Below are 143633 nucleotides of genomic sequence, written 5' to 3'. Positions count from 1 at the left end.
TTCAAATAATTATCCTCACTAAGGAGGAATATCTCGGCATCCGGGTTGGCAGCCACCGCAGTGGTGCTCTTGTCTTCCCTCTTCTTGGGAATAATCTGATCCGACTTCACAGAGCCGTTCTTCTCGTCATTTTGCAGGGTCCAGCAGTCTGGCTTCTTATGGCCTGTCTTTCCACAGTAAAAGCACTTCAACTCATATTTCGGCTTTGACTGACCTCTGGACTTGTATCGTCTATCACGACCTCTACCCCGGCTTTTGCTTCTACCTCGGGAGTCAGATTTCCCTTTGTTCTCAGCAACGTTGGCCTCAGACGTACTCGAAGTACCTCGTTCTCTTATCCTGGATTCTTCGCCCAGGAGGCTGTCTGTCACGACATCCATCTTCAATTTTCCATCTGGAGACGAGTTATTCAGGGTCACCACCAGAGTATCCCAGCTTTCTGGCAGCGAGCTCAACAACAGTAATGCCTGCAATTCTTCATCAATTTTCATATCAGCCTTTGACAGCTGATTCACAATACCTTTGTAGGTGTTCAGGTGTTCAATCATGCTCATGTCGTCCTTGTATTCAAGCTTAACAAGTCGGCGAACCAGGTATGCTTTGTTCCTGGGAGTTTTCTTCTGAATCATGGACTCCAGCTTCGTCCACAACTCATACGCGTTCGTGAATTCGGACACGTGCTCAAAGAGGCTTTTATCAATATATTTCCTGATCGTGGCTACCGCCTTCCGACTCAGGATCTCCCACTCCTTATCTGTCTTGCCTGCCGGTCTCTCATCAAGGATAATGGGCTCATGCAAATCTTTGCAGTAGAGATGATCTTCAATCATTGGTCTCCAATAAGTGAAATTGTCAGCGGTCAACTTGAACATATCTCCATCATGAGTTATGCCACTGGTCTCCATCTCGTCTACCTCAGAACCCGTCGAACTCGGGATCTGATACCACTGTTGGGAAAACTCGGTTCCCTCAAGCTCGGCTCAGGGGCCTTTGTGCGGAAGTCAATCAACAAGATCCTGATCTCGGATCTCACCAATACCTCAGCCTGAACTTCACCAGGTCAGGCAGCGCAGCGGAAAAATCAAAACGAAAATAGGAGAGAGAGAAGAAGAACACAACCAGATTTAACGTGGGAAAATCTTCTCCAATGAAGAAGTAAAAACCCACGGGACCTAGTCCAGATCCGAAATCCACTATGAAAATAATGGTTACAAATAATCAAATACACCAATGTGGTGGTTAACTCAACCTCTCAAACAATGGTGATAATCAAACTACCCTAGAGATGTTTCACTCAAACTCTCTCTAGAGATCTTTCAAATGCAAAGCATAAAGCCTTGCTCTAACAATCAAATAATTCTCTCAAATTTGTTCTCTCAAATCTGACCTAGCCTCCACCCTCAACTATTGAGTATATATAGAGGAGGTGGAAATTAGGGTTAGGGTTTTTAGGAAACCCCTCAAATGGGCTTGGGCTTAGCATTGAAGGAGGAAGCCCAACATATATAACACTCCCCTAAACCAAACTGATCATATTCTTCGAAACTTTTTATTAAGTAAAAATACGTCAAAAAATATCATCTTGAATTTGAGAAATTGAATTGCCTTCACTTCATTCAATGAACGAGTTGCTATGAGACTGTCGATTTGGGTAGCTTCTACATCTAACCAAGAAGTACTCAAGGATCTCTCTAAAGTCGTTGGAGATGGATGAGTGAAAAGGGATAATTCAAATAAACGAATAGATAATTCAATGTTCAGAATTAGATCCCTCACCTTCAAATTGAAGGAACCCAACACATCCTTCATCAGTTTCTATACACAAACACAATGCACGCTGGCTCAATAAAATTAAGTAAGACCTGCTCTACGAACACTGAGGAATAAGCACGTTGGAATTTGATTGTCTCAAATTTAAGATTTATAGAATTATATGGATTATTCTCGGTTACTCTTTCTCCGATCACCTTTAATTTTGAAGCTATTTTTTGTTTAGGGACAAGAAAAATAAGTGAGTGTTACGATCTGATAGATCGATATGTCCAATCAGAGATTGGTATGTTAATATAGGATCTGTTTGCCCTCCCTCATGTACCTATAGGAGAGGTACCCTAAAGATAAGCGGATCACTGTGCACAATAATATAACGACATAGTCAAGGCGTGGGGTGTGTGCACAGTGACAAGCTAAGAGAGAGGGTTTAGAGTGTGTGTACCTTATTGGTTTAACCCCTTATTTATAGATGGGTTACCTGGCAGGAGTGGACTTTTGGGCTTCTCAAGAGCATTGGGGGTCCAATTGTTGATCCATTGCTGCCGTAGTAGGATTAGCATAATTAAGGAATGTTTCCTTAATTCTCTCTTAGCTGTTAGCCCTATTTGGGCCTTCTAGAATGTAGACCTTTGTCAGGTCCATAACAGTGAGGTTTTTAATTGATGGTCGTATGTCTTTTTCGTTCGATTTTCTCATTATTTTCGGTCTCGGTTGCAGATGAAGAGAGAAAGGGGAGGAGAGAGAAAGGGTGTGGGAGGAAATGAAGAGAAAAAAAGGAGAAAAAAAGTTTATTTTATATCGCGAATATCAATCGTTGGATGAGATTGTAATCGAACGATATTGAAAGGTGTAGACAAAATAAGAGTAGGCAGAATAACATATATATATATATACATATATATATGGGAAAATATTTCTCCGGCTACGTGAGGTAAGTTTATCTCTGGCCACCCCAAAACTACGTCGTTTTGTTTATTTATTTCTTTATATTAATTGATTCACATTTGAATGATTATGATTTTTTTTTCTCTCTCTTCCTTTACCATCGTTGATTCATCTTTGTATGATTATGATTTAATGACACGTGATAAAGTTATCTCAAGCTACTTGAGAAATGATAAACCCTTGAAGGATTTTATTAATCTTACGTTAAAGAAAATAAATTATCTCATGTCATAAAGATAAACTTGTGGGCTCCATTATCTAAAAAAAAAAGGTAATATAATTATTCAAAGGTGTGTAAGAAAAAAGATTTATCTCAACCCCCAAGGGTAGCTCAGTTGGCAGCTGAGCTCCCAAGGGATTGCTTGGTACAGGGATCAAACCCTGTCTCAAGCAGTTTGTTGAAAAATCTTTGGGGGCCAGAGGATAAGCCAAAAATCTTCGGTTGGGGGATTAGTCTCGTCCTTTCTTCGGTTGCGAAGCTTAGTGCACCCACTGTTACAATGAGGGGCTAGCCCAAACGGGTCGTACCCCGAGGGCATGGTGCCCGGAGAAGATTGAATGGGGACACCTCCTGACAATGTATCAAAAAAAAAAAACAAATTATCTCATATAGCATGAGAATAATTTTTTCCTTATTTGGAATCAATTCTATTGCAACAGTTCTGTAGCCACTAGCCACGGTACGGAGGAATTGCGGTCAGTTTTCAAAGCCCAAACGCGCTCTAATCATATGCAAATTACGGAATTCTTTAGATCAGTTTTTTTTTAACCAAAAGCAGTTTTATTTCAGAAAAAAAATATTTTTATTATAAAATTCGTTTGAATGTTAACTTTAAAAAAAATAGAAATTATAAAAAGGTGAAAATCTGCTTTTTTATTTTAAAGTTAATAATTTTAACTTCTAAAAAATATAGAAATTAAAAGTCAAATATTTTTTTAAAAAAAACCTAAATAACTTTAAATTTTGTAAAAATATTTTTAAAACAAATTAGGCATAGAAAGTAATTTTTTTATAAGTCCATCCATACAAGCCCTTAAACATGAGAATATTTTTAGTGCTACGATTACACCGAGTTTTCAGTACATCTTTCACTCACAATATGACATGTGTCTTATTTTTGTAAAATCATTAGTAAATAATTTATTTTAAGAATGCCAAAAAAAATAATTTATTTTAAAAGTGATTTGATAAAAAGTAAGATATATGTCACATTATGATGAAAGATGAATCGAAAATTTCGTTCATCCTTGGTATTAAGGGTGTGTTTGGTACAAGTATTTCAAAAGGATTACTGGTAAACCTTTTTTGATAAACTCAATTACCATGTTTGGTAGAAGGAACAAAAACCAGTTCCCTGATATCCAAGGATTACCGGTAATTTGATTTATAAAGAAAAATCAGAATTCATGTTATCAAAAATAATATGGTAATTCAGAATACCAAGTAAAGGAAAAGCACAACAATAATTTTTGAGACAAAAATACCCCAACACACATAAAAACCTAGACTCAATCTATCATTTACAAAAGTAAAAATAGTTTGGGGTTAATTTTGTAAAATAACTTCATATTCCAAGTCATATTTCGTTCTAAACCAAATATGGAATCAGTAATCTTTATCCAATATTTCCGATAATATTTTGGCGTACCAAACACATTTTTTGTAACATTCCAAGTAAACTCAATTTCTATTGTATTCCCATTAATCGTGATTTACGGATACCAATTTTTTTTTTCTTATATCAAACACACCCTAAAGAAATTTTCCTTAAACACATGCAGCTTAGACATGCGTTTAAATGTATTATTTTAATAATTTTATTATTATTTTGATTTATTTTTTGAAAATTTGCTTTTGTACTATGAAAAAACTACAAATAGAGGAAATTTTTATTATTTTGATTTATTTTTTGAAAATCTGCTTTTGTACTATGAAAAAAGTACAAACAGAGAAAAAAATTTAACGTGGTCCACCGTGCTCATTTCACTAAAAAATTAACACTTGAATTATATTTTTTTCTTTCTTTTTTCTCCCTCCCCTCTCCTCAATCTTTTCTCTCTTTCTCTCACCATAATCCCTCCGAAATAATTTCTGCTCCCCGAGAGCACTGAAACTTTGCTCCAAATAGAGACCATTTTTTTTATTATTATATTAATAATAATTGAATACAATCTATTTAAATCCATCTTTACATAGAAACAGCTTTAGTTTCGTAGTGAATAGTCCAGTGGTACGGATAAAGTTGCATATGTCAATTTAACATTATTACATAACTTGTCTCCACTGTGTCTTTACACTTGATCGAACCCTTTCTCTGATCAAGATTCTTCTTCCTCATAGCAAAGAGAAAAACCGATAAACCTGTTCGTTCACTCTCTACTATGGATGATTGTTGGGAGAATTTGTTCTCTGATTTGGTAGTTTTCCGTTTGATAATATTTTTGCTAATTGTTAACATAATATATATCCATACCTCTCTTCTAAATGTGGTGTATTGAATTATTTTTTATATACAGGATATGAACAATGATAACTCCTTCAACCAATGGCAAACAAATTCTTTTCTTAACTTTGAAGAGCATCTCACGCAGCAACCAAGCTTCTCTACTCAAACTCATTTGAAGGAAGTTTACAACTTGGAGCAACTGGGCCAATCTTGGCCTCATTTATCATCGAAAAGGACCCTAAACTTTGAATCCAGTGTGAGTCAAGGAACAAAGAGGGCTAGAAGCTCTTCGGAGACACATGATCACATAATGTCCGAGAGAAAAAGGAGACAAGAAATGGCAGAGAAATTCATAGCACTTTCATCTATTATTCCTGGCTTGAAGAAGGTCAGTGCTTGTTCCTCATCACCTAACTAACTCTGCAGCATGCCCTGTTATTCCATTAAATTTGACTATTTTGATGAGCATTAAAGCTCTGAAGTTGACATTTCCAAGACGATAACCTTGAAAGGATATTACGAAGCATTCTTCTTTTAATTGGATAATAATAATTCTAAAATATAAAATAAGCATGAGTAAATTAGTAGCTTAAAAAAAAACAAGAAAAAAAGTAGGAGTAAATTATTGGTGTGGGTTTGATCACTTTATAGCTTGCAATAAATCATATAGATATAAATTGGTTAAATTAATTGTAAAGTATGAATATAATTTTATGTTAATTGAAATATAGATTTAATAATTTTGAGGCATTTTGATCCTGACCTGACAAATGCGTTTTTCAAAATATTACACCGGTTTAGTTCTTTGACCAAACATATTATCGGACTAATATAGAAAGACATCCATTAGGTGACTACGTGTTTTGTCGCGCACTTAACATATACGCGCGTTTCACTCACATATGCATACAACATATGTCTAGACAAAATCAGTACCAGGTGAGCGTTTCAGTCTATCCAGCCTAATTGCATCAGTCCAGTTTGATCACGTCAGTATCATGTACGTGTTTCAGTCTGTTCAATCTATCTGCCACATAATACACGCATGTGTCAAATGCGCGACTATACGCATAAGCATGTGACGCTCATTTTTCTACATTACTCTAATAATATGTTTGGTGAAAAAACTAAACTAATGAAATATTTCGAAAAACGGAATGGTAGGGTCAAAAGGCCAAATTTTGAAATAACTGTAAGGGTGGTACTTGAAATTTGTGGAAAAGATCCCTACTTAAAACAAAAATATAGTTTATATGTCCTAATTTCGATAATTATAATGTCAAATATTTAAAATACAACAGAAAGTTTAATATTTTTGTATTCTTGTTTGTTTGACTACCGGGTCAATATATTCTTAATATAGATAGACAAGGCCACTGTACTTGGGGAAGCTATTAATTACGTGAAACAACTTCAAGAACGCATTGCAATGCTGGAGCAAGAAAGTAAGAAGAAAAGTTCCAACTCAATGATCTTTATTAAGAAATCTATATCTCATCCTAGCTGCTCTCATGATTACTGGGAACCCAATCAAGTGCTCCCTGAAGTCGAAGCAAGAGGCATAGAGTTAGAAAAGGAACTACTAATTAGAATCCATTGTGAGAAACGAAAGGGCATCTTGCTCAAACTATTGACCCTACTTAAAAATATACATCTCTCGATTGCTAGTAGCAGTGTACTTCCATTTGGAAAAAATACCCTCAACATTACCATTATTGCTCAGGTAAATTAAACAATGATTATATATATATATATATATATATATATATATATATATATATATATATATATATAAGGCAGGATCCTTTGACACTGATGTCAAATTTGAAGTTTGACACCTCATCTGAGAGTCGTTAGATCAAAAAATATCAATGACTCTGATTTGTAAGCATGTGATACCATTAATATTTTTTGATCTAACGGCTCTCAGACGATGTGTCAAACTTTAAATTTGACACCGGTGTCAAAGGATCCTACCTCTATATATATATATATATCATCCATTTAGAATTCGATTATATGATTGAATGCTGTATAATTTTTTTAAACTTTTGAAGCCCTAAAATGTTGCTGGAAATATATGGCAGATGGGTAAGGAATACAACATGACAGAGGATGAATTGGTGAAAAACTTGAGAAAGGAGCTTTTGAAGTTATATGACATGTAACTGTGATCCATGCTAGTGTATCAAACAAGTTACAATTCAGATGATGGGGAAGAAACTTCCCAAATTCAAATCTGTGTGGGCTAATTGCAAATTCGTCCAAGTTCTCATGACGTTTATTTGTTTTCATATGTCACCTCACTAAAACATTATGTTTTGAAATGCCTTGATTAAAATGTATGTAATTATGTATGTTGTTGTTGTTGCAGACTTAATTAGTTGATTTCAGGTTATGCATGCTTTCCAATTTAAACGATCATTTAGGAATTTATTAGAATGAATAGACTGAGGAATCTTCTATTATATTTTTTCTGCCGATCGAATGTCCATTGCCTGAATTGTGTCTGTTGATTGATGCCTCAGTAACCGGCAAGAGTCGCAAGACCCTCCTTCTTAATGCTTAGCTTACTCACATTCGCAAGATTATGGTTGCCTAGATTGCTATTTTAGTTATTTTGTCTAGTCACTAGCTTGTGCAATGTTCTTAGTTCTTAATACTTTTTTTCTCATGAGTTATTTTTATCCCCATAGTTTTGATAGGGGAAATATTCTTTCTTTTTTTTGGATTACAATGGAAAGCAGAAAGAAACTAAAACGAATCAGAACTGGGCATAGACAATCCTCTAACACAAGGTCCCTACACCCATATGGTGGAATGTTAAACCAATGAGTATCCCAACTATTATCAACCCTGAGCTTAGCTAGCCAATCAGCAACTCGGTTGCCTTCTCTATGCGTATGTAAAATATTCACATGCCAATGATTAAACATTAGCTCTTTAATTCTATTAACAAGAAAGAAGCAAGGATGGGAGCTAACACACCCATTTGTAATCAGATGAATTGCAACCAGTGAATCTCCCTCTAGAACAACATTCCTCATATTCTGCTGCCAAATCCATTCCAGCCCTGTCAAGATGCCCCATAATTCAGCCTCCAACTAACCCAAATCTCTCTCACAGGCTCCAAATCTAGTCCTGCCCCCTTCAGCACATCATTGGCAGTAGCAATATTCATAATGTGACTAGAGGTTTGATTGAAAAAACCTGAGGAGCTAGGCTATTACCTTTGAAAATGAGGTTGTTCCTATCCTTCCATATATACCAACAGATCACACCAAAGTTTAAGTGCCAATCGGAGCTATGACCTTTGGATTTGAGATTTGTCATCATCCAGTTATCAAAGGGTAGTCCAAAAAACTGACCACTGCCTGTGTTATCAACCCAGTGCTTCCAGACATCCCTAGTCCAACCACAATTCCTGAAAATGTGATCCCTGTTTTCAACTGGAAATTGGCATCTAGGGCAGCTGGAATTATCAGCCATGTGCCTTCTAATCCTTTCATCATTAGAGAGAATCTTGTTATTATATAGCAACCATAGGAAGACTTTAATTCGCTGGGGACCCTCCCATCTCCAAATTAAATTCCAATCAAAAGTATCATGGCTGGCCTGAGAAGTGCATAGGGTTAAATAAGCTGAGCTCACCGAAAATAATCCAGAAGAGGAATGTCTCCAAATGACTTTATCCCTGTCATCAGAATCCTTAGGAGGGGGAATATCTGATATAGCAGAAATAATGTCCATAGGTAAGAACTGGTTCAACAAATCCCAATTCCAATCACCCTCATTTGATACACAGTCAGCCACTCTCCATTTGGAAACTTCTTCAGGCACTTCAGTTTGTACCTCATCTATCAGTCTACTGATTCCAAGTATCCAGCTATCCTCCCAGAATTTTATGTTTCTGCCATCACCAAGCAGGATCCTGGCCCCAAGTTGAACATGTTCCCAAACCTGCTGAATGCCTTTCCAAGCATTAGAAGCATTCCTAGATATAGTGAGATTAGGAATCAAAGCATCATCAACCTTATACTTGGCTTTCATCACTTTCACCCAAAGATCCTCCAAATTACTGATGAGACCAAATCCAAGCTTCATAGAGAAAGCTTTGTTTATTTTCACTTGGCCATAGGGGAAATATTCTTGTTCCTAGGAATCACGATTCTTAAAGAGATAGGATCATTTGACACCGATGTAAAATTTCAAGTTTGACAACTCATCTGAGAGTCATTAGATCAAAAAAGATCAACGACTCTGATTTGTAAACATGTGACACCATTGATCTTTTTTTATCTAATGGCTCTCAGATGAGGTGTCAAACTTGAAATTTGACACCGGTGTCAAAGGATCCTACCTCTATTATAAAAAAGTTGTTTGGTAGGCTAAAACATTAGCAGGAATATTGACTCAAGTTTTCTTATTTTTTGTTTGGTTGATTTTATAAAACTAACATTTGATGAATGACATTGGGGTCACGGGAGCGAAGTGGCATGAAGCAGAAAGGAATCCAGCAAAGGAGTCGTGAAAGGGAAGAGGAACTCACGACTTTGTGAGGCAGAGTATTATGGTTAGGGCTTTAATAAAAGAGGGTATTTTAATCATGAAAATATTAAAGTAGAGTTATTTATATCCTATAAATTATGTAAAAAATTCCATCAAATGGGACTGCAAGAATACCACTCATCTGGTGGAATATTAATTCATGAGATTATCATTCATAATTTTATTTTAAGAATTTTAAGAATTTTTGTATCAAATATAGGTAACTAGAATTCTCAATCTAAATTTTCTGGGAATCTAAAATTTATCCATCTATCAATGTTCACTAAAGATTATTCTATATCAACTGAAGATATCAGTGATTAGTATAGGTAAGAAAAAAAAACCACTTCATGTTACTAACTTGCTACTGAATATCTGTATAAGGTAGTGTTTGATTCAGGTTTTATTTTTGGATCCTCATCCATCTGATGTTGGCATTCCATGTTGCCAACGTTTGGTAGCAGAATCACAAAAACTTACCCATCAAAATGTTTTCCCCAGCCTTTCTGATTTGCATGTAAAAAAGAAGATTTTGCACTGTTGGAGAAAGCCATTTGCTAAGTGGTATTCCAAGAAAACTAGGGAAATGAAAAAAGTTGAATAAAAAATATGACTTATTTACCCTCTTCTGACTACATTCGTGCAATCTAACCCTCGACTACACGCACCCAAAGTACATATCTGAAATAGCAAATGAAATCGGCGACAAGCATGACTGAAGATCTGCTTCGATGATTGTGTTTGGTGGTGAGGTCACAAAATTGAAACTTGGTTTTCATTCATAGTTTCACTCTAGTTGTGAAAATCTGATTCGATGGTTCTTTTGAGCTCATGATAAAAAAAACTTGAGAACACAAGATCAGTATGTGCAGAGAGAAAGGAGACGCAGAGAGAAAGAGACTCGTATGTGCAGATGTCAAAACGTTCAAAGGTCGACGCACACTCAAGTGGAAGTGTTTTAAAAAAAGGTTCTTGAGATTCAAAAATTTAAGTATAAGGGTTGGTTTCGTCATTTTCATCCATTTTCTCATCATTATTTTACCTTGAATTAAATAAAGATTCACAAAATTTAATCTAATTTTTCAGGTAAAATTTCGCTCAACCAAACAATTTTTTTTTAACTTTTTTACTTAACTCATTTCTCCACCATATTCCTAATAATTCTATTTTTTTAATAAAAAAAAAATCTCCAAAACCAAACGCTGCTAATAGTTTATTCTCAAGAATCAATTTAAACAATTCTTTGGACGTAATTGACGGATAGAGTATGGCTGAATTCATCCGGGTGAGAGAAAAATTTAAAGGAAACAAAAGAGATTGAGTTGAGAGAAAATATTTGATATGGGACCCACCCTATTCTGCTTTATGCAGAAATACTATTCACATTTGTTGGAGATTGAGAACTTCATTTTCCTTCTTTTATTACTTGAACTAAGGCAGTATTCATAGTTTTAACAGAAGCCAAAGAATCCTAAAACTCTAAAATAATCTAGGTCAACTTTTCGTACTTTTTACTAAGGGTGTTTATCAACTAATACAAATTGATTCGAACTAAAAATTCGATAATCAAAATAACTGAAAATTGAAAAAAAGTAAAAACTAAAATTTTTTTGCATATTATAATTAGATTGAATCAGTTTCTGATTTGATTGGTAAAAACTGAACTAATCCAAACCGATCTAATATATTATGTATTTATTATTTTTGAAAAATGGTGACTTGAAATCTTATTGTTTTGTAAATTTGGAATCTTAGATGTTATTAATAGCAAACTATCTTATTTTAATTTTTTTATTATCTATTAATCTATTTTAACACTTTATCAGTTTTAAGATTTATTTTAATTTGAAGACTTGAATTTTTCAGTAGTTTGTAATTATGAATAGTTTTATCTTGATATAACTAGTAATTTGTATGACTCTAATTTTAGATTTTTCGAAAAATCAAAAATTGATCCAATACAAACCGAATAAAATTATATTGGATTGGATCAGATTAAAAAAAATCTAAATCAAATAGATGATTAAATAATCAAATCAAGGGGATTATGTCGGATAATTTTTACTTAAAATCGATCGAATACAGACTGCGAACACCCTCACTTTTTGCAACGCATACGGCGATACTTGTTTCTTTGTCTACTGTTATATAAATTCATAAATTTCTAAGAAAAATTTTATTTTAAATCTTGAAAGAAAGATTATTATCAATTTAGTTCAATCAAGATTAATTATGTCGATTTAATTCTTCATTGCTCAAATTTTTATATTTTAGTACTGTTATTAAGTTCTGTTTGACACATTATTTATCTTTTAGTATTCATATAAAAAAACTAAAACATTACAGATTTAAACTTTGACAAATAAGATTTATAAATATGTTTTTAGAATTAAATTGATAATTCTAATATTATTTACCCTCTACAACCCTAATAATTACCAACAAAGCCTAGCACAATTGGTATATAGCTGAGTTCTTTAAGTATGTTGACAAGGATTCAATTTCTGGATGTGTGTATGAAAAAAACTTTGTTGAGAAAAATTTACTCACTTAATATGATCTCCTACTTTAAAAGGATTAATCTTCGGCTATCGTAAGATAAAAAAACTAGTAATTACCATTCCTTTTTTATCTCCCTTTCTCTCGTTTTTCTTTTCTTCCGTATCAATGGTAGATTTTTTAATTATTTGTTCATGTATCATTTCCAAATTAATAATAAATGTTTTTTTTGTGTGTGAGTATAAACGTGTTTTTTAGGAAATAAAATACAGTTTTTATTATATATTTTTAATATTTTTCATATTATAGAAAATTATTAAATTACTTCTTGCTAGACATTTATATTAAATTTTCTACATATTTTTAAATTATATTATTATATATTATTATTTTTTCATAAATGGTACGTAATATTTATATTGAAGTGCCCTTATACGTCGATTCATAGATTAAGTAAATGGTCCCATGATAATAGCACGAATGATGCATGTGTATATCAAAACCGACTATGAGGAAGCAAATCACCCCCTCAAAGTTTTTCTTATTTAATGAATTCCACGCTGTTTATTCGCAAATATGTTGGCTGTGTAAAGTAAGACTGATTGCTTTTAAGTTAACCTGAATCCGGCATGAAAATTTTGGATAAAGAGTGATGAAAATGAATTTTTTTTTTTCAATCAATTAACCAAAAATTCAATTATTTCAATTGGAGGACTGTCATGCCACGTTTACTTCATTTCCAAACTCGAAGTCGAGATCGACACACACGTATTAAATGCAATTTTTTTTTGGTGAATTATTAAATGCATTTGTTCTTTTGAAAGAAAAATAAACAACCATGGCTGGCAACAAAGTACGGTCACGCGATTTACTTTAAAAGATGTGCGTCGGACACGACATGTTTTAACACGTGATGAATATTTCAGGACATATGGTTAATGCTTCGATATTTTTTGACAAATTATTTTAACACGCAGTCAATTTTTTCTAAACACATGGTCAATGCTCCAACACGCTTCGACACATATTTTTTAAGTCTTAATGTTATTTTATTAACGAAATATTAAAAAAAAATTATAAATCAATTTTTTTCTGTTATGAAATTTGACATGAAAAATTAACAAGGTAAAAAAAAATAAGTGTTTATATATATGTTATGAATTTTTAATATTTGATTAGTTAAATGACTTATTATAGACTGTTATATGTATTAAATATAAATTATATTATATATATTAAAAATATTATTTAATATCAAAATGTGTCCGAAAATGTCAAAATATAACATTTTTAGAATTAACGTCTTTGCATGTCGTGTCAGAAACGGTGTAACATAGATGTTGGTCCCCAAATTTCATCATAAAATAATTGGGTTATATTTATTTTATGTAATAAGAAAATTATTATTTCATATTAAAGAAATAAAATTGTAAATAGAATCCACATATAAAAAAGAGAGAAAATAAATAAATATAAGACTCATCTCTACTTTATGAGTATAAAAAATTTGTTTATCTTACATGAGATAAGATAAATATAACTCTAAATAATTTTTGGGAACGCACAAAAGAATCCTCCCTTTCCCAAAATGAAAAAGCTGTCCTCTGCCCCGTTCACATGTGGTGCTCATTACACGCGTTCACATGTTTTTTGTCAGTGTTTACTTTTTAGTAACCAAACCTGTCGTGTTTTTCCCTTCTGCTGTCTCACGTTCTCATTTCCCCGTTAGATATCTCCTATTCTCCTTTCTCTCTTTCTTTTGTTTTTTTCCCATTAGATTTTAGGGTTCTATTTTTCTCATGTTGTAGGAGATAAGTATCTCCTACTATAGATACATAATATGGTAAAGCCCACCATCCATTAAAAAAAGAAAAAAGAAAAAATAATGTCATAACTTTTTATGTGAGAGAAACATGAGATAGTTATCTCATGTAAAATGAGACAATTATTTCCCTAGATTTTATTCCATTCCTTTGTACACATCTACTGTATCATGTATGTTCCAGACAAAATGAATCAATTTCATTTCTCTAATATATTTTTGTTCTTCTATTCGACTCATTTTTCCATAAAAAAACAGCTAAGGCTGTGAAAATTTTATATCACAAAACGTACATAGTCGCATAACTATTACATAAATTTTATATGGAAGCACCCTCTTGTATGATTGGAACGTGAACTCAAATTAAAATATATAAAAAAAAAAAAATCGTGGAGATACTCCTTTGATTTGATTTTGTAGCAATAGAATACTGACTCCTTTATTTAACAGTTACATAAATCTTGCAGTAATCTTACTTTTATTAAACTAGAACTGGATCACATCTTACTATTAGAGTGAGTGTAAAATTTAAAAACGAAAAATAATATGACTGATTGTAAGAGATTGGTTTAATATTGAATAAATATGAAATATATAAATAGTTACGCAGTTTTTTAACTATGTTAATTATTTAGAATTGTTATGAAAATTATTCTTATAAATTATGTGAACGGTTATATTTACCACTAAAAAAATTTATCACTTTTACAACCAACTTAATTACTGTTAGGATCATAACTAAATCCAATGGCTCACCATCATTCTTCATAAACATAATTATCACTCTTCAGCCTCTTTCACCTTCTATCTAGATCTGATAATTCTCTCTTCATTCCCTCTCTAGACACAGTTAAATAATCATCCAAAAATCAATATACATTAATTTAAGTCAGACAAATGAAATTGCACATAAAATCAAAACATGATCCAAATAAACAAACTATTATTATTATTATTATTATTCAATTCAACAAACAGTTGGATCGTAGTTAAGCATTTCACTTATGAGCACAGTTGCGGAAGTTTAAAAAATGACCGTCCATTTTGTTAATGACCCATTAATTAAACACTAATAGAGGCATTTGGTAGATAATAAATTTTTTCGTGCCCTTGGAATCATGGTTCTCAGAAATATGATGGGAAAGTCATTTCCACTATAATGTTATCAAAAAGTTGTTTGGTGGACTAAAATATTATCGTAATTTTGTCTCAAAAAAATATAAAATTTTCCCAACATTTAGAATTCCAAGAATACCATGCTTGGATAGTATTTTGGAAGAAAAATTGTACACAAAACAAAATTTCGAAAAAATTATATTCCCGAAAAATAGGATTATCACTATCATTTTCCAGGAAATCTCAAAAATATTCCTCTACCAAATGCTCCTTAAAAGTGAGATAGATAGATGTTGCGGAACAAATTGATGTTGTGATCATTCGTCTAGGGTTTTAATAGTTGAATGGAAGAAAATGGTTTTTTCTCTCTTCTCTAAGAGGGGAAAAGATGGAAAAGGCAAAAATCGGAAAAGATTAGGAGAAGCGAGTTTAGCCGTTCGTAAATATTACAAATCTCACTATACCGTAATTTTATCAGTTTTTCATGTAAAATTATCAGTTTTTAATGTGGAATTAGAAGACCTAGCGAGAGGATTAAGAGCGATATGGTGGCAGATAACATAGCTAACTATTCTAAAACTGGGGTGGCCTGACCCATCTGGTTAGAAGATTTCCCGCACTTTGTAAATCAGTTTTTTGCTAAGGATGCTAGTGACCATGATGATTAGTATCGTGAATAAAGGATTAAACAATATGAATCCAACGTGGGTATCGGAATAGACTATGAATTGCTTCTTGGATGGCAGAATCGTATGATTAAGTTCCATATAGCGAATAATATCAGGATTTGGGATTCGAGAATCTGATTTTTTTACTTTAAAAAAAATAAACAACCAAGAAATCTGAGAAATGAGATTCAAATCATGGTTTTTTTACCATTATGCCACTAATTAAATTAAAAATTACAACTATGCCCCCGAATCAAAATATTTCATCAATCTATTTTTATTTTTTTTGGTAAACATAATGGGGAAAACCACCAAGACCAATTCAAGTTAAAACAACATTGCGAAAATTACAGACTAAAGAAAAAACTGCCAAATACAGAGGCAAAATACCAGGGGAAGGGGAGCTAAAAATACACAGATTGATTATTATTTCATCAATCTATTCTTATTTGACCGTTAACCGAGTTATATACTCAAATATAGGGGTTGATTATTTTTTGCAAAACAATGTATATTCGGGTACTCTAGTTGGGTACTCGAGTACTATTCTTCATCTGACTTTTTTCTAGCATTATGTATTTGAGTACATGGGTAGGGTATTCGAGTATTCGGCGCGAGTTAGATTTTTTTTATTAAACCCTCATATAACACATTCTTGACCGTTGATTGGACCAAGTAAGTGATTACAACATCCACGTAATCGATTACACCAGCATACGGTAATCGATTACTTATATGGTCATATAAATTTGTGTCCAAGAGAATTTTTGGATCGAACAAGTTTTTATGGTCATATATTTATAATATTGGGCTTGACTCGAGTGACCTGAGGAGAAGCTTTGTGGTATCACAAGATCTATTTGCATTACAAAATTTTGGATATTTTATCGTAAAACTTCATAAGGTTGTAACTTTTTACTCTGGTGTTCGAATTAGGTGTGTTTTTTTTGTTTTACGTAATTTTTCGAGAGCTACGCGTAGGGGATTTGGTAAAAAAAAATCCCAAAAAATGCTTTTTTGTGCCCCGTTTGACATATTTTATCTTTGTGAACGATATTTAAATTTTTACTCTCCAACACTAACAAATAATCTTCAGAGAATATTTTACGAGAAATATCATACTTTTTAAATAGTTTAAAAACAGAAATATAATGATAATTTTTAATTTAATTAAGGTCATAATGGTAAAAAAAAAACCTTCAAATTCAAATCATGGAGAATCTAAAAAAGACATTTAATGGAATACTAGGGATTTTCAAAATCTCGACTCCCAACTAAATTCTAAGGAACTTTCGTTCACGGTTGTTCTTAGGGAATGTTTGGTACGAGTATTTAGTATGAAATGATGAAAAAGTGAGGTAAAAAATATTTATTTACCATATTTGGTATGAGTATTGTGAACAAAATGTCAAAAAAAAAAATTTACCCAGTATTTATTTTTTAAACTACACAAAGGCAAATTTGTGTCCCACTTAATTTTTGGTTTTTTTTTCCCTTGATCTTGGATTCTCAAAAGGTACATTTGATTCACTTTTTCTCAAAAAAAAGCAACATTTGATGATGGCATAATGAAAAAATTAAGGGTATTTTGATAATTTCATTTACATTCCCATCAATATTTTACCATCAACCAAACATAGCATAAGCAGGATTAACCCAACTTTTTCTGCAAAATTTTGGCCAACCAAACACTTTTTTGTAACTTACCCTGGATAAAAAAATTTCTATCAAATCCCTAACAATCTTTTTTTCTCAGTTAAAAAAAAATATCTCTTATACCAAACGCCCCCTTAATTCTTTGTTCCAAGCCAAAACACGTAAGAATAAAAAACAAAGGTTACCCAAAAATTTGTTTTAAATTTGATTACTTATATGTTTTTCTATTAGGATTTTTTTTTAGAAGAACATAATCATTTTACATTAGTGTAAATTGCATTCTCAATGTTAATCATTAATCATATATATCTAACGGTCCAAATTTATTAAATATATGATCCGTTAAATGCAAGTACATCAATAGTAAGGTTGAGTATAAAAAAAATTATTTTACCCCTTTTTAAAATTTTGATTTGTATGATGTTATATATTTTTAAGTCTTATTTATTATATTTCTCAATCTTACACGTCGATTTGATTCACGTCCATTTCTAACATATTTCAGCCAGCTTTATACATGTTAATTGAAGACTAAGTGCTTCTTTTAGAATTTTTGTTGTCATTACTAAAGGTATGCGCTCTTTTTTATATCTAATTGTAATTGTAACATGTTTGATTTAGCTTTTAAAAAATCCTAGACTGGAGTCTCGGCAAAAGGTTGTCTGTTATATCTTCTTTTTGAAACCATGTCTTTACAATTTCTACAACTAAACCATACACAAAATGTACCTCTCCCTTTCACGTTTGCATCGGTGCGATTTGCACTCTCTCCCAGTAGAACTTTGAAGTTTTGGATACTGGACAGTTCAGGCACGAATATAACTGAAATCTAGTAGTGTTTAAAATATATTTGACTTGCTTTGCATCAAATTCGTCAAAAATATGTTGTAATTTGCTTTTTTGCAACATTAATAGAATGTAGCTAAAGTGTTTAAAACGTAAGTATGTCCTTCCTCAAGCACAAAAAGGGAAGAGTACTCTTATTCAAATAACTGACGTAGTAAGGATGCAGGAATTACACGATATCTGCATAAAATACACCGAATTGATCCCATGATATGCAAAAAACCATTGTAATAAAATAATATCATTAGGTTGTGGAGGGAGTGAAGCCAATTTTTAACACTCAAATAACTTGGGATATGGCTTCCTTGCTTCCTACCTTCCAAGTAGCAATGAAGATTCTGTAACAATTCAATAAAGTAAAAATTCATAAATTTCAATATAATAAAAGCAGAATAATTAAGTACAATAAACATATACATGAAGTGTACATATAAATATACAATTAATTATACACTTGAGTTCTTTTTGTATTTGTATGAGTTATCTTTGTATACATATAAATATACTTAATTATAGAATGTAGCTTCTCTATTTTAACCTTTGGCTTACCTTCTTGAGGAGAATTTTCTTTGTGCTTTTCTTCTCCTTTCTTTTCACTAATATAATAGACTTGATCTTCCGGTTGAGTTATAGGTGAGGGGATTTCTTTGTCAAAGAATTTGAAAATTGATTGCTCCTCGTCTACCCGTAAGATCAACTCGCCTTTCGATACATCAATCAGCGCTCCTAAGGTTGCCAAGAAAGGTCTTCCGAAGATCATAGGAACAGTAGAATTTTCCTCTATATCAAGGATGACAAAATCAACAGGAATGATGAATTTGTCAACCTTTACCAGTATGTCCTCGATGATGCCATAAGCTTGCTTTGTAGAGCGGTCAGCTAGTTGCACTATTGTCTTGGTTGGCTTTACTTCAGTGATCCCCAACTTCTTCATCATAGATAGTGGCATAACGTTGATGCTGGCCCCAAGATCGCATAGAACATTATCCACTTTCACATTGCCTATGTTGCACGGAATGCTGAAGCTTCCTGGATCTTTTAGCTTTTGAGACAACTTTTTCTGGATAATGGCACTGCATTCCTCTATCAGAGTCACCGTCTCACATTCCTGCAGCTTACGCTTTCTTGACAGTAAATCTTTCATGAACTTCACGTAATTGGGCATACTCTCCAAAGCTTCAGCAAACGGGATATTGATTTGCAGCTTATTGAAAATATCAAGGAACCTGGAGTACTGTTGCTTTTGAATTTCTTGTCTGAACCTCTGTGGATATGGAATCTTTGCATAAGGTGAGAGCTCAAATGGCTTTTCTTGCCTTTCTTGAGCTTTCTTTTTCTCCCATTTGAACTCTTTCTTTTTAGGAACAACTTTTTCTGCAGCAGATTCTTTGGTAACTTTCTTTTCTTTTCCCCCAATATCAGCATTGGCATCAGCTTCATCTCCTTTTTCCTTTTCCTCATTCCTTTTCTTCTCATCAGAATTCTTCTCTATAGGTTGAATGACTTTCTCACTCATAGTAGTAATTGCATTGCAGTGTTCCCTTCTTGGATTTGGAATGGTCTCACCTGGAAAAGTACCTTGAGCCCTCTCAAAAATTTGCTTGGATAATTGCCCGATCTGAGTTTCAAAATTTTTGATTGATGCTTCTTGATTTCTCATTGCAGTTCGGGTTTCTTGCATGAAGAAAGTTGTCTCATTTCTAAAAGTTTCTGAACCTTGGATGTAATTATTTGTTGTCCTTGAGAGTTGCTTCAATGCTTTTTCCAACTCAGAAGGATTACTTTGTGAAGGTTGTGACTGTGGTGGAATAGGTGGGTTGAGCTGGTGTTGAGTGGAGTTGTAATTGAATCCAGGGTGATTTTTCCACCTTGGATTATATGTATCACCATATGGACTGCTTTGATTCTTCTGTAAGTTTCCTGAATTTCTCTGATCATTCCAGATTCCATTCATTGATGCTGCTTCAGTTCCTCCAAGAGCTCCACAATTGGTGTTCTCATGCTCTCCTCCACAAAAGTCACAAATTGGTGGAGGTGGCTGTGTTTGGATTGCATATGCTTGAAATTTTTCAAAGATTGATGTGAGGGACGTCAATTTTTGAGACATTGCCTTCTGTGCAGCCAACATAGCATCATTACTTTCCAGCTGATATAACCCTTTCTTTGACTGTGTCGGAACACTTTCATTCTCTAAAGAAGCCATAGATTCAAATAACTCCAATGCTTGAGTGGGAGTTTTCTATCTCAATGACCCTCCTGCTGCGGCATTAATGACCATTCTGGAAGCAGGTGTTATTCCGTTGAAGAATATCTGCACCTTAGGTCCAGGTTGCAATTCATACTGAGGACATCTTCTTTATAGATCGTTGAATCTTCTCCATGCAGCACAAAGAGACTCCCCTTCCTGTTGGGTGAAATTTGAAATTTCATTGACCAACTGATTATATTTGGTCATATGGAAAAAGTTAGCCAAGCATTTAGCAGCTAAGTCATCCCATGAAGTAATGCTTGCAGTAGGTTGTTGATGAAGCCACTTAAGAGCCTGATCTTTCAACGAAAATTGGAACAATCTCAGGCGGATGACATCATCTGCTACCCCGTTCATCTTCACTGTGTCACATATCAACAAGAACTTATCAAGATGAAGATGAGGGTTTTCTTCGTCATTACCAGCAAATTGATTTTGATGAACTACAGAGATTAAAGCTGGCTTAATCTCAAAGTTGTTTGCAGCAACATTTGGTCTGATGATACATGAGGTATTTCTTGGCACGCTCGGAGTGAGGAATACATCCATCAACTCTTCTGGCAGATTGTTGTTGTTATTCTCTGCCACTGTTTCTTCCTCTCTTATCACAGAGCTTGATGCTTCTTTTTCTTGCTGTCTTCTTTCTTTGGCTAACTTTCTGTTTCTTTTTGCTGTTTTCTCTATCTCCGGGTCGAATTGCAAGGAATCAGTGTCAATGGCACCTCGCATAAACCAGAAATTAGAATATAAAATTTAAAATTAAAAACTGAATTTAAATAACAAAAAATTTAAATAGCAGAAAATAAGGTCCAATCTAAAAAATTAATAGCTACTATTAATGTTGAAGTAATAATCCCCGGCAACGGCGCCAAAAACTTGTTGCTACTCACGGCAAGTGCACCGATCGTACAAGTAATATAATGATTGAATAAGAGATCGTTCCCACGAGGATTATACTCAAGCACTAATTCACTATCGCAAATTTAGTTAGACAATCAAAGTTGTATTTGGAAACAGAATTTGAGTTGAAAAATTAAAATATTAAAACTAATTGATTGCAAGAATTAAAAGCAAGAAAGTGAAGATTTGAATAAACTAATAAAATAAAAACGTAGCTAGGGTTTCGATTTCCTTCAATCTCTTTATTACGTTTGAATTCCTTCCTTACGTTAATCGTCCTTAGTATCAATCTAATCAATTCTTTCGCATGTTATTAGAGCTCAATCCCTTGTTACCCTAAAACCTTTACAATCTTGAAAGAATCCTAGTTCCCCGGTTATTCCCCAAGAATGCAAGCATTAAGTTCAAGAATCTTAAAGATTACGCAAACCCTATGTTTATCCCTATAATCATAACGTTTACGATGAAGTTATCAGATATGGATCACACACCAACATCCCTATTGTCATGCATTTACTTATGATCAATATATAAGATTCAAGCCTATATAAAGCATTAAAAACAGATAACTTCATTCATGACATAAAGGAAAATTAACATAGCGAATTGTTCAAAACATAATAAAGATCTTGAATTCCATCTAACCCTAACTACTTAAGAAACTAGCCAAACATAGCAAAATCAAGAACAAAAGACAATATAAAAGCTCCCCCAAACTCCATAGGTGATTGGTGAATCTTCAATATCTCCAGTGAAAACTTGATGTTGATCCGTCTCCGCTGCTCACGAACATGAATATGATGTTTCTCTGCGTTCCTTCAGCCTCCAAGCACCCAAGAGTTGTTTTGCAATGTAAAAGTTATGTATTTCTGGTCCCCAATGGTGTTTATATAGGTCAAGAGTTCGCATCTTAATAAGACACCTTGAATGGGCCTAAGTTGGATCTGTCGGGGCGCTTAAGCTTGCTGTAGCGCACTTAAGCTCCCTAGGACGTTGATGGCAAACGCGCGTTTGCGCGCTTAAGCGCACTTGAGGGCGCTTAAGCGCGCTCCTCGTGACAAAACTTTCTTCTTGTGGCGCGCTTAAGCCTTTTGGAGCGAGCTTAAGCTTGCTAAGGCCGAACATATTTGCTTGTACAGGATGGTTTAGCTTGCTAATTGGGGCTTAAGCTTGCTTAGGCAGAGGTCATTTGCTGATTTTTGGAGGCTTTAGCTTCGAATTGGGGGCTTAAGCCCCCCTCTCTAACAACTTGATAATCTTGATGAGATCTTTTAAATCTTCTTGTTTTGATCTTCATCTTTCATATCTTCAATTCTTCCTCCTTTTATCTTCAAATTCCTTCAAAATAGCAAATGTATATCATTTAATTGATAATTAATCATAATGTTCATGATTATTGTATTAAAACCCTAGTTTTTGACTTATTTAACTTGATAATTTATATTAATTTAGTCTATAAAACAAGATAAACTAAAAGTTTATCAAGTACTAATTAGTTCCAAAATAGAACATGCTGCTGCTAGCTACACTAACGCTGCACAAGAGATAAAAATAAGAAATTAACTAGGTCTCTTTTGATAACGCTATCCAATGTTTCTGTTAAGTATTTTTATTATCAAATGTTCATATTATTAATTTATTATCATTTCAATATAAATGGGACAAATATTTCTCCTTTTGAATGATATAACTTTGTGTCATTTTAAATACTAATCGTTAATTTTTATTAATCAAAAGTTATAATTTATTATGAATTACTAATTAATTATAACTGTTTGACCCAATAAATTATAACCGTTAATTGAAAAAAATCAATAGTTAGGATCTAAAATAATACAAAATTATATCCTTTAAAAAAATAAATATTTTTCACTATATAAATATATATTTTTGGGAGTATATTAAAAATTATTTTTTTTTCTTTTTTCAGAAGTTTTTGAAAGATGATCGGCTAAAAAATGAGAGCCAAAACTGAAAAGTGATAATAAACCTGTGATTTTATTGTAAGTTTTAACAACATTTACACATGTGGTAAGTGTTGCTAAATAAGACATGTGCACCAGTGACGGATGCTGTTCTTTAATTGTTCCATATGATTTATTTGTGAAACATTGAAGGAAGCAGAATTTGGTTAGTTTAGTTTCGAGGGTCCCTGATTTTATGAAAGAGACAGTAAGTAAGGCATGTGGCTTATTGGTTAAAAACAAGAAGTAAACGTCAATATATACTTTTTTAACTCCGTTCCCAGCAAAAGCAAAAGTCAGTAGCACTAGCATTGACTTGTTTGGAAGCAGCCATTCTAAATTTAATTGGGCAGTCCCTAAGTCGTATTAAATTTCTAAGAAAATATCTATTCGGATGCGAAGAAGGAGAAATTAATATTCGATTAATTTTGTGTTTGGAGAGGGATCTTCTCAACTTAGACTTTTTTTACATTTCATCATGTAATGATATATAATATTTAATATTTATTTAATGTGTTACATATTATATTTAAAAAGGAATTAACGTGTTATTTCTGAAGAATGCAGGTTCATTTTTTTATTTTTTATTTTTTTTGGAATGATGCAGGTCATTTTATGCGGTTTAGCAATCAGCAGTAACAATGTAACCAACGCAAGCCGACTGATTTTTGTAAATGTATAGTTATGATTAAATAACACGATCATTTTTTCATACGAAAAGATCCATACGTGGAGAGATAAAAATACTGATTCAATATATGTGTTTAAGTGTGAATGGGTACGTGCAGAGGTCCCACGTGGTGGACTGGTGGTGTCGATATGACCGGAATCCATGGTCCATGCTTTATTGCTGACATAAAAGAAATGAGGTCATTATTTGTATCATTTTGCATCATTATTTGGATCATTTTGCATTCACATACAAAATATCAGCGATCCAAAGGCTGAGATAAAAGTAGCGTGATAAACGAGCATGTTTATTGCTGCTCTCTCCATCACCGTTCACTGACTGCAGACTGCATCTACATCACTGACAGTACTATTGAATCAATGATTGATATATTTGTATCATTTTTTTATTTTAAAGATATTTAAAAAAAAAACTATTGATCATTTATTAGTAAATAATTTTTATAAAGTTGTTTACGAATTGAATATATTTTTTTAGATAAATCATCAAAGTAATTCTGTTTCCACCCCACTAGTTTAGATTCCATACGCCACATGAATTACCCAACATTTGGTAAAACTGATTATATTTAGAAGGAGTGTGAAAAAAAATGGTTCATTTATCCTGTCCTTGACCTAACTCATAAATAACTATATTTTTTGAACTGATTTAGACCTGACTTGTTTTAAATTGACTCATTGACCCAAAACTTGACTCATACCCATTATGTGAAAAAAAAAAAGAAAATCACAATTACATTAAAAGAAAAGTTTTAACGTAAAACAATTACGTCAAAATTTTTTACGAAAAATATTTCCATAAAAAATTTTCGCAAAATTTTTTGACGAAAAATATTTTCCTCAAAATTTATGACTAAAAACATTTCTATAAAAAAATTTGACGGAATATTTTTTTATGGAAATCTAAATTTCGTCAATATATTTCACAAAAAAATATATTCATCAAAAAATTTGACGAAACACATTTCCATTAAACTTTATAGATTTCGAATTTCGGCGAAAGTTTTTGACGGAAACATTTTCATTAAATTTTTTGACAAAAAAAAATTTCGCCGAAGTTTTTAGCGAAACACATTTCTATCGAAATTTTTTGACTAAATATTTTGTCAAGTTTTTTGATAAAAAATATTTACATCAAAATTTTCAACGGAACACATTTCTGTAAAATAATTTCGTAAAAATTTTTGACAAAAAATATTTCGATAAAAATTTTGACGTAAAAATATTCTGTTAAAATTCTGTAGAGAATCTAAATTTCGTCGAAAGTGTCGAATGAAACATTTCCCTCAAAACAATTTCCCTCAAAAAAATTTGACGAAAAAAATTTCATCAAAATTCTATACAGATTTCAAATTTCGGCGAAAGATTTCAACGAAAAAAATTTTGTTAAACTTTTTGACAAAAAAAAAAAATTCGTCAAAATTTTTAGCAAAACACATTTCCATCGAAAATTTTCAACTAAATATTTTCATCAAGTTTTTTGATAAAAAATATTTCCATAAAAAATTTCAACGGAACAATTTCTGTAAAAAAAAATTTCGATAACAAATTTTGACGGAAAAAATATTCTGTCAAAATTCTTTAGAGAATCTAAATTTCGTCGAAAGTTTCGAACGAAACAATTTTCTCGAAACAATTTCCGTTGAAATTTTCGTCAGAACACATTCCCATCGAAATTTTGAACGAAAAACATTCCGTCAAAATTTTTTATAGAATTTTTTTTTCGTTTAAACATTTGATGGAAGAAATCATTTTCGTCAAAACTTTTGACGGAAACTTAATTTTGATAGAAAATTTATTTTTGTAAAAATTTTCATTAGAGAAAAAATTTCGTTGCTTTTCGACGAAAAAATAATTTTGTGACGAAATTCTCGTCATTTGCAATGTAGAAATTTCGACGAAATTTTGTGAGGAAACCAAGTCAAAAACGGGTCAGGTCAGATTTGACCCACATCAGAAACCAAGTCAGGTCAGATCCTATCAAGTTCTGAACTAGTTCAACAAAATCCAAACCAAGTCAAACCTGACTTGGATCAAATTAAAGCGGGTCGGGTCAAAATACCTGACCTATAAAAACCAAGTTGGGTCGAGTCGGACAAAAACCTGACCCGACCTGACCCACGCACAGCCCTAATATTTAGTCAAGTGTTGGATGATTAAAATTTCAAATGTAGTTATTAAAAGGGGATAGGTTATTTTGTCTGCTCTTGTTTTGCCTACATGTCTCAACACCGATAAATTACAATCTCATATAAAGATAGAGATTTACGATATAAAATCAACCATTTTACTCTTTCCTCTCTCCCACTCCCCTTACACTTTTTCTCTCCTCTCTTTTTCTCTTGCTTGCTCCAGCAATTATCCTTCTTGATACACTTGTAATTGACAGATTCAAAATCAAAAGACAACATGATAAATTCTTTGAATGATAACGAAAATGAATCTTTAAATTCTTTGAATGATACTGGGTAATCGTTTGAAGGAGCTGCACCATCCTTGGCTTCAAATCAAAATTTGCTTCTAATTCTGGTTGAACTATGCCTGGGATCACCCCATCGAGAGATGGAATTGCATACTCCATTAGGGGCAGCTCTTCAATCACTGGGACTATGGCATTTCCATTCCCATTTTCATTAATCCCGTTTTCATTGTTCTCATGGATTGAGTTGTTTTCGTCTGCCATAGTGTAGCTATCAATCAATCTCCTTTGGTAATCAGATTTGACAGAACGTCTGTAACCGTGCTTTTTTTTTTGCGTTCAGAATTAGTAAACTGCAAGAATTAAAAAGAATTCAGAACTTGTCAAAAATTAAAAATGTAACATAATCACAAATTCAAGAAACTAAACCAAAAAACTTCAAAAAGAAACTAAATCATGCACCGTTCCCTGACAACAGCGCCATTTTGTTGGTTAGGATTTTTGTAAAAAGAAGTATAGAATTCAAAGAATTCAAGTATCGTTATCTGGGAACGGGAAATTCAATTTCTTTTGGTTATTCCTTTTTTTGTTTTTCTTGAATGCGAATGTAATGGCTTTTTCAATGGAAGTTATATTTTCTAAAATGCAAATTATAGTAAGAATGGTAAGAACACGTTTATATGAGTAAAAAAATGAATATTAAAAGTCTAGAATTCTGATTTTAATGACTTTCCCTTAAAAAATTGCATGTCTGCGTTTAACTGTTGTAGCACCTATAATTGATGGAATTTGAGTTTTTGTAGAACCTCACTAAACTTTCCCAAATTCAGTTCTAAAATGATTCAAATTAATCCCTTAATTTTGAATCATTTTACTGATGACTTGTAATCAAATTCTTCCTAGATTATTCCTAATCTTGAATTGAATTAATGAAAAGCATAAACTCAAATTTCCCAATACAAGTTCATGCAATAATCTTTAAGCCCATTCCCATGGAACTTAAACCAAGAAATATTCACTACTCATACATCAAGAACATGCACAACAGTTCAGATCAGTGTACCCGGCTCGGAACGATCGGGTCGACCCGGTGGGTTCCCCTGCCCGAGCGGGTAGTTGGACCGCTTCTACAGTCAACCCGGATTGGACCAGTTGACCCGGCCGAAACCCGACGATCCGGTGACCCGGTTGACCCGGGTTAGACCGATTATCCCTTCTTCTTTTTGGGTAAAAAAAAATTTTTTTTTGATAACAAAAAATTTTTTTTTTTGTTGATAAGAACTCTTGAATTAAATCATATTCATATTTTATGATGAATATGATTCAAAGTAAGGTGAAAATAATAAGGTATTTTAGATTAGTGCAGTTAATTTATGTAATTTAGTTGCATCTTATAATGATCTCATGAAGTTAAGTGGTGATAAACACTGATAATCATCTCAACGGTGGATACTTTTTTTTAGTGTATATTTCATGCATACTATTTGTTATCAAACATATTTTTTTTTTCAAAAACTGTTCCAAGGCACAGAAATAGAAAAGAATTATTTCTTTTCAGAAACAGTGTCAAGAAACAGAATGGTTGTCATGCACACCCTTAGTAACTGACAAATATATTTTGAGATGAATTTTCTCATATACATACAATAAATAAATAGAACCATTTTATTACTTTCTCTCTCCTCTCTTAATTGGTCTCACGGTCTCGCCCACCTTATTTTATGTATTGAATGACACAAAATTCTAAAAGTACTGGAGATTTAATAATTATTGTTATTTAATGGGCTTCCGTGGATCCCCATAAAACCAAGGCTCTTCGTGCTGTGCTACTGTTGAAGACCGACTATAATCGCAGAACCCACATCTTCTACTTTCTAATGGAGCATTCATGGGAGAATCAACCTTTTCATATGGTAATATTACTAATATATACTATAGCTATCATACTCATTACTCATAATATATGTTGGATCGTTATATTAATATAAATTTTATCATATGGATGGATAATAATATCATACTCTATTGTTAATTTAATATAGGAAATGGGTCATGATAATGATTTCCTAGAGCAGAGCCTCAGTGATGTGGAGGAGGAGTTCCTCAGAGAAATCCTGCAGCAACCGATTCTCTCTTCTGAAAGTGAAACTCGATCTTTTGTCCAGAATGACTTCACCGCCACATTTGCCGGTGCCCCCGCCGCCGCCGCCGCCGCCACAGACGGTAGCAGTTTATCCTCAAATGAGATCGGAGGAGGCTCCAATAGGCCTGTGAAAAGGCCTCGCCCATTGTCCTCTCCAAGAACATTCATTTTATCTTTCGATAACTCGACCATAATACCAGCTACCCCAGAATTGGTAAGCCTAGGAACATGTTCTTCTAAATCTAATTCCCCTTTGTCCTCCAAAAAACGGATCCTGGAAAATCAAAACATTGAACCAAAACCAAAGACCACACAAGGAGCGAAGAGGGGTAGGAGCGATTCTCAGACTCTGGATCACATCATGGCAGAGAGAAAAAGGAGGCAGGAACTAACAGAGAGGTTCATAGCACTTTCAGCAGTTATTCCTGGCTTGAAGAAGGTAATTTGTTACTTTCACCCAATATTTATCATTCAATGATGCACTTTTGTTTACATGTTCGTTATATGTTTTAGATATCAGATAATCCTTTTACAAACAAATTTCTAATTTCTGAAGTTAAAATGATGTTTGAGCCTTTAAGATACTTAGGTTAATAATTAAGTAATTATAAGATTGGAATACATTCAATTTGAATGAATAGCTGTTTCTCATGTTAAATTTTCATCTAATCCTTTATCTATCTAATTTTACCAGAGAAATGAGAGAAAATGCTGATAAGTAGTGGATTGATAATAAAAAAAAATTGTGTGAGAATATTCTCCCCCTTCGTCTTAGAGTTTGTTTGGTGCGATGTATAAGGTCTGATAGTATAAGCTTATACTATACGTTATGACATTTTCAGTTGTTTGGTTTAACCATCGTATAGTATAAGCTTATACAGCAGGACCCTTTTATACATCAAAATGATGTATAACTTAATCCGACATAGGAGTGGTAGATTAGGCCTGATAAGGGGTTGAGGTATTAATATTGATTACAACTATAATTCCCAAGAACTAATATATCATTTCAATATTTATATATTAAAATAAAATTTTTTAATATATTAATTTTTAAAATATTGGAGGATATTATCTTATACAATATCATACCAAACGCTGGATAGTGTTAAAATTTAATTAGGTCTTATCCAATCAGGTCTTATACTATCAGATCTTATACTATCAGACCTTATCCTATATTATGCAGCAAAGATGCCCTTATACGTCAGTTTTGACATTCTGTGTAGGGGTTTATGTTCTAATCGTTTTTTAATTCTTTCCCTTTAAAATGATTAATTTTTTTTAGAGGGGTTATATTGATAATTTTTTTTTATAAATTTATATGTTATATTATATTTGACCATTTAAATATAATATAATTTTTTATAAACAAGAAAGTTATAAATATAATTTTTTTTAATTTTTTATATGTATTATTAGTTTAGTACATGATGTCATTTGATTAATTCTTGATAAGCATCATATCGATGACAATGGGGTCTTGGTATTTCCAAGACAAAAGCCAGAGGATAAAATTAAAAAAATAATAGTGTAGAATAAAGCGAAAATAATAATATCAGATATGAGAATGAGGGAATTTTATTCCATAATCCTTTTTTTCTTTTTTTCTTCTCCCTCTCTCTCTCCTCTTTCTCTCTCTATTTTTTTCTCTATAGAAGGACTAATGTGCCGGGGATATGCCAGATAACCGGACACAGTATAGTAATTTAAATAAAGTTGAATATGCTATTTCTTAATTACTTTGAAAGCAAACTTTTTCTTTCCTTGTATTTTAAAAAAAATAAAAAATAAAAAAAATTCCGAAAATGCATAGGACATTGCACGCTATTAGAATCGCGAGTGAAGAGAACATTGTGGGAAGTTGGGACGTGCTGCAGAATATTTTATACCAAAGAGGAAAGACTCGCTGTATCTGTACGGTTACGTTGGTGTGTCTCATAACTCGCAAGGATTACATAAAAAATATGTTATTTATCACTCTTCGCATTGAACTATGCGGTTTATATTTTTTAATTTTTTGTTCAAGTAAACAGATAATTTAGTTTAATAATTTTTTTTTCTAAATTCATTTACGTGTAAGTTAATTTTTAAATTTATAAATAAACTTGGATGCAATGAACTGCGAACATGTGAAGGGACATAAACTAAATGGTTTCTTATAATTAATGTTTAGACGGACAAGACTAATATCCTTCGTGAAGCTATCAATTACGTTAAACAACTTCAAGAACGTGTAACGGAGCTAGAAGAGCGAAACATGAGAGGCAAAGAATCAATGATAATCCTCAAGAAGGCTGAAGTTTGTGCAAATGAAGATAACACTTCAAGTGAAACAAATTCCGAGGATTGCTGCAGGGGCAGCGAATTGCTACCTGATGTTGAAGCAAGAGTCTTGGAGAATGAGGTACTCATTGAGATCCATTGCGAGAAGGAAAATGGCATTGAGCTCAAACTCTTGGACCAGCTTGAAAATCTTAATCTATTTGTCACCGGCAGCAGCGTATTGCCGTTTGGGAATTCAACTCTTGGCATTACTATTATCGCTCAGGTAGAGTCACTTAATCTTTGCACATATTATTGAATGGTTAATTGATATAAATTATGAGAAATAGTTTTCTCATTTTATATGAGAAATTTTTTTTATGCTATACTCATAATGCATGAATGAGTCTCATTTTGATTTTTTTTTTGTCTTCTCATCTTTTCGTGGACTCACTCATGTATTGTGAGTGTAGCATAAGAAAATTTTCTCAAAAAGAAAATTAATTCTCATAAATTATAATTGCGTTACGATAACTCTATGAATTTGCTTTGCAGATGGGTGACGCGTTTGGAATGAGGGCGAGTGATTTAGTGAAAAGCATAAAGCAAGTGCTTTCAAATCACATATCCAGCTATACAGATCCGTACTAGTGTATCAAACTCGTGTGTGGACTTTGTCTGGGAAGTTTAACGTTATGTGCACCTAGTTGCGCTTTATGAGTTGTTACTTTTTTGTAACCTTGCGCCTTTATGAGTTTGGTTGCGCGCTATGGTCTTTGTGAAATAGTTTAATCTAGTCCGGAGTAACGAGCTCTCTAGGCACTAGCAGTAGCAGTGCTTCTCAGTTTGTTATTGTTTATAAAATAAGTGTGTTTTGGATGAATTTATGTTCCGATTTTATTTTTTATTATAATATTCGAGGGTTGGTCTTGTTATTAAAACTGGTCCGGTGACTGACCCGATCGAGGTACTGAATTATTGGGTCACTGATTACCAGTGGTTACTGGTTCAACCACATGACTCGGTAAAAAATTAGGGAGGGTTAGGTTTATAACTTTTTTTTGTTTATAACTCTTACAACTTCAACTATGTTCTCCCTGGAGTGTACTCCCGGTAAAACATAATTGAGGTTGTAAGAGTTGTAAACAAAAAAAGTTGTAAACGTATTCAAATATCTAAAAGAAAATCATAAATTTTTGAATATTTTAATATAAAAAATAATAAGTCATATATTATTATCCAATAAAATATCAAACAAAAATATGATGATCATGATACGGGGCTTTAGGTTCAAAAAACGACATCTCTAATTATAAATCAAATCAAAATTGTCTACGTATTGCATAATTGCGATAATATTAATGTTGTAGGTACATAACTTATGTAAGTCAATAAGCAAAAAAATATTCAATATGTCCATCATGTTTTTCTTTTAAAGAAAGAAAATTTGGAATTTTTTTTTAGGGACCGGGCTGGGTCACTAGTTAACCAACCGAGTCACCGGTTTTCAAGAAAATCGGCCGGGTTAGACCGGGTCCAATAGCGGACCTAGAATTTTTTTATTGTCTGCACACTTGGAATAAAAGAATAAAGGAAAAAAAATTTAAAGAAAAATTTAAATATATTAAAATACAAAATAATATAAACAAAAAAAAAGAAAAGAAAATTTTAACTTAATATAAAAAAATAATCAAGAGTCAATTAAACTGTTACAATAGAACAATTTGGGTCCTCAATAAAAATTACGGACCTCAATTTAATCTCTTAGGGAAAAAAATTCTATTCATGATCTCTCAGAATTCAAAAAAAGACCCAGATAATCAAAATCATGGTGCTCTGAAATTCAAAAAGACCCACATTAATCCCTCAAAAGGACTAATATGGGTCTATTTTGGAATTTAAAGGGATCACGAGTCAATTTTTTTTTAAGAGATTAAATTGAGTTTTGTATTTTTGTTGTTGACCCAAAATATATTTTATTATTTTTTTCAAAAAAATTGTGTGTCCACTTGCACACACACAGATCCGTTACTGACCGGGTCATATCGATTCTGATGCATGGCCGATCCATTACTTTAACTGAACCGATTATTTAACCGATTTATCGATTTTCGGATCGACCCGACTAGATCGGTCCAGTTTTTTTTTTGCATTACATCGGTCCAGTTTTATTAACACTCTCGACCATTAAAATTGTTTTAAATGCGTTTGTCAAATAAATCGCCATAAGAGACACAAATATGGTCCCAATAATTGGACCATATATTTAACGTGGCGAAAAAAGCATTGTATTGGATTCATGTACATCAATGTTGATAAAGAATAGAGCGATAATACAATAACCGACTTGAGATTTTTTTCAAAGCCTCTCCTGTCTTTCTTGGTTTGATTGATTGCCTCTTTTGTTGTTTACGTAAATGCGTGCAATCAATGTCCATTAATGCTACTATATCGAGTTGAAAAGATAATTTCCAAATGAATTGCAAGCATTTTATATATTAGACACATATTTATATAAAATAAAATAAATATAAACAAAAACAAACAACTAATTTGAATGAGGAAATATTTAAAATTTAATAATATAAATTAAAAATATAAAAACTACTTATAATCACTTTTAATATTTTAAAATTTAAATTTTGAAAAATAAAGTATGAATTATATATTAATTAAGAAAAATAAATTAAAAAGATTTAGTCAATTTTAAGAGAGTAATATGAAAGGTTGAATTATTTTATATTTCATTAATGACAATTTTTTATTTTTCACAACTTACAAACTATATTATGTCTTACCGGTAAAAAATAAAGAGTTTTTAAATAAAAAATTTGTGAATATAACCTTTCTCTTTATTAATAATCTTTTCAATTACGAAAAAAATATTACTTACTTTTCAAGTTTTTGGAATATTAAATATTTTTATAATTTCGTTTCAAATTTTTTTTAAAGTAATTAGAATGATGTTGATAATCTATTAAAAATACATAGGATTCTTCATGTTTAGAACTTCAAATCATATTTTAGAGAGAGAGGATATTTTTATTACCAAATTTTTTTACTACTAACTTACTACCTATTTAATCACCATTGAATCAAAGAAAAATAATGTTAAAAAGTTTTTGAAAAAAGAGAAAATGTTGATCTAATGATTATTAAATAGGTAATGAGTTGGTAATAGAAAATTTTGATAGTAACAATATCCCTACTCTATTTTAGGATACCAAAGGTAGAGATATCATTGTCCGCTGGGAAACATGTTTGTGGTCATTACTTTTCTTACATAGCAAGAATCAATTATCAACAAAAAATTGGATCTGTCATTTATATTTAAGTAAAGCATTATCGTGTGCGCAACAATACCTTTCAATATAATTTGAATTTGATGGAGCGCACTATTTTAGTAGGTCCACTTCTTTGATATTAATGTGCAATGTGTGCAGTTTACCAACAACAACAAAAATGTGTAATGTGTGCCTTAACGCGCTAGTGGACAAAGTAGTTAAAAACTCGCTTTTAAATTTAAAATCGGCGTTTTTACCTCTCTCTTTTTGTATTAAAACGTTTTTGTAACATTTCCTTTGTTTTTACGTTTTTTTTATGGAATGACATAAAGTTACGTCATTTTAAGAGAGAGATAGATACACAAAATATTTTTTATTTAAAATTTAAATTAAAAAAATCACTCATTTTCTCTTCCATAATTTTTATTCCTTGTGTTTATCTCTCTCTTAAATGACATAAGTTATGTCATTTAAAATGACAAACGCCAAACTTTTTTTTATTATAATTTTACGTTTATCCATTTTTTACTCCCCTTTTAAGTAAAAACTCGATTTTATTAGGTGCTAATGGTGCGGTAATAAACAAAAACTAATTTATGCTTTGGAGCTACTAGTGTCGTTTTCACGCTAGTGGTGCGGAGAATTGGAAGTATTGGTGCTATTAGCGTCTCTCTCACATTAGTGGTGTGGAGAAGGAGAAACTGAAGGTAATTTAGTTGTTGACGCTGGCAGCATCATACTTGCCTTAGAAGTGCGGTTGGACAGGAGCTTGATTATTCTCTTTACTTGAGTTCTTCAACTTGTCTTTTTTCAATAGGTCAAAATTTCTATAAAAATATAAGAATTTCATGAAAATACTAGAGTAAATGAATAGTTTAATCACAATTTTTACTTTTTGTTATATTTAGATTGAATTTATTCTCACTTTGACCCTTAAAATATATTAAGCTGGACACACGTCAAACAATTTTCAAATTTTGATATTGTTATCATCAGACTAACAATGTGAAGCAAGGAAGCAAACTTGTGAGAAGAACACATGGAACTCAACTGCATGAAACATTGACTTAAAAAGAAAATGTTTAATAAGAATAAATTTTTATTCTATTATTTGTTGTGTTATCAAACACAATTTTCATTCTCGGAATAAAAATAAAATATTTTATCAAACACATTTTTTCTTTCAGAAATTTTTTCAAGACACAGAAATATAAAATAAAATCATTTTTTAAAAAAATAATATCAAAAAATAGAATCATTATGACGCACACCCATCACATCACAAAACTATGGTGACTGATTAAAAAAAAAAAAAAAAAACTATGGTGACTAACAGCCTGTAAATTAAAAAATCCCGTGCTTATTAAATCAAAGAGAAATTTAATATAATTAATACTAATATTTCTCCTTTTCATTATGTGTTAGCTTAATGAGCCGAAATAATGTTATTAATAAATGACTACTCCAAAGGATTCAACATTCAAGGATAATTTACGTAATAAGTATTTGAAAAAATTTAAAAATGAGTTTTAAAAAGTTATTAACTTATTATATCATTTACAAATTTTACAAATAGCAATGATTTTCTCTATCCACATGTGAGAAGATATTTTTTTTGTAGAAACATGGAAACATGGTGTTGTGTGTCAAATTTTTTTTGTTTTATTTTCTTTTAAAAAAATGATAGTCCCACCATTTTGTTTCAATAGGAGATAAGTTTTTAATTTCTGTAAAATAAGAAAAGTTTATCCCTTTTAGAAAATCTAAATCATTGCTTTTTCATTTTGCAATATGGACCTTACACGTGGGAGTAGGAACGATTATAAATCCACTAGGCGTTGGAGTCGCACACGTCAATATCTTATCGGTCACACTTGGTTTTTCAATCTAATCTAATCTGCTGTATATTACATAAATTAAAAATATTATATAATATCAAAATGTGTCCTAACATTCAAAATTTAATATTTTTTAGAATTAACGTGTCAGAATATCGTGTCGTGTCGTGTCGTATCCCGTGTTCTGTATCGATGTCGGTACAATATAGGTACTCGACAATGAACTGTGGCGTCGTGTATTTGATACAGATGCTCTTTGGGTCAGAGCTAATATTTTTGCACTTTATACCTTGATTAAGGGGTGATTTTGCTAGAAAATTTTTGTTTAGATTGTGAAAAACTAAAGATAGTAACCTAAGTTACCTACATTTAATAGAGAATTTCTCACAATTTTATCCGTAATGTGATTTTTCCATAATTTTATTTTATGAGTAAAACTTTACCAAAAATATCATCTAAGGTGATATTTTTGGATTCTCGTGAAAATAGAAAATTTAATATATTTATAATAATATTTTACAATCAACCAAACATAACATCAGGAAAATTAATTCAATATTTTTAGAATATTTTGACCCACTAAATAATTTTTATATTACATTTTTTGAAAAGTCAAATTCCGACTACATTCTTAAAGATCATAATTTATGAATAAAAAAAAATTCTCCAACAAACGCCTCCTAAGAAATTAGTCTCATTCTCTTGTTCAGTGGGAGAGCCGCATGCATCATAGATGTGGCCTCGGTCCAGACTAAATTTTAATAAATTATACTTATTATATATAATTATATATAATTTAGCCCGGGTTAAAATTATAATTTGGCCCAAGCTACAATTTGTATTTGGCCCTATCTAAAACTTAAAATATTTTTTATAAGAGATTTGAGTAAATTGTAGTAGGTTTCAATTCCACTTGTATAAAAGATATTTTTAGTAAAATTTAAAATATTTAATAGAATTATAATTCTTTTTGGTACTGCCTGCTCAGGTGCTTTGTATTTAATATAATTTAAATGAAGATGGTTATATTTACAAACTTTTTTTTTACAAACTATATTATGTACTCTAGAAATACATTATGTTACACTATGTATTTCTGAGAGTATATAGTGTAATTTGCAAAAATCTACAAAAAAATTTATAAATAGATTATTCTCCAATTTAAATATATTATAATATGAACTAATTAAAATTAAGAAAAATAAACACAAGCATGATTTTTTACGACTGCGCCATTATTTATATTTAAAACACCCGCAACAATTTAACTTTAAGTACCCTAATCAGAAAGGAATTGAATGAGATATTTTCTTCATTTCAACGGGAAAAAAAATGTAATGTGCTTGGCATGATCATTATAGCAGCTTTTACACCGTGGACCCCACTGAAAAACCATCAATCAACATAACTGAACTGTTAAAAAAGAATTCAAAGACATAAAGGACAACGTGATTCATCTTCGCTTGCGAAAGTCCAAACCAGACGATTTGTGTCGAAAAAGCGCAACTTCTAACGATCAAGTAGTTAAAATTTAGATTTTAAGTAAAATTAAAAAGAGAATAAAAAATCACAAAACATAAGATCATAAATTATAAAAATATTTGAAATATTAATAAAATTATTTTTTTTTAAAAAAAATAAAACATAAATTATAGTAATAAATTAAAATTTTAACTACCATATTAACGAGGACTAATTCATCATGCCAACGTGATTCATGTTTTCATACTGGAATAAATTAATTTACTAAGAAAGGAGAGGAAAGTCACGGGCATAACGAACGAGGACACTTTTCTTAATTACTTACTTTTGCTACTTTATACAACGTCATCATAATTGAGCTAAAAAGATCGATCTTTACAAAATGAGATGGATGCATATGATCTATGTTGCACCCATATTAATACAGAATACGAGATATGATATGACATGACACTCCAACACTTTAATTTTAAAAAAATTTAAATTTTGACACATTAGGACATGTTTTAATTTATATAATATTTTTAATTTATGTAGTGTATATTATATTTAGTATTCAATAATTTAACAAAAAAAAATAAAACTAAACTTATAATACCCATCAATTTTACAAAGAAACATAAGATATCCCAAATGTTTATATTAAACTCAATAAAATCGTAATCGTAATCTAACGAATCTAATAGTTGGAATTCAAAATGCAATGCAACATAACCTTTGAATCTTTTTTGAATCTTTGCAACGAGTATTGGAGTGTTGGGAAGTGTCGGAGTGTCGCGAAGAATTTTTGAAATGTCGATGCTTCATAGCATATGATTGCCTGATAATAATATTTTATAAAACATAGACTAAATATATATTTGGTCCTCTAAACATAGGACGGGTCACATTATTCTTTTAGTTATACAAATATTAAATTGGTAAGTTAGGGTAAGAGTGTTTATTGATACGTTGAACCGGATCTGATGTAACTTGATTTTGATTTATTATTTTTAATGGGTTAAATTTTTTTTACCAAAGATAAAGTTGATTTAGTTATGACTCAACTAATGATTCGACTGCTTACATATTTAAATAAAGGGTTTTATAAAAGTTATGTTATAGGAAAAGTGATTGTGTAATGTTATAGAGATTCGTTTTGCGTGTCTTAATTTTTTATTTATTTTTTTGTTTTAAAAAGTGTGGGCCCCACAAAATATTGTGAGGGTAGGAAAGTTTGTTGTGTTATATTAAAGGATAAAACGAAAACCCTTAAATAAAATATATAAATTTTGATAGAATGATTAGCTAAATCATAAAAATTTTGAAGTAAAAAAATGAAACTAAGAGATATTTTACAATAAAGAATAATAAATATCGGTGCAAATAGCCCCTGATGTGACGATGGTAGATATATTTTAAAATTAAATATATTAATATAAATATATTATATTATTATAGCAAAGATATTAATTTCATTAAGTTCAAGAAGTTTTGTTACTTGTCATTAATTATGAAAAAGTATTTTTTAAAAAAAAAATATTGTGCATATTGTGCTAGATTAGATCAATCTAATGACTTGAACTCAACATGAAAATACGATGGTCTAATTTTTAATACTCAAATTTGGTCTGGATAAAATATGATAGGCCCATCAGAGACCTAAATATATAGAATAAGGCTCAAACCCACAAGGTCCAGAGTGGGGCGCAATGGCTTCCATCGCGCATAACAGGGCGCGATGCCACCATTGCGCATGAAATCGCCCTTTAACATAACTTCAGAGATAAGGAAACAATCTTAGAGACTAATAAAGGTCCACTGCGCTTGTGTGCAAGAAAACAAAAGATAGCACCAGCTTGCCACCACTCTATCAAGATAGCCTGACATCAAGAGATAAGGTTATAGAAGCACCAGCAGAACCTGCAGCCCATGAACAGCCAATCAGAGGCCATACCGCCTTCCTAAGGCGGCATCAGAACCACTATATAAACAGAGGGTACATGCCCATGTATTATCATCTAATTCAGTAAGAATACACATAAACCTGACATTGATACTGACTTGAGCGTCGGAGTGTCATTGCAGGTATCCCCTAGTCAGGCTCACCGCGCCGAAGGAGAACCAAAGTCCTATCATCATCATCAATAACCACTAGCCCAAAAGACAGATTACCCAAAAGCCTTCTCGCTTCAACTGTGTGTGATTTGGCCTAGTACACTTTGGCCAGCCCATATTGTACTTGGGTGGATCATTGGCGCCGTCTGTGGGGAGCTATCATTTAGAACCCATCTATTCACAATTTAAAAACATGGTTGATTCCAGAAGCAAATCTCATAACGGTTCCAAAGGGAAGCAGAAAGAGACACCTGCCTCCTATGAAAAATCAGCTTCGTCGGTTGCACCAATCTCTGTGCACAACGATAACCCACCCACAACTCAACACTTGTTGAAACTCATCACTCAACAAAACAAAAAAAATCGCCCAGCATAATCGAGATTTAGCTCGATTGAAAAAATCACAAAAAGCTAGAGAGAAAAACCAGGAAAAAGGAAAAGAAAAACAAAAAGAACCTGAGAAAGAAGCCGAAAAGGAGTTGGAGAATTCTGGCGAAAGTGAGCCAGTACATGAACACTCGAAACAAGATCCTGGACCTTCTGGACATAACAAGAAAGGTGAAGAAGAAAAAGAAACCGATGAAATTTCCTAGGGCAATTCTAGAACAGTTCCACGGGTCTTCCATCCCTTTACCCCATGTATCGTGAGCATCCCCATTCCTAGGGACGTAAAAATTACCACCGAAAAGTATAATGGAAAGGGAGACCCGCAAGAACATCTAGAACAATTCCAGACGAACATGATGGCACAAGATGTTGCTGATCATATATCTTGCAGGCTATTCCCAACAACCCTGAAGGAAATGGCGCTCAGATGGTATTCCGCTTTAACAACTAATTTAGTTCAAAGTTAGGAGGATCTAACCAACTAATTCCTTGTACGTTTTGCAACAAGCAAAGCGCAGTATAAATCCACACATGCCTTGAAAACTGTACGACAAGGAGCACATGAAACTTTGCGTGATTACCTTAATAGGTTTTTTGATGAAGCGCTCCTAGCAAGAGATTTGGATCCACAAGTTTCCCTACATCTTATCATAGAAGGATTACTTGAGGGTCCTTTCTCTATGTTGTTAGCTAAACAACGCCCACGAACCATAGAGGAACTAAGAGCGCGGTCTGAAAAATTCATTAATCTTGAAGATTACAAACGATCGCGGGATACGTCTGGAACCAAAACAGAATCAGACCAATTTGAAAAAGATGTCCAAAAGAATTTTCAAAGACGATTCCGAGAGAAAAGAAAGTGGGAAAAGTTTGATAATTACACTCCCTTGAATACGTCCCGAAGACGAGTCCTGGAGGAAGTCTTCCAAACTGGTTATGTATGCATTGCTAAACCCCCACCGTTGAAAAAAGGAGGACAACGTGACGAAACCAAATTCTGTGAGTTCTATAATGATACCGGTCATACCACTGATGAGTGTTTTGACTTGAAAAACACCTTTGAAATACTTATCAGAGCAGGCAAACTCCAAGAATTCATTTCTAGTTGTAGAGAATATAAGGCACAAAGAAGGCGCGATAGAAGTCCTGATCGCGATCAAAACCCTAACCGACAAAGGGCATATCCCAGGAGAGACTATAACCCTGTCAGAAATAATGATAACAGGAACACGCGCGATGTCTCCACTGATAGACGACAAGGAACTCCAGCGCGGGATAGACAGCAGGCCGCGCAACAGTACCAATTGCCCAATAATGCTGCCGGAGTGTTAGCCACCATCGCTGGCGGAACTGCCGGAGGAAGAGCAACTAGCTCACAACGTAAGAAATATTTGGGCCTCTTAGGAGTATTGGGGGTTCAATTGTTGATCAATTGCTGTCGTAGTAGGATTAGTATCATTAAGGAATATCTCCTTAATTCCCTCTTAGTTGTTAGCCCTATTTGGGTCTTCTAGAAGGTGGGCTGCTTAGTTGTCCGGATAGGATCGTCATTAATAGAATATTCTCTTTTTGTTTGTACTGTCCTTTATTGGAGCTTCTAGAATATAGGTCTTTCTCATGTCCATAACAATTTCAATATTAAATATATTAAAATAATTTTTTTTAATATATTACTTTTTAAAAGATTGGAAATTTTTATTTTTATAAAAATTAATATATGTCTTGGACACACTAATCAGTGTGCGTAGAGAGCTCGTTACTCCGGACATAATTTCTTTATTAAAGGGTATTTTTATTAAAAAAATATTCATTTTTAACCTATTTAGTATTGTATCGTACATTATTTCACAGTAGATCATATTATCTTATACAATATCATGCCAAATGCTAGATAATATTAAAATTTAATTTGTACTGTGCACTAAATATGCCCATAGGTTAATTAAGTAATAAGATTGGAATGCATTCAATTTGAATGTATATTGTTTCTTAGGTTTGTCAAAAGGGTCCAGGGAAAGTGTGTGGGAGGGTGGGAAACTATCACTAATGAGTTAAGCTAGCCCAACTATATTAAGTGGGTATAATACTATGTCACAATTCAAAACTTTAAGATATTAGATTTATGGATCGCTCCACTTATATCCACTTCACTTAGCCAATTACCAACCATGTGAGCCTCATCATATTTAAATAATCCAATAATTGCCCCGTCAAATATGAAACTCAACATTGGTATTCTTCCCCTCAACTGAGTTCCCTAGGTTCAAATATTCAACCCGCCTTTAATCAAACACATGGCTAGCTCGAACTCAATCCGACTCTGATACCACTATCAGACAAGCCAGAAAAAACTTATGGAGGGGAACTATCACTAATAGGCTAAACTAGCCCAATTATATTGAGTACGATATTATGTCATAACCCAAAATCTTAAAACAATAAATCTATAATTTTCTCTATTTATATCCATTTCCTTTGAATCGTCTCAATTAAATAACCCAATAAGATTAGGCTTTCATCTTATACATCATTTTTGAAATACTGTATAGGGGTTATGTTCTAATAGTTTTTTAATTCTTTTCCTTTAAAATGAATAATTTTTTATATGTATTATTAGTTTCGTACTTGATGTCATTTGATTAATTCTTGATAAGCATCATATCGATTACCAGCGCTGCAGCGATGACAATGGGGTCTTGACATTTCCAAGACAAAAGCCAGAGGATAAAAAAATAAATGGGCGTTTGGTAGAAGAGAAATTTTTTTTATTCAGAAATATAATTTTATGGAATATGATGAGAGAATAAGTTTTCTGAGAATATTACCAAAAAGTTGTTTGGTAGACTAACATATTCTCGGAAATATTGCGTTAATTTTCTTGATGCTATGTTTAATTGTATTAAATTTTTCCTGGCCATAAAAATCCTAAAATACCACCTCCTGGATGGTATTTCTGGATGGTTTTTTCAAAAAAAAGTGCACTCAAAATAAAATCCTGGGAAAATTAGATTCTCGAAATTTTTTTAAAAATCTTGTACCAAACGTGAATAAATAAATTACCACTTTCAATTTTTCGGGAATCCTAAAAAATCTTTGTAACAAACGGCCCTAAAGTTTACAAAATCCTTGTAACAAACGGCCCTAAATTTTAAAAAATCCTTGTAACAAACGGCCTTAAGGGAAAATTACAAAAAAATCCTTATGAGTTTTTTGAATTATCTTTTATCCCTTCACAAATTTATTGAATCATTTATATTCTTATTTAGATTTTTTTTGTTACTTACCCTTGATTTAAAGTTTCTTTATCATTTACCTCCCTTATTTAGAGGGCTAAATTATAAAAAAACTTTAAGTCAGGGGATAATGATTCAAAATTTTGGGAAGAGGATAAATGATTGTAAAGAAAGTTATTGGAAAGTTTATAAAGTTTTTCCAAAAAATAAAAAAGAGAGAGTAGAATAAAGCGAAAATAATAATTAAAATAACAATATCAGATATGAGAATGATATATGCCAGAATCCAGATAACCGGACAGAGTATAGTACATACGAATAAGGTTTTTTTTGGTTTCTAAATAAATAAGTAAAATAAGAAAAATGTATATCATTTTAAAGGATGTAAAATTGTATTATTTTAAGTGAGAGAAAGAGATAAATAAAGGAGAAGAAAGAGTGGACAAAAAAATATAAAAGTGTAAGTCTCACCTCTTTGTAAGAGTGAAAAGATATAAGTTGTGTCATTTAAAAAGATAAATACTTTTTCCAAGTTATTATAAAAAAAAAAACTTTTTCCAAGTAAAATATAATTTATTCTTAAATTTTGATAAATTAAAATTATAATATACTTTAATTTAAATAAAGTTGAATATGCTATTTCTTAATTACTTTGAAAGCAAACTTTTTCTTTCCTTGTATTTCCAAAAAAAAAAAAATAATAATCCGAAAATGCATAGAACATTGCACGTGACGCTGCTAGAATCGCGAGTTAAGTGGGAAGTTGGGGACGTGCTGCGGAATATTTTATACCAAAGGGGAATGACTCCCTGTATCTGTACGGTTACGTTGGTCTGTCTCATAACTCGCAAGGATTACATAAAAATATGTTATTGATCACTCTTCGCATTGAACAATGCGGTTTATGTTTTTTAATTTTTTGTTCAAGTAAACAGATAATTTAGTTTAATAATTTTTTTTCTAAATTTATAAATAAACTTGGATGCAACGAACTGCGAACATGTGAAGGGACAAGTCTAAGACTCTTATTTATCCCTTCATTGATTTTATTTTGTCTTATCTTAACATAATCAAATTATTTTTTTTATAACATAATTTTTATTTATTCCTTCGTATAATTAATGTTTAGACGGACAAGACTAATATCCTTCGTGAAGCTATCAATTCCGTTAAAGAATGTGTAACGGAGCTAGAACAGCAAAACATGAGAGGCAAAGAATCAATCATAATCCTCAAGAAGACTGAAGTTTGTGCAAATGGAGATAGTACTTCAAGTGATACAAATTCCGAGGATTGCTGCAGAGGCAGCGAATTCCTACCTGATATTGAAGCAAGAGTCACTATTATCTTAATCTGTCTGTCACCGTCACCAGCGTATTGCTGTTTGGAAGAAGAGTGATCATTTTATTACGCTTCAGCAAAATATTTATTAGAATATCATGCGACATAACTCGTTACACAGTTGAATTATGCTTGCTAATTTGGCAAGAAACCAGTGGCGGAGTCAGCCCAAAAATTTAGGTGATGTTAAAAAATTTGACATATCAAATTATTAAAATATTTATAGTAATTACACAAATTTATTAAGAAAAAAATTTACTATGAATTCTAACATAGTTATCTAAATTATGTACTAAATAATGTCACATAATATTAAAAATTCAAATGAACAAGTGTCGTTGATTATATATCAAAACAAATATATAAAAATGCACCAACCTTTTCGGTAAACATTTTAAACATAAGAAATTTACTTTCCTTCCACAACATAATAAATAATGAATCAAACATTATCCTAAGAATATGAAAACACACAAATATAATAATTATATGTATAATAAGCATTGTCCTTCGTCTCCTCTTTCGTTATCTCTATTTCTTAAATTTTCAATATCTCACGTTAAAGAACATAACACGTATTTGCAACAGCCATAAGCACGATGAAAAGTTCTCACATTTAAGAATTATATTTTTGACTATTCTTTGTATGTGCAATAACCCAAAACACAATAGTTAATGGACCTTAATATTTCATAATTATAGTCCTGTTATTCATTTGGTTTCATGATTGTTACTTTCAAGGGTTCAGTGTTTGTCCTTTTAAAGGATACAAATTGTGTCCTTTTAGTTTTTAACATTATGTCTTACCGGTAAGACATAGTTATAACATGAAAAATTATTATTTTCTCGAAAATAGGGAAATTTTTTTTTTTCATATTATAACTATGTTTTACCAGTAAAATATAGTGTCAAAAACTAAAAAGATACAACCTTGTGTCCTTTAAAAGGAGAAACCCTTTTTCCTTCTTTTAAATGGGTTTATTTGGTTTAGTTGGACCCAAATTTTAGAATAGGTCAACTAATCATTTTTGTGATTAAGTTTAGAAGTCTTTCTTTTTTAAAACAATACGAGTAAGAGTAAATAACATAACTGATTAGAATAAAGCAGGAAAAAAACAAATATACAAGATAAAAAAATAAAAAAGGTAAAACACAAAAAGAACCATACTATACATGTTTCTTATTATTTGTTTGCATTTAGATGGTTTGTTGTTACTTTATATTGAGTACTAGTGAATTACCCGTGCGATGCCCGGGGAAAAAAGAACGAAATTGTTGTCGGCCGTCGTTGGTTAATCATCGCTGTTTGTAAATCAACACCTTCATCGTAGCGTGAAGCTCTGAATTATAATATGCTGGAGATGTAAACATAAAGTTATAAATATAAAAGAACAAAAAACACAAAAAAGCATACCTGTTACTTGAGACATATCTGAAATAGAAAAAAATTATCGTGCTATTTTGTGGTATTTTTGTACTTGAAAAAACTACAGCATGCACGCAGAACTTTGAAAATAACAACTTGCCATCTTATTGAATGAAGTCAAAAATGCTACAGAATCCAGGACAATGCACAATAGTCAATGCGACCAATAAATTTTAGCTTTTTTTTTTCTATCTTGCATTCCTCGGGCAAAAAGAACACGTCCAACAACCTACAAAAACCAAAAACAAAACAACCATAAATTATATTGGATGAACACTATTTGAGAATAGAAATTTCAAATTAATATAGTAAGCAATGAATAAAAAAATTTATAGATCGCATTAAACAAATTAGTCAAACACTTGGATTATTTATATACTGGTCATTAAACACATAACACTTATATTTTAAGATGCAGAAGAAATAGAATGAAATAAATCTAATCTTACAGTGGACAAAAAGAACTACACCAATTTCTGAAATACTTCCTTGTAGACAATGTTAAAGGTGTTCTCTGTAACACAACCATTATCATCAAGTATCAATATCTTCAATCCCTGTTTGCTCTTTACTCTAGATAGTACCACACATAATTGTCCATGAGTGAAGACAGGTCTAGGGAGATAAATGCCAACATGAGAAAGAGATTGTCCTTGACTCTTGTTGATAGTCATGACAAATGAAACAGTCAAAGGGAATTGTCTTCTTTGAAAATATACAGGAAATGTATGATTGGATGGGCTCATCGTCATTCTAGGGATCAAAACACTCTCACCTATATTGCTACCTGTAAGAACAGATGCCTCAACAACATGACTACCCAATCTTGAAATGAGCAGTCTTGTGCCATTGTATAAACCTCTTGACTGATCAATATTTCTCAACAGCATAACTGGCACATTAACCTTCAGAGTTAATTTATGTTCAGGAAGACCCGAGCATGAGAAGGTATTTAAAATATCAGGTGAGAATGCGTTGTCCTCAAGTTGAGAATTAGCATCCTGCTTCAGCACATTATCTGAACTCAAATATGTTTTTTCCTCTCCTGGAATCAAAGACTTTAGGCGCTCGTTTAAGATGGAAACATCTTCCAATCTAGGAGTTAAAATTGCACGTTCTTTGAAGAAAGCAGGATCTAAAATATGATCCAAGATATTCGGGTACACAAAATCAACCATATCCGAGAGTGGATCTTCAGATTCCCCAATCAATAATTCAGGTGGAATTGCTATGAGAGATTCTCCATCAACACTATCTCCAATGTCACCATCCCCTACTTTAAGAAGCCAATAAGAGAAATTTTTTATTTCCACTAAATTATGAACGCCACTTCCAGAATTAAGACGCATATTCTTGGTCAAATTTAGTAAATGACAATGCATCCAAAGATATGAAGAATTGATGGTTGCATGGACTATGTCCTGTCTACTGCCATGAAGAATAATTGGCAATATCTGTCGAAAGTCACCTCCCAGAACAACGACCTTTCCACCAAATGGCTTATCAAAACAATCGGTATCAGAATATCCCTTACTGTTTTGTCCAAAGCCTCAAAGCAAAATCTGTGTACCATTGGGGCTAGGGGTGGCAATTTGTGACACGACCCGCGAACCCGACCCGGACCCGACACGAAAATTTCGTGTATGGGTCAACCCGTTTAGTAAATGGGTCGTGTTAGGGTTGGAAAATAGTGACACGAAAAAAATCGTGTCGGGTCACGGGTCAACCCGTGAACCCATTTGACCCGTGAAAAATCTGGTTCAATTTAAAGTTATTACTTATTATACTAATTATTCCGTGGTATAAAAGGAAAAAATAAACGCCTTAGCCCTTTAGGGTTTCCATTTAACAGCGCAGCTCTCTCTGTCGCCTCTCTCTGCCCGTCTCGTCTCTTTGCTCTCGCCTCCAGGGGTCGATCTCGTCTCTGTTCCTTAGAAACCCGCGACTGGAAGTTGTATGACAACGAAGAGTGGCCAAATCCCTCCAAGCTCTGACAGCTCATACCTTGCTCTTCTCCTTCACTCTTTTGTTTGCTCTCAAGGTTGACCGTATCGTCCATTGCGCATAGTGGTCAATTTTTTTTTTAACTCTTTCTTCTCTTACCTTCTTTTTGATTACCCAATTCAGAAAAAGTAGAAATGAATCAAAGGGTGAGAAAAAAAAAATTAGCTTTGTATGATTCTTCTTTGATTGACCATATCTAGCTTCATCCTGAAGTTGTGATTTACCGTGTGGTAGACAAGGTCCTCTGCTAATTTGTTTCCCCCCTTTTAGTTGTTCTATGCATGCGTGGATTATTATTATTAGTTATATCTGTTTTGTTAATATCAATTTATATTAAGGCCATATACAAAAGTCTCAACTTATGTTAGGATTGTTATTATTAATTTTTCCTCCAGGATTTAAGTACACAGCAGGATCAGGAAATAGGTGTGGACATCTTCGCATGCCCAGTGTGTTATGAACCATTGATAAGAAAAGGACCTTCTGGCCTTAACTTGTAAGTTGGGTAGATATGCATGAGGCTAAATTTCTGTATGTATCTGAAATCCTGGCTCATAGTAATTTACTAAATAATTTGAAACTTCAGATCAACAATCTACAGGTCTGTTTCAAGTGTAAGAGATGTATGAAGTCATACTCCAGCAAAGATAGGTATCTGGATCTGACTGTAACTGCTGGGTTGAGTTGAGAGATTACACTGAAGTCCAACCAGGTCAGACTGAGCTTTTCAGGTACAAATAGACTGCGTATCTAACTCCAATTTCATGGCATTAGATTGTTATTTGTTATAACATCTTGATACTATATAATATATTCTTGTCAGATATATATATATATATATATATATATATGTACTTGATGAGAAATTATAGTCCCCATTTGTTTTTTCTCCTTGACCTTGAGGACATGGTCGCTTTGGAGGGGAAGGCAATTGCTACGGACTAGGAGTTGAAGGCCTTGTAACAACAACAACTCTGTTAGAAGTTTTGTTAGTTAGTTAGAGTTGTAACAGAAATCAAATATCAGATATCATTGGCTGTAGATAGTTAAATAGGAGTTATGTGAAATCTGTATAAATAGGATATGTGTATTGAGAGGATGTAAGAGAATATTCAGAAGTTACTTTCTTTCTAAAGATTTTTTTGTATTTTTCTTAGATCCATGATGCTCTCTTCTTGAGATTGTATTTGTATCAGAGGCACACACGATATTTTTTTTCTCCAGCTCATCACTCTCGTCTCTATTGTTCCTCTTTGTGGCTTGTGTTTGTGCATTTTTTCTCCCTCCCTGATTTGGTTTTTTGAGACACACGGGATTTAAAGTTGTTATTGCTTACACTAGTCTTTGGAACTGCATTGGAATAGTTTGTGCATGAAACTTTTTAAGTTTGTGATCCATATATAATATATGTAAATTCTGGATTTTGCTTTCTCATTTATATAATAGATATTCTAACTTTTCTTTTTTACATGTAGATGGACTTTGAATCACACAACAGCAGTGGAGAGAATATGATGGATCACGAGGTTGATGTTCAAGATGCAAATGTTGAGGGTGATAATACAGCTGGGTCAGCAGGCACAAAGGTGCCAACAAAGAAACCGAGAAAGTTAGTATCCAAGGTTTGGCAACACTTCGAGCGCATTCCAATGAATAAGGATGGATGTAAAATTCAAGCCAAATGTAAGTGTTGTGATCAATTATACATGGCTGATAGTAAATATGGCACTGGTAATTTAAAGCGACATTTGGATGGATGTGTGAGAAGAGATACTAGAGATGTTGGGCAGATGATGCTTTCAACTCAAAATAGCTCCTTCAGTTTAGAGCCTAAATTTGACCATGAGAAATTTAGGGAGTTATTGATAGCTGCCATTATTATGCATGATTTGCCATTTCAATTTACTGAATGGCAAGGCATTAGAGCTCTTCTTCTATATTTGCGTGCGGATTTGAATATTATAACTAGAAACACAGTGAAGGCTGATAGTGTTAAGTTGCATAAAAGGGAGAAAGATAGATGCTTGAATATGTTAAAGGAGAATACCAGTAGAGTTAGTTTAACATCTGATTTATGGACTTCTTTAAACACTGATGGATTTATATGTTTGACTGCACATTTTGTTGACAAGAGTTGGCATCTGCATAAAAGAGTTCTAAATTTTGGGTTTATGCCACCTCCACATACTGGAATCTCATTGGCTGAAAAAATTCACACCTTTTTGAAGGATTGGGGGTTAGATGGGAAATTTTTTTCAATTACATTGGATAATGCTTCTACAAATGATGTTTGTGTTCAATTTTTGAGAGATCAACTGTTGATTGGAGGTGGACTTTTATGCAATGGTGAGTTTTTTCATGTGAGATGTTGTGCTCACATATTAAATTTGATAGTTCAAGAAGGATTGAAAGAGGTTGATGCATCTATTGTGAAAGTTAGGGAGAGTGTTAAGTATGTGAAGGGGTCACAAGCAAGGAAACAAAAATTTTTGCAGTGTGTTGCTCAAAGTTCTCTTGCATCTAGAAGAGGTTGCAGGCAAGATGTTCCAACAAGATGGAATTCTACTTTTCTCATGCTTGATAGTGCACTCTTCTATAAACGTGCCTTCATGCACCTTGAGTTAAGTGATTCCAACTATAAATATTGTCCATCTAGAGATGAATGGGACAGGATAGAAAAGATCAATGAGTTCTTGCATGTATTTTATGATATTACTTGCATCTTCTCTAAAACCAAGCATCCAACTGCAAATCTTTACTTTCCTTATGTTTTTACTGCACATCTGACATTACAAAAAGGATTGAAAAGTGATGATGCTTATATTGTGAATATGGCTGAAAAGATGTTCACTAAATTTGACAAATATTGGTCTGAATTTAGTATGATTTTAGCCATAGCTGTCATTTTGGATCCTAGATATAAGATGAGTTTTGTTGAATGGTGCTACAATAAGTTGTATGGTGATGATGGGGTGAACGAATCAACAAAGGTGAAAGACAAATTGGTTTCCTTGTTTAATGAGTATGCACATGATGGAATCAGAAACTATTCATCTATTTCTTCAACAAGTAGGGCTGGAGATGGTGGGAGTGAGACAATTGATGAAACCTCAATTTCTACTACATCTAGAGATGTTTTGAGTGTAAGTTAACATAATTATTTGTCTTGTAATTGTTTATATTCTTTTGTATATTTATTGATATTATTTATTTTATAATATTGTTAGGAATTTGATACTTTTCATGAAGTGGTTGTGCCACAAAAGACTTAGCTTGAATTATATTTAGAGGATCCAAGGATTGACAGAAGAAATATTAGCTTGGATGTGTTATCATATTGGAAGGCTAATCAATTTAGGTATCCAGAAGTTGCTGCAATGGCAAGAGATATTTTTGGGATACCTATTTCTAGTGTTGCTTCGGAAAGTGCTTTTAGTGTTGGAGGAAGAGTACTTGATCAATACCGAAGTTCACTCAAACCTGACATAGTTGAAGCATTGATTTGCACTAGAGATTGGTTATATGGAGAGCAAGGTAATATACATTATCAATCACTTATTCATTAACTGTTTATTTTAAGGATTTTAATTAACTCGTTTGATTTTTATTTTTATAGAGCACTCAGCAATAGCTTTGGAAGAATTGACAGAAGATATAATGGACATGAATCTACATTCAATAGCTGATCATGGCGCTCAAAATTACTCAGTTGCATAATGACTTTTATATTTCAAATTTTTAATCAGTTAAATGATCTTGAATTTGTGATCTTAATTTGTATTTTGGTGGAAGAAGTTGCTGTAACAATGAGACATTTGTTGTAGGTTGCATTTAATTATGTTTTGATGTTGGATTGATGGAGTTCAATGTAGTAAGTTATTTTGATTTGAATTAGATTGAACAGTTTTAATATGATTTGAATTAATATCACTTTCTGTTTAGTCGTGTCGGGTCGGGTCGTGACGAGTCGTGTCGTGTCGGGTCGTGCCGTGTAAAATACAGATTGCCCTCAAATTCGGGTTGTATCGTGTCAACCCGTTTATACATGGGTCGTGTACGGGTTGAATTTTATAACACGATTTGTTAATCGTGTCGTGTTCGGGTTGAGTCTATTCGTGTTCGTGTCAGACACAGGTCGACCCGAACCCGACCCATGAACACGAATTGCCACCCTTAATTGGGGCTTCGTCCCAAATGATTAATTTGGTTTTTGACAGCAACTCCGAAAGAGTAGAATTTTGCCTGATATTACAGGTTGAATCTTCAGTGATCTGAATAGGAATACGAAATCAAGAATGAGTTGTTCGTCCTCCAGGAAGCAAAAGGGAAGCAATTCTACTGGAAGCAACATTTAGCACGATTTTCCCTTTTGATCTAACGAAAGCTGAAAGAGTATTCCAGATGAATATTTTTCCTGTACCACCATATCCATAAAGAAAAAAATCCCCCTTTACCTGCTAAAACAGCTGAAATGATCTTCTCATAAACAACTCTCTGCTCATCATTAAGAGAACTATTAAGTCTTTTATGCTCTTCCATCAAAGAACATCTATCATATGATAATTCATCCAACACCAATCTATTTGGCATATCAAACAAAGATTCACTGATTACGCGGGGCATTGTTGGATAATCAGAGAGACACATTCCATTGCTTTGCAGTACCTTATCAATTTCAGCAAGTGTTGTGTTTTTTATAGACTCTTCATCAAGTACCGCATCTGATAACACACATTAAAGAGTTAGAAAGAAAAAATAACAAACAGATAGATAACATGGAAAGACAAAATGATGTTCCAAGTCTCTACAAAAAAATGATCCAACTTAAAAATCATTGTTAATATATTTTGAATTTTTGAATGTACGGTCACATTTTTCCATTGCGCACTTCTGATTTATTTCATGACAGGCACTGACATAAGCAAATAAAATGATTTACAAAAAAAAAACAAATCAACAATGAGAAAGATAACACGGATAGATAAATTAAAATATAATACCAAATAATAATAATAAACAACACGTACCTTAACGTCCGGTGTTTGTCCTATGCCTATAAAGAACATCGTCAGACAGAAAATTCCAACATTTATCCCAAACATTTGTAGGTTTCGTCATTGAGTTACTTAATAACAATAGAGCAAAAGATTTCGAAGATAATAAGCAGACGCGCAGAAATTTGCCTCCTTAATTGCATCAATGTACTCATTGTCATCATCCAACAGTCCCAAAGAATAACATGCATCCTTGAATGACGGAAAAAGCACGCCATTGATTATCCTCAAATCATCATAACTTGTACAACCCTTTTGATAAGTAAGCAAGACCCGAAGATAGGAATCTTCTCCATTATTTGAGGAGAAATGATTTATTCTTCGAATTACTCTTTTTCTCGGACGCCATTCTTGGGCGTCTTCTACGTAAACAAAATGAGTTAGATACTCTGCATAAGTAAGATCCCTCCCTTCTGGAAAATTTTTATTTGCTTCCATCCAAGATTCGAAAATTGTTCTTCTAGACTCAGCCATTGTCTTTACATCAGAGATTGAAGCACTATCATTGAAAACAACGCTCTTTTGATTGGGCAGGTGGAAAGGCAATCTTTTAACAGGAGGGTATCTGTAATGAATGTCGAATCCAAAAATACGCCATGCCGCTTCACATGCAGAGACATAACTATTGTTTAAAAAGCAATGAACTGAAATAAACAAATAAAATTTTACAAAGTTAGCACGACAACAAAAGACAATTGACGTGAATAAATGTACCTGCAATCATAAATCATTTTAATTTCATCGTTTGTGCGAGTTCCATGATGAGTTGAATTTGAATGATGTATGGCAGCTATAACTCGATCATTTCCCTTATGAATATATTTAAAAAGATATTTGATGGCACTCCTCTGACAAGTATATTCAACGTTAATATAAGCTTGATACTTTAAAAGAAGCTTTGCATTATATGGCACAACGTAATGATTATCAAGCTCAGCACCATTTTTGTTCACAACCCTCCCATTGTTTAGTCTCCTATAATGAGCGAAGCCATCATCATCAATTAATGTACGGGAAGAAAAGATCTTGGGAAATTTCTTTGAACATTTTCTCTCCTTCATGCAAGGAGACTTGTGATTCTCAGGACCACAGGGCCCATGCATCATGTAACTGTTGACAACCATAAATAGTGAGGGATTGGTATCTTTATTAGGAATCTCCGCTGAAATTAATTTATCAATATCAGATCCACTATTAGGCTTGCCAGAAGAGTGCAAGAACAGTATGATGTGAGCATGAGGGAGGCCACGCTTTTGAAACTCAATCGTACAAATATCTGTCATATTTAAAAAAACTTATAATTAATTATGAGAAAATATTATATCTAAAGAATACTATCAACTTTACCATATACATACATGCGTTCACCCTACCAAGAACATGCTCCTTTCTTAAATCATGGAGCAATTGGTCCAATTTTAATTTGAATACTCTGCACAGAAAATCGGGCCGGTCTTCAGGGCTGAGGTTTCTAGCCTTAAGAAACCTTGAAATCTCTGGCCACTTTGGATTGCATGTAATTGTTAAAAAAAAGTGAGGATTTTCAATAATACTTGTCAAGTCTACACTCTCTCATTTTTAAATCAATCTCAATTCAACGATAAGTAATAAAAACTCCACTAACTATTAATTACCATTTAATCCAACAATTTATGGTATTATAACTCTCTCACATGTTGCTTTCCAGAATCCCATGTGTCCATCAACCATTTTTTAAAAATTTCAAATGCATTCAATAACAGCGACTCATTAAGTTATCACATAGAAAATCACGTTAACAACATTTTAACACATTATCATGAACTATGAAGCATAAAAGTTGATTAATTATTCAAAATCCAAGCCAGATAAGCAAATATATAATAATATTATAATTCATTCAAATATTGTTGTACCTAATTGAACAAAAAGTCCAGAAAATTAACATTTCTGTCATGAACATGCATCTGAATACTTTGCAAAACAGTTTAATCAAAAATATTCTTTCGACCAAATTATCTGTTGTATCAGCACATACAACTCGCAATAAGTCAAGGATCTCCTTCCTCCGGTTTTGTGTCTCCAGCTTCACCATCAAACCTATTCCAAAATATTTTTTCCCACGTGTCAATGTTTAATGCGATAACGATTACAATATAAATGACTAAAGTACAGAACACAGTGAGAATTTACGGGCAAGCACTTAACGCTTTCTCCAGTTTAATCTTTTTCCAAGGACGGATAATAGAAGAATTACACTTGTCTTCAACACTATTATTAAAATTCGAAGAGGGTGACAACAGAGAGAGAGACACATTTGCATCTCCTGTACTCTCACAGGTTTGACTCTCAACATCCTGTAAAAAAAAAGTCAAAAATGTCACAACCGTATGTCTATGGAAACAGACACAAACTTCATTCAATGGTTTCTATTAATTTACCGCAACTCGTCCACATTCTTGTGATACAACATCATTGTCGTCGGTGTTATCAAACAGGGCCTCATCTTGCATTATTTTTTTTTTAAACGTAAAAATTCAAACCAAATAAACAAACGACATACATTCGTTAATAGAAACACACAAAAATAAAAAATGCAACAAATCAAAGATCTTAATTTAGAACGACATACATTAAACTCCATCACAGACTTAAAAAATGACTGGATAATAGATTCGCTGGTGCAAACCCTTGAAACTTGATATTTTGGCTCGTTCAATGAGTTTAAATGCTTTTTTTTCACATTGACCTTAAACAACATGGATTTCTCATTGAGAATGTTAAGTTCTTCTGGATAAAGCCCCCAAATCAGCACCCTACAGAAAAAATGGAAAAAAAATAAAAAAGAAAACATACCAGAAAGGAATTCCAAAGTACAAATACTGTCAAATGGATGACAAAATGCTTGAAATAAGTATAAAACCCGCTTGAAATGTTGTTCCCGTATTTCAGCAGCACCCATTCCTAATAAAGCTACACAGTCTTTATCAAACAGTATGAAAGAGGCATAATCCGTGTTATCTACCACTCTGACTTGAACACTAAACCTGTCACACACGACAAACAACAGTCAACAAATAAGTACATAACACAGTGATTTTTTTACATCTTAAAAAAAACTCATAAATTAATACTTACTTAGGACAATAATCGTCCCAGTGTTTTTGACAATTCTTACAAAACCATTTTTCAAAATCCTCGCATACAGAATACGGGCATTTCTTGCAGGACTAGTACCACCAGTTGTACTTCGACTCAATTGATTTTATTGTTCCATAAGTAATGCAAGTAGTAATCTCACTGCAATTCTTGATGTCACTAATAGACTTTCTCTCTGTGTCTTTCAGAAAATCATTTTCAAAAGAATACGACGATTGGCTGGACAACTGAGTCAACCTCATACTGCTCTCTATTGGATCAGACGACATCCTAAAACGCAACACAACAACAAAACAATCACCAAATAGCAAGTTAAAACAACAATTAATGGAAGACACACATACACACACACATAATGAAACGCAGTTTTAATAAGATGCGTGTGTTTTTTTTTACCTTTTTTTTAACGAAGCACGTAAACAAAATGCTCACTTATTTTTGAACTCCGCGATTTCAGGAAGACTGGAATCAAATAGAATTCTCGTCGTATATTTTGTATTTATTATCCCTATCTTACCTAATCAATCAAGAAAACGTAAGTAACGGAGATTCAAAACACACATAAAATAAAAAAATGAAATATATTAAGCACAAATTATTGAAAATACCCCTGAAACCCTTCATCCTTGCAAGCTGGATGATCACAACGTTTTGAGGAGAATCATTCTTTTCTAACAAAGACTGAACTTTATCCATATGCTGCTCCCACAAAGTACATTCGAGCTTGTGACCCCAATTTTCACGAAAGTTGGAAGAAATAAAAAAATATTTAATCTGAAAATATACTTCATAATAATCACACAAACATACCTGAGGTCATCAAGTTCTAAAACAACCATTTTTGTTTTTCTGGCAGACACAACATGCTCACGAACGTCTCCAATACCTGACAGCAAACCGATGACGTCTACAGAGAGGAGAAGTTGAACACTTATCAAAGACATTAACACATAAAATACATCAGTAAACACAGACAAACACATTACCTACTAAATAAGGAGAGTCAGCTGATTCCCTCTCTATCACGTCAAAATCAACAAAACTAAATCCATTAGCAGGAATAGTAGCATCTTCAGTCGATTTAACATCGGTCCTCAAGTTGAACGATAGACGATAATCATGTCTAGTTGGCCTGAAATTATCACTGTTCAACACACCTCCAAAATTTCTTATAAAATAGACATCCCCTTCGCAAATTTTTTTACGGACATTCAGAGTTCCTTTGACAGTAGCATGTATCCTTCCACCCTACAAAAAAGATACATTAACACAAGGGTCGTAAAAAAAATAAACAAAAAAAAATTAAGAGAACGAAAAATATTACCTTCTCGTCTAATAGAACCATGTCCAAGTTGTCGTCAAAAAAATTTCGCTAAAAATTAGGAACATTCCAAGTCCTAATAACCCTCACCTTAATCCTCCACTCCTCCTTCGACGGATTAAGATCCTTAATGAAATCATACCTCGAGTACATATTTCGCTTCAGAAAAGATTGAGCAGATGAATATGCAACAGAATCAGAAATTGTACAGGATGAGGAAGGGAAGAATTATGAAAGCCGAAAAACCAAAGGAAAGCATCAAGTAACACACATCATCATTATATATACACAACTTCCAAAATGGACTTGAAAAGTCTCTGAACTTATTTGATTTCAAATTAAAATATTCAATGCACATAACAATTACCAATGTATAAAGATGTGGAAATTTAATTAAGCTTGACCCCACTAAGATAAGAAAAATTAATATTTTATTATAATTAATATTTATTTTTTATTTAAGAAAAATACCAAAAGAAGAAAATTTTTAAACATCTCTCAAGTGTGAACACATTGGTGAAATTGAATGAGGGTGTGACACATCATGAAACTTTCCATTGAGGTTTATTCCCTTAGTATATATAATGATTTGATTTTTTATTTAGGTGTTGCCAAATTATAACTTTTATCTTAGTTAATTATAAATTAATTATATAATAAGTAAAAAAACAAGCAGGTGCCTTGGCACCTACTGGTTTGGCTGTGGCTACGCCACTGAGGCTCGCGCTCAACTTGCTTAACGGCAAGGACATGGATGAGACTTTTAGGGCACACATCAATATCAAGGCTCTTAGGTTTGGAATGTTGGGATCCGTCATTTGATCTATCTTAAGTTTCATTTTCTTGATGCTTTCTATAGTTAATGTTATTGAGATTCGCTTGGGATGTTGTCATGTGGTAGTAAATCTGTTACTCATGTTGCTTGTCTTGGTTACAACTGCTTTTCGGTCTTCTGGTTTATATTTCCACGGCTATCTATGCTTTTACCCGCTGAAATTAAAAAAAAGATACCTGAAATGTTTTATTTAGTTTTGCAAGTTTATGTTTCAATGATATAATGGTTTCTTTTCTTTTTTTTATGGTTTTGTGATGGACCTTTTGTTCTATCTGCTTGTAGAAAAGTGTTTGCCCAAATATGTATAGCGTAAATTTTCACCGCTCCTGTAGTAAATACTTTTGTACTCAAATTAGAAATAGGAAAAAGTTCATCAATACCCCTGTGTTTTGCTTCAGAATCACCTATGCTCCTGTGATTTTTTTTTATCGCATATGCCCTTGTGCTTTATAAAAAATAAAAAATCACAGGGGCATATGTGATAAAAAATATACCCTTTTGCAAACCACAAGGGCATATGTGATACAAAAAAAATCAGCGGGACATAAGTGATTCTGAAATAAATCACAGGGACATTGGTGAACTTTTCCCTTAGAAATATAAGGACCCAAATCAAATAGTGTTGATTTAGAGAGGCTTGAAGCTCTAGTTGATGTGGAAAATATTGGCTCTCAGAGAGTGTTGGAGAAACATAGGCAGACCTATGAGCAGTGACAGACCTAAAAAATTTTATTTATGTCTGCACATTAGTTGTAGGGGTTCCAAGGCAGTGGCCTCAATTTTTTTTTTTTAAAATAAATTTTTAAATGCATTAAAAAATAAAAGAATATAAACAAGAGAAAAAAAATTCAACTTAACATAAAAAAATAGTAATCAGAACTTGGATGTTAAACCAAGATTCCTACATCCACAAGGTCACTATGGGAATCCATTCCTTGTGCTTGCAATATGAAAAACAATAATATAAGATACAAAATATTCAGCTAAGCTTTAAAACACCCAAAGCAAACCCTAAACCCCCCAAATTATTACACAATCAAATCAAGAACCCTAACACAGCCAATAATATCACATACAGACTACAAACAACAAATATAACGACAAATATGCACATTGATAGTACCAGAACCTCCACTTGTCTGCAACACTGCTTTTGAGCTTCTTGATGCCTTCAAGAAGCCACCACCGAAGAACATTTTTTCTCTCAAACCACCACCCAGCTCCTAGAGACGGAGAAAAGCTTTGGTATACTAGGAGCATCGATTTTAGTGCTCCATTCTACTGAAAAGGAAAAAAAAATTCCTTTTCACCCAAGCTTGTTTTTATACTTCCCTTTAAGTACTAATTTTATTTTCTTTTTAGTAAAAAGGAACACCGAGTTCGGTGTTCCGATGCGCCAAAGTTTTTCTCCTAGGGATGAGCTTGCACAACACACAGAGATTAAAGAAAAGAGGAGAACTGAAAAATAGCAAGGTCGACATGTCATATTTCGGGTTTCGAAAAGAGAGACATATTATATATGAATGAAAATAGAAAGGTCTTGGGTTCAAGTCCTTGTGATATAAAAAAACCCTTTTCAAAAATATAACCATATCATGATATGGATATTCTCTGCTCGAACGGGATTGCCCCCCGATACCCTTGGACTATGGTTTATACAAAAAATAAAAAAAATAACTGAAACAAATGTAATAACACGTATCAACATGGAACAACATTTTGATAACACAAGCTGAAAGACAAAAATACCCTTAAATGTTACTGTTTGTGAGAATGATTTGGTGTGCTATAAATAGGGGTGTAAATCGGTTAAGTCGGCCTACAGGGGCCTGCGACCTAACCTATATCAAGTCAGGTTTGGCCGATTACATATAGTCAAAAAGAACAGGTTTAGGCTTTAAAAAAATAGGTTGCAGGTTTTTTTATTAAATATTAGGCCTATATCATATTATTTATTTTAAATAAAATAAATAAAATTATTATTTTAATCATAAAATAATATTAATTTAATTATTTTTTTGATTATTGAATATTTAATAGGCTTAAACAGGCTAAAAAGTCTAGGTCAAGACTTTTGTTTTTTAAATATAGGTAAGATCAGACTTAAAATTCATGCCTACACAAGGCTAACAGGTCAGGTCGAGATTAAGGTATTTTACACAGGCTTACGATATTTATGACAAAATCTAGCCTACCCTATTTACATCCATAGCCATAAATACATTATCAACCCCCTTCATACAGGAAACAAAATGATGCACTTGCAGTTTGCTCATTACACATGACCCAATCATTGATTCAAGAAGCCCAAAATCAACTAAAATTGTCGTCCAATAAGTATGACTCAATTGTTAAAAGAAAAAATAATTTGAAATATAATAAGTTTCGATCAAATCTAAGTGCGAATGAAGCAGCAGATATGATTGTGATTTTTTTGGCAAGAAAAAAAAGCACCACATTTTGCATGATTTGAAATCTAATATTTGGGATGTGTTTTGAATGATTTAATTGTAATTATTTTATTTTTAGAAGTTAATTATCATCGTATTTATTTTAGGAATTTTTCTTACTTCTATGATTTTAGATTTTGAATTTTGAATCAATTTGTAATTAGTGTATTAAAGAGTGCTTAAGACTCTCTTGTTGTAGTAGTTGAATTTGGTTATTTTAATAATTAGAAATTGAGAATCAAATGATTACTCTTTTATGAAAATTCTAATTTTCTATTTAGCTATATTTTCTACACGCTTTCGCCATCATAAAAGGGTGGGAAGCAGGGTCAATTAGAACTGCAAATTGAGGCTTCAACATCTTTCTAAAACTTCTTTTAAAAGCCTGGCATTCACCTCATCAACTCCTCGAGCTTTCTAAATCTTCTCGTAAAAGCCTGCATTCACTTCAAGATCATGCTACATATTTATTAAGACACATTTCAGTTTTCATAGTAGCAATTGACTTGCTAAATTGTCTGGTAAAAATATTTTGATCAAGAAAGCAGCTCCTTGTATAGAAAGAACAAGAAATAAAAATGCCATCAGGGCATTACAGGTTTGAATAAACAATATCCAGTTCGCTCATGCAATTACACAATGTGATTTAATTGTCTTCTATACATGCAGCATAATCTTTGCATCACCTTTTCCTACTCCTTCAATTTCTTGCGCACCAAGAAACATACAAGCTTCAATTACACATTAATACTACTGTCACTGTAGCAAACGAATATTTATTATTTGAGAAGAGATATTTTCACTACCAAAAATTTCCACTACCAACTTACTACATATTTAATCACCATTAGATTAACATTTTCTCTCTCTTCAAAAACTTTTTAACATTCTCTCTCTTTGATCCAATGGTGATGTGATAGGTAGTAAGAATTTTTGGTAGTTAGAATATCCTTACTATTATTTTAAATATAATATTTATAACTTCCAAAACATTTGGATTTTGCTTTGTTCATTTCTTATAACGGTTATATTTATTCAAAATTTTCATTTTTGAAATTAGAAAAGGTGATTTGGACACAAAATAAAATAAATTTTACTTCTTTAACTCATTGATTCATGCAAGACTAGGATGTCGCAATGAAGGGCAAGAAGGAATTCATGTAAGAGAGTGTAATGCCAATCAAAAACTTCCAAATCCTTAAAAAACAAAAAACTAGTGCACTCGTTTTTGACACTCTCGCATGGATCACTGTTGTATGTCAGGTGGACTCCAAGAGAGCCACTCCGAGGCTTTTCACTAGATCCTTCACAGTTACGTTGTATTTCTCACCCATCTGCACCATAGGTATAGCAATTTTCAAAGTTATATTAGTGTTCCTCAATCCTCATATATTCACGTGTATAACTAATGAGTATGAATAAAATACTAATAGGGTGATCACAAATCATAATTCTTCATTGATAACGGACATGAATTGGAATAATCTTAATCTATATACTCCTTCAAAGATATATTGTTGAGTACCTGAGCAATAATGGTAACGTCATGGGCGAAGTTCCCAAATGGTAAGACACTAGTGCTTACAATGGAGAGATCAAGATTTTTAATATGGGTCAATATTTTGAGCAAAACGCCTTTGTTTTTCTCGCAGTGGATTCGGATGAGTACTTCCTTTTCCAAGACTCTTGCTTCGAGTTCAGGGAGTGCTACATTGAATTTGTGGGAATCATCAGAGGCAGTCCCTTCCTCAATGTAGAAATTGGCTTTATTGATGAACGATATTGACTCTACGATCTTCTTGGAGCTTTGTTCCTCCAACTCTTTTACTCGATTTTGAAGTTGTTTCACATAAGTGACTGTTTCCTTAAGTATTGAGGCCTTGTCAATCTAGACATCATAAACCATTTCATTCTCAAACTTCAAATTAAACAATTACAAAAAAAAAACTTAAAAGTTAACAATTGGATAATCAAACTTAAGGGTGAAGTGTTGGGTATGGTTCTTAGTAGATTGAGCTTGAACCCATGAATAATTATTATTAGAATTTTTTTAATCTTATTTATATTCCTCTTTTAAATTAAGTGACTTGTAAGAACCATTTCATTCTCAAACTTCAAATTAGACAATTATAAAAAGAAACTTAAAAGTTAACAATTGGATAATCAAACTTAGGGTTGAAGTGTTGGGTATGATTCTTAGTAAATTGAGCTTGAACCCATGAATAATTGTTGTTAAGATTTTCTTAATCTTATTTATATTCTTCTTCTAAATTAAGTTACTTGTAAGTGTCCGTGAGACGAGTATAGTACGGACAAACATAATCTACATTAAGAGTGAAACGGAGAAATGTAACCTACATTAAGTACGAACTTAGTGCTCCAGATCCCATGTGATCCTTTCGTCCACGGGTGTGATGCTTGAACAATTTCTTCTTTTTTTTTTTATTTCTCCTCTCTTCTCAATAGTTATGTGATTTTGATTAGTACAAATTAGTGAAAAAATGTGGTTGGGACCATCAAAATTCTTCTTGAAACAAGGTAAATCACTTTGTTCAATTTCTCTTTTCTTACTCTTTTCTATTTTCGATGTGTGAATTTCCAACACGTGAAATAGAAATCCAAAATTCAAAAGTGCAAAGCAATAAATGACTGACCTTCTTCAAGCCAGGAATAATGGCTGAAAGTGCTATGAATCTCTGGGTCAGTTCCTGTCTCCTTTTTCTCTCTGCCATGATGTGATCCAGAGACTCCGAAGATTTTCTAGGCTTCATTTTTATTTGATTGGCCCCTTTTAAGGAACTCACGCGCCCACTGCGTGTTTGCTCACGGTTGGGGTGCTTTCCGCCGTAAGCTCCGTCGCGGGTAGCTGCTACCACGGTGGAGTCACAGAAAGACAGAATATAGGACGGTGGGGAGGTGGCAGATTTCTCCTTCGAATTTTGGGACGCAATAGAGTTGGAGATGTCGCTCTTTGTCAAAAGTTTGCTACTCTTGACGTTGTTGAGGAATCCTGTGTGGTCGTCAAAGGTTGTCTCACTTTGGATCTCAGAGTAGAAAGCAGAGTGTTGCAGAAGAACAGATTCTCCATCGTCCACTGGGTTGTTGTGGCGATGGTTGAAGTAATCACCATCTTCGATTTCCTATAACAATTCATACATAGTTACAGGTATAAAATAATTAATTTAGTATCACCTAATATTTTAAGATTTTGGGTTGAAACGACGCTTATCATATAACTTAACGTTGGGTGAGCGTGACATTAATTAATAATTTTAGTTACCTCATCAGAGAACAAGCTGTGCCATGGCCACTCCATTGTTTTCGGATTTCAGGCACAACACAAGCAAAGAAGACGCTTCAATTGTTTGTGTTTGGGGGGATATGGAGGAATGAATGGAAGATAAAGAAAAAAAAAAACAAATTAAAGACTCAATGGGAATGCAACTTTTATTTCTTCAACTACTTCCTCATGTACGAAGTGCAAATCATTTGGAGGAATTTAAGAGAGGAAACAAATGTGGATAATTGACATTATTCCCTGGGCCCTCCTGGTCCTGTATTATCTCATCAGTGTGTTTTTTTGGTAAATAACTATTTATTATTCAGTTAGAGGCAAATCATCTACGCTGAACTTCAATCCTAGTTGCTTGGATAATTATGGATCATGCGGTTATTATTTGTCGTAACGTGACTAGTTAATAATTTTTTTCATGAATCCGATACTGTCTAATGCGTGCGCTGGGTTCAGTCCAAAAACCAAAAGTTGCTTAACTTTACAGAGCTGGAAAAGACTTCCTTTTCAAGTGAAGCATGTCTACATGTATTAAAGTCTTATATTTATCTCTTTTATTTTGCATAAGAAACACATTTTTAGTATAGATAAGGGGAAATGTATCTATTATGTAACAAGATGAAAGCTTGTTTTCCTACACAAACAAACAGATGTGAGATCCACAATTTTTTATTTTCTCTTTTCTCAACTCATTTTCTCTCTCTTCTTTTATGTTAGTGCATGATCAAATAGTGTTTTTCATGTAACATTATACATGTATAACCCATAGATAAATATGGGATGAATTTTACCTCTATTTTTTCTCTTTTCTCTTATTCATTTGTAATTTTATTTTTACTACATTTTATAATTTTTTTCCTACAATATAAAAAAATTATTTTACAATATTAAAACACGTTTTTCACTTGTACAGTACTACCATTTTGTAGTAGTAGTAATTCTGTAATTGTACTTATTTCTCTTTGGGGGTTGTTTGATATGAGAAATTTTGTGAGGTTTTTACGAAAATGATAGTGATAATTTTCTTTATCCACATTTGATATAAAAATTTTGAATTTTTTTTTGGGAATATGATTTTTCCAAAATTTTGTTTTATTTACAATTTTTTTTTTCAAAATGCTATTCAAGAATATTATCAAAGAAGTGGTATTCCTTTTTAGTGATATTCTTGGAATTCCACACATTGGGTAAATTTTTCACTTTTTTCTGATAAAATTCCGGTAATATTTTGACCTAACAAATAATTTTTTTTTTAACATTCTCGGTAAAATAGCTTTCTTAATATATTCTTGAGAATCATGATTTTTATCAACGAGTTCTACAGAAGGTGGTAAAATGATGTCTTGAGCAGTTACATATCCAGGACCCTTGAAACATATGGTTGGGTTCCATTTGTATACTTGGTGGAATCTGGCATATCTTAACCAAACCCTTTGCATGGGCTCGGCGTGTTGTATTTAATATTGAGATTAATGTTTCTCAAGTTTAGGAAAAAAAAATTATTTTATATATATATATATAAAAGTACGAGGCGTTCATATTAAGTTATATAAAAAATAGAAAAAGAAATTATAAATACCATATATTATATTAATTCTTAATTTTATATATAAAAAAACATGAGTAAAATACTACGTGTGAAAAGTGAAAAATATTTTCTAATGCTATAAGTATATAGACCAGTTGTTATATAATTTTTTTTTATAAAATATGACAAAAAGTAACTTAATTATATTATCTTTATTTTTATATTTATTTTCTTGTTTTCTGTAGCAGGGAATACCTATTATTTTTTAGTAAAAGAAGGGGCAGATGCCCAAAACACAAAAAAAAAAAAACTAACTACTTACAGATCCCATCTCTTGAGCCAGCATCCACTCAAGATTAGCAGGGGGAACTTGATGAATAGACAAAAGATCATCAATATTACAATGGAAATGTGCTAAAAACTCCGCACATCCTATTCGCATCTCTTCTAACTGTATTGAAATTAATCTCTCCATTCAGTTTGGACCATTCCATAATACTCTTTACGAGCTGAGCGATGTTCCCATTGTCATCTCCCTCTGCTATCGCTCCCATAGCTAGAGAAGAATCTCCTTCAACTATCAGTTTCCTAGCCCCACAGTCCCAGACCATTTTCAACCCCTTAAGAATTGCCCAAAGCTCTGCTATTAGAGGAGTGTACACCCTAATTCTGTAAGTGAAACCTCTCACCCAGTTACCCTTTTCATCTCTAACGAGTAGAGGTGGCAAAGTGGGCGGCCCGGCCCACCCTGCCATTAACCCGCCAAAAAATTAGTCAGCCCGTCCCGTCCCGCTTTTGAAAGTGGGTTGAAAAACTCAGCCCGCCCCGTCCCGTTTGGCGGGTTGGCCCGCCAGCCCGAGCCTGTTTTACACTGACCCGCCTATGCCTGCCATCAACCTGCCAAAAAATGAGTCTGCCCCGCCCCGCTTTTGAGATGGGTTGTAAAACTCAGCTCGCCCCGTCTCGTTTGGCGGGTTGGGCGGGTTGACCCGCCGAGCCGAGTCCGTTTTGCTGGCTCTGCTAATGAGTCCCCCACAAGTAGGTGTTAACGGGCCGAGTCGAGCCGAGCTTTGGTATTAAAAGGCTAAGCTTGTGTTTAAATGTGTTAGACTGACCAAGCTTGTTACCTGTTATGAATATAATTAATATAATTATCGGCATGTGACTTGACTTATTTACAAAAAAAAAAAAAAAAAACCCGATTTAGCCTGTTTAAAAAAAGTAAATACCATTTTTGGTCTTCAGCAAATTTCATAATGCTTGCTTTAGTCCCTAGCAAATAAAAAGGCTATTGTGGACCCTAAGAAATTCAAAATGGACCCATTTAGTTGAAATCGTGATCTTTCACAAATTCAAAAAAGACCCACATTAGTCCCTCAAAAGGACTAAAATGGGTCCACTTTGAATTTTTTAAGGCCCACGAATAGTCTTTTTATTTGCTAGGGACTAAAGCGGGTATTGTAAAATTTGCTAAGGATCGAAAAATGTATTTACTCTAAAAAAAATAAGACAACAAAATTTATCCAAACAGAATATACAATCAACAGGACTAGTAATTCTATAGATATTCATAAATTCAATGTATATCCAAACAACATAATATAAAACAAAATCATTCAAAAATTCTATTTAACCAATAGAATGGAGTGAAATGGATTGGAGAAAGAGAGCTATTATAAATAGTATAAAAAATAAAAATAAAAATAAAAATGAGCCTAAGACCTTTTTATTAAACGAGCTCTTATACAACAAGTTCAAGCTCAGATCTTTACGAGCCAAGTCAAAGATCCCTAAAAGATTGTTAGTTCGTTTATCACCCCTATCCACATGTAGCTTTGTTGATGAGATTCTCCACAGCCCCGTCGATATTCAATTTCCACCAACCGCTCAAAGGGGTTATCCATACATCCTTCACTCTCACTGCCTTAGGGGAGAGGGAATACCTATTTCGTTGTACAGAAAATGATCTCGAAGTGGGGACGACTGTACTGACAGTTGATAAATAAGTGACATTAACCAATCAGACAACATAATCTTTACATTAAATTACGACTACGAGTACATATATTTTTTTCTGTGGTAACGCGTGTTTATCAAAAAATCAATGCACGTTGTCAGATAAACGACTTTGGAAACCAGTTCCGACCCCAACTGAAAAACGATTTTATTTTTTTTAATACAATAGAGAGGCCTAAGCCCAAAAGAAAACAACTGAAAAGCGACTTCTATATGTAATTGTGTGGTTTTAATTTGGGGGTAATTGATTTTCATGTAACAGAACATAAAAATGCTATATGTCCCACCACTTTGAAAAAAATAAAAATAAAACTAGCACGTTTTTTAATATCTCTGCAGGAGGTTTGTTTTTTTCGACCAACAGGAAAAAATCATACCCTACTTAATTTATTTTATGTAATTCGGATGATATTGATAGAATTGAACCAAAGGGTGCCATTGACTTACTATATATAGTAGCAATGGGAAGTTGGAATATAACTCTTACTTGAGCATACATAGTTTTGTACATATCATGGATTTCATGAACCATGGGTTTTGTCCACGCGCTGCTAAGCTATTGAAAGAGATGTAGAGCTCGCTTTGAAGTTGAAATATAGAAGGTCTCTCATTATGAAATAAATCTTTAGTGCAAGATGTATAGAAGATTTAGTTCATTTGTCAATTATTTTATAATATAAATAAAAATATCACATTATTTGAAAAAAGAAAAAAATTAAATGATAACTGACCAGATGATATGATATTTTTTGTTAACGTAATATAAAATAAATAGCATATGTACTGAATTTGCGATGCATCAATTGAATTTATTCTTCATTATGATATTCGGATAAGGTCTCTCAATATTTATTAAAATTTTAATTATTTTATTTTATTAAAATAATCAGCACCCAACAAAATGCTTGTTGTGTATCATACTCACAAAAATAAATAGGCCCATATCGTGCCTAATTATGTGAAAGAGAAAAGAAGGCATAGGGTTGTCGGTTAAATCCAGAATGAAATAAATGCCAATACCTACTTAATTTTTTTATTTTTATTTTGTATTCCAATACCTACTTATTTAACTCCATTGAAAGGATAAGTTAGTGGAGCTAAGAGCCTGATTTTTATTTTTATTTTCTAGGGAAAAATATTTTTAGTTAAAAAAAGTTGTTCTAAAAATTATTATTTAATATGTTTTAAACAAGAATAATAAAATCATTTTTGAAAAAAAATTAGAAAAATATAACTACGTTAAACTAAAATATCCTTTTACTCTATAAATGCTCTTTCTCATTTTATTTAGTGGAGATAATAATTATAAAGATGAAATTAGAAAAAAATTTAATATATTCTAAATTTTTTGTTAAAAAATAATAAACAATTTAAAAATTTTAAAGTGATAATTATTTTGATATGGATAAAAATTTTAAACATTTTATGATATATGTATAAATATTTTTAAAAATTTAGAAAATTTATTTTCGTACTTTTATTATATTTGAAAAGATTTTTTTTAAAAAAAGAATATATCATAAAAATATATTTTTTACTAAATAATCATTTTTTTTTTGGTAACAATCATAAAAATATTTTAAATGCACCCTAAGGCTACTAGTTCGAAGCCATCCTTTAGAAATAATTTGGCATTCCTGACCTCGATATCGTACAAATGAATGGTAACTTTCAAAAGGGTAAATGAAGAGTTAGAGCCAAAACCACATAAGTATTTTAAATGCACCCTCAATTCGTGGAGCGGGTATATATTTTTAACGAGATTAATATTTCTCTGATATGAGATAAATTTTAGTTCTTACATATATATAAAATTAAAAGTATATGGAATCTATATTTTTCTGTTATCGTCACATAAGTCCCACACATTTTTATATATGTATAGAAGATAAAATTATCATCTACAATATAAAAAATAATAATCTCATTTGTGTGGGATCATGTGAAGAGAAGAGAGAAAAAAAAAATATGAACTCTATATATTTTTATGTATATATAAGAGATAAAATTAAAGTCACTAGGATTAACCTAGTAGTGAGGGATGTATAATTGTGTTAGGTGATACGTGTTTTAGTCTTTTCTTATATATCAACATTTTTTTTTTATCTTCTACAACCTTAAAAACAATGATTAAATCACACACAATAACAGAATCGGTCATATATTTTAAAAAGCACATAACATACCACAGTCCAACGTGGTATATAGGCCTTTCTTCAGGCTTGATTTGTTTTTCTTGGACTTGTTCATTGAAAGGGACCGCTTGGAGGTCCAACAGATCTCCCGAGCGAAAAACTTCCTATAACTTATTTTGGACTAGTCTTGGAAGATATGTTAGAAAATACTTGCTAAAAAATAAATAAAGAAAAGCATATTACTTGACAATAACGTAATTTTTTTTTACATTTAAGAATAAATTCAATTAAACTCTTGATCATTTGCGAAGCAACTCCATTTAAGCAGTACATTGACATTAGAATTCTCTAAGGGAGTGTTTGGTAGAAGGATATCACAAGGATTACTGATAAATCTTTTTTGGTAAATGTCAATTACCATGTGTTCGGTTTTATTAAATCGTATAATGATACCTCAAGAGTATGCGCTCAGAGATATCCTATAGATAGGTATCTTGGTTGGCTTATAGCAAATATCCTCATCACTGCACACAAGCAATAGGCATAAAGCCGAGACGTGGGTGTGTGCACAGTGTGAGCAGAAGTAGTAAATGAGTTCAGACTGTGTACCTGTGATTTTTAAACTCTTATTTATAAGGGTTACCTCTTGGGCTTGTGTAGATCTCCCAGTGGTAGTAGGATTCAACTTCATTTCTGTTGGGATAGGAACTCTATCCTTAGCTGCCTTACTGTTTTATATTGTTAGAATAATTGGAGAATTATCCTTTAAGGAATCCTTGGGTAGGTGGTTAGGATATGGAAATATTCCATAACACCATGTTTGGTATAAGTATCAAAAATCAATTCCCGGATATCTAAGGTTTACCGGTAAAGCATTTTGCAAAGAAAAGTTACTGTTGGGATTACAAAAAATTAGGCGGTTTTCATAATTACTGGGGGAGGGAAAGCAGATCAACATATTTTTTAGACAACAATACTCCCAACACACATCAATACCCGTTGAAGAATATGTTTTGAAAAGTTAAGGTTAATTTTGTAAAATCATCATATATTACCGATAATATTTTACTAACAATCAAACATATACTCAGTAAAATTATTAAATATTTCCGGTAATATTTATGTCTACCAAACAATTTTTTTTATATCATTTTCGGTAAATTGGATTTCTTTTTATATTACTGGAAATCATGATTTCCGGACACAAAAAAATTTCTCTTGTACCAATAATAGATGAAATGGACTAGTTATTTATTTAGGGGCTTTGTAGGAGTAAAAACGGGGGCGGTGAAAGATTCACAAATCAATTTCATTGGTTAAATTGTATTGAAAACTTATTCATGAATCTTTCATTCCCATGTCCACGCCCATACCAAACTAACACCTAGCAATATAAAAGGAGGAAAGAAAAGAAAAGTTTTATGTGGAAATTGAATTGGGCTTGGGCTTGGGCTTGGGCTTGAAAGCAAAAAAAGGAGGATGTATTGTTTTGGGCCGTCATAAAAGAAGGATCCATGGACGAATTAAAAAAATATCTATTATCTTCCAAATCTTCTTTCTGATGTCAGGGTGACCTGTTTTTGCCATATTTGTTTGTGATTGCAATGAAAAAGTTGTCTCACATCATCAACACTGCTACAAGTGGGGCATATGGGAACCAATTCGAGTTGGTAAGGGTGGTCCTCATATTTTCCATCTTGCATTTGTTGTTGACCTAATGATCTTCATGGAAGCTAGTGTAGACCAACTTGACACTCTATTAAACTGTCTTAACTTGTTTGAAGAAGCTTCAGGAGAGAAATTAAGTGTGGAGAAAATGAATGTATTCTTTTCGAAAAACACAAGCAAAGAAATGATGGGTAAAATTGTTCAAAAGAGTGGATTTAAGCACGTGAAGAATGTGGGTCGTTACTTAGGATAAAGGATGTAATAAGGGAGAGTGACTAGAGACCTATATGCATGTATTGAGGGGAATATTAGAGATAAACTTAATTCCTGACAGCAACAATGCTTGTCCCACACAGGTTATATTACCTTGGCATAATTTGTCATGGCGTTTATTCCCTTATTTCAAATGCAAAGCTGTAAGATGCCCTTATCAGTTTGCATGGAGATAGAAAGGATTCAGAAAAATTTTACATGGGGGAGATAAAGACAAAAGAAAAACCCATCGTCTCATTAATTGGAACATTGTCACACTACCGAAGCCTATAGGCAGTCTGGGGGTGAAAAGAATAGAATTGATGAATGATGCTTTTTTAGCAAAGAAAGCTTGGAAGTATGCCACGGAACCTAACCAGTTGCGGGTGCAGGTGCTTCAGGCCAAATACGAGTCAAATAGACATAATTATGGCTCTTTTGTGGTGCGTGCAAGTGACTCGAATCTCTGGAAGAACATGTGCAGAGTATGGAAGGACATGGAGGGACTGCTTAACTTGGGAGCTTGGTGATGGTAAGCAAATCAACTTCTGGCAATATAAGTGGCTCTCTAATTCTTTCTCCTTGCAAGAGCGCCTTACTAGTAAGGAGTCCATAATCAACTTAGGTACAAAAGTGTCAGAGATTATTACACCTAATGGTGAATGAGACTTTGAATATCTGAAGGACGACTTGCTCCCTGTTGAGGTCATAAACATCTTGCGAGTTTGATGAACTTGACAGGAAATCATGATTCTTGAAGGGTGATAATCTAATCTCAGTTAAGTCCATTTATGATGCTCTTATAGTGCAATCTGACGTAGGAGTAGCTGTGAGTAACCTTTGGCTTGATCTGTGGAGATGGAAAGGCCCACAAAAGATTAAAATTACTATGTGGAAAGTGATGCTTTATAAACTCTTAACGAAATGTAGAACAACCTTATCGGGTGTTAGAAATGATTTGTGTCCAATGTGTAAGATTAAGAGAGAGACCACTATACATGCCCTTAGGGATAGCCATGCAGTGAAGTCTCTATGGCTTCAAATTGTGCCAACTGTTAAGTTGCTGATTTCTTCCTTGGTGACTTGGAACATTGGATAGCGTGGAACTTTGCCAAAATTGGTGGTGGTTGTTTATGGTGGAAATCGACCACACATAAATCGAAAACGAAAAAGAAAAGAGCGAGAGAGAATAGACACAACGATTTACCCTGGTTCACCTAATTTAGGCTACGTCCAGCTTGTCTGTACTATATTCACCTCACCGTCACTCGTTACAAGTCACTCGGTTTACAAGAGAAAACCCTAACAACAGCTATTCATGGGCCCAAGCCCAAACTGCTAAGAAAATTACAATAAAGCAAAGGCCCACAATAGTACCTAGCCTCTACGGGCCTGGGGGCGCTGCCCCCCGGACCTCCGCCCGCTCACCTGGGAGCGGGACCCCAGTTGCCTTTCTGCTGACCCCGACAACTAGGATCATCATCAACATGCGAAGTATGAGCCATACCCAACAGTTTAGAGGCTAAGTGGTTCTCTACATTTTTTGTAACATGCTGAAAAATTTAGTAGTGGCGGAATGAGACTCTCCATGGGGTTGTTTCGATCCCTGATAGCATCAGGGAGAGTTTAATTCGCAAACTAGCTGGTGAGGTGGATGAGGCAGCTTACAATCATCTAAGTTCAAGTGTTGGCATTTTGTCTATGACGGGATATGACTTGGAAGTTCCCAAATGTTTGTGTCATAAAGGTGAACATGAATGGGGCGACGCTTGGTAATCCTGAGTCGGCAGCTTGTGGATTTGTGCTGCGGGATGCGAATGGCACATTACTTAGAGGTTTTGCATATAAGTTGGGGAGTTGTACCTCTTTCAAGGCTGAATTGTGGGGAGTGCTAAGGGGTATGGAGATGGCCTGAAGTGAGGGTCATCTAAATGTGATTATAGAAAGTGACTCAGCAAGCGTGATCATTGTGCTCACCAGAAGAGGTGCAACAGTTCATGAGAATCACTTGATCTCTCGCATCCGGACATGGATCAATAGGGAATGATTTGTGGCTTTCCAGCATACTCTAAGGGAAAGAAATTCTTGTGTGAATTGGTTAGCAAATTATATCCTTGACAATGAAGAGCATGAAGATCATTGGGTGTGGGGGATTCTCCCCCCGACATCCACCTCTTACTGATAACTGATGTGGCTTCTTGTTGGAAGGCTACTTGTAATAGTTAGCTTTTATGTTTTGTTTTGTGCTGTCATTTGTATGGGCTTAGGCCTTTTCTTTATATAAAAAAAAAAAACGGGGGCAATTCACAAATCAATTTCATTGGTTAAATTGTATTGAAAACTTATTCATGAAGATTTCACTCCCGTGTCCACGCCCATACCAAAATACCAAACTAACACCTAACCTAGCCATATACAAGGGGAAAGAAAAGAAAAGCTTTATCTGGAAATTGAATTGGGCTTGAAAGCAAAAAAAGGAGGATGTATTGTTTTGGGCCGTCACAAAAGAAGGATCCATGGATGAATTAATAAAAAATATCTAAGCCATCTTATGATCGATATCTAATATCTTCCATTTTTTCTTTCTGTTCCTTCGTCAGGCATTCTGAGCAGGGTAGGTTATTTGATCCATCATTCCGCTTCCTTCTTTCTTCGTATGGCATTGCATAGTTGTTTCATTTGTATAATTTTCATTCTTCCGAGAAAATAAAGTGGTTCTTTTGTCAAATTCAATTCTACACCTGATACTGATACCATTGAATTACCCTGTTTGTTTATGTATAATTTTTCGCTTTCCTTATTTGTTCTTCTGCGCGTATGGTTTCTCCAATCCCAGTCGAATTCAATTATAAGAAAATGAATCATTACCTAGAAATTCCGGTTTAGATCTGGCTGATTTATTGCATTTACATGTTTTTTTATTTTTGTTTCTTCTTTTCGCTAATAGATGACCGACAGAGCAACAAACACACGAGTTGGTTATCACACAAAGTCTTGTTTGGTTCCTGTCCTATGTTGGATTAATCGAATTTTTTTATGTTTCATCGTAAGTGTCTATGAGTATGAGATGAGGATTTTATGTTTGATGTTTTTTTGTTTTTTTTTGCAGAGGAGAATACTTGTAGTGTACTTGATGGATAACATACCAGAGCATATAGTGTGGGAGATAATGAGTAGGATAAAGAAAACGAGTGACAGAAACTCTGTTTCCATAGCTTGTAAACGGCTTTATCATTTAGATAATGCACAAAGGCATTCTCTAAAAGTTGGATGTGGAATGGATCCTGCAGATGAAGCTTTGACCTGTCTATGCACGAGGTTTCTCAACTTGTCCAAAGTTGAGATTACATACTCTGGTTGGATGTCAAAGCTAGGAAAACAGTTGGATGATAAGGGACTTTTTATTCTTGCAAATCAATGCCCTTTACTCTCTGATCTCGCCTTGAGCTACTGCACGTTTATCACTGATGTTGGTCTTCGTTACTTGGCTTCTTCTTCCAAATTGTCATCTTTGAGATTGAATTTCACCCCAAGAATCACTGGCTGTGGCATTCTGTCTCTTGTTGTCGGTTGCAAGAAACTCTCTAGGCTTCACCTTATTAGATGCCTTAATGTGAGCAGTGTGGAGTGGCTTGAATACCTTGGCAAGCTTGGAACACTTGAGGAACTCTCCATTAAGAACTGTAGAGCCATTGGTGAAGGTGACTTAATTAAGCTTGGCCCTGGTTGGCAAAAACTTAAAAGGTTGCAATTTGAGGTTGATGCTAATTACAGATATATGAAAGTTTATGATCGTCTATCTGTGGATAGGTGGCAAAAGCAGCATGTCCCATGTGAAAATATGCTGGAACTTAGCCTGGTAAATTGCATCATCAGTCCTGGGAGAGGACTTGCTTGCGTGTTGCGGAAGTGCAAGAACTTGGAAAAAATTCACCTAGACATGTGTGTTGGGGTAAGGGACTTTGACATTATTTGTTTATCTCAAAGGTCAAGTGACCTTCAATCAGTTTCATTCAGAGTTCCATGTGATTTTTCTCTGCCTTCCTTGGTGAATAATCCACTGAGATTAACAGATGAGAGTCTCAAAGCCTTAGCTCAAAACTGCTCAAAGCTTGAATCAGTGAGGATATCTTTTTCTGATGGGGAGTTCCCCTCATCCTCCTCATTCACACTAAGTGGAATACTTTGCTTAATTCAAAAGTGCCCAGTTCGGCAGCTTGCTCTTGATCATGTGTATTCCTTCAATGATGTTGGAATGGAAGCTCTTTGCTCGGCAGAATATCTTGAATCTCTTGAACTTGTCAGGTGCCAAGAGATTAGTGATGAGGGGCTACAGCTTGTGAGTCAGTTTCCCCGATTGTGCATTTTACGGTTAAGCAAGTGTTTGGGGATCTCAGATGATGGATTAAAGCCACTTGTTGGATCATTCAAGTTGGATTTCCTGGCCGTTGAAGATTGTCCTCAAATTTCTGAAAGAGGTGCTCAAGGAGCTGCAAAGTCTGTGTCTTTCAGGCAAGATTTATCTTGGATGTACTGAACCTGTTGGGTTTTATGGACATTGTGAAGTCCATGGTCATTTTTACAAGCTTACATGCAGCCTCGACTTTCACAATGCTTCTTTATATCTAAATGTTGTATATCATACATATACATACATAAGATAATTCTGTTGTATTTATTTTGTACATCTTGTCATCAAATAAATAAATCTCCAGCAATATATGATCTATATTATTCAGCCAAATGCTTCACTACATATTTGAAATTGGAACTTTCTGCATGCTTTAAGATATGAACCTTTTTGGCCATGGGCTCGCATTGGCAGCACCAAAGCCTATGCCATTGGTGTAGCAGTCTTTTTGAAGTGAATGTTGTTGAGATATATAGTCCCACATTGGTTGAAGAGCAACTAAGGTGGAGTTTATAAGGCCTTGGGCACTCCCACCCTTTGAGCTAGCTTTTGAGGTGGTGTATCCCAAGGTTCTTTACATGGTATCAGAGCCTCACCGTCCCCCACTTTAAAGTGGAAGCACAAAAAAGGTAAACCAAAGATTGGGCTTGTTGCATAATCCATGCTTCAAGCCAAGAGGGCTCTTGCGTGAGGGGGCGTGTTGAGATATATAGTCCCACATTGGTTGAAGAGCAACTAATGTGAAGTTTATAAAGCTTTGGGCACTCCCAATACCTTTGAGCTAGCTTTAGAAAACTTCTTGGATGAACTGCAGAATGGTTACGGGAAGGAAGTTCTTAGCATGTTGCAGTTTTATTCTCTCTGAACTCGGTATGCCTTGCCCACCCAAAATCTAAACTAGCTATGAATACATCTATGCATTTTCTTTTCTGGAATAAGTATCAGTGCTTTGGCCAACTCAACTTGTTTATTAGATCTCTATGTTTTTCTTTGTGTTTTTTGCCCCTTCAGTACCCTGCCTTGGATCTAACCAATGAAATATTTCAGGTAGAAATCTAGATTATTGTTCATTGTGATTTAAATTTTTTTTTTTGTATACAATTGTGATTTAAATTTTGTTCATATGTCGGTTAGATTATGAAAGAGTTTATTTTTAAATTGAATTTCTTTGGGCATTTTAAAGCAATTTTTATTATTATTGTTTTGAACTGTTGTCTCATTTGTTAAAATTGATTGTCTAAGGTTTGTTATTATTATTTTTAAAATGATGCTAAAATTCCACATCTAGAATAAACTCTATAAATCCAAGAAGCAGCAAAATCCTACCTTAGAATCAATTTTACATTCTAGAAATTTATAACAATTGGTTTTTGAAAAATTATTTAATTGGGTTGAGTTTTTACTAGTTTAAGTCCTGGTTGAACAAAAATGACTAGAATCATCCAAATTAAAACCGAACATTTATGATGTTTTGGGCTGGTGATTCAGCCTAAGATCCAGCAGTGTTGGCACACAATTAGTTCTAGGACCTGCCTTATCTCTCCCTCTAGCAATTCGAGGTCAACCTTACCGAAGCCATGATCCTCACCACTGTCTTACTTTATTATCTCATTTGCAATATGAAGACTTTGATTCTCAAGGAGAAACTACAATTACATCCCCGCCCCATCCCAACCAAGAAAGGAGATTTAAAATGGTGCTCAAGATACGATATCTTAAAATTATTGCGTGCTCTTGTTTTTCTTTTTTTCATCAGTTTATCGATTTTTTGATTATTCCAATTCAACTGTTCAAGTGATCAGGAAGTATCACAAGGATAATAAATTTTTTATACATTCAAATTTTGTCGTTCATATCCATGTGGATTTATACATTCAATTAAAATAGATGTTAATATTCATGTGGATTTATACATTCAAATTGTTTACGAATCCTTTTTATTGTGTGTCTCTCGGTAGAAAAGAAGGCAACAAACTAGAAACGCGGGCTATTTCGAAATAAAGAGATGTGTCCAAACCAAATTCTTTATCCAATTATTAAATAATGCTAATAAAATTTTCTCTGGGCCCAAAGCTAAGCTGAAATGAGCAAATGTTTAAAGATCAGAAATAAAATGTGCTAGTGTTGGACCAACTTACGAGTGAAACCGTGATTATAAGAGATTTTTCTTGCACAGTAAACTGAGAGACATTGGTGGTAGATATAACATATTATGTATGACGTTTAAAAAAATCTGAAGTGTCATATTCGACACTTCAACATGTGTTGTATAGTATTTTTAGTTCTAACTATTAAATTGATTGAATTACGATTATCATTTTATTGAGTTTAATATAAATATTTGAGATATTATGTTTCTTTGTAAAATTAATAGGTATTACAAATTTAGTTTTATTTTTTTATTAAATTATTGAATGTTAAATATAATATACACTACATAAATTAAAATATTATTTAATATCAAAATATGTCACGTCGAAATCTAATATTTTTTAAAACTAATGTATTGGAATGTTATGTCGTATCCCGTGTCGATATCTATGCACCATAGAATATAATTGGTACATATTTGATTTATAAAAGTGTTTTATAAGAGTTATGTTGTAGGAAAAGTGATTGTGTAATGTTATAGAGATTCGTTTTGCGTGCAGTAATCTTATTTTATTTTCAAAAAGTGTAAGCCTCACAAAATATCGTGTGTGTAAAAAACTTTGTTATGTCATGTTAAATAATAAATGCAAATCCCTTTATAAAATGGGTGAGGATACACATAAAGAGGGGTATATACGCAAGCTCTGAACTCTCCCAAGCCTCAATCCCATATCTCTCTCGGAAACGTACGCATTGCCATTTTCATGAAGGGGGAACATGGATACGAAAGAATATTCAAAAGCAGTAACAGAAGTTGATAAAAGAGAAGACACAACAAGGTTGCAATATTTAGATTAAGATTCACAATTCCCACACTGCAATGACACTTGCACAAATTTGCACAGCACTAAAGTAGGAAAATGATAAAGATATAATCATAGCACACTTTGTTCGTATCTTTTCTTCTTGGGATTTTCCTACCCACTTTCTCTCTCCCTCTCTTTCTCAAAACCCAAAGGCAAATAGGTAAAGCCTAACTACACTTCTCTCATGGAAGAAGGACAAATCTCTTGGTCCAAAGAGAGCATTGTGCAAAACCCAAAAACTTCGCGTGCTTTCTCGCTTCTCTCTTAGGAAAACCCACCTTCTCTTTCTCCCAAACCCCTTAAAATGCAAACCCTTCACACACACACACACACACACCTAGCTGTAGTCTGAGCTTGACTGTGTTTACTGTTTAGGGGATTAGGGCTTATAGACCGACATTCTTTGTGGTGTGGCTCTTTCTACAGAATGTTTCTTCAAATATCATGACACACATATAAGTATTCCACTTGCAAAGCCACCTTGGAAAATGTCCAAACTTGGTGTATGTTTGTGCGTGCGTGAGGGAGAGTGTCGTGTTGACGCTTCTGCATGGATTCTTGAGTCTTGACGAAGCCAAATAGTTAACAAGATTGACTTACAAAGTTTTAACCAATTAACCCCAAGTTGCAGCTCGAGTGGACTATAGCTCCAGAATCGACCTGATAATTGATGAAGTTATGGGTTCGATTTTTACGAGAAGTATTTTGATATCAATGGTGAAAACTGTTAGGCTGCAAGAGACAAAAGAATTAGTGTCTCTTTGTATCATCCTCTCATTTTTAAGCTAAAAGTTATTTATAAGCATAAGTTAGACTAAACAGGTTTTGAAAAAAGCTCTTTTTTTATAACGAAGAAAAAAGTTGCAAACTAAGAGTCTGTTTGGATCCTCTTATTTTTAAGCTAGAAGTTACTTATAAGCTAAAGCTTAAAAAAAGAGATTAAAAAAAGAAACTAAAAGCTGTTTGGAAATTACATAAAAGTTTTAGCTTAAAAATTACTTAAAAGCACGTATTTCAAGAAAATTATCTCTTTTTATTTAAAAAAAAACACACAATTCAAGAAAAATAAATAAGAGCTTAAAAAAAAGCTCCTCCTAAGAGCTTTTAGTCTAGAGTTTTTTTCTTCATTATAAAAAAATAGCTTTTCGTTATAAGAGTTTTTCCCAAAACTTGTTTTGCCTAGCTTATGCTTATAAGTAGCTTATAGCTTAAAAAAGAGAGGATCCAAACAGACACTAAAAGCTTCTATTTTTAAACTCTTATTTTTTTTCTTGAATTGTGTGTTTTTTTTAATGAAGAGTGATAAAGATAGACAGAAACAATTTTTTTAAAATATGTGTTTTTAAGTAATTTGTAAGCTACATTTTTTATGTAATTTTCAAACAATTTTTAACTTATAAGTAGTTTTTAATTTAAAAATAAACTTTTTTTTTTTAGCTCTTTTTCTTTATGTGTATCCTCACCCATTTTAGAGGTGGGACCGGTAAAATTCGTAGACTTCTCATCCTTAGATAGAAGAAAGGATTTTGCGTATTATTGGAGAATATGATTCGGAACGAGAATGAGAAGATGATATCGACTAAAGTTTTGCTTATAAGTTATAGGTTTAGTTTGGTCACTTCGGTGTACGTAAATGGAAGTCATGATGCAAATAGTGAACTGGTAACCAATAATGTCAACAGTTTCTCAACAGATGTCAAAGGTGGCCGAAAAACGTAATATATAAGGGATATATTTTTTTTATGTTGTAGGAAAAAAAATTATTTCATGTTGTAGAAATAAAAATATAAGTGGGACCCACATGTAAAAAGAGAGAGAAAAAAGAGTGATGGGACCCAATCCCTTTTTATGTAAGAGAGTTGTTTATCTCATTTAAAATGAGATAAACATAACCTAATATATAAAGTATACTTTCTTTCTTGACCATCATTGTAACGAGATACTATTTTACTTACAATCTCAACAGTTTCCACGTATTTCTGACTGTAGCGAAATCAGAAATTTTTTTATGGGGCAAAAATAAAATACTACAATTAGAACTGTTACTATGAATAATAAAACGGAAAATATTTTCTTCTTTTAAAAGAGAAATTTTTTCTTCCGCTAGTAATATCATAGTATAAGTAGGATTTACAAAATAGTGAAAAGAAAAGAAAAATTAAGATGGAATCCACTTATCCATGAGTCACTAGTGAGAGAAAATTTTTATCCTTTAAAAAAGAGAAAATGTTTTTTCATAATAAAATAAATTAACTATTATAAATATTTTTTAAAGAGGAATTAACTATTAACACTATTAATTATTATTATTAAATAAATATTATTTTTTATATATAATAATAAAATAATCAAAATTTTGGTGGAGTTATTGTCAATGCCCGTCCTTTCCCTGTCCATCCCTGCTGACTAAGAGTAATTACATTTTTGTTGGATCTTTAAAATTATACATTTCTTTTTAAGGCAAAATTGTTTGTCATTTTAAATGACATAACACTCTGTTTTTTTTAAAAGAGAGACAGACACAGAAAAAAAAATTATTTAAATTTTAAATTAAAAAAAACCATTCACTTTCTCTCTCCCATGATTTCCATTTTTCTGTGTATATCTCTTTCATAAAATGACATAACTTATATTATTTAAAATAACAATCACCAAAGACCAAATCCTTCTTTTAAAATAGGGGTTTAACAAGAGAGCCTTTCAATTTCTTGCAGAGAAAAAAAAATAGTGGGGTTCAACTTTTTTTTTAAAACAAAAAGACAAGGCAAGGAAATCAAAGGATCACTAAAATATTCCTTCTAAGAAAATAAAATTTTCAGTCAAGTTGTTTTATGATATAATTAGGTCCAAATTTGGGATGGAATGGTAAAACCGTAAATTAATGGTCGGTAATTTATAATATATTAATCTGGAAAGGGGAATGTCCAATGACATTACCAGGTCACCAAATCGTAAAGATTTTGACAGCTTTATATGACGATGAATTTAATTTAAACATGCAGAACTTTTGAGGCACAACTATCAAAATGTCACATAAAAATTATTTCATTCTGCCGCGTTTAAAATTATTTTCCATTATGTAAACAAGATAATAGCAGGACATATTTTTTTCATGCGGTAAAATGTGTTCAGTTGGATTTAACTGCGAAATCAACGGTGACATTTTAGAAAATTATTTGAGAGTCATAATATATATATATATATATTTTTTTGGATATAATGGTGGTATGAGATTTAAATATAGAATTTATCATCTATCATTTAACATAACCACAAAAAGTTTCCTACACACACAACATTTTGTGGGGCCCACAGCAAAAAAAAAAACTTTGGCACGCAAAACGAATCTCTATAACATAACACAATCACTTTTCTTACTACATAACTTTTATAAAACCCTTAAACATATAATACTATCCAAATTCTTTATCACTAGATCAATATTGGCTTATCGATATTTTTTTTTCAAATCGTGTCAAATTGGTCAAGTAAAATAAAAATAAGGTAAAAATATTTTTACTTTCTGTGTTAATTTTTTTTCCATATTCAACTAAAAGTAATGAATCCTATTAGAAATACAAGAGAGAGAAAATTTTAATAAAATCAATACACTTTTATGTAAGTATGATAAAAAAATAAAAGCAAAAATCTCATTCCCAAAAATAATATTTGTTATACACAAACATTAATTAGAGTATTAATCTATAAAATTATAAAATTTATAATTGAATGATGAAAAATATATAATTATGACAAAATATGCGTGGGAAAATACGTTAATAACGTCATCTAATTGAAAAGGTGACATGTATCTAACTCGTGGAGTTGTGCTATAAAAATTAATCTAACATAAATTTGGAGAATAATATTGTAACAACCAAATAAAATTATTATCAATATTACTACCAATCAATTTCATCGTTAGATCGATTATATTGATCCAACGATTATATTTATTTTCATCTTTGTATGGTTACGATTCCTCATGTTTAAACTTTATATTTATTTTCACCTCTGTATAGTTGTAATTTCCACATTTAATGCTTTTATATTAAATATGGAGAATCATAACCATACAAAGATGAACATAATCGATGTAACGGTAAAATTGATTGATAGTAATATTGATAATAACACTAATTAATTGTTACAATATCCTGCTCTATAAATTTTCCTTAAAAAGTTCAAAAGTGGATCATATAATGTTTAGCATTTGAAGCACTCCAATTGAACATTTTACAACTATATCTATTCATATTCCTTTTCCCTTTAGTCTATTACTTGTAACATCAACCAAAATGTCATTTTTTGGCAAAAAAATTATTCAAATATCACGCGAACAGTACTTATTACGTAATTCACTACGACCGGCAGCGAATTATGTTTGTCAATAATTTTTTGACACCGTGACATATTTTTGCATAAAAAAGCTGACTAGACGAAATTCGCTACTAGTAATAACGAATTTGGTACGTAATGTGGCCATGTGTCATGAAATCATAAGCGACGAAAGTCACTGCCTGTCGTAACGAATTGCATCGAGTGACAATCTGATAAAAAATACTATTTATGTGATATTTGATTAAAAAAATGTCAAAAAATAATACTTTTGATCACTGTTCGCTATTGCTTACCATTGCCAAAGTCAATAAAACTATTTACGAATAAAAAATCAAAATCAAAATCGTAGCTATAAATATCGAAAAAACTATTTAAAAAGTTAACAGAAATATAATATAGAAATTTATACGGACAAATCTTGACATCCTGGAATCCCATTAACTGCAGCATGGTAAGTCTACGGTGAAAGCATTTGAAGTTTTGAACTCAAACTCAACTCAACTCAACTCTGAGCCTTGTTGGGTTGGCAATGTCTAATCCATCAACTATGCATAATAAATTCTTGACCTCAGAAAGACCGCTGACATGATTCATAACGCAATCAAATCTTACTCTGCATCTGAGTATTTTGTGACTCAAGATTGTGTAAACAGTGTTATACTTATTAAACGGGAGAAATTATTACATTACACTGTTTTATCATATATATATATATATATATATATATATATTGTTTATGCACATAGAAAATTGTGATTTATAATTAGGGTTGGGTAACTTAAAAAAAAAAAAATTTGTGATTTACATGCGACCCCCGAAAATATGTTTTGTTTGCTATTGGTCCCCGCATATACTCACGAATAGACATCTTAAAATGGGAGGAATATTTGAATAACTTAAGAAAATGTACTGGAGCGGCTGACTAAACTGAAATACGTAACATTTTTTGGTTTTTAGTTTGCTAAATTGAGTTTGGGTGAAAAAGTAATTTTAATTTTTTTTCTTCAATTAAGGTTTTTAGATACAAATACATTACTTACAAATATTTTAAAAGCGATTTTATCAACCATGTACGAGGTAAGGGAAACCTTGAGCTTGTTTGACTGTGTTCTGATTTTTTTTGTTCTTAAAACTGTTTTATAAAATAATTATGGAAACAGTTATTTTCTATATATTTTTTTTTTTGAAAGTTAAAAATCAAAACAGAAAACAAAAACAACTCAGACATGTTTTCTAAATTTGATTTTAAAAAAAAAACAGTTATAGTTTTCAAAACATTTTTTACAAAACAGATCTTATCAAACGAGTTTTTTAATTTTTTTTGTTCTGAAAATTAAAAAACTGTTTTGCAAAACAGAAATCAAACAAAGCCTTACTTTGCAGTTCTCAAATAATGATTTTGTGTACAAACTGTAAACTAAACATACTTTAAATATACTTTGACTTGACTTCATTAGATTTAATTTAACTCAGTCAGTCACTTCAAAAAATATTAAAATTAATTACTATTTTTTTAAAATTAATCAAAATTTTATTTTAAATAAAATATATGTATTTTAAGTAATAAACTCAAAATATTTCAATATATATAAGTTAATTAAAGTATAGTACACGTTAATTAATAAAATATAAAATTGACATATTTAAAAAAATAGTTATAAGAAAAAAATAAAACCAACCGGTAAGTTTGAGTAGGAGTAACCCCTAATTCATAAAGGATCAGACTATATATGCCAACAAATGCAACAATTAATTAGTTCACACTCGATTTGAATTTATTTAATACGCAATTTAAATTTAACAGAAAAATAATTAATTTTAATAACACCTTAGACCATAACATCAAGGAATATTAATTAACTATACGGCAAAGCAATCTGTCACCAAATTATAAATTAATTTGTGGAAACCAACATTTAAAATAAGAATTTTATAAGAGTTATGTTGTAGGAAAAATGATTGTGTAATGTTATAGAGATTCGTTTTGCTTGCTTTAGTTTTTTATTTTTTATTTTTGGCTTTAAAAAGTGAGGACCCCACAAAATGTTGTGTGTGTAGAAAATTTTTTTGTGTAATGTTAAAGGACAAACTAAAATCCCTTAAAATAAATAAATCAATACACATATTATTTATTAATGTCCGGAACTATAGCATAATTGTATTTATAATCGGCCGCTTCCTAATTCAAGCAGTCATATACATGTGAAGCAATAATCTCTTAATTAAGTACACTTCATAAACTCCCATTTCTCATGAAAACTGAAAACATATAAGTGTTGCCAACAGTTTCATCTAATGAGCATTCGCTACTCAATTAATTTTCGAACTCTTAAACCCACAAAACATCCTACCAGTTACAAACCACCATACCTATCTCACACAAATTATCTTCCACAAGCAATTCTGTATTCAGAATGATCTTAATTAAATGATGTAATCTTAGTGAGACGGGCACCGCAATAATGATTTATATCTTATTCGATAAAATAATATTTATATATGATCTTATGTAATCACTAAAATAATACTTGCACATTATATAATCTTATACATGTTATTAAATAATATTTCAATTTCATTATATTTTTTAAATGATCTAAATTATACACATACCCCACATAAGAAATCCGTAAATTCCGAGTAACCTACTAACCAATGTTATTAGAACTGGACTGGTCATTGACCCGGTCGAGGTACTGAGTTATTGGGTCAATAGTTCAACCGATGGGTCACTGGTTGAACCGCATAAACCGCATATATATATAAATTTATATTTTATACTTAATTATATAATAAATATTTTAAATGATGTCATCTAAACAATAACTTGATGTAGTTTAGTGGTATTTGCTAACTTGATGTAGTTTAGTGGTATTTGCTATGTGGTATAAGTGGTTCGAATTCCATTAGATACAATTTTTGAAATAATTCTCTTAACTTAATAGTTATATAATAAAGATATTAAATGATGTATTTTTTCAACCCGTGACTTAGTGGTATGAAAAGGCACTTCTCACTCTAATCTGCTGGGTTCGAATATGATGATCTAGTGGTATGAAAAGGCACTCCTCACTCCAACGTGCTGGATTCGAATCCGATCTTAATAAGAGTGCTACTATCTCCCTCGTTAAATTTAAATCAATAATAAATGGGAAAAGTGTCTATCATTTAAAATTACACAACTTACATCCTTTCACTCTCACAAAGAGGTGGGACCCACACCTTTATTTTTTTTTGTTAACTCTTTCTCCTCCTTTATCTATCTCTTTCTCTCTCTTAAAATGACACAACTTTACATCCTTTAAAATTATACACACTTTTCCCATAATAAATATACTCTTATTTATATATTTTATAAAAAAATTCTTTAGGTTTATTTTTTTATTTTTTCTTTCCGCTATCTTGTCTTTGGGTTAAGAACATTTTTCGATGCGATGCCACACTGAGCATGCAGAGGTTTTTTTTCCTTCTTTTTTTGGTACAACTTGTGCAGAAAACAGGCTTGATCTTATGTACGTGCGCAACACTTGATCGGAAAAAGATTTGTACTACCGTATTTCTTTGGCAAAGGGATTGGCAGTCAAACAAAACAATCCTATCCTTGACGACACCCTTACGCGCCACAACTCAATCTCATCAATCATCGTACACAATTACAATCCTCGTCATCAACATCACAGTTCTGTCATTCTTAATTCCCTCAGTACCCTTTACTATGTCCCTAATACCTCCACAATCCCTCCCTCCCTCCCTTCAGCCATAATTCAAGCTACACACACAACTAGAGGTCCAGTGTCTGTAACTTTAAAAGCGCGAGACATCCTACGAAGCACCATGTTAACGTAATACTTTAAAAGAAGATGTCTTTATCTTTTTAAATGAAATAATTTATGTTATTTCATTCTTATAAAAAGATAAAATCTAAATCTTTATTTTTTTTGTCTACTTTCTCTTACATGATTTATATCTTTTTTCACTTAGAACGACATAACTTTTTTTTTTTTGGTATATTGCCAGGAGGTATTTCCATTCAACCTTCTCCGGGCACCATGCCCTCGAGGTACGGCCCGTTTAGGCTAGCCCCTTATTATAACAAAACGACATAACTTTACATCCTTTTAAATGATACATATTTTTTCCAAATAATAATTACTTCTAGAATATTATTTTTCATGTTACATCTTATACAACATAAAAAAAAACCTATTGTATCATATAACATAAAAATATGGATGAGACTATTGTTTCATATTACATGAAAAATAATATCTTAATAATAATAATATAATAATGTTAAAGAAGTATATAAATTCATGAATAGACCTTCACTTAAAAGTTTAAGTTTTTTTGGTTGAATTAATATCTCACATAGTATCATATTCTGGATTCAATCCTGATCGCCTCCTATTTTTTCTTGTGAAATTTCTTAACACATGTAGAAAAACATGTCCATTGTCCATCGTTCATATCTAATGGTATAAAATTATTGATGAGTTTTCACTCAACAACTTAAACTTTTAAATTAAATTAATTTTTTACAAAAATAATAATTACAAATTGTGTCTAGATTGTTTATTCAGTTTTCATATATACAGTTTGTGTCAGTATACCATAACTACTAGGGAACACCGGTTTTTTATTTTTTATTTTAATTTTTTACATCTCTCTCTCCCTTCTCATCTTATAATCTGATTCATTTCCTCGATAAAGGCTAGATGACTTGAAACGGGCCTAGGGATGTTCATGATCTTCCCCCATGGGAAAGACAAGCGCGTAAGTATGCTGGATTACGGTCTTGTCCAAATTGACAGCAATATCTATATTTCACATCTCTCTATTAATAAAAATCCCATTTATTTATTTCATAGATAAAATAAAATCATAATTTCAATTTTTCATTTTTCATTTTAAATTGACTAAAGTGGTATAAATATTGTTTTCAGGTTATGAGTTTCACAAGCCAATAGCCATCACTGAAATGCTTCATCAAGCACCCGAATCACTGAACCTTGTTGTGGTTCAAACATTCCCCACCATAACCCGTTTCCCATTTGAACCATACCCGGGTCCAAATCACTTCGTCAAGTTGCTCTCTCCTTCAGCTCCACATCATGCAGAAACCAACGAAACGAAAGATCTCGAAGGAATAGCTGCCATTGTTGGACAGCACGTCCTCTTCGGAGACAAAAACGACAAACCCAGTGAACACAAAACGGCAACGACCATTCCCGCGACACAAAACGATAACCTTTCGGTAAGTAAGAGATACAGAGGAGTGAGGAAGAGACCATGGGGGAGGTGGTCGGCGGAGATACGCGATCGAATCGGTCGGTGCCGCCACTGGCTCGGCACCTTCGACACAGCCGAGGATGCGGCGCGTGCGTATGACGCTGCGGCGAGGCGCTTGAGAGGCTCCAAAGCTCGAACAAACTTCGAGATACCCTCCGTTTTGCCTCTCTCTTCGCCGACAACTTCGTCTTCTTCGACCTCGGAAGTGAAGAAGATGACCAGTGGCGGGACTCATAAACCTAAAACCGTACGAAGCAGCGCTATAAGGAAATGCTCTGTGGTTACCTCTGTGGCTCAATTGTTCAGTGAGGTTCCTGAAGTTGGGAGAGGTAATAATAATAATCACCATCATAGCAATGTGGAGCTTGACTTGAAGTTAGGTGTGAGCTCTGTTGGGAGAAACACTAGTGATTAATTAATGGTGTTGTAGGTTAAGTAGGTGGTGGAATATGTATATGCTTAGCTATGTTTCTTTTTGTTTATGGGGTGGTTGTTTTTTTTCGTTATGGTGGTTTTTGATGAATCTGTGTAATCAATGTTCATGCTTTTTTTTGATGAATTTGAATGAGAAAGTGGGTTCAGGGCTGGGAGTTTTTTATGTTGAAGCACATTGTTCTAAGGGCAAGGGGCCATTTGGTTAAGGAAATTTTTTTGGAATAGTAGGGAAATGAGATAGATAGAGAAATGATGGAAAAGATAGATAAAGTGAAAATATAAAAAAAGGTTGTTTGGTGGGAAAAAATTTTACTGGGAAAATTAGGTAACTTTATGAAATCAACAGTGCATTAAAAGCCAGATAATCGGTTTTTCGAAAAATTTCACCTTCAAATTGAGTTTCTAAGCAGTACGGATATCTATGTTTCTCATAAATCTAGACAAATTAGATAGATGGATTTTTGGTGAAAAACGTTGAAACAAACATGGTGTTTCTAAAAGCCATACTTGAGAAAGATAGATATCCGCTAAAAAGTTTCCGAACAAACACCACTTAAGAGTATTTTGGCTAGTGTGTATATATAACTGCAGAAAAGGTACAAGGATATTAAGCTTCTAAGGGTAAATCTATGGTTATGGGTTGAAGTACATGCATTGCATAAAAAAGTATACAGTTCTGACTTTCTAGTTTCTATTCCTTGTCTTCTATTTGGGAGTTGCAGTTGCAGAATCAGTTACAACGAGAGATCAAACAACATATGATGGGGCCAGGCCAGGCTAACAGAGAGTACTACAACGACGTTTATTTTCTTATTCATTTTACTCTCAAATTTTCAGAGGTTTTAATGGTAAAACGAAAATAAAAAATGTCTTCAGAGAGGGCATGGACACAAGTGAAACGATGTTGTGTCACCAAGGACTGCAATCTTACGCAATCTTCAGTTCAGCTGAAGCGTGTGGGGACCCTACATTATTATTATTATTATTATTTTGTGTGGCTCTCACGCTTCACTTCTAACTTTTCTCTCTGTGTTGAATATATATATTTATCTCCCACTTTCCAAGATTACATGCATTTGGCAGTATACCAAGCCAAATGATCCAATCTCAAGAAATTAATACGAATACCAATCATCATCCTGTCAAGTACAGAGTACAAATTAACTTTGGAAGAGGGAAGCAGTGAAACCACAAGTGCGACGCTCTTATCTTGATCCTTTTATTTTTAGTTTTCCTTTTAAAAAAAAATAATAATAACTTTTTTTTATATTAAAGAAAAAAACAAAAAATTCCTAAAATTTTTAGGAGGAGTTTTTTTAAGCTCTTATTAATTTTTTTTTGAATTATATATATTTTTTAAAATGAGAAGTCATAGAAATAGAGAGATTTTTCTTGAAATATATATTTTTAATTAATTTTTAAACTAAAATTTTTATGTAATCTTTAAATAATTTTTAAATTTTTTTAAGCTCTTTATTTTAAGGAAAAAGTTCACCAATGACCCTGTGGTTTACTCCCGAATCATCTATGCCCCTATGATATTTTTTTTATCACATATGCCCCTGTGGTTTGCAAAAGGGTATGTTTTTTTTATCATATATGCTCCTGTGATTTTTTATTTTTTACAACTACAGGGACATATGTGATAAACAAAAAATCAAAGAGACATAGGTGATTCTAAACCAAACCACAAGACGGACATCGGTCAACTTTTTCCTTATTTTAATTGTCAAATTGAAATCGGACCTGAATCTTCCGAAGTTGAAAAAATGGGGCAGCAATTGTGCTTGTTGATCCAGCTGCTTATGCTCACTCAATTATGTATTTTATTAATATCTTATTATACAAATATAATTTTGAAGGTTTAAATTTTATGCAGTTTAAAAAGAGCTGTATATAATATGAAGCTTGACTTAGGTGAGAATATGAATTTTAAAGATGAATAAATTGTCAAAAGAATAGGCATTTAAATTTTAGAGAGGACCTTTTAAGCCATTAAAACAACAGTTGGATTAGTCTCGTATAGGGAATTTTTTTTGAAAAAACAACTACTTGCAAAGTTCCATTAAAGTATTGCAATCAGTTCCACAGATTGTGTGCAACTGGTTGCGCATCAAAACAAGCACGTTGGGAGATCATTTGTAAGCGTTTTTGTGTGCGATAGAAAGAGACACAACTGATCTCTTAATGTGCATGTTTGAAGGAGAGATAAAGAGTGTGATGTTATTATTACAAAAAAAAAAAAAAAAAAGAGTGTGATGTTATTACAAGCCCAAAGGGTCTTTTTTTTTTTTTAAATAGTAATTATGTAGTCATTTATTTGTATTTATTTAGTCCGTTACTTGTATATTGGGCCAAGCCCATTAGGTCAAAATTAGGTCAAGAAGTCTCTATAAATAGAGACTCCTATGTACAGATTCAAATAAAAAAATCAAATATATTTCATAATCCTTTTTCAAGTTGGTATCAGAGCTCTCGATCCTGAGGATTCTGCTTCCGCGCCTATTGTCTTTTTTACAAAACCCTAATTTCTTTGCCTGCTGCCGCCATCAGCTGCCACCGGAATATTTTTTCCGGAGACCTTTTGGACCAAGGGGACCACTGTTGACCTTCTTTTTTTTCGTTCTATCATTCCACGCAACGTTCCTCCGCCACAAACGACCCAAACACCTCCGACCGCCTTCAACCAGTTCTGTCTTCACCGTTTAGAACCTTTTCCGGTGACTTTTCAACCGCAACCACCCACAGACAGGTGCGCGCTCACCGGAAAAATTTCAGCCCGAGAAGCCTTGCCACGCGCTCTCACGCGCCGCCTCTTTATTCGAGAGTGAAGCCCACGCGCAGCTGCTTTCTCCGGCGCGTGGAGGCGCGTCCGGCGGTGTTTCTGGACCGGACCACCACCATTCTTCTCGTCTCCTTGTTCTCTTTCTGGATCTGTGTTGTTTTTTCAGATCGGACATCGTTTGGTATTTTTTTCCGAATTTTTTGGCTTCTTAGAGCCTTTTTCGTTGACTGTTTTGTGCCCTGTTGAGTCTTTTCATTGTGATGTTTGTGAGTTTGCTAAGCATCATCGTGTGTCTTTTCCTTCTAGTAGTACTAAGAGTGTTGAACCTTTTGATCTTATTCATTCTGATGTTTGGGGTCCTTCTAAAGTCCCTCATGCTTCTGGAAATAGATGGTTTGTTTCTTTTATTGATGATTGCACTCGTGTAACTTGGGTTTACTTAATGCATGAAAAGTCTGAGGTACCACATCTGTTCTTTCAATTTTATAAAATGGTTGAGACCCAATTTGGTAGAAAAATCAAGAGACTAAGAACAGATAATGGTACTGAATATGTTAATCACAGTTTTTCCCAATTTATACAAAATCAAGGTATGATTCATGAACTTACTTGTGTAGACACCCCTCAACAAAATGGGGTTGCTGAAAGAAAAAATCGTCACCTTCTTGAAGTTGCTCGTGCCTTACTATTTCAAACACATGTACCCAAATGCTATTGGGGAGATGCCATTCTTACTGCAGCGTTCTTGATCAACCGTCTACCCACTCGGGTTCTCGATCATGTAAGTCCTATTCACTCCATGACTTCTTTTTTTCCTTATGTTCCAACTTTGCAAAGTCTTCCTCCTCGAGTGTTTGGGTGTGTTGTCTTTGTTCATATTCATAAACAGCATCGCAGTAAGTTGGATCCTAGGGCTCTTAAATGTGTCTTCCTTGGATATGCTCCTGATAAGAAGGGCTACAAGTGTTATCACCCTGGTAGTCAGAAATTTTTTGTTTCTATGGAAGTTACATTTCAGGAATCTGAGTCCTTTTTCCAAGGTCCTCATCTTCAGGGGGAGAATAATTCACTAGAAGACTCATCACCTTCCTTCTTTGAATTTGAATCTTCAGTGTCTACTCCTTCATCTGAGTCAGTGTCTCTTCCTCTTGTTCATGTTCCCAATGTGTCTATGTCTGATCCTCCTGTGACTGATCCTCCTATGACTGATACACAACCCACATTGCCTCAGCAGCAACCTCAATCGTCTGAACCACGGGTAAGTCCTGAATCTCATATTTCTGATTTCGTATAAATTGGGAAAAACTGTGATTAACATATTCAGTACCATTATCTGTTCTACTCCTTCACATGTAATGAAGAAAGCGAGGGGGAAAAAATCCTTAATGGGATACATTATTCAACCTTGTTATTATGGCATTTAAGTTAGTATTTGCTATTTTCACCAAAGAAATAACAATTTTTTTTTTTTTTTGCATAAAATATTTTAAAATAACTCACATAAACTTGGGTGGAGTATGAAATACATTAGCTTACGATTTGTTAGAGGCAGGGAAGGAAAACCATTAGTACTTATAAGGGATAGTTTTTTTTTTTTCTATGTATCACAATGATTTTTTTATTCTTTTTCTTGCAATCTATTCTTGAACTTATTTGAGTTCATCAAAACTTTAACTAATCTAGTATAAAGATGACGTTGCTGTTCCTAAATCATTTAAATTTAAATATGATTAACAAATGTTTATCTGAGTAAGGAAAGAAATTTCTACCTATCGATTTCTCACTACAACGCGGAGTTAAAAAAGATTGTCCCCGTCTACTTAATTAGTCCACCATGGACGAGCTATGCATTAAGTGGACTCTCCTAAAGTAAATGTATTTTATCTCGGCATAAATTGAATTAGAATTCAAGATCATTAATTGAATTAGAATAATCCTATATACTTAATCCACGTAATTAATGATAATATTTATTCCTTTTTTTACAAGAGAAATCTATATCAAAAAGTGTGGGTGTAGAGCCCGTTTGTTTGGGTTTCTAAAAAAAAGTAACTTTTATTTCTTTTTTATTTTAAAAGTATTTTTTTACAAAACTGAAAGCTATTTATATTTCATAAAAATATTTAAATTTTGAAAAAAAATATTTGACTTTTTGTTTCTGATTTTTTTAGAGGCTAAAATCTTTAGCTTTTAAAAAAAAAGTAGATATTTTACTTTTTTTTTGTGATTAAGTAGATATCCAAACGAACTTAAAGTAAGAAGTATTTTTTTTTCCTAAAAATAAGCAAAGCATTTTTTGAAGAAAAAAAAAATTCTATACAAACGATCACTTTGTTAAAAGGAGATCAAAAGCCAAGCTTGATTAAAAAAGCCCATGACTAGTCACTTTTAATTAGTCGACCAGGACATAATACAAAATCTAATATTTATTGGTATAAATAATAGGAGAAGGATATTGTAACAATTAAGTTGTGTTATTACCAAGTTATTATCTATCAATCTCACCGTTAGATCAAATATGTTGATCCAACGGTTATATTTATTTCTATCTTTGTATGATCATGATTTCTCAAATTTAATACTTTATATTTATTTTCACCTTTGTATGATTATGATTTTCCATATTTAATGCTTTCAGTTTAAATATGAAGAATCATAATCATACAAAGATGAAAATAAATATAACCGTTGGATCAACATAATCGATCTAACGGTAAAATTGATTGATAGTAACATGATAATAACACAACTTGATTGTTACAATATTCTTCTCCTAAATAATATAAGTAATTGGTGCCATAATCTATGTATAATTTTCGCATGTATGAATTGTCCAGTTAGACGCTTCCTCCAGCTGCGATGGCCACGGGTTTTGCGAATAATCTTACATTTGACGTGACACCTAAAAAACCTGTGAAAGGAAAATCCCAAGACGATGACACTCGTAAAGCATTGTATTTTAAGCGGTACTTTAACTATGTTGACCTTTTCTTCCTCACTTCTGGAGAACACAAACAGTATTGACGAAAAATTCTTAGCTATAGTTGTTGTTCTCTTGCTTTATCCTTCTTATATTTTAAAATATCTGTCATTTATATAAATTACATAATGATTAAAAAGAACTTTTTTTTTTATTATAATCGAGTCCGTTTAATATTATTTTAAACATTATACAATTAGCTTAAATGATATATGAAAGAGATGGGAGGGAGTCATTACTTACATATGGCCATGTAAATCTGTTGGTCTACAATCGTACATGGGTAGGATTGGCCCAATAATCTTAAAATTTGCCATTAGCCCCATCATTCTACATGGGTGCAAGCCCTAGGACATTGCTAATGGGCCGCTGACTGAAAGCCAAGACCAATAATATATTTATCGAAGACTATATATAGAGATAGGGGGTGTAAATAGGCTACGATAGGCTAGATTAAGCTTTGACTTAAATAGGTCAAGTCTGTGTAAAAAAAACATTGAATCTGGTCTGGCCTGTTAGCCTGTGTAGGCTCCAAGTTATAAGTTTGGCCTGATCTATATTTAAAAAAAAAAACCTAGGCCTAGATCTATTAGACTGTTTAATGCTATTAAATATTCAACAATTAAAAGAATAACTAAAATAATATTACTTTATTATTTAAATATATTAAAATAATAATTTTATTCATTTTATTTAAAATAGATAATATGATATAGGCCAGCTTGTAGGCTTATAGGCCCGATATATACAAAAAAGCTTATGGCCTATTTTCTAAATAGATTTTTTTAAAAGTCTAGACCTATTTTATTTTACTATTTGTAACAGACTAAATCTGACCTAATATAGGCTAAGCCGTACGCCTTTGTAGGTCGGCCTAGCCCATTTACACCCCTATATAGAGAGAATAACCAAAAAGAAACACTTTATTTAGGGTTGCAAGTATCAACGTCGAAAACTCGAAATTATAAATGAATTTAGCTCTTACAAAATACACGAAACACTTTTTTTTGTGAAGTTCAGACAAACAATTATGGGGAATATGTTTCTCACAACACAAAAAAAATAGATAAGATCTAGTAAGAAAAAAGAGAAATGAAAAAGTAAATCCCACTCATTTTTGAAAAACATATTTCACATTAATTATTAATCAAAAGCTTGCCTCACCTTAATATGGATGTTCTTAGCTCGAACAAAATTGTCTCATAAAAAATACTCATGGTTTATCCAAAAAAAAAAAATGATAAAGAGCTAAGTTCTTCTTGTTATCCTTATTATTCTTATTATCATCATTACTATTTTATGAAAGATCTAAGTTAAAGAGGATTGTCAATTTGTACTAAAAAAAAAGGATTGTCAATATTGTTGAGATATTTAAGTGTGATAAATCTCACATTGGTTAGTAATGAGCTAAGTGAAAAACATATAAATAAAAGAACCCATGGACCCAATGCATTGGGGCGTTTGGTAGAGGAGAAATTTTTTTTTATCGGGGAATCTCAATTTCAAAAATATGATTTTTTACATTCAGTTTACGATAATATCTAAAAATTAAAAATTTAAAAAAATTCCGTTTTCCGAGATTCCTCAAGAATCCCACGTACCAAACGGGCCCTAATGTTTTAAGTTGAGATGTGATATCCAATACACTTGTTACAATTGGTATAGTTTAGACTAGTGATGATAATCCCCCCTCACGGTCTTCTCCTGGACGCGCGTGACAAATATACCCATGGACTCTGCCATCAATATGACGCAATTCCAGTGGCATTGCACTGAAACCTCAGCCCAAAACCAAGTTATCATATATATTACAGGCTAGTTGCTTTCGTTAAGCTTTATAATATAAATTATCATCTTACGTTTATAAGCGCAAGTTAAAAACCAGCTTTTTTATTTACCGGAAAAAAAAAAAGAAAAAAAAAACCAGCTCTAGCTAGAAACGATATTTCCTTCAACAAAGCATACTTGTAAGTTTCAAAGAGAATCAACAAGTAACAAAATCATAGTAGATACAGACAACCTCACTACAAGAACCAAAATTCGTGAATTATCTGAAGAACACGTAATTATATTTATTGGTAAATATTTCTACAATAAAGAAGAAGGATCCAAGGGATGCAACAAAGAATTTTCTACAGTGTAGAAACCAGGGAATAAAAAAAGAATGGAACTAAGCCTGATGTGTTGGGATTTCTACACTACCCTCAGTATCTTTATGAATCAAAAAACAATTTCCACATGAGTTTTGACTTAGTGGGGCAAGTGAATGGTTTAGCATCTACAATTACATTAACAAAGCCTAAATTGTTAGGTCTAACGTGCTATACTTTGAATTATAAGGCATACTAAGGGATGATGTCGGTCTGACTTAACAGTATGCAGACTATCACTGGAGATCTAATCCTTTATAAGCTAATTCAATGCATGGCATTGGATCTGAAATCCTCGTCTACAGGCAAATTCAGATCAGGAAGCACGAATTTAGATTCTTGGTTATCAATCTCTTGTGCTTTGGGAGAAGCATTTGCTGCATAAACAAGTGAATTGTCATCAAGAACCTTATGTGTAACAGTTTTTGGGGAGATTGGAGTAGATGGGTGACACCCTGCATCCACAAACTGAGATGGGCCATAGACAGCTTTCCCAGACAGCTCAGAGGTTGTAGCTGTTTTAGAGTTCTGTAGTGACTCCATATCGAGCTGTTACAAAAGATTAAGGCATATTAGTTTCTAGTGCACCATATCTAGTTTTTATGCATATATTTATTCATCATTCAATTTAGAGTAGAGATCTCGAATATGGAATGCAACAGTGAGTCAGAGACTACTGCTTCATATATTAGGCATGCCAACTAGGCAGAAACAGAAGGTTCTAAAAACGGTAGAAGAGAACGGTAAGGTCACCTTCATTCTCTTTAAGCTTTCATTTGTGGCTCTACGTTTCTCGATAGTCAGACGCAGGGATGCCAGTTCCTGTTCAGAAATTCAAGCAATATTAATAAACCATATAAAAAACATATCTCCAAGTTGAAGGGTCGAGATATGTGTGAAGCAAAAATAAGCTATCTAACAATATATGTACAAATCATACATTTTCCAAACTTCTCCTTTCTTTCAACAATAAATTTTCCTCCTCTTTTAGTTCAGCTGAAGTCTGCAAACACAATACGCATTAAGATATGTTAACAAGGTACACACTTACACAGATAAGGAGAAAAAACAATTATTCCTTTACGAATAAATGTGACGACATTTCCAAATTTGTTTGCTGATAATATTAAAACTGCCACATGAACTTTTAAGTTAACAGCTGCATTGAAAACTAGTTAATATTACAACTATACAAGCTAAACTAAAAAACATAAAATCAGTACACACAGATCTTTTTCCGAAACATTTAAAATACCAACCCATTGAGTCATCATCTTTAGTGTAGGGGTAGATGTAAACACTGACAAAATTGTTTTCTAAGCAAAAGTACAAAAACTAGAAGCTACATACTGGCTATCCAATCCTTAGTTGTTGGCTCAATCACAGTTTAATCCCAATCATTTGCACTTTGCTTTCGACATACTCAATGTAACCTAGTTCATTAGTCTATTCAACTAATAGCAATTCCCCAACTAGGTTAAGGTCACATTAAGTTCTTCCTTCACCTCCAACCTCAACTATAGGTCCTCTTTCTCTCTTCACACACACGCATCCTCGTTTATCTTCTGCTATATAAGAATATATTGTCATGGGAGAAATACTTGAATAGATCCTGTCTACATGAGGAGACTATATCAATCAATAATTGTCAACTACTCCTATCAGAAATAGGATTGACTACGGATTCGAGCAAATCAAATTATCACGTGGCACAGAGATTTATATGATTATTTAATATAAAGTGATACTGTGTTCATGATTAAGTCTGCCCAACTTGCCAAAACAGGGACTACCCAAGTATTTCTCCTGTCATAGGCAACCTATCATCCTATCCTTAATTCATATTCACACCTTTCTTGCATAACATACGAATATACATTCTTCTTTATTGTCTCAACAAATACCACGATATACACCCATCACAATTCACATAATTAGGTGTCCCTGAAAAAGTTAGATGTATGAAACACTCCGACTATACAGTCAAAAGTTTATACTTTACCTTTTTCCTTCTTGACTTTTTGGTAGTGGCTGTTTCACTTGGATTAGCAACCTGCAAAATACCAAATAAAGGGGAATTTAGGGTCTTGAGACATTTTATGATACAAAAACAAATTCTCGAAAAATATGGAGTGAAATAACATGATAATAAGATAACTTCAAAGGCAAAGAACACACGAAAGAGGTGGGAAAATACTTAGGCTAGAGACAAATCAAACTATACCACTGCTTTGACATCGGAAGATCAGCGACGAAAATCGATAATTGCCCATTCAATTAAGCTTTTTTTTTTTTTTCCTTTTTCTTTTTAAAAAGAAAATAATTTTAGGTAGGACCAGGAAAGACTAAAAATTGTAGGAATAACTTTGACAATACTTTCTATGCGGCCAAAAATCTAGAAGGTAGACTAAGGGCCTGGAGCATCCTGATAAGGAAGATAGGATAGGATAACTTATCGTATCCTACTCTTATCTCTTATCTCTTGTTTGGTGGTTTAATAGGATATAATTAGCTTATCCTATTGTCTCATTTTATCCTATCCAATGCATGATTTCTTATCCTATGGGGGGAGCTGGGTTAGGATTCAATAGGATAAGATATCAATATTAAATACCCAATAAATTCTCACCTACCCAATATATTCTCACACTACCCAGTATATTTGTATTTATTGCATTATATTTTCTTCTTCTTTTTTCCTTTCTCCCTCTACATAATCTTATCATATTGCTAATCAGGTGCTCATCAAACACAGGATATGATATAGGCTTATCAGCCCTGTATCATATCCTATCCTTATCAGCTCCATATTATATCATATTCTTATCCTATCATGTCCACCAAACGAGCCCTAAGGTCCTCAACTACACTGAACCATTATGGAATTGTCATTTATACCCTTACACTGCTGTGATAGGGAAACAGAGGCACGATTCCTTGGGAGGAATGAAGAAAGGATGGTGATATTAATTATTAATGGTCAGCATGAAAAACAAATCGCTCTCTTCACAATCAGTCCATCCAAAAATAAATGGGTAATGGTAAACGCTTTGCATGCATACACACGAAAACTCCTACTCCAATCAAGTAAAATGTGTGTTTGAAAATGAAAGCAATGGGTAGCGATTAATAAGCACCAATACCAATAACTAACAAGCCAGCTTGAGTAGCTTAGGTAGCTAAGCTTCATCCCATTGGTTTGGTGACAACGTGGTCCCCATATTCGTTTCGGAGATACCAAAATGGTGGCATTTAACACAGCACAAGCAGAAGAAGCACCCTCTTTTATTTCCAACTTCCTTATCCTGTCTCGGAGGTTGTTTGCTTCCACTTGCTCCGCATTTTCCTTTTTTTTCTATTTATTTATACCAAAAAAATAAAATAAAAATTGAAGACACGTTACTACAAAATGTATACAATTACCCATTTTATTTACCTTCCAAATAACGGGGTGTAAATCGTCTCGTGTTAAAATTTCGTATAAATATAATTTTGTAAAAATTTTGTTTATCTCTCTTCATATATATTAAATAAGTAAAATTTAATTATTATTAATAAGAAAAAAAATTGATAAAAAAATAAAATAAATCGCATTCCTACTACTTTTGACTTTTGCCATGCACTATTTTTTAATTTGACAATTGAGTACAGAGGGTTGCGTTCAAGCTGTGATGCAGATAACAGACACTTGTCTTCTTTTTTTCTTTTCCTTTTTGGATAAAAGACATTTGTCTTCTTTAACTTGCATGTGAAAACGACGACGCAGCCCCGGGAAATAGAATGGGATTTAATTATTAATTAATAATCATTAATCATCGCAAATGAAAGGAAAGAAAAATAAAATAAAATAATAAGATGAGCGCATGCGCCCTCAGGAAAAGCAACAATGGGGAGACGACACCATATGAGTTTCCCCCCACCCAAACTTTACACAGAATTGCAATTGAAAACACCAAAAAAGCGCATAATCACTACCAAACAATACTTAGTCGGAAAAACTATTTGCCACAAAATCACGCCACCAACAAATAAATAAATAAAAATAAGAGTATTTGTGGCACCCTTACGATATTACCCAATTACCCCTCACAGCGAATCTATCGCATCGCAGCACCGTACTTACCAATCACAAAAAATTAAAAATTAAAAATTAAAAAAAAAAACAAAAAATCAGCTGCAACTTCCTCCCGAAATGAGCGGAACACAGCCAGATAGAGAGACGAAAATGCCCTCCGAATGAAGGGTGTTTAGGTCATTTGAGAGCGTGACGGTGACGCGAAGATGAGGCGAAAAGTGGCAAGGAAAAAACGTGACAGGAGTCATTCAAGCCTCTGACTCCATGCGTTGAATCAAAAGTCACTCCTTTTCCCTGAATTTATAACTAAAATAAATAATGACAAAGTCTCCTATTCAAGTTGAACTTTTATAGCAAAACAATATCGATGACACGGCGGCTCCGGTAACCGGAGAGGGGTAGAATTGTAAATCTGGTGGAGGAAAATAAAGGCAGCTCATTCAGTTTCATCAGAATTTAAGTAAATGGCATTTTCGTAAATTCCATATTCAAAAAAGAAACTGTCACACTCTCATAACAAACACAAACAGAGTTTCGTGCTCGCCGTTCAACTTATACACGACGATAACCGAATGCGTCATACCTTCCCTTACCGAAAACTCAAACGCAAGAGAAAGAGAAGAGGCATTAGAGAGAGAGAGAGATCGAACCTTGGATCTTGAAGTTTCGGGCAGTTTGGTTGGGCGGGTGAAGTCGTCGTAGGCATCGACGGCGCCGGCGCTTGGTGAGGTGGCAGCGGTCCAGGAGAGAGGAGTGGTGGGGCTGGCCCTGGTGGAGTCGGGTTTGTTGTGTTTGGAGCGGGGCTGACGTACGGTCCAGTGGAGGTGAAGATAGGGCGGTGGGTTGAGGCGGAGGAGGAGGTCGACGACGACGGAATCGTCGGCCATGGCCACCTTGACCCAGTCATCGTCGCACATCTGGAACAAGAAGAGGTGTATGAAGGGTGGGGAATGTTAAGTAGATAATAATAATGAATAAAAAATAATGAATATGAAGAGGAAGGAGTGGATGGAAGGTTGGTTTATACTTTTATTTATATGATGTGCCTGCCTCTGCTGCTTATGACTTATTAAAGAGAGATAAAAGAAATGATGTTTTTGTTGAAAATTAAAACCCAAACCCCTGTTTGTAATGTTATGGGGTGGATCATTGGCTCTTTGACACGTTCGGAGGGTTTGTACTTTGTACCCCTTTAATTTTTTCAATTTGTATTTAGTTGACGATATTTATCATGCTATTTATCAATTGAAATCGTTAAGTGACGCGGGCACCTAGTGGTACTAAGCGATCCTCTCCACCTAATAGAAGAAAAAAGGTGATACTTTAAGACAAAATAATCATACAAGGAAGTGTAAAAGCTAGCTCAAGGGGTGAGAGTGTCTAAAGTCTTGTAAAGGTCATATTAGTTGTCCATCTAATCAACGTGAGACTATATATCTCAACACGCCCCCTCACGCAAGAGCCCTTTAGGCTAGAAGCGTGGAAATTGCACAGGCACATTTTTGGTTTACCTTTTTGTGTTTTTTTATTATTATTTTAATTCCACTTTTTTAAAGCTGGGGACGGTGAGGCTCTGATACCATGTTAAGAACCTTGGGATACACCACCCCAAAAGCTAGCTCAAGGGGTGAGAGTGTCCAAAGCCTTATAAAGGCCATATTAGTTGTCCATCTAATCAACGTGAGACTATATATCTCAACAGGAAGGATAAAATGATAAAAAAATAATTTTTTTTCAAATTGAGTAAATGATGCAACGAGGAGTCTTCAGTACTCACGTAGTACGAAAGATATTTCCCTCTCACGTCACTCATAATTTTTTTTCCCAATTGAGTGATGCTTCCTTCCGTCACTCATGAGATTGTGCCAAATCGTTAGTCTCGTTATTGTAAAACATTTAAAAGTTATAATCTTTGACTCGAGTATTCAAATCAGATTTTTTTTTTGATTTCATATAACTTTTCGAGATCTACACGATCACACCTCATTTGATATATTTTATCTTTCACAAACATAGTTCGAATTTGTAAAAAAGTAAAATTATTGTTGCAAATTTGAACTATGTTAATGGAAGATAAAATATGTTAAATGATGTGTCATTGCATAGATCTTGAAAAATTATGTTAAATAAAAAAATCATTTGATTTGGATACTCGAGTCAAAAGTTATGATATTTCGAAGTTTTGCGGTAACAAGACTAATGAGATTGTGTCGCACAATCTTGTGAATTTCGAAGGAGAGGGGACGTCACTCAATTAAAAAAATATATGTGACTGAGGCAATGAGAGGGTCGCAACACTATCCTAGCATCACGAAATGATCCCATTGATAAATAAAGAAAATTAAATATCAAATTGGTATATTAAAATTTTGAGTAAATATTCTTTTTGGTCCTCGACAAATTTCACGATATTCCTAACAAATAAAAAAGCCCATCGTGGTCCCTAAAAAATTCAAAATGGACCCATTTTAGTCTTTTTGAGAACTAATATGGATCTTTTTTGAATTTGTGAGGGACCACGATTTTAACTAAATAAGTTCATTTTGAATTTCTTAAGAACCATGATGAACTTTTTTTTTTGCTAGAGACTAAAACGAACATGATAAAATTTGTTGAGGATCAAAAATGATATTTACTCTATAACCTTAAAAAAAACGTCAATGGGTCAAAGAGCCGTGGATCATTCCCCATGGTCCCACTTTCTTGCACGTGTCTAACCATAACTGGTTTTTCTATTCTCATTTTTTCTATTCCCATTTTCCACGGGCATGGGAGTGTGGGACTGGCGCCCAAATTAATGAAATTATCACAACAAAAAACATTGCTTCTTTAAATAACATATACGCAATTACGCATATCACGGCATCAGTAATTTGGTACCATTTTGTTTTGATATTTTCATTGAATTTTTTCTTTTCTTTTTGGGACCTGTCCAGTCAGGTGATAACATGATATTGGAAAAGATCAAAACTCAGGACATATAGGATAAATTTATCTTATATTAAAGGGATTATTATTTTTCAAATTGCAAAAGATAAATTTATCTTTTTTATATATAAAAATGTGTGAAATTTATGTAGACACACTTGAGGATAGAAGAGAAAAAGAAAAAGTATGAAATTCATACACTTTTATATAAGTGTAGAAAATAAATTACAATATGAGAAATATTAAACTCTTATATTAATTACAATAAATAAATAATTTTTTTTTTAAGTTTTTGAGTGACACTCTTAAAAAGTTATCATAAAAAAATTTTCATACTGTAGAAGAATAGTTCTTTCCCATCGTACATATAATTATGGGTGTGACCCATATATTTATAAAAAAAAATTGAGCTATACTAAAATAGAAAATAGATAGGTGTGTAAGAAAGAAAGATACTATCCAATATCATAAGATAGTCTTTTTCCAAAAACTAATGAAATAGGTTGGGTAGGATCCCTAAATCTTGTTAAATTTGCCACCAACTGAAAGAAACTTATTGGAAAATCCATTAAAAAAAGGGAGACAACTCTCGGCCTTTTTTATGTTCTCTGTTCGTAATAGCTAAGTCATGACTCACTACAGAAAAAAAATTTATTAGTGTCGCAAATTTCGACACTACATATGAAATTTCGTCACAAATTTCTGAGTCGCAAATTTATTTGTGACGAAATTTGATTATTTGTGTCAAAAATTGTCATTTGTGACAAATTTTTTTATCACAAATAAACTTTTTTCTTGGAGTGACTCGTGAGTGTTAAGAATGGGTACAGTTAAAATTCATAGCAGAACATAATTTACAGTGTTTGTTTAAACTTTCAAGTCAGCAAGCATCTAATATGAGATATACTTATTAAAATCACCATCCATTAAATGTGGAAAACAAAACTGACGATATAAAATTATCATTCAGAAAGTCATCTTAGCTTTAAGAAAAATATATAGTAACTATAAGACAAGACAACATCTATGTATATATCATTTAAAAGAAGGACTTAAATTTCGTGATTATTTGGACATATGCACCTAAAACCAAAGAAGAACTCAGTTTCTAAAGGGAGGTGGCAACAACACAAGTGGTGATGGCTCTGGAAATGGAAGAAAGCTACTTGGTGCTGGCGGGTCTTGTGGATTACTTGGGAGTTCAGGAACCATTGGTGGCGTGAACAGAAATGGCTCTTCAGGTGGTAGAAGCGGAAGCTGAGGCGGAGGGAAAAACATCGGGACAAGTGGCGGTGCTGGTGGTGGAAGAGTGATGATGTCTGGTGTCTGTGGCCATGGAAACATCGGTGTTTGTGGTATATCTGGTTCTGGAGGAGAAAGGACCTCTGGAATTGGTGGTGGAATTATCAAAGGTGGTGGAATAACTGTAGGAGAAGGTGGAGGTGGCGATGGAACTATTGGAGGGGGTGGTGGAGGGGAAGGTGGAGGTGGCGATGGAACTAATGGCGGAGTTGGTGGTGGAGAAGGTGGAGGTGGCGACGGAACTAATGGTGGTGGACTTGGTAGTAGTGGTGGAGGGAGAATTAATGGTGGTGGAGAGTATTGTGTTGGTGTTTGATCAAATGGGTTGTTTGGTGAAGGAGAGGTAGGGAAAGGCCATTGGCCACAGGTTCCAAATAAATATAGGTAAAATGGGTCGCATGAAGATCCTCTTTTCCTTCTTCCTCCACTCCCTCTGCCTCTGCTTCTGCTTCTTCTAGGTCTTCTCAATTCTTCTTCTTTGCCTTGTTGTCTGTGTTGGTGATGAGAAGGTGTTCTTGTTTCTGCAAGAGACTGTGAGAGCAAAAGAAGTGTTAGCAGAGTTATGAGTACTATGTTCTCTTTCATTTCTTCACTGCATGCTTCTCATGTGGTCATTCTCTCTTTCTCGGCTTTAATTAACAATATTGTCCAACTACAAAGTGTCTCCATATATATATATATATGACACTTTAAGGATTTCATGTTTTCACACCATCTACTATTTTAGTCTCTACTAAATCTATTTATAAAACTATTTATGAATCTTCATCATTATCACGTAGAAGACTTAAAAGCAGTGTGTTGCATTTAAAGACGCTAGCTGTAATTACAGAGAGATAAGATCATGAGCATGGGCGGCAAGAATTACACCTTTCAATAGATGAGGATTGGGATGTGGCATCAACCATGCTCTCTCAGAACGACACACAATAACCATTATCAAAACTTGAAGTGGTTGACTGCTTCTCAGCAGAATAGCTAGGTGGTGAATTAATTGAAGCAAGGGCTACCTGGTTTTACGTGCCAATTTGATAAAGTTGAGTCTTAACCACTTCTCGAGGCTTCAAAAAATGCAATTGTAAACTTGTATAGAATATTGGATGCAACTAAGGCTGCTAAACTAATCAAGATCTTTTTTGTCTCGACTCGTGAATGTTTATATTTAGGGCTTGGTTGGTGTAAATGATAGGATAAGGGTAGGATATGATATAGGGCTGATAAGCCTATATCATGTCCTGTATTTAATGAACACCTGATTAACAATATGATAAAATTGTGTAGAAAGGAGAAAGGAGAAAGAAAAAACAAAATATAATACAATAAATATAAATATATTGGGTAGCGTGAGAATATGTTGAGTATGAATATTGGTATCCTATCCTGTTGAATCATAACCAAGCTATGTATTGGATAGGATAAAATGAGACAATAGGATAGGCTAATAATATCCTATTAAGTATTAACTCACCAAACAAGAGATAAAAGTAGGATATGATAAGTTATTCTATACTATCTTTTTTATCAGGTGCTCCAAACAACCCTTATGTGTCTAAAATTGATTGATAGGCTTGAATTTTTATAAAAGCCTGTTTAATAAAAAAGCCTCTAACTCTAATTCAAAAGTCTGGCCTAGAGCATCTCAGGCTGGTTTAGTATACTAATTTATTTTTTTATTTCATATATTTTTATACTACTTATAATAGTCTGCTCTCTCTTCACCTTATTTTATTAGTTAAACAGATATTTGAATAATTTTGTTCTATATTATGCTATTTGGATATACATTGAATTTATGAATTTTTGTGAAATTATCAGTGTTGTTGATCGTATATTCTGTTTGGATAATTTTTTTTTTAACATGCTAATAGGCTAAATAAAGCTCTTATTTTTTATAAATAAGGCAGGCCACTGGCCAATGATTATATTTATAACAGGTAACAGACTAAGCTAAACTGACACATTTAAACACAGATTTAATCTTTTAAGACTAAAATTCAACTCGGTTCAGTTCGGCCTGTTAACACCTCTAGATGTGACCGACTAATGGGGGAGTGCACACATCCGCTCACATGGCTTTTGGAAAAAGAAAAAAAATAGAAAAAAATATAATTTAAATATTATAATTATTTATTATTGATAATACATAATTATAATAACATTTTCGCCTCTATCATACCAAAAGTTTTTTCCAGCAACTGCATAAATTGCTGACTCAATGCAATTTTTTTTGCCCAATAATTGCATGGATTGAATTGAGTACCTATTCACTGGGAGTTGGGTGCAATGAACAAATATTGGATTCAATGGGCCTACCAACATGTGCTGTCTCTACCAACACAAGCCCAATTCTTAATTATCCCGCGTACAAGCCGAAATAATCCTACACTTCCATATGTGAAACCTAGTGTACCGGACTATGTAAATGAACAAATGAACGCACGTTATCATTAAATCACCGAAAAAATGTGACATTAAAGAGGGTGGGACAATATATGGAAATAGATATTACTCATATTACGTATTTTTTTTTTTATAAACATATTACGTAAAATTATTTGATAATCGAATACCCACCAAAAAAAAAAAATCATTACGAATCAAATAATTATTGAGTTGTATATATATATATATATATATGAGCTTATCGTTTCTCAAGTTGCTTGAGATAACTTTATCTCCGACTACTAAATCATAACCGTATAAAGATGGATCAATAGTGATAAAAGAAGAGAGAGAAAAAGAGAATCATAACCATTCAAAGGTGAATCAATTAATATAAAGAAATAAATAAAACGACGTAGTTTTGAGGTGGCCAAAAATAAACTTATTTCAAGCTGCTTGAGAAATATTTTTTCTTATATATATCTATATTGGTAAATATAAAAATATATTTTTCATTAATATTCAATCACGAGTTTCACGGATAAATCTTTGGTACAACTGTTGTACCCAAGTGGGTACAATTTTTTTTCTACTTTTAGAAAAAAATTTAACACTTTTCAAATTTTTTCAAATTTATTTTTTCCGCCATATTGCACTTTTTTCCAAAAGTGGAAAAAAGTTGTACCCACTTAGATATAACAGTGATACCAAAAATTTATCCGAGTTTAACATATCGAAAAGGAATTTGGTATCTAGTTGCTTCGGTTAAGAAAATAAAAAATATTAAATGAAATATAAAACATTTATTATATTGAGAATTAAAAATTATTTAATACTTTCCCGTTTTAAGTAATTAAAATATATAATAGAACGATCAAATTGCATATTTAGAAAATCTCAGAGGATTGTGTTGCACTTTTTAAAATTCAAGGATTTATCTATGACCCAAATTTCAAGAGAATAAGTTGAATTTTCCACTTGAAAACTCCTACATTATATGCATTGACAACATATTAAATTAGTTTGACTATATAATCACTGCCTACAGAGCAAGAGTTTAGATTTGACACATTACCAATATTTTTTTCTCCACGATTGATATATCATTAAAATAGATGCATTTCTTAAAAAATAATTAAGATTATCAAAGATATTTAGTGATGTGACAATCATTTGCACACTTAACATATGTTAATAAATCAGAAAATGATAATACAAGAATCTCCAAAGTAACAGTGAATAAATTTAAACTCTTCAACATAATTAAATTAGATGAGAGATATTCTTACTATCAAAATTTTTTACTATCAACTTACTACCTATCTAATCACTACTGGATTAGTATTTTCTCTCTCTTCATAAACTTTTTAGCATTCTCTCTCTTAAATTTAATGATGATTAGATTGGTAGTAAGTTGATAGTGAAAAATTTTAATAGTAAGAATATTCTCCCTCGTTAAATTATATTAAGTAAATCATATTGAGTGGTTATTTATTTTTTATCTGTCAATGTCTTCATAAATTCATCCATATTTTAGAATTTCCTAAACAGTCATATTTCACGGGTGAACAGTTAACGGGATATTTAAGGCAGTAGCAAAAGTTGACTACGAATAAATTAAATATAATAAAGATCAACATAAGCATGTACCCACCAGAAAAACACAAGCATACGTACAAAAGGCACAAAATGAATCTCAAATTGCCAATTTGGTTATTGTGTGTCTAAGTTTTTGTTTTTATTATTATTTTTCTATTTTTAATTTGCTCTCCCTTTTCATTTGATGGTTTACATATAAAAGAGTTCACGTGACAACTGTGATCTTGTCACACGTCCCGCAAATTTCACCCCACCGTATCATCCTTGTTCCCAGACAAAAGACATTATACACCAATATGAATTACATGACTATAGTTATGGCTATCTTTCTAATTTTATTTCCTTTCCATTCTTTATTTCTTTGTTTGTTTTCCCTTTTTTTTTTCTTTTTTTCTTTCTTTTTTGGAAGTTCTCTTTTGTTTTCCATTTCCCTTTCCTTCATCGGTGGGTTGGGTTGTTTTTTTTGAAAATTACAAGTGACATTTCGACAATCTAATGTTAGCTAACGCTGTCCGGGTCACCCAGATGCAGTACATGCCCACTTTTTTTAATGTTGTTATCCTCATAATTGATCAATCGTGCTAACAATTATTTTCTGAGTACGGTTTCGAGTTTCAACTATTAAATAATAATAATAATAGAAATAATAAACGTTCCACTCTCTTTCAAATTGAATAATCCATCTGCATATATGAATTAAAATTATAAAAATATTATGATTTTCGTCTTAAAACGATATCGTATTGAGTTTATTGCAGATAACTTATCTGTAGCAACTGCAGAAAAGCAAACCCTAATCAGAAAAATATTTCTGCAGTTAGTGCAGATAAATTATTTGCATTTACTTTTTAAAAACGACGTCGTTTTTAAATTAAAAAATTATAATTATAAAGACTATAATAATTCTGAAATAAATTAAAATTACAAAAAATACCATAATTTCTGTTTCAAAATGACGTTGTATTAGACTTACTGGAAATAACTTATATGCAGTAATTCCAGAAAAAAATACATATTAATTAAGTGAACACTGAAAATATGAAGATATCCAATCACTCATTAAGGCGTCATTAATAAAGGCCACTCTAATTACATAAAGGGAAATCATTATCTCCATCTACATGAGATAAGAATTTTTTTCTACACAAATTTGTTTTCCGTGCCAATTAATTTTTCTTTTCTTTTTTAATTTAAAATGTGGGACCCACATTTAATTTATCTCTACTTTTTTTCTCTCCTACTATCCTACAACCTAAGAAAATATGCACCCTTACATAAATTCACAAACAAAGGGACCGTGAATGAGTTAGAAGACAAGTCTATTATTTGAGAAAAAAGAAGAGGTAAATGGCTAAAGAAAAAGCTTGGAGCTTTAGGCCTTTTATGTTTCAAAGGTGAGCAAAGGCAAAGGGGCAAAGCACCTTAACATTAATGTTTTTGGGTTAGCATGAATGATGGTGATGACCCACATGAACATGAACATGGAGATGGAGGGCAGTGAGGTCCCCCCAAGTATCTGTCTCCACTATCCACATCTCACAAACCTTGTGTGTCCCAATAACTTTTGAACTCTCTCACCTTTGGATAACTGCCACGTGATTTCATGTTACATATTCTCTCTCTCTTGTATGCTCATAAACCTACTCATCATCGTTCATCAATTATCAAATCAAATGGATTAAAAAGTGCTTTCTCGGTTTCCTTGAAAGAACCTTTGTCGATTTATGTAGAAGGGATTACTGCCAAAAATCGTTTCAAAATTGAACAAGGAAAGAAAGAAGCTTCTCTTGACAAGTTATTCCACTCACTCACTCACTCTGTTTCATTCTCCTTGAATAAGGACACCCGAAATGAATCTTCTTGTTCTGTTCCTGTTGCCCATTTGGTTTCTAAGCATTTCTCTTTCATCAGCAATTCTTCACACTGCATCCCCCATTTCTGTTTCTCAATATTCTGCAAATGCACAAGCTGAATCTCCAGGTACTCTAAAAACATGTACTCAATTGATTTTTTTTTTTTTTTTTACCTTAAGTCTAATTTCTGATCGCTCCATGTTTGATAGTGCGTTTTTATGAGTTAGCATTTGCTCAAACACTAAAAAGTTGTGAACTTGAATCCCCAAACAACGAAAACTCACTGTTTGTACTTTTTTTTTGTTATCTCTCATCACGAGTTTCTCCTTGAATTATGACGGGAGTGACCATTTTCTTGACATCTACAGCTTTGGTTTCTGAAAAATTCAATCTTGCAATTAAAGGATAGTAAAATTTTGCATTGTTTGATGTTCGAGTCACTGAAAAATCATAAACCCTTCATTGCTAGTCATAAATTCTGATGAAACAAGATTGTTTCCTCAGATTTGTTTACTTAATCGACATTAACATGTTACTACTTCTAACCTGAGAGATCTCCCTTCCTACTTGTTCATATTAGATTTAATTTCATAAGTTGTAATCCCCCCATCAGCATTTTATTTGATGTGAATTCCTTTTATAAATTCAGTATATGCTGCTTAATGAGTTGCAGTATTGTCTTATGTTGAAACAGGAATGCAGGTTGTTAGAATAGTTCACCACCAGAACTTGAATAAGAGAATTCTGGTAGCACTGATTGTTTGTTCTTCTTTTCTTGGTGGAACCTTCCTATTCTTATCATATGTCTGGTTCTGTCGACATAAAAACTTATGGAGCTCAAGTAGTAAAAGCCAAGGAATCATGGGTGTGACAATTTTCTTTAGTGAAATATTTATTTGGGTCTTCTATTTGTTTTTGTACAGAGTAATGCATGCACAGAAAGTTCCTTCTCCATCTCTCATTCATTTATTTATTCAACTTGCAGAGGTTGCAAAAGGGGAAGCCTTAAGTTCTGTTAATGCTAAACTTAACTACTCAAAGATGGCAGATAAGAACAGTTCAGTTGCTATTTTCGACTTTCAGTTGTTAGAGTCTGCAACGAACAACTTTTGCAAAAGTAATATTATGGGAGAGACTGGTTCTAGAATTGTTTACAGAGCTCGTTTTGATGAACATTTTGAGGTAGCTGTGAAGAAAGCAGATAGTGATGCTGATAGAGAATTTGAGGTGACGGTCCTTTAGATTTAGATTTGAGTGTGTATTTCCTGGGATCCCATATTTCCCTTTACTGAATTTGCCTTTAATTACTGTATTGAATTTCAGAATGAGGTGAGTTGGTTGAGCAAGATACGGCATCAGAATATCATAAAACTTCTGGGTTATTGTATTCATGGTGAATCGAGGTTTCTTGTTTATGAATTGATGGAGAATGGATCCCTGGAAACTCAATTGCATGGTACATTTTTTTTCATTAATTTTGACTCGGAAAAGTGAGAAAAATATCGTATATTTGGAACTTAAGGATCATATGTTGTTCATTTGTATTAAAATTTTGTAGGGCCTAATATCAGATCATCTTTAAGTTGGTATCTCCGTTTAAGAATTGCAGTTGATGTTGCCAGGTGAGTTTAGGATGCATTTTGTGCTAAAAACTAATTTAGTAGCCCTTGTCTTATCTATGATGATGGATACATATTTCGTTTGCCAGAGCATTAGAATATCTCCACGAGCACTGCAATCCTCCTGTGGTTCATAGAGACCTAAAATCTTCTAATGTTCTTCTGGATTCTAACTTTAATGCCAAGGTTAGATCGTACATGACCTATTAATGTTACATGTTGTCAATTAGTTACTTAAACTTAACCCCTTCACTGAGTTTTGTGATTCAGCTATCAGATTTTGGACTTGCTATATCTTCTGGGGTGCAACACAAGAACATGAAGATGTCGGGAACTTTGGGATATGTGGCACCTGAGTACATATCACATGGTATCCAAGAATACTTATTATTCTAAAAAGACAAAAAAACATAGTACTTGTTAGTTGTTACACTGTTTGGTCATTTCTTGCTCCTTTGAAACATATTCCGTGTACCCTTCAACCTTCTGTTGAGGTACTTCACTGCTCCTCCGGTTTGATTACTTCACTTTTCGTTTGAAAATATTTTCTTCCTAAGTTTCTATATCAATCTTTTCCTGTATCTATCAAGTTACATTTCTATATTAATTAAGTTCTTAAATTTAGATTGTCCTAAATGCTGATTGGTGAATAGGATTATATTTATTTGGGGAGGAATCTCTTTTTTTCCCCCTTGTGGAAATTGAGAAAGAAAAAGGATGTATTCCATTTTCTTATTAATTTTTAGTAAATTATAATTTTACTGTATTATAAAGGAAGATAGTCCAACTAAAAGGGGTAGAGGAGGAAGGGAGACCTAAGAAAACTTTAGGAGAAACCATTAAAAAAAGACTTTGTAGATCCTAATAATGTCAATTGATTCATGTTGCTGACTGCACCAAGTAGGATAAATTAAGTTTCTATATCAATCTAACTGAGTAGAATCAATGGAACTTAGATCTTTTTTTTTCCCCCTTCAAAACAAAATATAACAATAGTAAGCTTTTCAGGTAAACTAACTGATAAGAGCGATGTCTATGCTTTTGGGGTTGTGCTTCTAGAACTTCTAACCGGAAGAAAACCCATGGAGAACATGTCCTCAAACCAATATCAATCCCTCGTTTCATGGGTATGTTTGCTTTCATAGCTTCATTAAAGCTTGTTGTTAATGGAGAAATCCGAGTGGGTTAAAACTTTCAACTTGCAGGCCATGCCTCAGCTAACTGACAGAACGAAGCTTCCAAGTATTCTGGATCCTTTTATCAGAAACACAATGGATTTGAAGCATTTATATCAGGTTCATTGAATAGAAGCACTGTAAGCACTTGTTTTCATGCTTAGTGATAAATACTACATCCTAAGTTCATGTTAAAATTCAACAGGTTGCTGCTGTGGCTGTACTTTGTGTGCAACCAGAACCAAGTTATAGGCCACTAATAACAGATGTCCTGCATTCCCTCATCCCTTTGGTACCAGTTGAGCTTGGAGGGTCACTCAGAGCTACAGAACCAGTTCGCTCAGAGAACTTAAACTGATTTCAGAAAATTGTGTTTTCATATTATTGCAAAGAGGAATATATAATTGTTGTCATCCTTTTCCAGATGGTCTTTCTTTTGTGCCTTATATGTAACTTGCATGATTATGATTAGGTTATTGTTTGTTTTAATTGTAAATAATGATAATGTTGTCATCTTTACAAGCTATGAGGACACACTGAGGTTGGATTGGTGGCTGTCTAGCTGAAAGATGCTTTTGTCAGTTTGCCATATATATACAAATCATTAATTTATATATAAAAAAAAACTAACTATATATATATATATACTTCTAATGAACCATGACTTCTGTTATGTGTTCTTTCCTGACATTTAAATGAGAAAAATCATGTTCAAGCTTATCTTATACTTTATTTGTGGTGGTTCGAAGTTTACAGGTACATTATCATATAATTGGATATCATATGGCCCAACAGAAGTTGAAAATCTCGATATTGTTGTGACTAACTAGCAATCACAATCTTTTTCTTAATGCTGATTTGTGACCATAAGAGGACATATAACTGATATAACCAAAAAAATTATCTATTACTTACGTCCTTTGATTACCCTGAGTTTATGACTGAAAATGAAAAAAAAAAAGGTGACGAAAGTAGCATAGTAATTATTCAATCATAAACAAAACCAAATGAGCTAAATTAATTTTAAAATTTCCTAAAAAATTGAGCATTGTTCTCGATCTATCCCATGTGGGATTTTAGCCTCAACCATTGAAAGACCCAAAAGGTTCAAAAACTATTTATTAATAAGGAAGGAAACGCGACTATCTCACGTATCTTGACAATTCTGCAACCATTTGACACACGAGATCGGCTACTACGACATCAGTTGCTCACAACATCAGCTACAACATTAGTTGCTCAGAGCACCACTACTCCCATGAGAACCAATGGCTTGAGGACACGCACCTCGCTACATCTATAAGCATCTCGCCCAATGAGTAGTCTGTGAAGATTATCACTCTCTGTCAATAAAAATGAACACCGTCATATTAAGACGGCACAAGGACATTCATATGCTATAAATGAAGAGGCATTAAGCCCAAACATGATCATTTTCACATCAATACTTGAACATTTATTAACTTGAACATTTATTAACTTGAGTGTGAGAGTATCTTGTAAGTATTCCTACAAGTCTCTCCAAGCTACTCCAAAACATCAATTTCAGCCCAAGCATCTCAGCAAAACATCCCGCGAACCAAGCAGACATCCCACAAGCAAAATATGGCACAATCCACTAGCAAGCTCAACTGTGTATGATTCAATCCAATAGTTATTGGATTTATAAGCATGTTATCGATTAAAAAGAATCTATATGCGAGTTATAAATTTTGTGGTTGTCATTAGGAGAGATGTAATTGATCACCAATCACACAAACTGTCTGTCTCAACATTTTTCTCATGGAAATTGCTTCTGCTCTATTTCTGTGTTTTGATTAGACAGGAGTTAGAATTGCCGACTTGGGTATTAAAAAGGCAGCCAATTTGACATTTTGACTAACAACAATCTACTAAGGACAGGGCATGTAAATTTGTTTTCAAGTCAAACTTAAGGAAAACAACAAAAATGGGCTAGAAAACAGAAATATTATATATGTATTCCTCAACTTTGTTTTTTTTATGTATCTGCAGAATTTCTCGAAACTCACAATTTTGAACGCTGACTACCATAAATAAACCCCGGATGTTTTATCATTGGTTTGGTTCAACTTACACGGGGGAATGCATCCTTTTCAGGTTGAAAATCCCTTTCCCATCTAATACGTACACACTGAAGATGGAAAATTCCTCCGACCATCTTCGTAAGAATCTAAATAAAATTAGTCACTTCCCAACAAACAAAATTGTTTACTTAGCTGAAGTAAGCAATTTTGTTGCATATTAGGATGGCAGTTACAAAAGTATGTATTTCATGACCATTTCAGACAATCTCTGTCCAATGTACACTTCAGCCAAAACAGTACCACAGATATCCTAATTAGATCCATTTTAAGTCGTATAAAGTAAGTAACTTTTCAATTATTTGTAAGGGTAAGGTTGCTTAGAAAGATTATCCTCACCCTACATTTGTTAGTTGAATTTAATTGGAGTGATTTTTAAGAGAACAAATTGGAGCAATGGTAAAGTTGTTCTTTTATGACTAAAAGGTAATGAGTTCGAATACAGGACACATGCAAGGATAAGTTGCGTACAAAAATTATCTTCACCCTACACTAACTACTCGAGTTTAACGGGAAGTGATTTTTTAATTGAATTTAACAAAGAGGATGAACCGGAACAGTGATAAAACTATTTCTTTTTGATTGAAAGGTCTCTGTAAAGGTAAGACTAGATCATTTACTTGGGGTATGAAAATTCCTAGTTTCATGGCGAAAAAATTGTAGATTATGAAATGTCTTTTCAGTAGGAGACAAATGGATTGTCGAGAATGAAAACAAGGAAAATAAATGCATAATACAAATTCAATCTAGCATGCCTCGATGGGAAACAATAGTAACGATAGAATCAATGAATGAGATCATTATCATTTAAGACAAAGATTACACATTCGATGATGACAAGGTAAACAGCGCGTCTTGTGTTTTATTATATACTCTTTGAATCTTCCCAATGAGTTTACCACAGTTTGTTCCCATTTCTATCTCCCCCACCCTGCCCTGTGCATCCAAGATACAGAGAAACCATGTCATTTTCAAGCTGGATTTGTACTAATAATTCAAAGAACATTCTTCTCCGGATTGTCCATCCTGGTGGTCACGTTGAGCTCCATGACAGACCTGTGACTGCAGCCGAGATTATGTGCCGCAACCCAAAATGCTGTGTCGCGTATCCACATGTATTCCAGCAACCATGGGCAATTGTTGAACCAGACACAGTGCTCATGCTTGGACAAAAGTTTTATGTAGTACCAATGGGAACAATAAGAAAGCTTCAAAGGCTTTCTCCAAGGCATTCTCCTTCTCCTGCTCGCGAAATTACAATGAGTTCTTCAGTTGATGGAATTAGAAACTTACAATCCGGCAAAGCTGAGGAAGATGATGGTATGATCTCCACTTGTTTTCTCTTCAGGAATAAAAGCATTACAAAGCAATCTAATAACTACAAGCAACATTCAAATAATAAGAGCAAGAAATCAGAAACCAGATCGGATGTAAGATATTTGAGTCTAAATGTTAGTGATAAGAACGCTGGTTTATCATATGATGATTGCTTTGGGAGCCTGCTTAATGGAGTTCTGACTAAAGCAAATGTTACTGATATGACAAGAGAAACAAGAACATCTTCAAGCAACACTGACCTTAGTTATAGCAATACACCAACCAGGAAGAGGATACAAGATATGACCGGAAATGGGTTAAGAGGCCCTTTTAAGAAAATGTGGTCTTTTGAACATTGGCAACCAAGTCTAGAGAGCATTATTGAGGAATGAAATATATTTGGTTGCAGTGGAATCTTTGGCTGTTGATTGTTGAGATATATAGTCCCACGTTAGTTGTATGTGCAACTAATATGGAGTTTATATAAAGCCTTGGGCACTCCCACCCTTTGAGCTAACTTTTGGGGTGGTGTATCCCAAGGTTCTTTACATGGTATCAGAGCCTCGCCGCCCCCACTTTCTCTTGTGGCGTTTCTTAGCACAGGTAGTAGGCTGGGCCTATTACATTGTCCACTCTTCAAGCCCAATGAGCTCTTGTGTGAGGGGGCGTGTTGAGATATATAGTCACACATTGGTTGTATGTGCAACTAATATGGAGTTTATATAAGGCCTTGGGCACTCTCACCCTTTGAGCTAGCTTTTGGGGTGGTGTATCTCAAGATTCTTTACATTGATGATATCGAATAAATAATTTTTTTATTGGTTCTTCATAACACAACCTAAATACTTTAAATACCACAATGCTCCCTCGGCTGCATGGTCAGCTGCTGTTTTCTTTTTTCGTTGAGGGGCACCATAGCACTCTATAATGTTTCTTGATGCTTCTTCTAGCTCAATAATAACCTTGAAGGTGAACCTGTGAAAAAACATCAAGAAAACAAAAAGTTAATTTTATGATCAGAATTCCTTTAATTTCATTCTAAGTGACAAACAGAGGCAGCAAAATAGATTAAAAATATCATGCATTTACAATCACAAAGGCCACTTGTTTTGAGTTTATTCAAATCTTGCATGTTGCCTTGTTAAGCAATTGAACAACTTTCATGGCAAAGAAAGATTGGATCGATACAAATTTTGCAATAGCTGCTGGGAAACACAGCATGCATAGTAAATATCAGCTGGATACCAGCATGCAATGCCAAAAAATCTTGCAAGCAAGAATGAACAGAAATAAATCTGCACGGCATTACATCTTGACTTGAAATGTACAACTGAGAAATCAGCATAGAAAATGACAATTATTTATATACCCCGTATTGTATAATGGGATAGTAGTTCTAGATTACGTAACAGAGAAAAGTTACTTTCCTTTTAATAGAACCTGCTGGGGCATACCAAAATTAAATTTTCACCGTTAGTGTATTTGATTTGGGATAAAGGTGTCGTTGATGTTGATGTTGTAGTGTATTTGATTTATAAAAGGGAGTGAACCGGAGCACTGGTAAAACTATTCCTTCATGACTGAAAGGTCACGAGTTCGAATACAGGAAATAGCCTCTTTGCAATTATACAAGGGTAAGGCTGTGTACAAGGATTTCCTCCACCAAACACTCACTAGTTCGGTTTAACGGGGAGTGGTTTTTTTTAGTGTATTTGATTTATATGAATTTTGATTTATCTGACCTTGCAGCTGCCAACACACAAAATGTGGCCTATGTTACATAGACTTCCAGGAATTTTCATCATTATAAGCAAACAATTTGTCAGTTGTTCATAATTGGAAGCACTCATTTGTGTACAAGTACTATTTAAACACCACAACATATAATTATTCTGTAGGAGCGCATGTACTTATCAAATATAACGTAGCCAGTATACATACATTCTTTGATGACTTGGGCCTTCCTCTTTGTAACATTCAAATATTGGGGGCTTCCAATGGTTTGCAGCACAAGTCTCGTACAAATTTGACCTAGCAGATCCTTTCTTCATACCTAAAATCAAAGGAGTAACATTTTTAATAGAAAAAATAACTTTTTAAGAAGTAGAACTAAGGGGGAAGATATGTCTTCCACCAAAAGAGAATAAATTAAGTCCAAAACAAAAAAAAGTTTATGATGAATTAAATTCATCCAAAGGTTCTCCAAGTAAAACTTGAACACCTAGCATATTCAAACGACAATGGTGAAAATACAATCAAAATTTATAGAAAAATAAATATATTAATATTATGGATACAATTTTATTTACATTTAGAGAAATGGAAAAATCTTTTTATTTTAAAAAACTGATATTTGAAAATTGAAATATAATTTGATTATATTCAGGAAAAGGATGAATATTTAATCTCATTGCACCATTATACGATGGAGAATTCAAAACCACATCATTTTAGAAAAGAAAAATAAATGTTGCTGGGTTAGTTAATTTTAATTTTTTATGAGAATTTTGCAAATATAATTTATATTTTTGAAGAATTCATTTGATTAGTTTTCACTAAATTTTATTATTATCTTTTATCATTTATTTTATGATTTTCAAATTTTAGTATAAGATCAACAAAAAAAAAACCTCTTAACTTTTTTATTTAGTACAAACTTGTACCAGGATTAACAAACCAAAATAAAAGTCGAAGAATTAAAATGAAATAAAATAAAATGAAATAGTTGTCGTAGTTATCTCCCTTTTTAATACTATATTATCAATTTATCATCATCAATGTTTCTACTCCTCAAAAAAAAAAAAAAAAAAAAAAAAAAAAAAAAAAAAAAAGAAGAAGAAGAAAGAGAGAAAAAGAAAAGAAAAGAAAAAGGGAATGAACCTTTACCGTCAAAAGCCAATCAAAGGTAAACATAGAGCATGATGATTTGCCTTCACGTGTCTTTGAGCAAATGTTGTACAGGATTAAAAGTTCCAAGTATTTTAACTCAAAAGAAACAAATTCAAATGGCTTTGTATTCAAAAAAGACTGAACCATTTCATTCTACCAAATGCTCATAATATATATTGTTAGCTAATCCATCCTTAATCATCAGGCAAATTGGGGAATGGAGAATAAATTCCCACATGAAGTAGTGCTTACCTAATCCCTCCTGAACACAATATACGAGTCATCCCTCTGCCCATACAAGGCAAACAGCACATGCCCAACCTTTCTAATGAGTCCAGCATTTTAGTTCAAATACAAATCCCTATATACATCTTATTGGCACTGCAGACTCAACACTAGGCCAATATAATGACTCAATCCTCACACCCAGTGAAATTTACTTTCAAGCCCAAAAATTAATTCTTTTTTTTTTTTTTAATGTGGATATTTACTGAACAAACATGTCTCCTTTTTTTTTTTTTTTTTTTTGCTGCAAAAATTTTATGCTAGGAACCATATATGATATATGCAATATTGGAAAACTTATAATCATAGTCCAATCCTGCACATTTAATTATGGCATTTAGGAAGTAAATGTAGTTATATGGTCCCTAACAGCGATAAACGTGCTACATTAGTCATTTAGGGGGTATTTGGTACATTGATTTTTTTTTTTGGATTCCTGTAAAACTGGTATTAGGAATTCTATTTTCTCACATTTGGTATAAGGTTTTGAAAATCTTTCTAGGAATCTGATTTTTAACCAACCATAAATTATTTTAAATTTATATAATAAACATAATATATATAATAATAATCTGGATACCCCCAAAAATAAAAATAAAAAAATCGATCTAATTACACTTCACGCTCCAAATTTTTGATGATTCAATCAATCCGGGGTGAAAGGGAGGATATGGGATTCTGATTTGTGAACAAATTATATAGTAAAATGACACCGAACAATACCTTCGAAAATTTTTTTTTTTGGATTCCTAGAAAACTGGTATTAGGAGTTCTATTTTCTCATGTTTGGTATAAGGTTTTTGAAAATCTTTCTAGAAATTTCTCTGGAATTTTGATTTGTGAACAAATTATATAGTAAAATGACACCCAACAATACCTTGGAATCCCGGACATGGAGAAAATTTGACATTCACAATAATATTTAACAATTAATCAAATATAAAATCAATAAACTTGAACCAATATTCTTAATAATACTTTTGTCTACCAAACAATTTTTTGGTCACGTTACTCAAAATTCACTCCTCCTCGTATATTCTTAGTAATAATGATTTCGGGCAATCTTTTTTTTTTCTCCTTTATCAAATGCACCCATAAGCCCCCTCAATATGCCAAGGTCATACCTTTTGAACCTTGTGAATGAGGAAAATATAAAGTACTCACAAGAAGTTTGATTCATATGTAAATAAGGAAAATGACTCGGATCACATTCATTTTCCAAAATAGGAGGGGTGTCTAGATGTGTACCAAAGGAAAATAAAAGGAAACAGAAATCTTAGACTAAACGAAAATGTTCCGTACCTTCATGTGCAGAGTCTGTGTGAGTCGGAGAGGTTTTGTTCCCACAGATCTCATTGGTTTTGTTAGATGAAGTTGAAGATTCGTCCTCAACGACAAAGCTTCCCGAAGTGGGATTTTTAACGATGCCTTCATCAGAATCAACCACCTTCATTCCTTGATTGGGGCTCGGCTTTAAGAATTTAGCAGCAGCTCTTTTCCTATAATTGTTCCACTTACCCTGCAAATTAAGGAGGATTCCGACCCATTAAAAAGAAGCGAAATTTGCACATACCCAATTGTGAAAAAAATGGAAATTTATTACCTTGGATGAGAAGTTCATGACTCGAAATGGATCGATTGGAGGAAGCTGTTTGAGATTAACAACTTCTTTTGTTGGGTGGGAGCTTTTGTTGTCCATATTTGTTTGTCTTGTCAGATGCAATAAACAGAGTACAGAGGAAGAGGACTCGTGTTTGTATTGGCCCTGACACCAAATACCAAGTGTTGAGGGATCGAAAACCAAAACAAACGAGTGAACCTACGAGAAGCACGAGTATGTTCTAAGCCTATGGACTATCTATATTTAGCAATTAATTAACGAGAAGACTCTGTTATTTTAAAGAATGTAAAATTGTGTTATTTTAAGATAAAAAAAGAGATAGATAAAGAAGGAGACAGAGTTGACAAAAAAATATAAAGATGTGGATCCCACCTCTTTGTGAGAGTGAAAGAATATAAGTTGTGTCATTTAAAAAGATAAATATTTTTCCCTTAATTAATATAATGCAGATTTAAAATTGTAACAAACAATATAGGCTAATAGATTGTTTGTATCTTTCTGTTCGGTTTGTTAGCTCGAGTTGTTAGCAATAGTTTAAATTTGTATTTAGTTTTAGAAGTAGTTCAGATTTTCTAGCTTATCTAGCCTTTGGTTGTTAAGCGTTACAGCTTTAGGTTTGTTGTTTTTGATGTATTTAAAGCCTTGTACATGATGAATACAAACAAGGAAAACAGCAACTTGATATACGATATGCTTCAGCTTTATTCCGCGTAAAGTTCTAATATGGTATCAGAAGGAACGATCTAGGTCCCTTATATTCTTCTTCCTCCTCTTTATTTAGTTTTTCCATTTTTCGTTTCTGTCATCATGTCCAACACAGAAAACATTGATCCTCCTTTTCACACTCCCCCATCCACTCCTATTCCACTACCGTTTGGCACTGTCCAAACTATAAAAACAACTGATCCTCGTTCTCCTTTCTACCTCTCTTCTGCTGATAGCCCAGGTGTTCTTCTCATCAACATCCTACTAAAGGGTGAATCTAATTATGAGACATGGAGCAGGTCTATGAAAAATTCCCTGGATGCCAAAAATAAACTCGGTTTCGTGATGGGGACTATTGAAGCTCCAACCGAAGCTGCATCAGATGAAGCCCATGCTTGGCGTATGTGCAATTCCATGATCTCAGGATGGATTCACAATACGATTGATCCCCAACTTCGTCCCTTTATCAAATATTTTTCTACTGCCAAGCAACTATGGGATGATCTCAAAGAAAGGTATGCTGTTGCCAACATCCCTCGTATTTACCAATTAAAAAGTCAGCTTCCTTCCATCAGACAGCAAGGCTCTTCTATCAGTAACTATTATATCCGTCTTCGAGCCATATGGGATGAACTCGAGGAACATTATACATCTGACCCCTGCCCAAACGGTACACATTGTCCAGCTACCAAACTTCTCAATACCATTGTGACCAATGATCAAACCTATCAGTTTCTCATGGGCCTTGATGAAGCCACTTTTGGTATCATCCGTTCTCAAATTCTAAACACAAATCCTATGCCCAATCTCAACCGAATTTACTCTATGGTAACTCAAGAGGAAACACACAAATCTATTATCCGAGCCTCACCTGACCGAGTGGATGCTGTAGGATATGCTCTCCAAACTAAGCCACTGCCTTCTCAACCAGCAAGGGCAGCTCTTCCAACCCGTGTTTGCACCCATTGTGGCAAAGCCAACCATGACATCTCCAAATGTTTTTTTCTTCATGGTTTTCCTCCCAAATCTTCCAACAAGGATCGCTTTCGAAACCGCACTCATTCAGCAGCAGCTCATGCTGCATTACTGCCAGGAATTCTGCCAACCCCCTCAAGTGCACATGCTGCGACGTCTCCAGCTCCTTTGACTCCCGATGTTGTGTAGAAACTTTTATCTCTTATTGACAAACCTGATCCTCAAAACTTAACTGGTAATACTTCTCTATCTTCTTGGTTAATTGATAGCGGAGCTTCTCAACATATGACAGGTAACCAAACATTGCTTCATGATCTCCATCCCATCGCTCCATCACCGGTTGGTTTACCAGATGGGTCGACTACTGTTGCACTTCAAGAAGGCACTGTTTTTCTTTCTCCCGAAATAACATTAACAAACGTTCTTCTTGTTCCTAACCTCACTTGCAATTTACTTTCTGTATCCCATTTATTAAAATCTTCTCAAGCTACTATCACCTTCAATGCTTCTACTTGTTTCTTGCAGGACCCCATTCAGAAGACGCTGATTGGATTGGGTAGCTTGGTTAATGGTGTATATGTGTTTCACCCGCCTAAACGTCAAGCTTTCACAACTCATGTTGATCCGGCTTTGTGGCACAAACGTCTGGGTCATCCATCTTATGATGTTCTTACTTTTCTTCCTTGTAATTTCTCAAGTATTAGCAAGAATAAGGTTGCTATTTGTGATGTATGTTCACGAGCAAAAATGACTCGTTGCCCATTTCCTTTAAGCAGTAATAAATCAACTGATTGTTTTCAACTGGTTCATTGTGATATATGGGGTCCGTATAGCATGTCCACAGTCACTGGTGCCCATTATTTTGTTACATTGGTTGATGATTTTAGTAGAACTACATGGGTTTACCTTATGGCTGAGAAATCTGAAACCAAAACTATACTCACTCGATTTTTCGCAATGGTAACAACACAATTTGGCAAGACGGTCCAAGTGTTTAGAACTGATAACGGCACTGAATTCCTGTCTCATTCCATGCGCAATCTATACTCCACACTTGGTATTATTCATCAAACATCATGCATTGACACTCCTCAACAAAATGGACGTGTGGAACGAAAGCATCACACCATTCTTAATGTGGCTCGTGCGCTTCGCTTCCAAGCAAATTTACCTATACAATTTTGGGGTGAATGCATTCTTACTGCTGCGCATCTCCTTAACAGAACTCCAACAAAAATTCTTCAGGGACGTACACCTTATGAACTACTTCATGAACGTCCACCATCCTATGAGCACCTACGTACGTTTGGTTGTTTATGCTATGCCTCTATTCGTCCTAAACCCACAGATAAATTTGCTGCAAGATCCTTAAGGTGTGTTATGCTTGGTTATCCTTATGGAAAGAAAGGTTGGAGATTAATGTGTCTTGCTACGAATCGCATTTTTGTATCCCGTGATGTTTCCTTTCAGGAATCCATTTTTCCCTTTGATACAGACTCCTCACCACGTCCAACAATTCCTCATCCTGTCATACAACTTCCACCTGTTCTCCTACCCACCGCAGCAAACACAGCCTTCCCAGAAAATACAGAAGCTTCTTCCCTTCCTCCATCATCTCCTATTCCACCAATCCAACCAACACTCTCCTCCAACGACAGGGGGAGTTCTGACTCTCCTCAACCCTCAACTGCAGACTCCAGCCTACCCCACCAACTTACGGTCACCAATGATGACATCCAACACACAACTTCACCTGTAGATTCTAGTTCACCTCTTATCATTGCCGACGGTGACTTACAGCAACCTGCCAACCAGCGTCCTCCTCGAAGTCGTCGTCGTCCAAAGTATCTGGATGATTATCAATGCAATCATATTCAAACACATATACATCATTCCAAGTCAACTACTCCTTCAGCTTCTTCTGGTGTAAGGTACCCTATTCAAAATTTTCTTTCTTATTCACCTTTTACTTCCAAACATCTTAATTTCTTAGCAGCCTTGTCTACGGATATTGAACCCTCCTCCTATAAACAAGCCGTCACGGATCCGCGATGGTGTAAAGCAATGCAAGATGAAATTCAGGCACTTCGAGATAATAATACATGGTCCCTTACTTCTCTGCCTTCCGGAAAACATGCTATTCCCTGTAAATGGATTTACCGGATAAAACATAAATCCGATGGCACAGTTGAACGGTTCAAAGCTCGCCTTGTGGTTGCTGGCAATCATCAGGTAGATGGTGAAGATTTTACTGAAACTTTTGCACCTGTTACCAAAATGGTAAGTGTCTGTACCTTCCTTTCAGTCGCAGTTGCAAAGAATTGGGACATACATCAACTAGACGTTAATAATGCTTTCCTGCATGGTGATCTCCATGATGAAGTCTACATGCGTCTTCCACAAGGTTTCCATGCTACTTCTCCACATCAAGTCTGCCACCTCCGTAAATCTCTCTATGGTTTACGCCAGTCTCCACGGAACTGGTTTGCCAAGCTGTCCGCGTCCCTCATCAACTATGGTTCTTTCTGTTCGGTTTGTTAGCTCGAGTTGTTAGCAATAGTTTAAATTTGTATTTAGTTTTAGAAGTAGTTCAGATTTTCTAGCTTATCTAGCCTTTGGTTGTTAAGCGTTACAGCTTTAGGTTTGTTGTTTCTGATGTATTTAAAGCCTTGTACATGATGAATACAAACAAGGAAAACAGCAACTTGATATACGATATGCTTCAGCTTTATTCCGCGTAAAGTTCTAATAAAAATAATTTATCAATATAACGCAACACAAATTGTGTATATTGTTTATGCACTTTGCACAACTAACAGGGGTTCGTAACAGATGCGAGGGTTATAGCCGTTTTTCTCAAATTTTATTGTCTTACTCAATGTACTTATTAATTAATATTATAAATAATAATTGTTATATAATAATTAAAATCATAAATAATGTAATTATGATTATTTTTTTAATATTTAATTTTTTAATCAAATTATTATTATTACGGTAAATAATTTTTAAGTGCTATTTTTGGAATTTTCACAAATATAAAATAATTATTTTATTTTCATCAACAAAAATATAATAATAATAATATTATTATTATTATTTTGTTTTTCAGGGAAAGAATTCACATATTGCTAAACGTCTATGTCAGGTTCATTTAAAAAATTATCAAATTAATTTTATTTTACTGATATAATGTTATTTCATGAATTCTGTAATCATTCGAAATTATCGTGTTATAGTTTAGGTGGTTTATCTGTTTTTGATTTTATTGCTTGTTGCTTTGTCTGATTTAATAATACTGCGTATCCTAGTGAGTTTTACAGAGCCCCGATAGAAAAATATTGAAAGGAAAAAATACTTTGAAGATGAACCTGTCTTCTTTCGTTTCTCGACGGTGAAGTAAGACTAAGCTCATGAGCTTATTATCCTAGATCGGAACAAGTTGATAAATATTTGTATACGATCCTAATCGTCCGTTGTATCACTTTAAATATAAATGTTAATTAGTATCATAAATAATAATAATTATTTAATAATTAATACAATAAATCATTCTCAAATACTATTTTTGATATTCTTATAAATTTAAAAGCATTATTTCTTATATATTATTTTGTATAATCATTGATTTTAATAAATATTTTACAAAATTCGAGAAATAATAATAGAAAAAATATACTCTTATATTGTTGGAGAGTATTTTTCTCTCTACACATACATCAATTTTTGTGTTATTTTTTTTTATATAAGTGGATGAGTCCCACACATGATTGCGTCTATAAAATAAACGAATTTATATTCTATTGCATGAAATTAATAAAGCTCATAGTAATAAGTAATAACTATGAAATGTTTCCTAATTGTTACAAAATATATGAAATAGCACGAGATCGATAAATTGATATAAAAAAAGACATTAATTTGAAAGTTTTTTTTTTGCAAATGACCTTAATAATTTAACCAATGTTTGAATCTCTTCGCCAAAATAATTTTTTTTATCAAATAGTAATTATAATAATAAGTTTAACCGCTTCTAAATTTGTAAATGTTCCTAAAATCACATCTAAGAATTATTTATTGTGTTAATTATTATTTTATTAAATGAATTTAAAACTAATTATCAAAATAATAATAATTGCATTATTTATAATACTAATTAATATTTATATGAGGTGACATAATACATATGTGAAAGGTAGTGAAACTTTTATCTATGTATAAAATATAAAATTATTTTCTATAATACGAAGAATATTAATATGAGAGATATTGTTAGGGTTGTGGGGCCAAAGTGCCAAACAATATTTTCTGTGCCTGTGCGCTATTGTACAAAACTAACCGCCTGATATTGGCCATATTAATAAAGTTGTGCATAAATGCTAAAATACTATAACATAGCAAAAATTTAACTTCTATAAAACAGTCAAATTAATTAAAGATTTTTTTTTTCAATTGTAAAACGAAAATATTGGCTACGAACCTCAAAATGTGACATAGAAGATAAAAATTTAGGCAGATCTTATAACAAAATTTGGAGCCACGCTTTTTTCACAGTATTTGGTTAGAGTGTACCAACCTTAACGTAAGAACATGGACGAATAATCTTCGTCTCATTCTTAAAGTTAGAACCCGTTTGTATTAATTTTTCGTTCTGACACCTCAGCCTTTAATTTTGAAACGACATTTCTTTGGTGAAATTGAATCTTCCTTCTGCTGAAAACGTAGTTGCAGCGAGATGAATCTTATGAATTGACATTTCTGATTACAGCAGAGATGAATCTTATGAATTGACATTTCTGATTGAAAATGTAAAATAGCAAAAGTAATATGTTATCAAAAAAAAAAAAAAAAATAGCAAAAGTAATATTCAATGAAGCCTCAAAGGCTTATATACAGAACTCTTAAGCTAAGTAACTAAACTAAGAGGTCGTTTGTTTCAACTTTAAAAAAAAGTAATTTTTATCACTTCCTTATTTTAAAAGTAATTTTTACAAAAGTTAAAGCTATTTATATTTTTATAAAATAATTTAGTTTTTGAAAAAAATATTTGGTTTTTGACTTCTGCTTTTCTTAGAAGTTAAATTTTTTAGCTTATGAAAAAAGTAAGTTTTTGACTTTTTTTGTGACTTCTCCTTTTTTTAAAAGCAGACATCCAAACGAACTAAAAACGAGAAGTGCTTTTTTTCTTGAAAAAAAGCAGCTTTTGAAGAAAAAAAAGTTCATCCAAACGGGCCCTAAGTAACTGAGCTACTAAAAGTAATAACAGAAAGCTAACTACTAACTAAAAGTTAACTAAATCCTAGTTAGTTACAATTAATACAGTTGGCACATAACTTAAACAACTAAATAAAGTCACTTGCTCTCCACCATATTTGTATCTGCATTCTTCACTGCATCTGCATAATTGGTGGATGTTATTACCCCCCACAAGCTGGACAATGAAGATCAACAAGGCCTAAGCGGTAGATGAGCAGGGAGAATGAAGAAGGATGAAGTGCTTTGGTGAAGCTATCAGCCAACTGCATGGAAGAGGAAATAGAAAAGAGATGAAGAAGTCCAGCTTGGATTTTCTCACGTGTGATGTGGCAATCAAGCTCAATATGTTTTGAGCGTTCATTGAAGGAAGGATTATGTGCCAAATAAATGGCAGATTGGTTGTCACAATAAACCGATGCAGGGCGAGGAAAAGGGATGCCAAAATCGTGAAGTAAGAATCACAGCCATTGAATCTCACAAGTGAGAGCTGCAAGAGCGCGATACTCAGCCTCAAAGGATGACCTGGATATTGTCGTCTGCTTCTTGGACTTCCATGAAAGTAGTGAAGGACCAAGAAATGTGCAGAACCCTGTAATGGACCGACGAGTATCTGGGCAACAAGCCCAATCTGAGTCAGCAAAACCAGTTAGAGTGAGGTCATTTGTGGCAGAAAAGAAGAGGCCCTTAGCTGGTGCACCCTTAAGGTATTTGAGGACCTGTGTGGCAGCATTGAAATGGGCATCAGTGGGACATGAGATAAATTGGCTTAGCTGTTGAACCGCGAAGGCAATATCTGGGCGAGTGGTGGTAAGGTATAAAAGTCTCCCAACCAATCTTCGATAGGGACCTGTATCTGACAGCTTCGACCTAAGGTCTCGAGAAAGCTTTGTGGAAGGGTCCAATGGAGTAGAAACAGGCTTGGTGGCAAGGAGTCCACTATCAGAAAGCAACTTAAGTGTATACTTTCGTTGATTAACAACAATTCCTTGTTTAGAGCGGGCACTTTTTAAACCAAGGAAAAACGTAATGTGCCCAGATCTTTAATCTTGAATTCAGCATCAAGAAATTTCTTAACACGTTGGATTTCTGAGAAATTGTCTCCTGCTAAGACAATGTCATCAACGTAGATCAATAAAGCAGTGAAGCTATCATTCTTCTGTAAAATAAAAAGAGTATGATCTGCAGATGATTGGGCATATCCCAAAGAGAGAAGAGCTGTGGTCAATCGAGAATACCACTGCCTACTAGCTTGTTTAAGGCCATAGAGAGATTTTTGCAATTTACAGACTTTGTGAGAACCAGAGACTCGAAGTTCTTGAGGCACATCCATATACACCTCTTCATTCAAATCACCGTGAAGAAACGCATTATTTACATCCAATTGCTCCAAAAACCAGTTTTTGGCTGCTGCAATGGCAAGTAACATGCGCACGGTTGTCATCTTGGCTACTGAACTAAAGGTGTCAAAATAGTCCACTCCCTCCATTTGTGTATAGCCCTTAGCCACAAGTCGGGCTTTATACCTCTCAATTGAGCCATCTGCATGAAATTTGATCTTGTATACCCATCTGCACCCTATAGTGCGTTTCCCTGTGGTAAGTCAACCAGAACCCATGTATTGTTCTATTCAAGAGCATTGATTTCCTTCTTCATGGCATCTTGCCAACAGTCAAACTTTGCTGCTTGTGTGTAAGACTGAGGCTCACTATGTGATGTTATGTTTAAACAGAAACATTTGTATGAAGGAGCACATTTGTTATAGCATACAACATCAGAAATTGGATAATCAACAGAAGAGATAGGAATATTACCTGAGCAAGACTGATTTGGTATTGCTGCGGTAGAAAGACTACAATGATAATCTCTTAAGTAATTTGGTTGTTGATGTAAGCGGGTGGAACGTCTTCGTGGGGCATAAGGGTTGATAGGGATTGGTATATCAGGTTCAGGAATTGTGGGAACTACATTAGGTAGTGTGATATCAATAGGAAGCGGATGATAACAGATTTCTGTATGAGGGATAGGAATGGTGGCTTTGGTGGGAATGGTGTTTAAGATTTTGCTATCCACAAAGGGAAAACAATGCTCAAAGAAAATTTATTTCTAGAAATAAAAATGGAACGTGATATTGAATCAAGCAGAACATATCCCTTGATCCTATCTGTATATCCGAGAAATACTGCTTTTCTGGCCCTTGGGGAGAATTTGGTGCGACCAAACACATTTGTTGATGTATAACACAAGCAACCGAAGACCTTGAGGCTTGTGAGAGATCCTGGTTGTTGGTTTAGCAACATATGTGGACTGTTATTCTTCAGTAATGGAGTTACTAAGCGATTGATTAAGAAAGCTGCATGCATTACAGCATAGGACCAGTATACCAGTGGAAATTTACTGTGGAAAATGAGAGCTCTTGCAACGTTTAACAAATGCTGATGTTTTCTTTCTACAGTACCATTCTGCTCAGGTGTCTCAACATAGCTTTTCTGATGCAGAATCCCTTTTGATTTATAGAATCCTTCCATTAGAAACTCAGATCCATTATCACTTCTGATAGTTTTAATAGAAGTATTGAATTGGTTTTCCATTAGCTTAATAAAGCTTTGAAGATTCTCTCGGGTTTCATTCTTTGACTTCATGAGGAAAGTCCATGTGTATCTTATGAAATCATCTACTATTGTCAGGAAGTATTTGTGCCCATGTATGGAAGGCATTGCATATGGCCCCCAAATGTCTACATGTATCATTTCAAAGGGCCTTTCTGTTTTGGTATTGCTTATTGGAAAACATAAACGCTTCTGTTTAGCATATTGACATGCATCACAAGGTGCAGTATGGACATTGGGAATAAAAGGAAATTGTATTGACATTTCTTTCAAAATAATATGAGATATATGTCCTAGTCTAAGATGCCAAAGTAAGGAAGCATCAGTAGCACTAGGTACATTATTGTTGGCTAAAGGGTATTGAGGTATACAAGTGTTTACAGTGGAATTGGTAATTTTGCCATATGGCTTATTCTGGAAAATTAAATGCTGGGGGGAGATCTTCATCATGTATAGTCCATCCACAGCCTCAGCTAAACCAATCATTGCTCTGGTATGCTTCTGTTTGATACAACAAAAAGAGTCATGAAAAATGAGGTAGCATGGAACAGTTTTGGTTAGTTTTGTAACAGAAATCAGATTTACTCGAAAGGTAGGAACATAAAGAACATTAATCAAAATCAGATGAGGGGAAAGATATACTGTTCCTGCAAATGATGCTATGCTTTCTGAGCCATCAGATAGAGAAATAGAAATTGGTGAAATTCTATGAAGATTGGTGAAAATTGATTGAACATGACATATGTGATCTGTGGCTCCAGTATCAAGGAGCCACTGAATTGGTTGATTACCTGGCTTATTAGAAGTATCAGCATTCAAAGAAGATGTTTGAACATGGTTTGATGAAGGCATCACTGCATCTGAGTTGACCTGTGATGAATGCAGTGCATTTAATAAAGTCTCATATTGTTCATGAGACATGGAAACTGCTGAATCTTGAACAATTCTTGGATCTGGCATGAACTCATCAGAATCCAAAGCAACATGATTTGCCATATTTCTTGGCTTAAAACCTGGAGGAAATCCATGCTTTCGATAGCATGTATCTATTGTATGATTGTGCCTCCCACAGAAAGTACATATTTTACCATTTCCTCGTCCTTGACTATAGGTTCCACGACCTTTTATTGCTTGGCCATAATTTCCACGTCCTCTTCCTCTATCAGAGTTGGTGGAAAATACCTTTGGTTCAACAATGGCATCGAAATGCCCTTTTGTAAGCATCTGTCTTTCTTGTTGAACCACCATGGAAAAGACTCGATTAATATTTGGCAATGGATCTAACAGCATGATCTGTGATCGAACATGACAGTACTGATCATTCAAGCCTTTCAAGAACCTTATGACATGATCTCTTTCTCTGTATCTCTGCATCTGTTGATATCCACCACATGCACACCGATTAAAACAACTGCATATAGGTAGTGGCTTCAAGTTATCTAATTCATCCCATATAGTCTTCAGATCAGTAAAGAAATCAGTGATTGTTCTTTCTCCTTGTTGCATTTTATAAATTTCTTCTTGCAGATCCGAAACTCGAAATATGTCAGATTGCGAGAATCGATCATTAAGATCTATCCAAGCATCACGAGCCTTTTCTATCCACAGTATAGATTTTGCAATGGACTCGTTAATTGAACGGTGAATCCATGCAAGAACAATGGTATTACATCCTCGCCATGCATTAAACGAAGGATCCTCAGCAGGTGGAGGTTCGATGCTTCCATCTATGAAGCCTAGCTTATTCTTTGAAAGAAGCGCCATAGTCATGGCCCTTGTCCAGCTGTGATAGTTCTTTCCATCAAGAACCGGATTAACCAACACCAATGCTGGACTTTCATTAGGATGAAGAAAGAAAGCATTTGCTGGATTTGTAAGGAAATCTGGAAGAGCACCTTGATGTGCCATTTTTCAAGAACTCGAAATTTACAGCGGAAGAATGGTGAGTACCAGAGCTCAAAGCTCTGATACCATCTTATGAATTGACATTTCTGATTGAAAATGTAAAATAGCAAAAGTAATATTCAATGAAGCCTCAAAGGCTTATATACAGAACTCTTAAGCTAAGTAACTAAACTAAGTAACTGAGCTACTAAAAGTAATAACAGAAAGCTAACTACTAACTAAAAGCTAACTAAATCCTAGTTAGTTACAATTAGGACAGCTGGCACATAACTTAAACAACTAAATAAAGTCACGTGCTCTCCACCACATTTGCATCTGCATTCTTCACTGCATCTGCATAATTGGTGGATGTTATTAATGAAGCTTAATAAAGAAACGTTTGATGCGAATCATGTTAATTCTCTGGAACTCGTGAATCTTACCTTTTTGATGGAAGGTAATCGTGAAAATTCTGCCTTAATGTAAGTTGGCACTTTTTTGCTAAGGTAAATTGATAAATTTTGTTGGCAAGGGATGTTGACAATTATGTTTATCTTACTTATGTTTATCCACACCCGATGATCATGAAAATAGAGAGGCGAATTTAACATTTATCATTCTGGGGAGTGACAAATTGATCAGAACAACCATTACACTTTCTTCTTCTTATATTATTTTCCGCTTCGAAAACAATATACTAGTACTATTTAGGATATCAGTAGCAATGGAAAAAGCAAAGATAGTAAACTTTCATTGAATAGTGCTATGATAAATTGATAATAACATCGGCAAAAAAAACTTCAGGTCTCTGCAGCCCAACCTTGGATTGTATTGCACAATCTCAAAGTGTTGGATTATTTCAACGCCCTTGCATTCTTCTAAATCCAAAAGATACCAAGGGAAATATATTGAAATGTCTATTATCTATTCTCTCTTCTTTATCTATCTTCAAAAAGGACATCGTGTCACTCAAACAGTGTAGTGCTGCTGAATTGTTTCAATGTCAAGTCCCTTGAGTTTCACAACAGACTCGACATGCCCCTTCAGTGTGTGAAGCTCCCTTAACCTGTAAACCAAATGGACCACAATGGATTTGTGTTCAGCTTTAAATAAGAAAAGATAAAAATAAATAAAGAGTTTTATATTTCTCATGTTACACCAGACGAGCCTTCTTATGCCATAGAGAAAAAAGTCACGTGTGACTCATATGTTAGAAAAAGTTACGTGTGAAATTCATGTTAACACGAAAACCAAAAAGTGTGTAACAAAATTTCTTTTCTTATATTACATGAGAAATATAAAACCCATAAATAAAAATGCATATGAGCATTTCATTGGACATTACCTTGCAACTTCAGCACGTTTCCTAGCCTGTTCTGCAAGTTCAGACAAGTCCCTGTAGTTATTATTTTCATTCAAGATTTGGTCTGTTTCAGGAGGATTGAGGCCATGTAGTGTGCGTTGAGCTGCAGCCCATTGTGCTTCTCTCTCTCCCCTTCCATAATCCTTCTTTGATGTGAAAGCAGTCTTCATCACAGCATAGAAAAACATGGTCAGAGAGATACACATATTTGAAGCATTTTATATGGTTCCATTTAGTATACAACATATTGAGATTGAGATGTTACCCTATTCTCAGTAATATTATTCCACGCCTTGCCACTCAATGCATATCGGATGATGAATTTAAGGATATCCAAGGGAATGTAGAAAACAATGCTGTAGAGCCAAATGACACCAGCCCAACCCCATCCAATTCCTTTCATTTTTGCAAAGCCCCAGTCTCCATACACAGCTATGATTGTGGCAATCTAAGAATTTTTTCATAAAAACAAATACCAACCCTTATTAATATTTTTGTAGGCAATACAAAACAATATCAGCAAAAAAACAAACCCATTTTATGACAACTCACCAGCTGTGCTATCAGAAAGGCAACAACAAGAAGGACTCCAGGACGTTCAATGTAAGACCAGCTCCTTGACCGAGTAACAAAGATGAGAGCTTGACTTACAATACTCACTTGAAGGTAAACAGCTGCTGTCAGTTCATGGTGACTGTCCCTGATAGATCTCACGCCAAATTTGTCCTGCCAATATTTTCATATATATAGGTTAAGCCTAATGAAATCAATTTTGCAAAAAATTTTATATATTTTTTTGAAGGGAAAGGTTATGTTTAAAAAGTTTTTGTTTATCAACTCTTACAAACTCAACTATATAGTCCGGAGAGTACAAATATTTATGTGTATTCTCTGGAGCACATAATTGAGTTTGTAAACAAAAAAGTTTGTAAATTTAAGAGTAAAATATCTCTTGGGTCCTCAACAAATATTACGGGGCTCAATTTAACTCTCTTAGAAAAAAAAAGTCCTCGTTTAAAAATTCAAAATAGACCTATGTTAGTCCTTTTGAAGGAATAATCGTAGGACTTCTCAGAATTTTAAAGGGATCACAAATAGACTTTTTTTGTAAGGGATTAAAATGGGCGCGTACTTTACTCTAAATTTAACCTGCCCCTTTTTTGAATCTCTTTATCTTACCGTGAAGAAGTCAGATGCATGAGCAGCCCAGAAGAAGACTACAGTCATAACAGCTAGGTATGCACCAAGCACTATGCCTGTGGCAAAAATCTCTCTCAGCTTCCATGAATCTGGCATAGGAGATGGCTTCACCCTATCCTTGGAAATGGTCATGATAGTCCCATCATTAAGTATGGCAATGATCAAAACCATAAAAGGAGAGAAATCAAATTTCCAGATGAGAGCAAGAAGCATAAAGCCCAACACAATTCGGATTGTTATAGAAACAGCATATATTGTGTAGTTCTTCATTCTCTGAAAAATGGCTCTGCTTGTCATGACTGCAGTCACAATGACACTCAAACCTGGCTCCGTGAGGACTATATCAGATGCACCTCGAGCTGCATCGGTTGCATCAGCCACTGCAATTCCAATATCTGCTCTTTTAAGTGCAGGAGCATCATTCACACCATCTCCAGTCATCCCACATATGTGTTTCCTGTCCTGAAGTCTTTTCACAATCTCATATTTATGTTCTGGATTTGACATGATTCAAAAATCATTTTAATCAATGAACTCAAGTCTTGTTTATCATCTAAAATCAACTTGATAAACAGTAAAGCTAGTAAAATTATTTACCTGGGAAGACTCCAGCAAAGCCATCAGCTTTCTCAATAAGTTCATCAACTGGAAGGCCAGCAATAGACTCATCTTTGTGCTCTCCAAGGAGTGAGGATGAAGGGTACATGTTACTTCCCATACCAAGCCTGCGACCAGTTTCCTTCCCAATAGCTAGTTGATCACCAGTAATCATCTTAACGTTCACTCCTAAATGGAGAGCACGACGAATAGTCTCTGCACTGTCATGCCTTGGTGGGTCAAAGAGAGGCAACAGACCCACAAATTGCCATGGTCCTCCTGCACTCTCCTTGTTCTTTTCTGGTACTTCCTACAAGTATACACAATTCATGACTTAAAAACATATATATACTATTAAAAAGGCTTTACCCAAAAGCTTATAAGCTTAAGCTTTTGGATTGAATTAGTTTTTTTACATGGGATCAGAGTTTCAATGATCACAAGATGACGAGTTCGATCCTCACCACCTTCATTTTCTAGTGGAATTAAACCTATAAAAAGACCCTCACTCAAAAGATTAACCTTATAGGTTGAATTAGTTCTTTACGTGATGAGACAGGTACAATTCAAACAACCACAACTCACTTGTTTTCCAACAGCAAGGGAACGAAGACCACGATCAGCAAATTTATCTATAATGGAATGAGCTTTCTTCTTCACATCTTCACGAAGATTGCAAAGTTCGATAATCTGGCAGCATATTCAATATGAGTTTACACTGTACAAGGAAACAAGAGACATGCACTAAAAAGATGTATCTACCTGCTCTGGTGCTCCTTTGCTTACTCGGTGCCAATTTCCCTCAGTGTCTATGTATGTTATTGCTGTACGTTTGTCCACTGGATTAAAGGGAAGGAAATGCACCTCTGTAATTCCATCTCTAGCCTGTAGAAACCAGGAGAAGTTTGTCAAAGCAGTTATAATCTATAAAAAAACCTAAGGTCATGATAGTTTAAAGTTTCATATGCTTGTTCAGAGAACCACCCTAGAAGATTTCTGAAAGCTAAAAACCCTTCACTAGGCCAGTTAGAAGACCTTATGAATGTATATACTTTTTTTCTTTGTTCAAAGATTTTATCTCATGTAGAGTCTTGCTTTTAAAGGGGCGAACCGGAGCAGTGGTAAAACTATTCTTTCATGACTGAAAGGTCATGAGTTCGAATCTAGGAAACAGCCTCTTTGCAATTATGCAAGAATAAGGCTGCGTACAAGAATTTCTTCGACCCCACACTCGCTAGTCGAAGGGGTTTTTTAGAATCTTGCTTTTACTTGTATAATAAGCAGGCAACTATACGAACCTCCTTTGGATCACCCAACATTCCAACAATGCAAGCATCAATAGCATCTTGGTTCTCTACCCTAGAGGCCCTAGCTCCAAGCAAAATTACTTGATCCTTGTCAGTATCTTTTGAAAAAACCTGCAATGAGGACAAATCGCTTCCATGATTAGTAAATCTGATACTAAATCATAGAATTTATTAATTGAACATCAAATTGACATTCCAAAATCATACATAAATAACCAGTTAAAATAGTGATTTTTCTGTCATGTGCTTACCTCAACCAAACTCTTGTCTACAGTAAGCTTGTTCAGTGTTAGAGTGCCAGTCTTGTCACTGCACAAAACATCCATCCCAGCCATCTCCTCAATGGCTGTCATCCTCTTGGTGATAGCACCTTGCTCGGACAACCTATGGGAACCAATAGCCATTGTCACTGACAACACTGTTGGCATGGCAATAGGAATCCCTCCAATGAGAAGCACCAAGAGATTGTCAATGCCATTCCTATACTTGCGGTGCTGAATCGGGTACATGACAACAAGCTCTATGATCATGCCCACAGCAATTGAACAAATGCAGAAGTTACCAATGGCTGTCAACACCTGATCATAACCATCAAAATGCTATCAGTAAAGTTGGAAACAAAGAAAAGGCAAAAAAACAAAAATGATACTTGCCCATGCTACTATAGCATCATCTTTATGAGCAGGGAAAAATGAGTATCCTTTCAAAGGACACAAACTCATGTCCTTTTAGCAGTTTTTAACTATGTATTCCCGAAAATGCATAGTTAAAACTGCTAGAAGGATAACATTCACTGAATCCATACAAGTAACCACAACAATGCATGATATTTTTCAGGAGACATATGTAACTCAATGGACAAAATGAGCATACATTAGGAGCAAAACAAGCATGGGAAGCAAGCTTAGATTACCCTTCCCTGTTAATGCTAAAATTTCTTAACTTTTTCAATATAGAGGAGCAAGGGATATTAGTACCTTTTGGAAATGACCAACTTGGTTAGTGCTGTCCACCAAGTGTGCAGCCTTACCGAAGAAGGTGTGTACCCCAGTAGCGATTACAACAGCCTCAATCTCTCCTTGTTTTACTGTTGAGCCAGAGAAGACTTCATCACCAGGGTTCTTAGTAACAGGCAAAGACTCACCAGTGAGTGCAGATTGATCGATCTTCAGGGGATCTCCATCTAAGAGACGTGCATCAGCTGGGACGATGTCTCCTAATTTGATGCTGATTATGTCTCCTGGTACCAATATAGCAGCCTCCTGCTCGGTCCACCTTCCATCTCTCAGAACCTGCCAACCACATTTCAATTAGAACAAATGCATGTAAAACATTAAACATGTATCATCTGTTACAATTATTAATAATCTAATGTGTCTTGTGAGCTAGCTAATAAAAACATGTTCCAATTATTCCGATCAGTTCATCATTTCGTGATTAGTCCGATTCGGGACAGATCCGGGATTGAGGCTTTAAACCCCTCCTAAAAGGAGAATCGAACCTCCTTAGCGCCAACTGAGCTATCATTATTTGGTAGATGTATTATTTTCTATATAAGGGAAGCTAGCTAGCTAGCTAGAAACTCCTTGCCTACAGTGAAGTTTATATTATTATACCTTGGTTTTGGGAGCAAGACCTGCCATAAGTGCTGCAGCAGCATTGCCTGCATTGTTTTCTTCTATGAAACTGATGGTGGAGTTGATAACTAGCAACACTGTTATTCCTACAAAGTCCTGCCAATCTGGTGGCTGGCCCTGTTGTTTCAGAAGAGAATGAGACAAGAGAATGCCAAAATAAAAATAAAAACAAAAAAAAAGCAAAAAGCGTTATTTAGAAATATGAAGGACGTACTCCTCCATTTGCCAATGCAATTGCCATGATAGCAGCGATTTCCATGACCCATGAGAGAGGGTTCCACATAAAGCCCAAGAATTTGAGCACCTTGCTTTCCTGTTTGACATAATTAACGTTTTTGTACAAAAATCAGTAATTATTCAATGATGTTATGTTAATGTTATGAAGTGAGTTACTGAAATATATCAAGTCTAGAATAGTTTTGAATGAAATGAATGAATAGATGATTGCCTTCTTCTCTTCCAACTTGTTTTGCCCAAAAACTTGCAACCTCTTTTGGCCTTCCTCATTAGTGAGACCTTCCTTGGAACAGTTCAATTCTCGGAACACTTCATCAACGGGTATTCGCTCCTGCAAAGCAAGCACATTGCATTGTGATAACAAAAAATAAAATAAAAATATATGACAACACATAGAAAGAATAAAGAAAAAGAAACACAAAACTTACGAGATCCACGGTCTCCCTCTTGATATCTTCGAGGCCTCCCATGTTGTCGTTAATGATTAGTAGTTTTTCAGTTGAGATTGATGAAAGGGAGAGAAAGAGAAAAAGTTTCTTTCTTGTTTAAGAAAATAAGTGTCAGAGTACATCTCTATATATATTATAAAAGGAAAGGAACAAAAGAATGATCATTAGTTATTCTCTCACTTGAGTTATTGGTGCATGTGTGAGTCAGAGTTTCTCCTTTCAATTCTCTATCACCAAAGCCAGTCTAAAATCACTCATTCCCACTCATTCACTAACAAACCGGGCCTCTTCTCTTTACTTTCTTTCTGTTCTTTCCATTTTTTGGCTTTGACCCCGGTCATGTGCTTCCATGGGGTCTCGCACGTGGAAATTCATTACCTTTGAATATCTGATATATATACCCTAATATAATGCTCAACAATTGAAAAACAGAACGTGGCAATTCATATCATATGTATATGGGAAATATTTTTCTTACGTTGACGTAGATAAGTTATCTTATATTAGTGAAACAAAATAATAAGAGGGACTCACAAATAATTGAAGAAAGAAAAAATAAAAGTGAAACTCATCTTTGTTATGTGTGTGTAGAAGAATGAGTTATCTCATGTTAAATGAGATAAATATAACCGTATAATGATATCATGTAAGGCAAATTGGTCATTCTAATTTCTTTACAAGACCATATTACAAGGGTTAGTTGTACCCTTCCCCCATTGGAGCCAGAAAGTTAGTTTATTAGAAAATGCTATATAGTACGGATATGCTTCTTATTTAAACATCTGTTTTACAATTATTATATTTTAGTTCCCACTAATATCTTAAATAGGTTGAAGAGAAAGCTTTTCTTTAAACTATAAATATGTAATAATTATTTTTTACATCATGTTGATAGTCATGACAATGGCATGCTACAAAGCCATTGCATGTTTCTTGGGTTTCTATTTTTTTTTTATTGGATGAATTAAAGCTCCCCAGATATTGATTAGAAGCTCTTTTTTCTATATCTTTGCAAATTTTATAGAATTTGTTATTATTTTACGTGCTAATAATACATTTTAAGAGTATTGTACAATATATTTTAACGAAATTTAAAAATATCAATACGTTGACAATTTTCGTATTCCGAAAAAATCCTTTGACATTGATACCAAAAATTAAGGGGAGAGTAAATAGAGATCTCCTAAGTTTTGGCTTATTTACAAATGCCACCATAAATTTTAAAATTATCATAATTAATTTTTAATTATTAAATTACACTAATAGACCATTCCATTTATGAAATTAGAGTTCTCCATCTCTATAAAATCTTAACTTCTCTATAATTTATTTATCGCGTGACCAATTTTATCTATTTATTATTCCATTCAAATTATAAAATTTACAGTAAAATCTTTTTTGGGTCCCTAACAAAAAAAAATGATCCTCACTTTAGTCTCTTGAAAAAAATTAATTCTGAGATCTCTAAGCAATTCAAAGTGGACCCATTTACTTGAAATTGAAATTATGGTTCCTCACAAATTAAAAAAAGACTCACATTAATCCCTCAAAAGAACTAAAATGAATCCACTTTAAATTTTATAAGGACCGACTAATTTTTTTTTATAAGTGACTAAAGGTGGATATTTTTTTGTGACTCAAATGGATTAATATAACAAAATTGACCATCTACTAACGCAATCTTTCCTCGTCATCTAGACCCTATAAAGAACATCGCAATCATACAACCAGAAGCTCGTTTGGATAACTTGCGATAAAAAAACTCGAATGAGGATATCATAACCTTCAACGAAGAGAGAAGTGGGGGGATTCTTGTGATTTCCAAGTTTGGATTCTCTGTTAACTACTTTGATGTCTCTATTTTAGAATTCTCATGTCTCCTTAATTACATTTCTTTTTTTTTTTTATGTTGGGCTTGTCAGATGAGTTGTTCCAATCGCTTATTGCACGGTGTAGAGTCTGGCTCATGGCCTTGGCCCAAACACATAGGACTAACTCTCTGGCCCAATTGAAATTCGGTCTGTTTAAAGGGTATTTTTGTTTTCAGAAAACTTATTGCACTATTAGCTAAAAAGCCCTTTGTTCTCTACCAAAAATAAAATAAAAATAAACCCTTTGTATGCATGACCTATAAAGATTTTTTTTCTGGAACTCAAGTCCACATAACACAAAAATTTAATTCCAGGTGTATTTTGACTCCCAAAGCATGTGTTCGATCCTCCTCTGTATTATTTTTGGGAGGATTTAAACTCTTAATCTTAGATCCGTCTCAAACACGATTGCCTCCCGAGGATACTAGTGGTTTATTCACAAAAAAAAAAAAAAACTATAATAGTTTCGGATTTGCCCCATTTTTCCAATTCAGTTGGAGTTGTACCACTGAAATCATACATGGTGTTGGATCCAGTTGCTTGTCACTATGAGCTATGTAGTTTTAAGTAGAGATCCCCCTTTGACTGTCACTGTCATATAATTCAGGCCTAACCAATTCGAAGATCTATTGCTTAGCATCTTAATTAGCTTACACTGAAATATGAAATTCCTTTTATTTGGGGGAAGAGAAGAGGAGCGAGTAAAGGCGAAACACATCATGATAGAGATCATAATTCAACTACACCAAAATATGGTTTTCATAGTCATGTTATTAAGATTATCAAATTTGTGCTTTTAAATGGTTGTGGGAGACAAAATCAATTACCTAGCTCATAGATAAATAATCATTAAGCATGAGGTTAGAATAGTGAATTTATTGTCCCACCCACCTTTTCAAAGATTTAAACATACTAGCAGAAAATTTTATGATTATAACAGCCGTTGTTTTCACCCCATCAACATATTTCACATGCAAAAAGTGCTCAGCTCAAAGACACACAGAACAGTTAAACCATTTTAGTTTTCATTGGACAACAACCAACAGAATCACATTCAGGAGATCATAGATCAAAATATTTTAACTGCGTGTTTTTTATTTTTTTCCTCCTTAGTTGTTTTAATTTTGTAGCTCTTGATTTTAACCTTATTAGTTGATACTCTGGTACTTCATGGATATACACTTGACCAAAATTAGGTACAAGAGAATCTCATATGGCTAGAACATGTGCATCTTTTCGCAACGGATGATCACCACCTACAAAATTTGACACTATTTTGTCCGTAGTGTACTATTCCTCTGCTAGGAGAGCAATTCATATT

General features: G+C 33.5%; 14 protein-coding genes across 20 annotated transcripts; 6 read left to right on the top strand and 8 right to left on the bottom strand.

Moving 5' to 3' along the window:
• Positions 1–5100: 5100 nt before the first annotated feature.
• LOC133286074 (transcription factor bHLH25-like) lies at positions 5101–7333 on the top strand. The gene is made up of 4 exons (XM_061483422.1): positions 5101–5136; positions 5236–5553; positions 6529–6888; positions 7253–7333. The coding sequence occupies exons 1-4, from the start codon at positions 5101–5103 to the stop codon at positions 7331–7333; spliced, it is 795 nt and encodes a 264-aa protein (XP_061339406.1).
• Positions 7334–18454: 11121 nt separating this feature from the next.
• On the bottom strand, positions 18455–20523 carry LOC133286060 (uncharacterized). The gene is made up of 3 exons (XM_061483405.1): positions 18870–20523; positions 18637–18658; positions 18455–18500 (listed from the first exon to the last, which is right to left on the bottom strand). The coding sequence occupies exons 1-3, from the start codon at positions 20521–20523 to the stop codon at positions 18455–18457; spliced, it is 1722 nt and encodes a 573-aa protein (XP_061339389.1).
• Positions 20524–28586: 8063 nt separating this feature from the next.
• Positions 28587–31691, top strand: LOC133286050 (transcription factor bHLH18-like). The gene is made up of 3 exons (XM_061483394.1): positions 28587–29123; positions 30861–31235; positions 31505–31691. Exons 1-3 carry the CDS (start codon positions 28587–28589, stop codon positions 31598–31600), a joined length of 1008 nt encoding a protein of 335 aa, XP_061339378.1. The 3' UTR covers positions 31601–31691.
• Positions 31692–46501: 14810 nt separating this feature from the next.
• Positions 46502–47386, bottom strand: LOC133286044 (uncharacterized). Its single transcript, XM_061483387.1, has one exon. It carries the CDS (start codon positions 47384–47386, stop codon positions 46502–46504), a length of 885 nt encoding a protein of 294 aa, XP_061339371.1.
• Positions 47387–49516: 2130 nt separating this feature from the next.
• On the top strand, positions 49517–51758 carry LOC133286033 (zinc finger BED domain-containing protein RICESLEEPER 1-like). The gene is made up of 3 exons (XM_061483376.1): positions 49517–51184; positions 51386–51575; positions 51658–51758. Exons 1-3 carry the CDS (start codon positions 49517–49519, stop codon positions 51756–51758), a joined length of 1959 nt encoding a protein of 652 aa, XP_061339360.1.
• Positions 51759–52330: 572 nt separating this feature from the next.
• On the bottom strand, positions 52331–57707 carry LOC133286026 (uncharacterized). Its single transcript, XM_061483363.1, has 11 exons — positions 57645–57707; positions 57220–57481; positions 57044–57140; positions 56312–56503; positions 56002–56121; positions 55824–55890; positions 55332–55431; positions 53810–54371; positions 53176–53717; positions 52496–52762; positions 52331–52425 (listed from the first exon to the last, which is right to left on the bottom strand). Exons 1-11 carry the CDS (start codon positions 57705–57707, stop codon positions 52331–52333), a joined length of 2367 nt encoding a protein of 788 aa, XP_061339347.1.
• A 4287-nt stretch (positions 57708–61994) lies between these two features.
• Positions 61995–64218, bottom strand: LOC133286109 (transcription factor bHLH18-like). The gene is made up of 4 exons (XM_061483460.1): positions 64120–64218; positions 63494–63979; positions 62365–62727; positions 61995–62173 (listed from the first exon to the last, which is right to left on the bottom strand). The coding sequence occupies exons 1-4, from the start codon at positions 64153–64155 to the stop codon at positions 62099–62101; spliced, it is 960 nt and encodes a 319-aa protein (XP_061339444.1). The 5' UTR covers positions 64156–64218; the 3' UTR covers positions 61995–62098.
• Positions 64219–65969: 1751 nt separating this feature from the next.
• LOC133286019 (uncharacterized) lies at positions 65970–66414 on the bottom strand. The gene is made up of 2 exons (XM_061483353.1): positions 66166–66414; positions 65970–66110 (listed from the first exon to the last, which is right to left on the bottom strand). Exons 1-2 carry the CDS (start codon positions 66412–66414, stop codon positions 65970–65972), a joined length of 390 nt encoding a protein of 129 aa, XP_061339337.1.
• An 8449-nt stretch (positions 66415–74863) lies between these two features.
• Positions 74864–76334, top strand: LOC133286082 (F-box/LRR-repeat protein 14). The gene has a single exon (XM_061483432.1). It carries the CDS (start codon positions 74864–74866, stop codon positions 76265–76267), a length of 1404 nt encoding a protein of 467 aa, XP_061339416.1. The 3' UTR covers positions 76268–76334.
• An 11848-nt stretch (positions 76335–88182) lies between these two features.
• On the top strand, positions 88183–89143 carry LOC133286015 (ethylene-responsive transcription factor ERF084-like). The gene is made up of 2 exons (XM_061483348.1): positions 88183–88216; positions 88383–89143. The coding sequence occupies exons 1-2, from the start codon at positions 88183–88185 to the stop codon at positions 89141–89143; spliced, it is 795 nt and encodes a 264-aa protein (XP_061339332.1).
• A 7838-nt stretch (positions 89144–96981) lies between these two features.
• LOC133286009 (uncharacterized) lies at positions 96982–102070 on the bottom strand. Its single transcript, XM_061483344.1, has 5 exons — positions 101804–102070; positions 99081–99131; positions 98019–98081; positions 97832–97900; positions 96982–97627 (listed from the first exon to the last, which is right to left on the bottom strand). Exons 1-5 carry the CDS (start codon positions 102068–102070, stop codon positions 97346–97348), a joined length of 732 nt encoding a protein of 243 aa, XP_061339328.1. The 3' UTR covers positions 96982–97345.
• Positions 102071–111048: 8978 nt separating this feature from the next.
• Positions 111049–114479, top strand: LOC133285950 (probable receptor-like protein kinase At1g80640). The gene is made up of 10 exons (XM_061483275.1): positions 111049–111344; positions 111912–112082; positions 112203–112444; positions 112541–112673; positions 112776–112839; positions 112926–113022; positions 113107–113206; positions 113845–113963; positions 114042–114131; positions 114217–114479. The coding sequence occupies exons 1-10, from the start codon at positions 111215–111217 to the stop codon at positions 114367–114369; spliced, it is 1299 nt and encodes a 432-aa protein (XP_061339259.1). The 5' UTR covers positions 111049–111214; the 3' UTR covers positions 114370–114479.
• A 2313-nt stretch (positions 114480–116792) lies between these two features.
• Positions 116793–122440, bottom strand: LOC133285959 (ribonuclease 3-like protein 1). 6 transcript variants are annotated; one of them, XM_061483287.1, is made up of 5 exons: positions 122208–122440; positions 121907–122123; positions 119372–119483; positions 118286–118405; positions 116793–117355 (listed from the first exon to the last, which is right to left on the bottom strand). In XM_061483287.1, exons 1-5 carry the CDS (start codon positions 122301–122303, stop codon positions 117109–117111), a joined length of 792 nt encoding a protein of 263 aa, XP_061339271.1. In that variant the 5' UTR covers positions 122304–122440; the 3' UTR covers positions 116793–117108. The 6 variants fall into 6 exon arrangements, 4 of the variants coding, with proteins under 4 accessions (XP_061339271.1, XP_061339276.1, XP_061339289.1 ...); XM_061483292.1 differs by having other exon boundaries at positions 117174–117355; positions 118269–118405; XR_009748071.1 differs by having other exon boundaries at positions 117215–117491; positions 117691–118405.
• Positions 122441–134620: 12180 nt separating this feature from the next.
• On the bottom strand, positions 134621–139776 carry LOC133286089 (ATPase 9, plasma membrane-type-like). 2 transcript variants are annotated; one of them, XM_061483444.1, is made up of 12 exons: positions 139735–139776; positions 139096–139410; positions 138370–138696; positions 138110–138229; positions 137574–137696; positions 137393–137501; positions 136812–137117; positions 136194–136708; positions 135567–135740; positions 135280–135462; positions 134997–135178; positions 134621–134717 (listed from the first exon to the last, which is right to left on the bottom strand). In XM_061483444.1, exons 1-12 carry the CDS (start codon positions 139759–139761, stop codon positions 134621–134623), a joined length of 2478 nt encoding a protein of 825 aa, XP_061339428.1. In that variant the 5' UTR covers positions 139762–139776. The 2 variants fall into 2 exon arrangements, with proteins under 2 accessions (XP_061339428.1, XP_061339422.1); XM_061483438.1 differs by having other exon boundaries at positions 136812–137121; positions 137397–137501.
• Positions 139777–143633: the final 3857 nt, after the last annotated feature.

The sequence above is a fragment of the Gastrolobium bilobum genome, unplaced genomic scaffold (genome assembly GCF_033153095.1).
Source record: "Gastrolobium bilobum isolate Gb01-03AN ecotype WA unplaced genomic scaffold, APGP_CSIRO_Gbil_v1 utg38290, whole genome shotgun sequence".
NCBI lineage: Eukaryota > Viridiplantae > Streptophyta > Magnoliopsida > Fabales > Fabaceae > Gastrolobium > Gastrolobium bilobum.
Note: the sequence above shows the minus strand (reverse complement) of the source record. Positions and strands in the feature narration are given on the sequence as shown.

What these genes read in the sequence shown, in the direction of transcription:
- LOC133286082 (XM_061483432.1), top strand. Translation starts at nt 74,864, where the DNA reads ATGGATAACATACCAGAGCATATAGTGTGGGAGATAATGAGTAGGATA.
- LOC133286050 (XM_061483394.1), top strand. Translation starts at nt 28,587, where the DNA reads ATGGGTCATGATAATGATTTCCTAGAGCAGAGCCTCAGTGATGTGGAG. An exon ending in TTATTCCTGGCTTGAAGAAG is followed by an intron (nt 29,124 to 30,860) that starts GTAATTTGTTAC and finishes ATTAATGTTTAG; the next exon opens with ACGGACAAGACTAATATCCT. An exon ending in GCATTACTATTATCGCTCAG is followed by an intron (nt 31,236 to 31,504) that starts GTAGAGTCACTT and finishes TTTGCTTTGCAG; the next exon opens with ATGGGTGACGCGTTTGGAAT.
- LOC133286074 (XM_061483422.1), top strand. Translation starts at nt 5,101, where the DNA reads ATGGATGATTGTTGGGAGAATTTGTTCTCTGATTTG. An exon ending in AGAATTTGTTCTCTGATTTG is followed by an intron (nt 5,137 to 5,235) that starts GTAGTTTTCCGT and finishes TTTTATATACAG; the next exon opens with GATATGAACAATGATAACTC. An exon ending in ACATTACCATTATTGCTCAG is followed by an intron (nt 6,889 to 7,252) that starts GTAAATTAAACA and finishes AATATATGGCAG; the next exon opens with ATGGGTAAGGAATACAACAT.
- LOC133285959 (XM_061483287.1), bottom strand. Translation starts at nt 122,303, where the DNA reads ATGGACAACAAAAGCTCCCACCCAACAAAAGAAGTTGTTAATCTCAAA. An exon ending in TCATGAACTTCTCATCCAAG is followed by an intron (nt 122,124 to 122,207) that starts GTAATAAATTTC and finishes CTTAATTTGCAG; the next exon opens with GGTAAGTGGAACAATTATAG. An exon ending in CACAGACTCTGCACATGAAG is followed by an intron (nt 119,484 to 121,906) that starts GTACGGAACATT and finishes CTTTGATTTTAG; the next exon opens with GTATGAAGAAAGGATCTGCT.
- LOC133285950 (XM_061483275.1), top strand. Translation starts at nt 111,215, where the DNA reads ATGAATCTTCTTGTTCTGTTCCTGTTGCCCATTTGGTTTCTAAGCATT. An exon ending in TGCACAAGCTGAATCTCCAG is followed by an intron (nt 111,345 to 111,911) that starts GTACTCTAAAAA and finishes ATGTTGAAACAG; the next exon opens with GAATGCAGGTTGTTAGAATA. An exon ending in TAAAAGCCAAGGAATCATGG is followed by an intron (nt 112,083 to 112,202) that starts GTGTGACAATTT and finishes TTCAACTTGCAG; the next exon opens with AGGTTGCAAAAGGGGAAGCC.
- LOC133286015 (XM_061483348.1), top strand. Translation starts at nt 88,183, where the DNA reads ATGATCTTCCCCCATGGGAAAGACAAGCGCGTAA. An exon ending in TGGGAAAGACAAGCGCGTAA is followed by an intron (nt 88,217 to 88,382) that starts GTATGCTGGATT and finishes TATTGTTTTCAG; the next exon opens with GTTATGAGTTTCACAAGCCA.
- LOC133286089 (XM_061483444.1), bottom strand. Translation starts at nt 139,761, where the DNA reads ATGGCAGGTCTTGCTCCCAAAACCAAG. An exon ending in GCAAAGGAGCACCAGAGCAG is followed by an intron (nt 137,502 to 137,573) that starts GTAGATACATCT and finishes ATATGCTGCCAG; the next exon opens with ATTATCGAACTTTGCAATCT. An exon ending in TGCTGTTGGAAAACAAGTGA is followed by an intron (nt 137,118 to 137,392) that starts GTTGTGGTTGTT and finishes ACTTGTAGGAAG; the next exon opens with TACCAGAAAAGAACAAGGAG.
- LOC133286109 (XM_061483460.1), bottom strand. Translation starts at nt 64,155, where the DNA reads ATGGAGTGGCCATGGCACAGCTTGTTCTCTGATGAG. An exon ending in TTATTCCTGGCTTGAAGAAG is followed by an intron (nt 62,728 to 63,493) that starts GTCAGTCATTTA and finishes TATGATGTCTAG; the next exon opens with ATTGACAAGGCCTCAATACT. An exon ending in ACGTTACCATTATTGCTCAG is followed by an intron (nt 62,174 to 62,364) that starts GTACTCAACAAT and finishes CCTATGGTGCAG; the next exon opens with ATGGGTGAGAAATACAACGT.
- LOC133286033 (XM_061483376.1), top strand. Translation starts at nt 49,517, where the DNA reads ATGGACTTTGAATCACACAACAGCAGTGGAGAGAATATGATGGATCAC. An exon ending in CATCTAGAGATGTTTTGAGT is followed by an intron (nt 51,185 to 51,385) that starts GTAAGTTAACAT and finishes TCATATTGGAAG; the next exon opens with GCTAATCAATTTAGGTATCC. An exon ending in TTGGTTATATGGAGAGCAAG is followed by an intron (nt 51,576 to 51,657) that starts GTAATATACATT and finishes TTATTTTTATAG; the next exon opens with AGCACTCAGCAATAGCTTTG.
- LOC133286019 (XM_061483353.1), bottom strand. Translation starts at nt 66,414, where the DNA reads ATGGCAGGGTGGGCCGGGCCGCCCACTTTGCCACCTCTACTCGTTAGA. An exon ending in ATGGGAACATCGCTCAGCTC is followed by an intron (nt 66,111 to 66,165) that starts GTAAAGAGTATT and finishes ATTTCAATACAG; the next exon opens with TTAGAAGAGATGCGAATAGG.
- LOC133286026 (XM_061483363.1), bottom strand. Translation starts at nt 57,707, where the DNA reads ATGTACTCGAGGTATGATTTCATTAAGGATCTTAATCCGTCGAAGGAG. An exon ending in ATACGGGAACAACATTTCAA is followed by an intron (nt 55,891 to 56,001) that starts GCGGGTTTTATA and finishes TTTTTTCTGTAG; the next exon opens with GGTGCTGATTTGGGGGCTTT. An exon ending in TAATAGTGTTGAAGACAAGT is followed by an intron (nt 54,372 to 55,331) that starts GTAATTCTTCTA and finishes TAAATATGACAG; the next exon opens with ATATTTGTACGATTGAGTTT.
- LOC133286044 (XM_061483387.1), bottom strand. Translation starts at nt 47,386, where the DNA reads ATGCGTCTTAATTCTGGAAGTGGCGTTCATAATTTAGTGGAAATAAAA.
- LOC133286009 (XM_061483344.1), bottom strand. Translation starts at nt 102,070, where the DNA reads ATGTGCGACGATGACTGGGTCAAGGTGGCCATGGCCGACGATTCCGTC. An exon ending in AAAAGTCAAGAAGGAAAAAG is followed by an intron (nt 98,082 to 99,080) that starts GTAAAGTATAAA and finishes TTGTGTTTGCAG; the next exon opens with ACTTCAGCTGAACTAAAAGA. An exon ending in AAAGCTTAAAGAGAATGAAG is followed by an intron (nt 97,628 to 97,831) that starts GTGACCTTACCG and finishes CTTTTGTAACAG; the next exon opens with CTCGATATGGAGTCACTACA.
- LOC133286060 (XM_061483405.1), bottom strand. Translation starts at nt 20,523, where the DNA reads ATGGCTTCTTTAGAGAATGAAAGTGTTCCGACACAGTCAAAGAAAGGG. An exon ending in AGAAAATTCTCCTCAAGAAG is followed by an intron (nt 18,659 to 18,869) that starts GTAAGCCAAAGG and finishes GAATTGTTACAG; the next exon opens with AATCTTCATTGCTACTTGGA. An exon ending in TCTTCATTGCTACTTGGAAG is followed by an intron (nt 18,501 to 18,636) that starts GTAGGAAGCAAG and finishes TATTTTATGCAG; the next exon opens with ATATCGTGTAATTCCTGCAT.